The sequence below is a fragment of the Ranitomeya imitator genome, chromosome 2, assembly GCF_032444005.1.
Source record: "Ranitomeya imitator isolate aRanImi1 chromosome 2, aRanImi1.pri, whole genome shotgun sequence".
NCBI classification, from domain to species: domain Eukaryota; kingdom Metazoa; phylum Chordata; class Amphibia; order Anura; family Dendrobatidae; genus Ranitomeya; species Ranitomeya imitator.
In genome coordinates this window covers 308,893,471-309,020,781 of record NC_091283.1, presented here as the reverse complement: position 1 = coordinate 309,020,781, position 127,311 = coordinate 308,893,471, and the positions used below count along the sequence as shown (strand labels likewise).

Genomic DNA, 127,311 nt, shown 5'->3' with positions numbered 1-127,311 from the left:
AAAGAGGAAGGTGCAGATGAAGGTGCAGGTTCCTTCATCAGGTGGGGGGAGGAATACTCATTGGCGACGTCACTGGCACAGGGCCCCTCATAGTACGCAAAAGTGTCGCTGCCGGTGGGAGGCGCCCCCGCCGTGCAAACACACCGCCGTACTTTGAGGGGCCCTGTGCCAGTGCCAATGCCAACGAGTGGGCCCCCCCTGCTTGCTCAGGATCACAGCACTTGCAAAGTTTAAATACTTACCTCTCCCTGCTCCACTGCCGTGACGTGTTCCAGATTTCCTGGGCCCACTAAATACTTGAACCAGCCCTACCCCCCACAACTTTAGCGAAATGACCCCCAATTTCCAATGCCTTACTATTATTATAAGGTAAATTAAGATTGACAAGCTTCAGTAACAAGAATGGATGATTTTTCCATTAAAATGGGAACTGTAGGTGTTTTCCTGGCCTCCACTCACTGCCGACTATGCTCCCCCATTGACTTGCATTGGGTTTCGTGTTTCGGTTGATCCCCGACTTTTCGCGATAATCGGCCGATTCCACTCGACTCGACTTTTGAGATAGTCGGGTTTCGCGAAACCCGACTCGACCCTAAAAAACTAAAAGTCGCTCAACCCTAGTGGCACGGTATCAAACGCTTTGGAAAAATCGAGATATACCACGTCCAATGATTCACCGTGGTCCAGCCTATAGCTTACCTCTTCATAAAAACTGATTAGATTGGTTTGACAGGAGCGATTTCTCATAAACCCATGCTGATATGGAGTTAAACAGTTTTTCTCATTGAGATAATTCAGAATAACAACCTTCAGAAACCCTTCAAATATTTTACCAACAATAGAGGTTAGACTTACTGGCCTATAATTTCCAGGTTCACTTTTAGAGCCCTTTTTGAATATTGGCACCACATTTGCTATGCGCCAGTCCTGCGGAACAGACCCCGTCGCTATAGAGTCCCTAAAAATAAGAAATAATGGTTTATCTATTACATTACTTAGTTCTCTTAGTACTCGTGGGTGTATGCCATCCGGACCCGGAGATTTATCTATTTTAATCTTATTTAGCCGGTTTCGCACCTCTTCTTGGGTTAGATTGGTGACCCTTAATATAGGGTTTTCATTGTTTCTTGGGATTTCACCTAGCATTTCATTTTCCACCATGAATACCGTGGAGCAGAAGGTGTTTAATATGTTAGCTTTTTCCTCGTCATCTACAACCATACTTTCCTCGCAATTTTTTAAGGGGCCTACATTTTCAGTTTTTATTCTTTTACTATTGATATAGTTGAAGAACAGTTTGGGATTAGTTTTACTCTCCTTAGCAATGTGCTTCTCTGTTTCCTTTTTGGCAGTTTTAATTAGTTTTTTAGATAAAGTATGTTTCTCCCTATAGTTTTTTAGAGCTTCAATGGTGCCATCCTGCTTTAGTAGTGCAAATGCTTTCTTTTTACTGTTAATTGCCTGTCTTACTTCTTTGTTTAGCCACATTGGGTTTTTCCTATTTCTAGTCCTTTTATTCCCACAAGGTATAAACCACTTACAGTGCCTTTTTAGGATGTTCTTAAACATTTTCCATTTATTATCTGTATTCTTATTTCTGAGGATATTGTCCCAGTCTACCAGATTAAGGGCATCTCTAAGCTGGTCAAACTTTGCCTTCCTAAAGTTCAGTGTTTCCTAAAGTTCAGTGTTTTTGTGACTCCATGACAAGTCCCCCCTAGTGAAAGACAGGTGAAACTGTACAATATTGTGGTCGCTATTTCCTAGATGCCCGACCACCTGCAGATTTGTTATTCTGTCAGGTCTATTAGATAGTATTAGGTCTAAAAGTGCTGCTCCTCTGGTTTGATTCTGCACCAATTGTGAAAGATAATTTTTCTTGGTTATTAGCAGAAACCTGTTGCCTTTATGAGTTTCACAGGTTTCTGTTTCCCAGTTAATATCCGGGTAGTTAAAGTCCCCCATAACCAGGACCTCATTATGGGTTGCAGCTTCATCTATCTGCTTTAGAAATAGACTTTCCATGATTTCTGTTATATTTGGGGGTTTGTAACAGACCCCAATGAGAATTTTGTTACCATTTTTCCCTCCATGAATTTCGACCCATATGGACTCGACATCCTCATTCCCTTCGCTAATATCCTCCCTTAAAGTGGACTTTAGACAAGACTTTACATAGAGACAAACCCCTCCTCCTCTCCGATTTTTACGATCCTTTCTAAACAGACTGTAACCCTGTAAGTTAACTGCCCAGTCATAGCTTTCATCTAACCATGTCTCGGTTATTCCCACTATGTCAAAGTTACCTGTAGATATTTCTGCTTCTAGTTCTTCCATCTTGTTTGTCAGGCTTCTGGCATTTGCGAGCATGCAGTTTAGAGGATTTTGTTTTGTTCCAACCTCCTTGGTGTGGATTGTTTCAGAAATGTTCTTACCTCCCTTCTGAGTATGTTTTCCTGGGTCTTCTTTGTTCGAGTCTAATGTTTTTCTTCCCGTCCCCTCTTCTTCTAGTTTAACGCCCTCCTGATGAGTGTAGCGAGTCTTCTGGTGAATGTGTGTTTCCCAGGTTTGTTGAGGTGTAGTCCGTCTCTGGCGAGGAGTCCATCGTACAAGTAATTCACACCGTGGTCCAGGAATCCAAATCCTTGTTGTCTGCACCATCGTCTTAGCCAGTTGTTCGCATCAAGGATCCTGTTCCATCTCTTGGTGCCATGCCCGTCTACTGGAAGGATAGAAGAAAAAACTACCTGTGCATCCAGATCCTTTACTTTCTTCCCCAACTCTTCAAAGTCCTTGCAGATTGTCGGCAGGTCCTTCCTTGCCGTGTCATTGGTGCCAACATGTATCAGAAGAAATGGGTGGATGTCCTTGGAGCTGAAGAGCTTTGGTATCCTATCGGTCACATCTTTGATCATCGCATTTGGAAGGCAGCATACTTCTCTTGCGGTTATGTCCGGTCTGCAGATGGCTGCTTCTGTGCCTCTCAGTAGTGAGTCTCCCACCACCACCACTCTTTGTTGCTTCTTGGCTGTACTTTTTGCTGTCACTTGTTGCTGTGTGCCCTTTTCTTTTTTGCTTGCTGGTATTTCTTTATCCTTAGGTGTGCCATCTTCATCCTCTACAAAGATTTGATATCGGTTCTTCAGTTGTGTGGTTGGTAATTTCTCCATGGTCTTCTTGCTTCTTTTGGTCACATGCTTCCACTCATCTGCTTTTGGAGATTCTCTGACAATTTTTTCACCTTCTGTGACCAGTAGAGATGCTTCTGTTCTGTCTGTTCATCGTCGCTCACCATCTTGGTGCAGCCCTCAAAGTTTTGGAGGATGGTACATATGTCTGACATCCATGTCCACTCCTGCCCTCTCCTGCTCACAAATCCTTTCCAACATATGCAGTGTAGAATTCCAGCATGCGGGGGCATCACACACTAGTCAGTGAGCTAGTAGCTGCAAACGCTGCTGAAGCAGTAGCTGACTTTCTAAAATGGGCAGATCCGGCAGCTCCTGGTAGCTTTTCGCTTTTCAGAAAACATTTAACCACGAGGTTAAGCACATGGGCCAAGCAAGGTACATGTGTGAGCTCACCCTGCCTCAGAGCCACCATCAGGTTCCGGCCATGGTCACACATGACCATGCCTGGCTGTAGAGGTTCAGCGGTGTCATCCAAATATCTGACTGCTCTTTCAGCGCTGTCCACAACTCTTCTGCATTGTGCGGTTTGTCACCTATGCAGACTAGCTTCAGCACTGCCTGTTGCCGCTTGGCTGAGGCAGTGCTTCCAGCTTCTGACTGATGTGTTGATTTCAGAGATGGAGAATGAAGAGGAGGAGGTGCAGGAGCTGTAGACTGTGGGGGCAACCCTGATTGATGTAGGGCCAGCAATCCTCGGCATGGGGAGGATGTGTTCCATCCCAAGGTCCGACTGGGTCCTCACTTCCACTATGTTAACCCAGTGTGCCGTCAGTGAGATGTACCGTCCCTGCCCACAAGCACAGTGTAATGCCAGTTCGGCACACTGGGAGAAATAGTGACGACTGGGGACCGAGTACCTTGATATGGCCGCCGCCATCAGGTTGTGGAAAGCTTCCGTCTCAACGAGTATAAAAGGCAACATTTCTAGCGCAAGCAGAAGATAAATTTTACAATTTAGGACTGTGGCCTGTGGGGCGTTGGCTGGGTATTTCTGCTTGTGTTCCAAAGACTGGGTTATAGACAACTGAAGGTTGTGCTGGGACAAGGATGTGGACGGGCTTGATGATGGTGCTGCTTGACTGTGGGCAACAACAGGTGCAGGGCTAGAGGCATCTTCACATGCACTTTGGACTGGGGATTGGCTTTGCCTTCTATGCAAAACAGTGGAAGAAGCAGTGGTGTCACCTGCAGTGTTCCTGGAGCCTAGGGTTTGGCTCTCAAAGTCGGGTGCTTTGCTGGCATGTGCCTGATCATGCTGGTGGTGTCAGGCTGGTTGTTTTGCCACCCCTGCTGATGCGGGCATGGCAGGTGCTGCAAATGGCCTGTTTGGGTTACCGGCAGAGTCTTTAAAAAATAACCACACTCGGGAAGATTTAACAGTTGGAATGGCAACTTCCCTCATGTTGGTGTTACGGGGAACGGATGCACGCCTTCTGTCTGTGGCCACCACACTGCATCTTCTAGCCTGTTGGGGGGGACATGCCTCCTTCCCCATGTGTGCTGCTGCCCTCGCTCTGCATGTCCTCCTGCCAGGTTGGGTCAGTTGCTATTTCATCCACCACCTCGTCTTCCACATCTGCACCCTGCGCCTCCTCCTGACTTTATGGCAATTGTGTCTCATCATCATCCATCTCTTCTGACACTTTCCCGCCATCGCCTTCATGTGACCGTGGCTGGTCCAAGCTTTGGGCATCGCTACATGCGATCTCATCTGGCCCCACTTCAAGTTGACCTGCCGAGAGTCTGGAATCTTGAAATGGAAAACTGAACAGCTCTTCAGAGTGTCCAAGTTTGGGATCAGTTGGCTCAGTGCACTTGGCATGGTGGGAGGAAGGAGGAGCAGGGTGAGGAATATCCGGGCCATGCTCACGGCTACTCAGACTTGACCGTGTGGAAGACATGGTGGTGGTGGTGGCTATGTGACTGGAAGCATTATCTGCTATCCAAACAACAACCATTTCACACTGCTCTAGCTTCAATAGTGGTGTGCTGCGGTCCCCTAGAAACTGGGACAGGAAGGTCGAGCGAGAAGATGTGGGTCTTTGTTGTGGCCCACTTTCACCTTAGCCATGGCCTCGTCCTCTGCAGCATCAGCATCACGTCCACTTCTCCGTCCCTTGCTCCTTGTCTTGCCCATTTTAAATGGACTACTGCACTATTTCAAAAGCTCAACACAAATGTATTTATTTGGAGCTAAATGATATCTAATCAGTATACCTGCAAAGCTACGATTTTTCAAACACCAGGCCTCAGCCTGACATAACAGACTGTGTTAAATTTTGGGGGGCTTTTTGGTGAATTTAAAACCTCCAAAAAAGTATGCCTGCTGAAATACGATTTTTCTAAACCAGATACAACAGAACTCAGCCGGACATAACAGACTGTATCAACTTTTTTTAGGGTTTTGTATAATTTAAAAAAAAAGAGCAAGGCTAACAGACAGAAAGATGAAACTTATGCCTCTCAAGCTATAATTTTTCAAACACAGATACAACAGGCCTCAGTCTGACATAACAGACTGTCTGAAATTTTTTGGAGGGTTTTGTAGAATTTTTTTAAATGCAAAATAGTGCTGTATATAAGTAATGTAACAGACAGCAAAAAAGTTTGGAAACCGGCCAAAAACGCACAAACTTGGAGCACCCAGATATATGAGGCCTGTCACGGAAATACAACACTGCCAAATATGTGGCCTGTATTTTTTTACTGCAAAATAATGCGGTATATAAGTAGAGTAACAGACAGCAAAAAAGGTGGGAAACCTGCCAAAAGAGCCCAAATTTGGGGAACGCAGATATGAGGCCTGTCACGGAAATACAACACTGCCAAATATGTGGCCTGTATTTTTTTTAATGCAAAATAGTGCCATATATAAGTAGAGTAACAGACAGCAAAAAGGTGGGAAACCGGCCAAAAATGCCCAAACTTGGAGCATGCAGATATGAGGCCTGTCACGGAAATACCACACTGCCAAATACAGTATGTGGCCAGTAACATAGTAACATAGTTATTAAGGTTGAAGGAAGACTTTAAGTCCATCTAGTTCAACCCATAGCCTAACCTAACATGCCCTAACATGTTGATCCAGAGGATGGCAAAAAAAAAAACCATGTGGCAAATAGTAAGCTCCACTTTGGGTAAAAAAATTCCTTCACGACTCCACATATGGCAATCAGACTAGTTCCCTGGATCAACGCCCTATCAAGGAATCTAGTATATATACCCTCTAACATTATACTTTTCAAGAAAGGCATCCAGTCCCCTCTTAAATTTAAGTAATGAATCACTCATTACAACATCATACGGCAGAGAGTTCCATAGTCTCACTGCTCTTACAGTAAAGAACCCGCGTCTGTTGTTATGCTTAAACCTTCTTTCCTCCAGACGTAGAGGATGCCCCCTTGTCCCTGTCTCAGGTTTATGATTAAAAATAAAAATAAAATCCTACAAAGTGGTCACCATAGCTAATTGGGACCATACCCCTGAAGCTAATCACATGAAACCGAAAAAAGTTCCCGATTGGGTCTAGGCAAAGTCACTAGTATATAGATTAATTATATAAGATAATAACCACCAATATTATACAAATGCCCAGAGGTACCAATAAGGAGAAAAACGGGATATTGTGATGAAAATATAAATCAATTTATTGCACATATAAAGATATAGAGACAAAAAAAGTGGCGTAAGGTGGAAGAACAGCTAAAGAATATCGGCAATGTATAGATAGAAAATAAATGCCGACCGGAGAAAAATGACTGTGTGGCCACCGATATCGCAACACAAGGCATAATGTGAGTATGTCCTCCAATACACTATGATAGTCCTGCCATCAAAAGGTGAACAATGTCAGAAATGGCCATAATAGATGGTTGCCATACAGATCTAAATGAACAAGCTGTTCGTCATTAGGCAAGGTAGTGCATGGATATAATGCATTAACCCCTTAGTGACAGAGCCAATTTGGTACTTAATGACCGAGCCAATTTTTGCAATTCTGACCACTGTCACTTTATGAGGTTATAACTCTGGAACGCTTCAACGGATCCCGCTGATTCTGAGATTGTTTTTTCGTGACATATTGTACTTCATGTTAGTGGTAACATTTCTTCGATATTACTTGTGATTATTTATGAAAAAAACGGAAATATGGCGAAAATTTTTAAAATTTTGCAATTTTCAAACTTTGTATTTTTATGCCCTTAAATCAGAGAGATATGTAACGAAAAATAGTTAATAAATAACATTTCCCACATGTCTACTTTACATCAGCACAATTTTGGAACCAAAATTTTATTTTGTTAGGGAGTTATAAGGGTTAAAAGTTGACCAGCAATTTCTAATTTTTACAACACCATTTTTTTTTAGGGACCACATCACATTTGAAGTCATTTTTAAGGGGTCTACATGATAGAAAATAATGAAGTGTGACATCATTCCAAAAACTACACCCCTCAAGGTTCTCAAAACCACATTCAAGAAGTTTATTAACCCTTTACGTGCTTCACAGGAACTGAAACAATGTGGAAGGAAAAAATGAACATTTAACTTTTTTTTTCAAACATCTTAATTCAGAACCATTTTTTTATTTTCACATGTGTAAAAACAGAAATGTAACCATAAATTGTATTATGCAATTTCTCCTGAATACTCCAATACCCCATATGTGGGGGTAAACCACTTTTTGGGTGCACCGCAGAACTTGGAAGTGAAGGAGCGCCGTTTGACTTTTTCAATGCAGAATTGGCTGGAATTGAGATTGGATGCCATGTCACGTTTATAGAGCCCCTGATGTACCTAAACAGTGGAAACCCCCCACAAGTGACACCATTTTGGAAACTAGACCCCTTAAGGAACTTATCTAGATGTGTGGTGAGCACTTTAAACCCCCAAGTGCTTCACGGAAGTTTATAACGTAGAGCCGTGAAAATAAAAAATCGCTTTTGTTTACACAAAAATGATCTTTTCGCCCACAAATTCTTATTTTCACAAGGGTAACAAGAGAAATTAGACCACAAAAGTTGTTGTGCGATTTCTCCTGAATACGTCGATACCCCATATGTGAGGGTAAACCACTGTTTGGGCGCACCGCAGAGCTTGGAAGAGAAGGAGTGCCGTTTTACTTTTTCAATGTAAAATTGGCTGGAATTGAGATTGGACGCCATGTCGCGTTTGGAGAGCCCCTGATGTGCCTAAACAGTGGAAACCCCCCACAAGTGACACCATTTTGGAAACTAGACCCCTTAAGGAACTTATCTAAATGTGTGGTGAGCACTTTGAACCCCCATGTGCTTCACAGACGTTTATAATGTAGAGCCGTGAAAAAAAAATCACATTTTTTCTACAAAAATGATCTTTTTGCCCCCAAATTTTTATTTTCACAAGGGTAACAGGAGAAATTAGACCACAAAAGTTGTTGTGCGATTTCTCCTGAGTACGTCGATACCCAATATGTGGGGCTAAACCACTGTTTGGGCGCACCGCAGAGCTTGGAAGAGAAGGAGTGCCGTTTTACTTTTTCAATGTAGAATTGTCTGGAATTGAGATCGGACGCCATGTCGCGTTTGGAGAGCCCCTGATGTGCCTAAACAGTAGAAATCCCCCACAAGTGACCCCATTTTGGAAACTACACCCCCCATGGAACTTATGTAGATGTGTGGTGAGAACTTTGAATGCCCAAGTGCTTCACAGAAGTTTAGAATGCAGAGTCGTGAAAATAAAAAATATTTTTTTTTTCCATAAAAAAGAGTTTTTAGCCACCAAGTTTTTATTTTTACAAGGGTAACAAGAGAAATTGGACCCCAAAAGTTGTTGTCCAATTTGTCCTGAGTATGCTGGTACCCCATATGTGGGGGTAAACCACTGTTTGGGCGCACGGCAGAGCTCGGAAGGAAGGAGCGCCGTTTTGGAATGCAGACTTTGATAGAATGGTCTGTGGGCGTTATGTTGCGTTTGCAGAGCCCCTGATGTACCTAACCAGTAGAAACCCTCCACAAGTGACCCCATTTTGGAAACTAGACCCCCCCAAGGAACTTATCTAGATGTGAGGTGAGAACTTTGAATGCCCACGTGCTTCACAGAAGTTTAGAATGCAGAGTCATGAAAATAAAAAATATTTTTTTTTCCACAAAAAAGATATTGTAGCCCCCAAGTTTTTATTTTCACAAGGGTAACAGGAGAAATTGGACTGCAGTAGTTGTTGTCCAATTTATCCCGAGTACGCTGATGCGCCATATGTGGGGGTAAACCACTGTTTGGGCACACGGCAGAGCTCAGAAGGGAAGGAGCGCCGTTTTGGAATGCAGACTTTGATAGAATGGTCTGTGGGCGTTATGTTGCGATTGCAGAGCCCCTGATGTACATAAACAGTAGTAACCCCCCACAAGTGACCCCATTTTGGAAACTAGACCCCCCAAGGAACTTATCTAGATGTGTGGTGAGAACTTTGAATGCCCAAGTGCTTCACAGAAGTTTAGAATGCAGAGTCGTGAAAATAAAAAAAAAAAATTCCACAAAAAAGATATTGTAGCCCCCAAGTTTTTATTTTCACAAGGGTAACAGGAGAAATTGGACTGCAGTAGTTGTTGTCCAATTTATCCCGAGTACGCTGATGCGCCATATGTGGGGGTAAACCACTGTTTGGGCACACGGCAGAGCTCAGAAGGGAAGGAGCGCCGTTTTGGAATGCAGACTTAGATAGAATGGCCTGTGGGTGTTATGTTGCGTTTGCAGAGCCCCTGATGTACCTAAACAGTAGTAACCCCCCACAAGTGACCCCGTTTTGGAAATTAGACCCCCCAAGAAACTTATATAGATGTGTGGTGAGAACTTTGTCATAAAAATAAAAAAATATTTTTTTTTCCACAAAAAAGATTTTGTAGCCCCAAAGTTTTCATTTTCACAAGGGTAACAGGAGAAATTGGACCCCAGAAGTTGTTGTCCAATTTATCCCGAGTACGCTGATGCCCCATATGTGAGGGTAACCCACTGTTTGGGCGCACGGCAGAGCTCAGAAGGGAGGGAGCACCATTTGACTTTTTGAGCGCAAAATTGGCTGTCGTGTTTGGAGACCCCCTGATGTACCTAAACAGTGGAAACCCCCCAATTCTAGCTCCAACCCTAACCCCAACACACCCCTAACCCTAATCCCAACCTGATCCATAATCCTAATCACTAACCCTAACGATAATCACAACCCTTACCCCAAAACAACCCTAATGTCAACCCTAATCATAACCCTAATCAAAACCCTAAATCCAACACACCCCTAATCCTAATCTCAACCCTAACCTCAAACCTAACCCTAATCCCAATACACCCCCAATCACAACCCTAACCTTTACCCTAATCCCAAACCTAACCCTAATCCCAAGCGTAACTCTAATGCCAACCCTAACCCTAATACCAACCCTAATCCAAACCCTAACCCTAATCCCAACTCTAACCCTAACCATAGCCCCAACCCTAGCCCTAACTTTAGCCCCAACCCTAAATTTAGCCCTAACCCTAGCCCTAACCCTAGCCCTAACCCTAGCCCTAGCCCTATCCCTAGCCCTAACCCTAACCCTAGCCCTAACCCTGGCCCTAACCCTAGCCCTAACCCTAACCCTAATTTTAGCCCCAACTGCTCTTCTCCTGCCGGCCGGCAGATGGAGACAGATGGCGGGCGCACTGCGCATGCGCCCGCCTTTTTCTTTTGCCCAGAAGATGCCAGCGGCCAGGAGGAGCAGCTGGAGGACCCAGGGACACCGGTAAGTATAATAGGGTCCCCGAATCCCCCTATTTCTCTGTCCTCTGATGTGCGATCACATCAGAGGACAGAGAATTACACTTTGCTTTTTTTTTTTTTGTGATCGCCGGTAAACAGTTAATTACCAGCAATCGCAAAACAGGGGTCAGTAAAACCGACCCCGATCATGCTCTTTGGGGTCTCAGCTACCCCCGGCAGCCGAGACCCCAAAGATTCTCCCGGGGCCGGCCGGCGGGCGCACGGCGCATGCGCCCGCCATTTTGAAGATGGCGGCGCCCACCGGGAGCCACGAGGAGCACCGGGGGAGACAGGTGAGTATCGGGGGGCGATCGGGGACCCCTTTTCCCTGTCCTCTTATGTGCGATTACATCGGAGGACGGAGAAATTAAAAAGAGATCGCGTTTTGTTTTTTTTTTGCAATCGCCGGTAAACGGTTAATTACCGGCGATCGCAAAAGCGGGATCGGTAAAAAAAAACCCGAATCATGTTCTCTGGGGTCTCAGCTACCCCCGGCAGCCGAGACCCCAGAGAAAATCCGACTCTGGGGGGCGCTATTTACTTTTTCCACAGCGCCGTTAATTAACGGTGCTGTGGTTTAAGTACCCTTAGCGGCCGCCGTTAAAAGGCGTATCGGCGGTCGCTAAGGGGTTAAACAGTCCGCAATAGGGGAACACAATAAAGCCATTCAGTGAGCTATTTACCTTCGGACATGGTGCAGGCCTTGTGCTGGGGCGCCGGTAAGCCACACAGAAGCATCGACGCGCGTTTCACCGTCCTCGGCTTCGTCAGGAGGACCCTCAAGGTCTTTGTACTGTCCCCTCATATATTTATACATTAAAATAAGATCACCCCTTAGTCTTCGTTTATCCAAACTAGATAGCCCCAAGTGTAATAACCTATCTTGGTATTGCAGACCCCCCAGTCCTCTAATAACCTTGGTCGCTCTTCTCTGCACCCGCTCTAGTTCAGCTATGTCTTTCTTATACACCGGAGACCAGAACTGTACACAGTATTCTAAGAGTGGTCGAAGTAGTGACTTGTATAGAGGTAAAATTATATTCTCCTCATGAGCATCTATGCCTTTTTTAACCCCTTCCCGACCCATGACGCCACGTAGGCGTCATGAAAGTTGGTGCCAATCCGACCCATGACGCCTATGTGGCGTCATGGAATGATCGCGTCCCTGCAGATCGGGTGAAAGGGTTAACTCCCATTTCACCCGATCTGCAGGGACAGGGGGAGTGGTAGTTTAGCCCAGGGGGGTGGCTTCACCCCCTCGTGGCTACGATCGCTCTGATTGGCTGTTGAAAGTGAAACTGCCAATCAGAGCGATTTGTAATATTTCACCTATTATAACGGGTGAAATATTACAATCCAGCCATGGCCGATGCTGAAATATCATCGGCCATGGCTGGAAATACTAGTGTGCCCCCACCCCACCCCACCGATCGCCCCCCCAGCCCCCCGATCTGGCCGGTACACTGCTCCGGCTCCCCTCTGTCCTGTGCTCCGCGCCCCCCCCGTGCTCGTGTCCGCTCCCCCAGTGCACCAATCACCCCCCCGTGCTCCAATCACCCCCCCTGCACTCCGATCCACCCCCCCGTGCTCCGTTCCACCCCCCCGTGCTCCATTCCAGCCCCCCCGTGCTCCGTTCCACGCCCCCCGTGCTCCGTTCCACCCCTCCCGCGCTCCGATTCCCCCCCCTGTGCTCCGATCCCCTCCCTGTGGTCCCCCCCCCCACCCCATCATACTTACCGATCCAGCCGGGGTCCGTCCGTCTTCTCCCTGGGTGCCGCCATCTTCCAAAATGGCGGGCGCATGCGCAGTGCGCCCGCCGAATCTGCCGGCCGGCAGATTAGTTCCAAAGTGCATTTTGATCACTGAGATATAATCTATCTCAGTGATCAAAATAAAAAAAATAATAAATGACCCCCCCCCCCCCTTTGTCACCCCCATAGGTAGGGACAATAAAAAAATAAAGAAATTTTTTTTTTCCACTAATGTTAGAATAGGGTTAGGGTTAGGGGTAGGGTTAGGGTTAGGGTTAGGGGTAGGGTTAGGGTTAGGGGTAGGGTTAGGGGTAGGGTTAGGGGTAGGGTTAGGGGTAGGGTTAGGGTTTCGGTATGTGCACACATATTCTGGTCCTCTGCGGATTTTTCCGCTGCGGATTTGATAAATCCGCAGTGCTAAACCGCTGCGGATTTATGGCGGATTTACCGCGTTTTTTTCTGCGCATTTCACTGCGGTTTTACAATTGCGATTTTCTATTGGAGCAGTTGTAAAACCGCTGCGGAATCCGCACAAAGAAGTGACATGCTGCGGAATGTAAACCCCTGCGTTTCCGTGCAGTTTTTCCGCAGCATGTGTACAGCGATTTTTGTTTCCCGTAGGTTTACATTGAACTGTAAACTCATGGGAAACTGCTGCGGATCCGCAGTGTTTTCCGCAGTGTGTGCACATACCTTTAGAATTAGGCCATGTGCACACGGTGCGGATTTGGCTGCGGATTGGCCGCTGCGTATTCGCAGCAGTGTTCCATCAGGTTTACAGTACCATGTAAACATATGAAAAACCAAATCCGCTGTGCCCATGGTGCGGAAAATACCGCGCGGAAACGCTGCGTTGTATTCTCTGCAGCATGTCAATTCTTTGTGCGGATTCCGCAGCGTTTTACACCTGTTCCTCAATAGGAATCCGCAGGTGAAATCCGCACAAAAAACACTGGAAATCCGCGGAAAATCCGTAGGTAAAACGCAGTGCCTTTTACCCGCGGATTTTTCAAAAATGGTGCGGAAATATCTCACACGAATCCGCAACGTGGGCACATAGCCTTAGGGTTAGGGTTGGAATTAGGGTTAGGGTTAGGGGTGTGTTGGGGTTAGTGTTGTGGTTAGGGGTGTGTTGGGGTTAGGGTTGTGATTAGGATTATGGCTACAGTTGGGATTAGGGTTAGGGGTGTGGGGGGGTTAGTGTTGAAGTTAGAATTGAGGGGTTACCACTGTTTAGGCACATCAGGGGTCTCCAAACGCAACATGGCGCCACCATTGATTCCAGCCAATCTCGTATTCAAAAAGTCAAATGGTGCTCCCTCACTTCCGAGCCCTGACGTGTGCCCAAACAGTGGTTTACCCCCACATATGGGGTACCAGCATACTCAGGACAAACTGCGCAACAATTACTGGGGTCCAATTTCTCCTGTTACCCTTGTGAATCTAAAAAAATGCTTGCTAAAACATAATTTTTGAGGAAAGAAAAATGATTTTTTATTTTCACGGCTCTGCGTTGTAAACGTCTGTGAAGCACTTGGGGGTTCAAAGTGCTCACCACATATCTAGATAAGTTCCTTGGGGGGTCTAGTTTCTAAAATGGGGTCACTTGTGGGGGTTTCTACTGATTAGGCACACCAGGGGCTCTGCAAACGCAACGTGACACCCGCAGACCATTCCATCAAAGTCTGCATTTCAAATGTCACTACTTCCCTTCTGAGCCCCGACGTGTGCCCAAACAGTGGTTTACCCCCACTCATGGGGTATCAGCGTACTCAGGAGAAACTGGACAACAACTTTTGGGGTCCAATTTCTCCTGTAACCCTTGGGAAAATAAAAAATTCTGGGCTAAATAATTATTTTTGAGGAAAGAAAACGTATTTATTATTTTCACGGCTCTGCATTATAAACTTCTATGAAGCACTTGGGCGTTCAAAGTGCTCACCACACATCTAGATAAGTTCCTTTGGGGGTCTAGTTTCCAAAATGGGGTCACTTGTGGGGGGTTTCTACTGTTAAGCCACATCAGGGGCTCTGCAAACGCAACGTGATGCCCGCAGAGCATTCCATCAAAGTCTGCATTTCAAAACGTCACTACTTCACTTCCGAGCCCTGGCATGTGCCCAAACAGTGATTTACCCCCACATATGGGGTATCAGCGTACTCAGGAGAAACTGGACAACAACTTTTGGGGTCAAATTTCTCCTGTTACCCTTGGGAAAATAAAAAATTGCAGGCTAAAAATCATTTTTGAGAAAATAATGTTTTTATTTTATTTTCATGGCTCTGCGTTATAAACTTCTGTGAAGCACTTGGGGGTTCAAAGTCCTCACCACACATCTAGATTAGTTCCTTTGGGGGTCTAGTTTCCAAAATGGTGTCATTTCTTGGGGATCTCCAATGTTTAGGCACACAGGGGCTCTCCAAACGTGACATGGTGTCCGCTAATGATTGGAGCTAATTTTCCATTTAAAAAGCCAAATGGCGTGCCATCCCTTCCGAGCCCTGCCGTGCGCCCAAACAGTGGTTTACCCCCACATATGGGGTATCAGCGTACTCAGGACAAACTGGACAACAATATTTGGGGTCCAATTTCTCCTATTATCCTTGGAAAAATAGGAAATTCCAGGCTAAAAAATCATTTTTGAGGAAAGAAAAAATATTTTTTATTTTCATGGCTCTGCGTTATAAACTTCTGTGAAGCACCTGGGGGTTTAAAGTGCTCAATATGCATCTAGATAAGTTCCTTGGGGGGTCTAGTTTCCAAAATGGGGTCACTTGTGGGGGAGCTCCAATGTTTAGGCACACAGGGGCTCTCCAAACGCGACATGGTGTCCGCTAACAATTGGAGCTAATTTTCCATTCAAAAAGTCAAATGGCGCGCCTTCCCTTCCGAGCCCTGCCGAGTGCCCAAACAGTGGTTTACCCCCACATATGAGGTATCGGCGTACTCGGGAGAAATTGCCCAACAAATTTTATGATCCATTTTATCCTACTGCCCATGTGAAAATGAAAAAATTGAGGCGAAAAGAATTTTTTTGTGAAAAAAAAGTACTTTTTCATTTTTACAGATCAATTTGTGAAGCACCTGAGGGATTAAAGTGCTCACTATGCATCTAGATAAGTTCCTTGGGGCGTCTAGTTTCCAAAATGGGGTCACTTGTGGGGGAGCTCCAATTTTTAGGCACACGGGGGCTCTCCAAACGTGACATGGTGTCCGCTAAAGAGTGGAGCCAATTTTTGATTCAAAAAGTCAAATGGCGCTCCTTCCCTTCCAAGCCCTGCCGTGCGCCCAAACAGTGGTTTACCCCCACATATGAGGTATCAGCGTACTCAGGACAAATTGGACAACAACTTTCGTTGTTCAGTTTCTCCTTTTACCATTGGGAAAATAAAAAAATTGTTGCTAAAAGATAATTTTTGTGACTAAAAAGTTAAATGTTCATTTTTTCCTTCCATGTTGCTTCTGCTGCTGTGAAGCACCTGAAGGGTTAATAAACTTCTTGAATGTGGTTTTGAGTACCTTGAGGGGTGCAGTTTTTAGAATGGTGTCACTTTTGGGTATTTTCAGCCATATAGACCCCTCAAACTGACTTCAAATGTGAGGTGGTCCCTAAAAAAAAATGGTTTTGTAAATTTCGTTGTATAAATGACAAATCGCTGGTCAAATTTTAACCCTTATGACTTCCTAACAAAAATAAATTTTGTTTCCAAAATTGTGCTGATGTAAAGTAAACATGTGGGAAATGTTATTTATTAACTATTTTGTGTCACATATCTCTCTGGTTTAACAGAATAAAAATTCAAAATGTGAAAATTGCGAAATTTTCAAAATTTTCGCCAAATTTCCGTGTTTATCACAAATAAACACAGAATTTATTTACCTAAATTTACCACTAACATGAAGCCCAATATGTCACGAAAAAACAATCTCAGAACCGCTAGGATCCGTTGAAGCGTTCCTGAGTTATTACCTCATAAAGGGACACTGGTCAGAATTGCAAAAAACGGCAAGGTCTTTAAGGTCAAAATAGGCTGGGTCATGAAGGGGTTAATGCATCCCATTATTTTATTTGCCTTTTTAGCAGCTGCCTGACACTGGCCACTGAATATGAGTTTGTCATCCACCCATACACCCAGGTCTTTTTCATTGATGGCTTTGCCCAGAGTTTTAGAATTAAGTGCATAGTTATACATCTTATTACTTCTACCCAAGTGCATGACCTTACATTTATCCCCATTAAAGCTCATTTGCCATTTATCAGCCCAAACTTCTAGTTTACATAAATCATCCTGTAATATAAAATTGTCCTCCTCTGTATTGATTACCCTGCAGAGTTTAGTGTCATCTGCAAATATTGAAATTCTGCTCTGAATGCCCACTATAAGGTCATTAATAAATGTGTTAAAAAGAAGAGGGCTCAATACTGACCCATGTGGTACTCCACTGGTAACCGCGACCCAGAGTGTGCTCAATTAATAACCTCCCTTTGTTTCCTATCCCTGAGCCAGCTCTTTACCCACTTACACATATTTTCCCCTATCCCCATTATTCTCATTTTATGTATCAACCTTTTGTGTGGCACCGTATCAAAAGCTTTTGAAAAGTCCATATACACTACGTCCACTGGGTTCCATTGGTCCAGTCCGGAACTTACCTCTTCATAGAAGCTGATCAGATTAGTCTGACATGAACGGTCCCTAGTAAACCCGTGCTGATACTGGGTCATGAGGTTATTCCTCTTCAGATACTCCAGTATAGCGTCCCTTAGAATGCCCTCCAGGATTTTACCCACAGTAGAGGTTAAGCTTACTGGCCTATAATTTCCGAGTTCAGTTTTTGTCCCCTTTTTGAATATTGGCACCACATTTGCTATACGCCAGTCCTGTGGTACAGACCCTGTTATTATGGAGCCTTTAAAGATTAAAAATAATTGTCTATCAATGACTGTACTTAATTCCTGCAGTACTCGGTGGTTTATCCCATTCGGGCCTGGAGATTTGCCATACAGCTAGGTCAATCAATGTGTGAATAAAGGAGCACCACATCAAGACCCTGTCATGGCCAGCCCAATCTCCAGACCTGGGCCCCATTGAAAACCTCTTGAATGTAACCAAGAGGAAGATGGATAGTCACAAGCCATCAAACAAAGAACTGCTTTAATTTTTGTTCCAGGAGTGGTATAAGGTCACCCAAAAGCAGTGGGAAAGACTGGTAGAAAGCATGCCAAGACGCATGAAAACTGTGATTAAAAATCATGGTTATTCCACCAAATATTCATTTCTGAACTCATCCTAAGTTAAAATATTAGTATTGTTGTTTCTACATGAATAAGAATTTGTTTTCTTTGCATTATTTTAGGTCTGAAAGCACTGTTTCTTTTTTATTATTTTGTCAATTTCTCATTTGCTGAAAATGAATACAACATTTTTAGCTTTAAATTTCGGAGACCTGTTGTCAGTACTTTAGAAAATTAAACAGTGTACATTTTACTAAAAAACATACCTATAAAGAGAAAAATCAGAGAGACTGAAAATTTTGCAGTGGTCTCGTAATTTTTGCCAGAGATGTATATATAAAATATAAAACCTGGGTGCGTCTTATGGTCCAGTGTGTCTTATAATCCAAAAAATATGGTCATTTCTGACCATGGTGTTTTCAAAAACAATTTTTTATTATTTTTTTATAAAAGCCTCAAACTTATGTGTGTAAATCAGGCATGAGATCTCACGTGATAAAAGATTACAGTGCAGGGAAGACTGGAAACATTCATATAGACGGCCGGAGGTGATGGAGTCATGTAGTATGTTTCTAGAGCCGTAGTAGAAGATGATGTCATCCTCATCATGAAGTCGTTATTTCTCCTGTCGCGTGTAATGAATATCTGCTGCAGTATTGTTAATGCCGATTTCAGGGTCTGTAAATGAGACGAGAATTAGCGTTATGGAAGATGAGCCTATGAGAAACGCATTCAGCTGCCGACTCCGAGGAACAAACTATTTGTTGTCTGTGGCCTAAACTTTATTGGTTTTATTAGTAGATGTCAGAGAAAAATCAATGTTCTAAAATAATTAAAAAAAAACATATTTTTCAGACTATAAGACGCACCGGACCATAAGACCCACCCCAGATTTACAGAAGGAAAATGGGGGAGAAAAATGTGTCAAATGGTGGTCCGTCATGCAGATGGAATTCAACTTACCGTGGGAAATCAGTAACGCTGGTGGAGGGTGGTCACAGGGGGTGTTCGGTGGTCCAGCATATGACTCCTATCGCAGACTGATGCGGTAGGTTCTATGATTCTTGTGGTGCGGTGGCTCCTCCAACATTTTCTGAAAGCCCGGAGCACCCGCACATCCATTGCTGTGAAGCAGAAGCCTCTGGGAAATCCCATCCCAGGCTGATGAGGCAGGTTTGTCGGTGCTCAGGGTTGCGGGGGCTACGCTATCATTTTGTGAAAGCCCTCGAACCCCGCACACCCACACTGCTGCAATGCAGTGGCCTTAGGTAAAATGGCCTCTGGGAAAATGCCGCTGCAAATTGAAATCTCGGCTCCAAGATCTCATCTCCCGAGATCTCAGTGTGTGCATGTGCCAACCCGGTGGCTTTTTTCCCAGAGGCCATTTTATCAGGGGCTACCGCATGGCAGCAGTGTGGATGAGCAGTGCTTTGTTCTTTCCAAAAATGTTGGCGGAGCCCCGCACTTCTGCACACCACCGAATACTGCCGCCCCAGCCTAGGAAGGGAGTGTGATCTCCCTGCAGTGTAAGACCGCCGTAGAATCACCCGACTCCTGCTGCCGTCACACTAATTGTAAGTATATTCCGACTAGAAGATGCACCCCCATATTCCACCCAAAAATTTTTGGGGAAAAAGCGCATCTTGAAGTCTGAAAAATACGGTAATTGCTGCTTGGGTCCCCGCTAGACTCTGTATTTTCTGGTCTGTCCCAACGAACTTGTGATTCCTACAGCAAATTAATTGCTGAAGCAGTGAGTAACGTAGCCAGTGATTGGTTGCATGGAGGAGATTTCTTACTCAGTAATTCAGCTTATGTTCCAGTCCATACAAGACTAGAGAATACAACATCTACACGTTCTGTCTTCTGAAATGTTTCCCTTGTTAGCTCCAGTAATTTTATTATTATTCATATTCTTTGTAATGATTCATCCTGTCATCGTCTTCCTATTCAGTTCCCTACAATATCCGATCCTTTCAGTAGACATCTTCTATATTAAGAGAATTTTTCTTAACTACCCATCAAGAATGGATATGAAGAGGGACAAGATAGCAGAGAGGATATTACACCTCACCCTAGAGATCCTCTTCCGTCTTACTGGAGAGGTGAGAGATTTTGATAGCGTCACATTACATAATTCTTATTTATGGCAATAAAACTGTTGGACAGAACTCAAGAGGTGAGGAATCTGGAAATTTCTGTAGTGAGATTTATTCATGTGTCTCTCCATAACCAGGATTACATAGTAGTGAAGACCTCTAGTGAGCGCTGTCAGGACCCTGTGTCTGAGGGATGGGGAAGACCCCTGAGCCCAATCACAAAGCCTCCACCTCACCCACTAATACACAAGGACATCAATGACCAAAAGATCCTAGAACTCACCTACAAGATGATTGAGCTGCTGACTGGAGAGGTGACACTGCTGGGAATGCTGGGACATTATACAGTAACGCTATGAAGGGATCTGGGGATGACCGTATCATTGTATGTGTCAGGTTCCTATAAGGTGTCAGGATGTTGCTGTCTATTTCTCCATGGAGGAGTGGGAGTATTTAGAAGGACACAAAGATCTGTACAAGAAAGTCATGATGGAGGTTCCCCAGCCCCTCACATCACCAGGTAATAGGATTAAATACACACAGCCTATAATTATCTATATTATCTGTATGTAAGAAATGAATTCAGTCCCTGTGTTTGTTTCCTCCAGATCTATCCAGTAAGAGGACAACACCAGAGAGATGTCCCCGTCCTCTTCTTTCACAGGACTGTAAACAAGAAGATCCCAATGTTCCTCAGGATCATCAGGTAGATGGAGAGTGTTAAAAATGGTTATTTCGCAAAAATATTTAATCAAGACTTAACCAGGTGCGTTATTCTTAAAAGAAAAATGTCATGGTATTCTGATGAGAAGTATAGTGGTTTATTGAATTATCCACCATTGCAGCAAAAACATAAAAGTAGATGAAACAGTTATGAACAGAGTGTCCATGTGTAAATATCAGCGCTTGTCTTGTTACTCATCTTTCCCAAGGTCCTGAATGATAAAACAGTCTCTCTGTGTGAAGTTTGAAGGTCATCATGGCTTCCGTTATCAGCTGTTGTTCCTTCCTTGTTGGACGTCCATGGAGAATGAAATGTAGGAAGGGAGGTGACCGTCCCACATGACAAAAGGCCCCCACACCCTCCTAAGAGACGTTTATATATGTCCAACACTGACCACGTGTCCTCTGTATATGGAGTTAACTTATACTCTGAGCTACATACACAGAAATAACTTTTGATAGTGTCAGCAATAAGCAATGTGCTCAGTACAGAATAAAAATAAGAATAATTAATATTTAACAGAGAGAAGGTGTCCTGAGATCTCCCCTATGATGTGTAGACGGTGGTGAAGGTCTTGTGCTCAGTCTTGTTTTATTACATGTTTCATACTGTTTTCATGAGAACGGTGGAGATGGCAGGATTAGAGCTGATCATAGATGTGACTTTCTCCATCTGTCTGTGACTTTTACAATATTTATTTCAGGGTGAAGATCTAACCCATATTAATACTACAGAGACATATGTGAGGGGTGATGAGCGGTGTAAAGAGGAGACTCCTACATATGAATACCCAGGTGAGTAGTGACCACTAACTACAGAGAAGTCACAGATTCTTTTCAGTCACCGGCTGTGGCTGCTTTATCAATGGTGTAGTTCGGACGTGGCATCATGTGATCCCCATTTTGCGAGTAGAGCATAACATTCTCCTCCATCCGAAAATGTTTAAATGGCTTTGTGAAATTGTGAAAACTCTTTTGTATAGCGCTTACAACCTGCAAATGTAAGGCACCCAGGGTGGTAGTCGTGGCAGCGAACTGTAGTGTTTCCACACCCTGGCGCCCCGCAGATGAAATACAAAGTCCTTTCTGGTGTGTGTGTGTGTGTGTGTGTTTGTGTGTGTGATGTGTGCAGCAGAGTACTCATTTCAGTTCCCTCGGTTTCTTTCACTCCAGCTTCAGGATTCCAGGTTCCATAAAACACTGCAGCGTCACAGTCCTTTTCAAACAGTTCAACTTTACTGATAACATGGGCACCCATCACTTTTGCAGCACATTTCACACGAAGCATCATATCTTGCATTTTCCCTGCCTTCTGGGCAGACTCCATTTCCTCTATAACCTCTCCTTCTTCTCTCCCGGCAATCCATGCAATTTCTGTGGACAATCTGTGCCCCTTCCGTACTACCTGCATCACCAGCTCCCTGTCAGCCCCTTGTCCGATTCCATCTTGCAAAGGTGCCAGGAGTTCATCTTACTGACTCCAGCCCCAGTCGTAGACCCCAGAACCGCCCTGAGGATGATCCTATTGAGCTGATGCCCGACTGTACTATTCTCCAGCCTGGGGCCCCTTGTTGCCATCCGCAGCTTTACCCCCAGGACCTGTAGCTGTCTCATACACTGCATGCATCCTGCCCTTGGCAAGGCTGCCCGGGTGTCTGTCTCTAATCAGGAAGTATCCTGATTATACTTCCCTGCTCCTTGCTGTACCTCCCCTTTAGTTAACCCCTGTGCTGCCTATCTACTGCTCTATTCTATGATATCATCTATCACTACTGTGCCCCCATCTATTCTAGCCCCACTACAGTTCTAGCCTATCCTATATCCTATTCTAGCCACAATCCTATAAACAGTACCCATTGAGTATATTTACATATAAATATATATACAGTACAGACCAAAAGTTTGGACACCTCTTCTCATTTAAAGATTTTTCTGCATTTTCATGACTATGAAAATTGTAAATTCACACTGAAGGCATCAAAACTATGAATTAACACATGTGGAATTATATACTTAACAAAAACAAAGTGAAACAACTGAAAATGTCTTATATTCTAGGTTCTTCAAAGTAGCCACCTTTTGCTTTGATGACTGCTTTGAACACTCTTGGCATTCTCTTGATGAGCTTCAAGAGGTAGTCACCGGAAATGGTCTTCCAACAATCTTGAAGAAGTTCCCAGAGATGCTTAGCACTTGTTGGCCCTTTTGCCTTCACTCTGCGGTTCAGCTCACCCCAAACCATCTTGATTGGGTTCAGGTCTGGTGATTGTGGAGGACAGGTCATCTGGCGTAGCACCCCATCACTCTCCTTCTTGGTCAAATAGTCTTTACACAGCCTGGAGGTGTGTTTGGGGTCATTGTCCTGTTGAAAAATAAATGATGGTCCAACTAAACGCAAACCGGGTGGAATAGCATGCCTGCAGGAGATGTGTTGGCATGGCTCGAGTCCTGGTTTCATCGATTCACTCCATGTCATAAATTACATTATGTTTTCAATCATAAGAAATTCAGTTTGCTGCACAATATCTCCTGAAATGGGGGCACTAATACTTTCTCTACTCTTCTGGTCAGGACTCAGTAGCTCCAATGGTCCACCATAAACGAGTGCAACTCCAGTTTAGTGTTGGAGTTCTCCCCTCGTACATACTTTTTGGGGGGAGATGTAACATATTTTTTGTTCTATGGTTTTTTTTTTACATGTTCATTCTGGTTGATAGTTTGATTGTGGTAGGATCAGCCTGCCTCAGTTAGGTGAGTTTGTAAGTTTGGAACTCCCTGGTATCTTTTTTTTTTTTTTTAAAGTCTCCATTACGTCTTTTAAATGTGCGAGATCTAAATTGAAGATGCCCCAGCTCTGCAGTATTATAAAAAGTTCTCTTTAAATGTCTAATATTTTTTTCTTGAATCTCATCTGATAGAAAATATTGGCCCTTATGATAGTTTAGATTGCCAAGTGCCACCGAGCACCATACTCTAATTACTCCAGAGAGTTGATACCACTACTCATATTTTACTGATGAAGACTGTTGAGTTTGAACATTTTGATAGATGTTATTGTCCATAGTCACAGTTTTTGACTACAGTAGTTACTTCCCAACATACTCCCATTTTTCACATCTGACATGTCGTTTTTTGTGGTGATAACTTTAGAATTCTTCACAAAGGATAATAGGAAACAAATGGACCTCACAAATTATTTTCCAACCTCTCTTGAATCCAACAATACCCTGTATACGGTCGTACACTACTGTCTGGGCACATGGCAGCGTTAAGAAGGGAAGAATTTAGCTACTTGAATGCATATCTTGTTGGAATAGATTCCAGACACAATGTATTGGTTACCTGGCAGCTCAAAATGTGGCTACCACAATCAGGCTTGGCACTATCTACTCAGATTTGCAGATCCCAAGGATTGCCTTGCTCAACATTCTTTACATGGATCTGTTCTTACACAGAGATCCCTAGGCTTGGGCCATGGTGTTACCTGCTGTTCTGTAGAGTGAGGTGGGATGACGAATAGTCAAGTAGTTGGGTCAGATCCACGAGGGCAGAGAAAATACAAAATCATAAGAAGCAAGATTAAGGGGTCACAGCAGCTTAGCACAGAGAGGACTGAACCAGAGGAGAACAAGGCTCTATCTGGCATCTTCCTGCAATTTGCTTTGAGCTTTAGTAGGGTGGGGTGCTTTCCAATTGGCGAAAGTATGTTAGCCTTGCTCGCGTATTTGACAGTATCTTTTGTCACTACCCCCCTGATGAATTAAAAGAAGAAACGCGTCGGGAGACACTGGATATAACGGGGAACTATGGCTAGTGCGGCATGATCCGCCCCTAAGCCCCAGAAACTCTAAGGAGGCACCGCTGGCAGCATCGGTCCCAGAAGGATGAGTATAAATTAAAAACGCTGTTGCTAGATGAATCCACGCATTGACACTTACCGAACATATGCTGGTGTGCATTATTAATGTGGTGAGGCATATATGCATTCTATTGCTATTGGTGGTATAAATTTAATAGGTTGGAGATTGATCCACCCTATATGGCTTTTGAGCTTGCTCATTGTGGTATAGTGTCATATGTATGATAGATTTTGAAACATATGCTCCACAAATATTGTTCCATTTGAACTCTTACCTGTTCGTCGAGTTGTGGTCTTTGTTACGATTTTTCGGTTTTTAAAACACTGGCACCTTGTTCACTTACGGTCACATTCGTGATTTTAACAAATAAAAGTAAAAGTTAAGTTTTAACGTGTAATTTCTAACCTGCTGTTGTATATAGTAAATATTGGTTAGTGGTAAATTTTTTGTCCTTGCTGAGATACCAATTGGCGAAAGCAGGAAGCAGATTACTCCAGATGGACAGCACACACACCCATAATGCCTGACTGGATTGTACTTGTCATAGGGCTACCGCGACAGAGAGGTTCCAGAGAAACGCAGCGCTCTGGGCCTCGTTCACACACAGTGAACAGAAGCTCTTCACCTGTGTTCTGACCTTTGTGCCAGCAGTGCAGGAGTTAACCTTATTGCTGAGAGCTGGGTCTCTCTCAGCTGAAGTGGATTTTGTGATCTGCTCCTCTATATAGACCCAGTCCTGACTTCAAGCTATTGTCAGTAATCAGTTCTACTGCCTGGCTTGGAGGTTGAAGGAGCGTAGTGTTGGAGGTTTATTTACAGAGATTGGTGTCTGCTGTTTTGGTTGCATGTTAAACCTGTTTTCCTTCCTAAGTTTATTCCTTCTCTTCCCATCTCTGTGTTTCCTCTGTGGTTGTGTGAGCATTTGGTGAGTTTGAGACTTTTAGTTACCTTGTCTGTATACCCTGTTATTTGTTGTATTATTACACTGGTGCAGTCCACCTCCTTTGGGGGGAGAGGGGGCCACTGATAGGGCCTACACAGGAGACAGGGATACGCTGGCGGCTCGGGCCTCCCAACAATCATAGGTACCCCCGAGATAAGGGAAAGCCAGTGCCCCATTAAAGTGGTAGGGACATGTGCGGGTCCCAGTATTCCGTCCTGCCCCTTTATCGCCGCTTACAGCGTGACAGTACTACAGTTCACAGCAACCCTAATCTAAGTGGCTGAACAGAGACTGCACCATCCAGAGCTTCTGGTTCCGATATCTCCTCCATCCCCAGTGTTGCCTGCAGAATGAATGAGGCCATGCCTGGTGACAGAAGTAGAGGTGGCAGATGTGGATCCCAGGCGAGATGGTACACGCCATTTTCACAAGCCTTAATATGACAAAATGCAGAAAACCAGAGCAGTTTAAAACCTCATAAAGTGACTCCATTTTGGAAATGATTATGAGTCACCCCCAGGGCAGTGGGGTACTCTGTATCGGGTCCGGTCTCGAGGGGGAATGTCATGGTGGCTGCGATCCGGTCCGTGGCCCTGGGCCTCAACGTTAAAGGGGAACGGTCTTTTAAGGGAAAAGTGTCTAAAGTCTGTTGTGATGCCACCTGTGGAGTTTGGTCAATAGTGGGACCGACGCTGCATTAAAGGAGTCCTCTGGGGGATTTGTTGGCAGCACTGATGTTACTCTTCCCACAGGTGAAGCAGAGTCCTAAGATGTAACGCGTGGATGCTATGTGTCGGTGAATAAAGATAGGACACAAGTTGTAAGTCTTTACCTGGTTTACTGCAGTTGACTGGCCACAGTCCAGGGCACCAGGCACGGGTGATGGTATGGTCCGGCCAGCTCAGAGGCAATGGAGGGTCCCCTTCTCCAGGTGAGGTCCATGAGCCTTTCCTCTAGCGCCTCTTAAAGATGAAGTCCCTGCTGCCTGAAATTTCCAAAAGGGTCCTCCATTTTCCCCCTGTCCTGGGACAGGTACCTGCACGACGGGCAGTTCGAGCTGTTTTACAGGGACTCTATCATGCCCCGAGCTCCTTAGGTGCTGCTGCGTCTCAGGCAAGGTGTGGGCCAATTACATACAGTTCCTGGCCCTCTGGTTCTGCTCTGTGTCCTAGAGTTCCACAAAAGCCTTGGGCTCCCGATACCTGGTTCCTGCGCTATGGCTCTGAGGGTGCCCGGTCTGTTATGACCTGGTGGTTAGGAGCACCCGGAACGACCTGATGGTTAAACTCACACAGGACAAGCTCTGGGAAGTGGGAGCTCTGCTGACCACAACCCCTAATCCTATCACACAACTAGAAATAGCCGTGGAGCGTACCTAACACGACCTAGACGCCTCTTCACAGCCTAAGAGCTAACTAGCCCTAAAGATAGAAAATAAAGCCTACCTTGCCTCAGAGAAATTCCCCAAAGGAAAAGGCAGCCCCCCACATATATTGACTGTGAGATAAGATGAAAGTCACAAACACAGAAATGAAACAGGTTTTAGCAAAGGGAGGCCAGACTTACTAAACAGACTGAGGATAGGAAAGGTATCTTTGCGGTCAGCACAAAACCCTACAAAAAGACCACGCAGAGTGTGCAAAAAGACCTCCGCACCGACTCAAGGTGCGGAGGTGCCACTCTGCATCCCAGAGCTTCCAGCTAGCAGGGCAAGATCATGATAGCCAGCTGGACAAGGAAACAATGAACAAATAAATAACTAGCAGGGACTTAGCTTCTGCTGGAGTAGACAGGTCACCAGAAAGATCCAAGAGCGAACTGAACCAGTACAAGAACATTGACAGCTGGCATGGAGTAACGATCTGAGTGGAGTTAAATAGGACAGCCAGCCAAAGAATAAACTATGTCACCTGTGGAAGGAACCTCAGAAGCAGCAGCTCCACTCACAGCCACCAGAGGGAGTCCATGGACACAACTCATAGTAACATAGTTAGTAAGGCCGGAAAAAGACATTTGTCCATCCAGTTCAGCCTATATTCCATCATAATAAATCCCCAGATCTACGTCCTTCTACAGAACCTAATAATTGTATGATACAATATTGTTCTGCTCCAGGAAGACATCCAGGCCTCTCTTGAACCCCTCGACTGAGTTCGCCATCACCACCTCCTCAGGCAAGCAATTCCAGATTCTCACTGCCCTAACAGTAAAGAATCCTCTTCTATGTTGGTGGAAAAACCTTCTCTCCTCCAGACGCAAAGAATGCCCCCTTGTGCCCGTCACCTTCCTTGGTATAAACAGATCCTCAGCGAGATATTTGTATTGTCCCCTTATATACTTATACATGGTTATTAGATCGCCCCTCAGTCGTCTTTTTTCTAGACTAAATAATCCTAATTTCGCTAATCTATCTGGGTATTGTAGTTCTCCCATCCCCTTTATTAATTTTGTTGCCCTCCTTTGTACTCTCTCTAGTTCCATTATATCCTTCCTGAGCACCGGTGCCCAAAACTGGACACAGTACTCCATGTGCGGTCTAACTAGGGATTTGTACAGAGGCAGTATAATGCTCTCATCATGTGTATCCAGACCTCTTTTAATGCACCCCATGATCCTGTTTGCCTTGGCAGCTGCTGCCTGGCACTGGCTGCTCCAGGTAAGTTTATCATTAACTAGGATCCCCAAGTCCTTCTCCCTGTCAGATTTACCCAGTGGTTTCCCGTTCAGTGTGTAATGGTGATATTGATTCCCTCTTCCCATGTGTATAACCTTACATTTATCATTGTTAAACCTCATCTGCCACCTTTCAGCCCAAGTTTCCAACTTATCCAGATCCATCTGTAGCAGAATACTATCTTCTCTTGTATTAACTGCTTTACATAGTTTTGTATCATCTGCAAATATCGATATTTTACTGTGTAAACCTTCTACCAGATCATTAATGAATATGTTGAAGAGAACAGGTCCCAATACTGACCCCTGCGGTACCCCACTGGTCACAGCGACCCAGTTAGAGACTATACCATTTATAACCACCCTCTGCTTTCTATCACTAAGCCAGTTACTAACCCATTTACACACATTTTCCCCCAGACCAAGCATTCTCATTTTGTGTACCAACCTCTTGTGCGGCACGGTATCAAACGCTTTGGAAAAATCGAGATATACCACGTCCAATGACTCACCGTGGTCCAGTCTATAGCTTACCTCTTCATAAAAACTGATTAGATTGGTTTGACAGGAGCGATTTCTCATAAACCCATGCTGATATGGAGTTAAACAGTTATTCTCATTGAGATAATCCAGAATAACATCCCTCAGAAACCCTTCAAATATTTTACCAACAATAGAGGTTAGACTTACTGGCCTATAATTTCCAGGTTCACTTTTAGAGCCCTTTTTGAATATTGGCACCACATTTGCTATGCGCCAGTCCTGCGGAACAGACCCTGTCGCTATAGAGTCCCTAAAAATAAGAAATAATGGTTTATCTATTACATTACTTAGTTCTCTTAGTACTCGTGGGTGTATGCCATCCGGACCCGGAGATTTATCTATTTTAATCTTATTTAGCCGGTTTCGCACCTCTTCTTGGGTTAGATTGGTGACCCTTAATATAGGGTTTTCATTGTTTCTTGGGATTTCACCTAGCATTTCATTTTCCACCGTGAATACCGTGGAGAAGAAGGTGTTTAATATGTTAGCTTTTTCCTCGTCATCTACAACCATTCTTTCCTCACTATTTTTTAAGGGGCCTACATTTTCAGTTTTTATTCTTTTACTATTGATATAGTTGAAGAACAGTTTGGGATTAGTTTTACTCTCCTTAGCAATGTGCTTCTCTGTTTCCTTTTTGGCAGCTTTAATTAGTTTTTTAGATAAAGTATTTTTCTCCCTATAGTTTTTTAGAGCTTCAATGGTGCCATCCTGCTTTAGTAGTGCAAATGCTTTCTTTTTACTGTTAATTGCCTGTCTTACTTCTTTGTTTAGCCACATTGGGTTTTTCCTATTTCTAGTCCTTTTATTCCCACAAGGTATAAACCGCTTACACTGCCTATTTAGGATGTTCTTAAACATTTCCCATTTATTATCTGTATTCTCATTTCTGAGGATATTGTCCCAGTCTACCAGATTAAGGGCATCTCTAAGCTGGTCAAACTTTGCCTTCCTAAAGTTCAGTGTTTTTGTGACTCCCTGACAAGTCCCCCTAGTGAAAGACAGGTGAAACTGCACAATATTGTGGTCGCTATTTCCTAAATGCCCAACCACCTGCAGATTTGTTATTCTGTCAGGTCTATTAGATAGTATTAGGTCTAAAAGTGCTGCTCCTCTGGTTGGATTCTGCACCAATTGTGAAAGATAATTTTTCTTGGTTATTAGCAGAAACCTGTTGCCTTTATGGGTTTCACAGGTTTCTGTTTCCCAGTTAATATCCGGGTAGTTAAAGTCCCCCATAACCAGGACCTCATTATGGGTTGCAGCTTCATCTATCTGCTTTAGAAGTAGACTTTCCATGCTTTCTGTTATATTTGGGGGTTTGTAACAGACCCCAATGAGAATTTTGTTACCATTTTTCCCTCCATGAATTTCAACCCATATGGACTCGACATCCTCATTCCCTTCGCTAATATCCTCCCTTAAAGTGGACTTTAGACAAGACTTTATATAGAGACAAACCCCTCCTCCTCTCCGATTTTTACGATCCTTTCTAAACAGACTGTAACCCTGTAAGTTAACTGCCCAGTCATAGCTTTCATCTAACCATGTCTCGGTTATTCCCACTATGTCAAAGTTACCTGTAGATATTTCTGCTTCTAGTTCTTCCATCTTGTTTGTCAGGCTTCTGGCGTTTGCGAGCATGCAGTTTAGAGGATATTGTTTTGTTCCAATCTCCTCACTGTGGATTGTTTTAGAAATGTTCTTACCTCCCTTCTGAGTATGTTTTCCTGGGTCGTCTTTGTTCGAGTCTAATGTTTTTCTTCCCGTCCCCTCTTCTTCTAGTTTAACGCCCTCCTGATGAGTGTAGCGAGTCTTCTGGCGAATGTGTGTTTCCCAGGTTTGTTGAGGTGTAGTCCGTCTCTGGCGAGGAGTCCATCATACCAGTAATTCACACCGTGGTCCAGGAATCCAAATCCTTGTTGTCTGCACCATCGTCTTAGCCAGTTGTTTGCATCAAGGATCCTGTTCCATCTCCTGGTGCCATGCCCGTCTACTGGAAGGATAGAAGAAAAAACTACCTGTGCATCCAGTTCCTTTACTTTCTTCCCCAACTCTTCAAAGTCCTTGCAGATTGTCGGTAGGTCCTTCCTTGCCGTGTCATTGGTGCCAACATGTATCAGAAGAAATGGGTGGACGTTCTTGGAGCTGAAGAGCTTTGGTATCCTATCGGTCACATCCTTGATCATCGCACCTGGAAGGCAGCATACTTCTCTTGCAGTTATGTCCGGTCTGCAGATGGCTGCTTCGGTGCCTCTCAGTAGTGAGTCTCCCACCACCACCACTCTTCGTTGCTTCTTGGCTGTACTTTTTGCTGTCACTTGTTGCTGTGTGCCCTTTTCTTTTTTGCTTGCTGGTATTGCTTCATTCTTAGGTGTGCCATCTTCATCCTCTACAAAGATTTGATATCGGTTCTTCAGTTGTGTGGTTGGTAATTTCTCCATGGTCTTCTTGCTTCTTTTGGTCACATGCTTCCACTCATCTGCTTTTGGAGGTTCTCTGACACTTTTTGCACCTTCTGTGACCAGTAGAGATGCTTCTGTTCTGTCTAGAAAGTCTTCATTCTCTTTGATGAGTTTCAAAGTTGCTATTCTTTCTTCCAGACCCCGCACCTTTTCTTCTAAAAGGGCCACTAGTCTACACTTCTGACAGGTGAAATTGGATTCTTCTTCTGGTCGATCTGTGAACATGTAGCACATGCTGCAGCTCACCATGTAGGTTGTCACATCTGCCATGTTGCTCCTAGATCCTGCTGACTTGCTGTGTGTTTGACTTCTTGTGTAATGTACTCAGCCAAGCTCTCTTGCAATAATGTCCTACAGGCAAAAATTCGCTTCTCCCAGAAGGCACCTGGAATATGCAAATTAGCCTCCTGAAGCTTGAATCCCTGGTTTGGTGATGCTTTCGAAGCAGCTGGTCCCGGCTGTACCCAACGATCTTCTAGCTTAGGGAGACTTCGCTTCTCCCAGAAGGCACCTGGAATATGCAAATTAGCCTCCTGAAGCTTGAATCCCTGGTTTGGTGATGCTTTCGAAGCAGCTGGTCCCGGCTGTACCCAACGATCTTCTAGCTTAGGGAGACTTCGCTTCTCCCAGAAGGCACCTGGAATATGCAAATTAGCCTCCTGAAGCTTGAATCCCTGGTTTGGTGATGCTTTCGAAGCAGCTGGTCCCGGCTGTACCCAACGATCTTCTAGCTTAGGGAGACTTCGCTTCTCCCAGAAGGCACCTGGAATATGCAAATTAGCCTCCTGAAGCTTGAATCCCTGGTTTGGTGATGCTTTCGAAGCAGCTGGTCCCGGCTGTACCCAACGATCTTCTAGCTTAGGGAGACTTCGCTTCTCCCAGAAGGCACCTGGAATATGCAAATTAGCCTCCTGAAGCTTGAATCCCTGGTTTGGTGATGCTTTCGAAGCAGCTGGTCCCGGCTGTACCCAACGATCTTCTAGCTTAGGGAGACTTCGCTTCTCCCAGAAGGCACCTGGAATATGCAAATTAGCCTCCTGAAGCTTGAATCCCTGGTTTGGTGATGCTTTCGAAGCAGCTGGTCCCGGCTGTACCCAACGATCTTCTAGCTTAGGGAGACTTCGCTTCTCCCAGAAGGCACCTGGAATATGCAAATTAGCCTCCTGAAGCTTGAATCCCTGGTTTGGTGATGCTTTCGAAGCAGCTGGTCCCGGCTGTACCCAACGATCTTCTAGCTTAGGGAGACTTCGCTTCTCCCAGAAGGCACCTGGAATATGCAAATTAGCCTCCTGAAGCTTGAATCCCTGGTTTGGTGATGCTTTCGAAGCAGCTGGTCCCGGCTGTACCCAACGATCTTCTAGCTTAGGGAGACTTCGCTTCTCCCAGAAGGCACCTGGAATATGCAAATTAGCCTCCTGAAGCTTGAATCCCTGGTTTGGTGATGCTTTCGAAGCAGCTGGTCCCGGCTGTACCCAACGATCTTCTAGCTTAGGGAGACTTCGCTTCTCCCAGAAGGCACCTGGAATATGCAAATTAGCCTCCTGAAGCTTGAATCCCTGGTTTGGTGATGCTTTCGAAGCAGCTGGTCCCGGCTGTACCCAACGATCTTCTAGCTTAGGGAGACTTCGCTTCTCCCAGAAGGCACCTGGAATATGCAAATGGTACTCGCCGAAGTACCATTCATAACCACAGGAGGGAGTTCGATAACAGAATTCACAACAGTACCCCCCTTTGAGGAGGGGTCACCGAACCCTCACCAGAACCCCCAGGCCGATCAGGACGAGCCAAATGAAAGGCACAAACTAGATCGGCAGCATGAACATTAGAGGCAAAAACCCAGGAATTATCTTCTTGACCATAACCCTTCCACTTGACCAGTTACTGGAGTTTCCGTCTCGAAATATGAGAATCCAAAATCTTCTCCACCACATACTCCAACTCCCCCTCGACCAACACCGGGGCAGGAGGATCAACGGAGGGGACCATAGGCGCCACGTATCTCCGCAATAACGACCTATGGAACACATTATGGATGGCAAAAGAAGCTGGAAGGGCCAAACGAAATGACACAGGATTGAGAACTTCAGAAATCTTATACGGACCAATGAAACGAGGCTTAAACTTAGGAGAGGAAACCTTCATAGGAACATGACGAGATGACAGCCAAGCCAAATCCCCAACACGAGGTCGGGGACCAACACAGCGCCGGCGGTTTGTGAAACGTTCAGCCTTCTCCTGGGACAATGTCAAATTGTCCACCACATGAGTCCAAATCTGCTGCAACCTGTCCACCACCGTATCTACACCAGGACAGTCCGAAGGCTCAACCTGCCCTGAAGAGAAACGAGGATGGAAACCAGAATTACAGAAAAAAGGCGAAACCAAAGTAGCCGAGCTGGCCCGATTATTAAGGGCAAACTCAGCCAAAGGCAAGAAGGACACCCAATCATCCTGATCAGCAGAAACAAAGCATCTCAGATATGTTTCCAAAGTCTGATTAGTTCGTTCGGTTTGGCCATTTGTCTGAGGATGAAAAGCCAAAGAAAATGACAAATCAATGCCCATCTTAGCACAAAAGGACCGCTAAAACCTCAAAAACAAACTGGGAACCTCTGTCCGAGACGATGTTCTCCGAATGCCATGCAAACGAACCACATGCTGGAAAAACAATGGCACCAAATCAGAGGAGGAAGGCAATTTAGACAAGGGTACCAAATGGACCATCTTAGAGAAGTGATCACAAACCACCCAAATGACCGACATCGTTTGAGAGACAGGGAGATCTGAAATAAAATCCATGGAAATAGGCGTCCAGGGCCTCTTCGGGACCGGCAAGGGCAAAAGCAACCCACTGGCACGAGAACAGCAGGGCTTAGCCCGAGCACAAGTCTCACAGGACTGCACAAAAGAACGCACTTCCCGTGACAAAGAAGGCTACCAAAAGGATCTAGCCACCAAATCTCTGGTACCAAAGATTCCTGGATGACCCGCCAACACCGAACAATGAACCTCAGAGATAACTCTACTAGTCCATCTATCAGGGACAAACAGTTTCTCCGCTGGACAACGGTCAGGTCTATCAGCCTGAAACTTCTGCAGCACGCGCCGCAAATCAGGGGAGATGGCAGACAAAATTACCCCCTCTTTGAGAATACCCGCCGGCTCAGGAACACCCGGAGAGTCAGGCACAAAACTCCTTGACAGGGCATCAGCCTTCACATTCTTAGAGCCCGGAAGGTACGAAACCACAAAATCAAAACGGGAGAAAAACAGTGACCATCGAGCCTGTCTAGGATTCAACCGTTTGGCAGACTCGAGATAAGTCAAATTCTTGTGATCCGTCAAGACCACCACGCGATGCTTGGCTCCTTCAAGCCAATGTCGCCACTCCTCGAATGCCCACTTCATGGCCAACAACTCTCGATTGCCAACATCATAATTGCGCTCAGCAGGCGACAATTTTCTAGAAAAGAAGGCACATGGTTTCATCACCGAGCCATCAGAACTTCTTTGCGACAAAACAGCCCCTGCTCCAATCTCAGAAGCATCAACCTCGACCTGAAACGGGAGTGAAACATCTGGCTGGCACAACACAGGGGCAGAAGAAAAACGACGCTTCAACTCCTGAAAAGCCTCTACAGCCGCAGAGGACCAATTGACCACATCAGCACCTTTCTTGGTCAGCTCAATCAACGGTTTAGCAACACTAGAAAAATTAGCGATGAAGCGACGGTAAAAATTAGCAAAGCCCAGGAACTTCTGCAGGCTCTTCACAGATGTCGGCTGAGTCCAATCATAAATGGCCTGAACTTTAACAGGGTCCATCTCGATAATAGAAGGGGAAAAAATGAAACCCAAAAATGAAACCTTCTGAACCCCAAAGAGACATTTCGACCCCTTCACAAACAAGGAATTCGCACGAAGGACCTGGAACACCATTCTGACCTGCTTCACATGAGACTCCCAATCATCCGAAAAGACCAAAATATCATCCAAATATACAATCATGAATCTATCCAGGTACTCTCGGAAGATGTCATGCATAAAGGACTGAAACACAGATGGAGCATTAGAAAGCCCGAATGGCATAACCAGGTACTCAAAATGGCCCTCGGGCGTATTAAATGCGGTTTTCCATTCATTGCCCTGTTTAATTCGCACAAGATTATACGCCCCTCGAAGATCTATCTTGGTGAACCAACTAGCCCCCTTAATCCGAGCAAACAAATCAGACAGCAGCGGCAAAGGGTACTGAAATTTGACTGTGATCTTATTAAGAAGGCGGTAATCAATACAAGGTCTCAAAGAGCCATCCTTCTTGGCCACAAAAAAGAACCCTGCTCCCAACGGTGATGACGACAGGCGAATATGACCTTTCTCCAAGGATTCCTTTATATAACTCTGCATAGCGGCGTGCTCTGGCACAGATAAATTAAACAGTCGGCCCTTAGGAAACTTACTACCAGGAATCAAATTAATAGCACAATCGCAATCCCTATGAGGAGGTAAGGCACCGGATTTGGGCTCTTCAAATACATCCCGGTAATCTGACAAAAACTCAGGGACTTCAGAAGGAGTGGAAGGCGAAATTGACAGCAATGGAACATCACCATGTACCCCCTGACAACCCCAGCCGGACACAGACATAGATTTCCAATCCAATATTGGATTATGGACCTGTAGCCATGGCAACCCCAAAACGACCACATCATGCAGATTATGCAACACCAAAAAGCGAATATCCTCCTGATGTGCAGGAGCCATGCACATGGTCAATTGAGTCCAGTACTGAGGCTTATTCTTGGCCAAAGGCGTAGCATCAATTCCTCTCAATGGAATAGGATACTGCAAGGGCTCCAAGAAAAAACCACAGCGCCTGGCAAACTCCAAGTCCATCAAATTCATGGCAGCGCCCGAATCCACAAATGCCATAACAGAATAGGACGACAGAGAGCAAATCAGAGTAACGGACAACAGAAATTTAGACTGTACCGTACTAATGGTGGCAGACCTAGCGAACCGCTTAGTGCGCTTAGGACAATCGGAGATAGCATGAGTGGAATCATGTTATGATAGGCAATTCAGTATCACAATGGACATAGCGATAAGAGCACATACAGTGATCTGACAATAACCCAAAATAATAGAACGAGCTCTGAGACGTGGGAACTCTGTAGACCGCAATCCCTGATCCTAACAAACCACACTAGAGGCAGCCGTGGATTGCGCCTAACGCTACCTATGCAACTCGACACAGCCTGAGAAACTAACTAGCCTGAAGATAGAAAAATAAGCCTACCTTGCCTCAGAGAAATACCCCAAAGGAAAAGGCAGCCCCCCACATATAATGACTGTGAGTTAAGATGAAAAGACAAACGTAGAGATGAAATAGATTCAGCAAAGTGAGGCCCGACTTTCTCAACAGAGCGAAGATAGGAAAGATAACTTTGCGGTCCACACAAAACCCTGAAGAAAACCACGCAAAGGGGGCAAAAAGACCCTCTGTACCGAACTAACGGCACGGAGGTACACCCTTTGCGTCCCAGAGCTTCCAGCAAAACAAATAGACAAGCTGGACAGAAAAAATAGCAAACAAATAGCAAAGGAGAACTTAGCTATGCAGAGCAGCAGGCCACAGGAATGATCCAAGGAAAAACAAGTCCAACACTGGAACATTGACAGGAAGCATGGATCAAAGCATTAGGTGGAGTTAAGTAGAGAAGCACCTAACGACCTCACCAGATCACCTGAGGGAGGAAACTCAGAAGCCGCAGTACCACTTTCCTCCACAAACGGAAGCTCCCAGAGAGAATCAGCCGAAGTACCACTTGTGACCACAGGAGTGAACTCTGCCACAGAATTCACAACAGAATCACCACAGTAAAAACACAGCCCATTCCGACGTCTGTGTTCTTGCTGTTCAGCTCTAGTCAAAGTCCTATCACACTGCATAGGCTCAGGCCTATGCTCAGAGAATACCGCCAAATGGTGCACAGCTTTGCGCTCACGCAAGCGCCGATCGATCTGAATGGCCAAGGACATAGACTCATTCAGACCAGCAGGCGTGGGAAATCCCACCATGACATCCTTAAGGGCTTCAGAAAGACCCTTTCTGAAAATTGCCGCCAGGGCACACTCATTCCACTGAGTAAGCACAGACCACTTTCTAACTTCTGATAGTACACCTCTGCTTCATCCTGACCCTGACACAAAGCCAGCAAGATTTTCTCTGCCTGATCCACTGAATTTGTTTCATCATAAAGCAATCCAAGCGCCAGAAAAAACGCATCTACATCACGCAATGCAAGATCTTCTGGCGCAAGGGAAAATGCCCAGTCTTGAGGGTCACCACGCAACAAAGAATAAATGATTTTTACTTGTTGAATGGGGTCACCAGAGGAGCGAGGTTTCAAAGCTAGAAACAGTTTACAATTATTTTTGAAATTCAGGAACTTAGATCTATCCCCAGAAAACAAATCAGGAATTGGAATTCTAGGCTCTAACATCGGATTCTGAACCAATAAATCTTGAATGTTTTGTACCCTTGCAGTGAGATGATCCACACAAGAGGACAGACCTTGAATGTCCATATCTACACCTGTATCCTGAACCACCCAGAGGCTTAGGGGAAAAGAAAGACAAAAAACACTGCAGAGAAAAAAAAATGGTCTCAGAACTTCTCTTATCCCTCTATTGAGATGCATTAATACTTTGGGCCAGCTGTACTGTTATGACCTGGTGGTTAGGAGCACCCGGAAAGACCTGATGGTTAAACTCACACAGGACAAGCTCTGGGAAGAGGGAGCTCTGCCGACCGCAACCCCTAATCCTATCACACAACTAGAAATAGCCGTGGAGCGTACCTAACACGACCTAGACACCTCTTCACAGCCTAAGAGCTAACTAGCCCTAAAGATAGAAAATAAAGCCTACCTTGCCTCAGAGAAATTCCCCAAAGGAAAAGGCAGCCCCCCACATATATTGACTGTGAGATAAGATGAAAGTCACAAACACAGAAATGAAACAGGTTTTAGCAAAGGGAGGCCAGACTTACTAAACAGACTGAGGATAGGAAAGGTATCTTTGCGGTCAGCACAAAACCCTACAAAAAGACCACGCAGAGTGTGCAAAAAGACCTCCGCACCGACTCACGGTGCAGAGGTGCCACTCTGCATCCCAGAGCTTCCAGCTAGCAGGGCAAGATCATGATAGCCAGCTGGACAAGGAAACAATGAACAAATAAATAACTAGCAGGGACTTAGCTTCTGCTGGAGTAGACAGGTCACCAGAAAGATCCAAGAGCGAACTGAACCAGTACAAGAACATTGACAGCTGGCATGGAGTAACGATCTGAGTGGAGTTAAATAGAACAGCCAGCCAAAGAATAAACTATGTCACCTGTGGAAGGAACCTCAGAAGCAGCAGCTCCACTCACAGCCACCAGAGGGAGTCCATGGACACAACTCGCCGAAGTACCATTCATGACCACAGGAGGGAGTTCGATAACAGAATTCACAACAGTACCCCCCCCCCTTGAGGAGGGGTTACCGAACCCTCACCAGAGCCCCCAGGCCGATCAGGACGAGCCAAATGAAAGGCTCACCGGTCACATTTCCCCTCTGAGCCCTGTTCATAACCTTTGCTCCTTTCCTCTCAAGGTACTCCACATCAACCCTCCTTTCCCAGAGGCTGCAGCTCCCTCGTGGCTGTCAGACCTCTCTGCGTCTCTCCTAGACGTCCATCCACTTCATTGTTCCTCTCCAACTAACCTAACTCCTCCTCCAGGTCAGGATACATATAGCTGGGGGACGCTCCCCTGGATTCAGAATGTGTTGCATGTGGGTGCCTTACCTGGTGAAGAGATCTCCCTTGCCTCTGATCATGACATTACCTTCCCCGAAGGAAAAGCAACATCACTGTAGCAACCAGTTACCTGGGGTGCTACATTAACCTTCAGTGAATTCATCTATAGTAGTGACTATTTTGACTCCACCGCCACTTTCCAAAAATTAGCGCGCAGTGGATGTTGGAGAGTGAAAACTGTGAATATACCATTTTATTACTCACCACATAGTGCCCAGATTGTGCTCCAAGAGTCACACACCGTAAATTAAGTGGGTTCTTCTCACAATAATAATGACAACTACATGGGTCCTAATTTTGATTTGGGCACACTGAAAGGCTCAGAAGCGATGGGAAGTCATAATGCTATTTGAACATTTCCATTGAAGAAGAACTCGCCACCTCTCGTGGCAGCCTGTTCCACTCATTGATCTCCCTCACTGTCAAAAGGTTTTTTTCTAATATCCAATCTGTGTCTCCTCCACTTCAGTTTCATCCCATTGCTTCTAGTCTTTCCTTATGCAAATGAGAATAAATCAATAAAGCTATTTTTACATAACATATATACTCGAGCATAAGCCGACCCGAATATAAGTTGAGTCACCTAATTTTACCTCAAAAAAGTGGGAAACTTATTGACTCGAGTATAAGCCGGGTATGCATTGTCCCCTCATCCCTATCCTTGTATGCGTGGCTCCTCATTCCTATCCTTGCATGCAAGGCTCCTCATCCCTATCCTTGTATGCAAGGCTCCTCATCCCTATCCTTGTATGCAATGCTCCTTATTCCTATCCTGGTATGATTGGCCCCAGTCCTATCCTTGTATGCATGGCCCCATTCCTATCCTTGTATGCAAGGCTCCTTATCCCTATCCTGGTATGATTGGCCCCCATCCCTATGCTTGTATGCATGGCCCCATCCCTATCCTTGTATGCATATTCCCATCCCTATCCTTGTATGCACGGCTCCATCCCTATCCTTGTATGCACGGCCCCTTCCCTATCCTTGTATGCACGGCCCCATCCCTATCCTTGTATGCACGGCCCCATCCCTATGCTTGTATACATGCCCTCATCCCTATCCTTGTATGCATGGCCCCATTCTTATCCTGGTATGCAAGACTCCAGTCATATGCACGGCCCCATCCCTATCCTTGTATGATTGGCCTTCATCAAAAAACATTAAACAAATAAACCATTATGTTGAGGGAGGATCTAAAGTGATCCTTCACGGTTGACTCAGTGATTTCCAGATTAATCTAAAGGGCGTTGCCGGCAACGAAAATGACCAGACGGAGACTCGTGCCTCTGTGTGGGGGATCGAGCAGATCTCTGGGCCCTCGTTTATTGTGTGACTTTTCATAGTCATAGAAATTATACTTCAACCAATCAGCATAAGAACACGTTCACAGTTCTTAACCTATAAGAATACAGGAAAAACTTAACCCATGAGGATACAGGAAAAATGGAAACTACAGATATAGTCATGTCTTTTTGGCATAGAAAAACATATTAACAGATGCCTCAGTCTTGTATAGCGATACCCCCACGAGTCTCTTATCTGGCTCACTCACTTGAGTTAGAATACTCAAGGTCTTTATACCAATTATGAACCATAGACTAGCTGAATAACAAAATGTTATCTTCATGAGAAACAGGACAGAATTATTTCATAGCAGCTGTAACCTTCTACCTAAGTAAATAACAGAATTTATCTTTAACCAACAACAAAATGGAGTCAAAGCACAAAATGGAGAATCTTTCATAATTTGTTCCTTCACATTCCCCCCTAGATAAATTTTGTTAACTAATGTCCAGCATCAGAGGTACTATCCCAAGCTATAAGCTCGAGGGGTACTGGTCTTCACATGACTGGTGCCATGTTACCAGCCATGGCTGTTGCGGCGTACCCGTCCCCCCTGTATACTACAATTTACGAATAACAATTATTGATAACAGTAGTTGGGATCTTTTGAAGATAGCCATGCGCTTGGCTTCAACATCTTCATCTGGTAACTTTGTGAAATCGGTGTAGAGAGCAGGGGTGGCAACACTTTTGGTTTCATCATTAGTTGTCTTAGTGCAGAATTTCCTAATACATACAGAAATACACCAAAGAACAAGTTTTAGTATTACATACATGACAAGGATAAAGGCAGCGATATGTAACAAACTTTGCAAGATTCCAGCTATCCAGCCGCAAGTCCCTCAAACCAATTGGCTGGATTAAGAAAGGAGAAGGTGTCTGCCCACCAACTGTCCTTATTACGGTCATTGTCTTTATCATATTAATCTCTGAGTCTTTGAATATCTTCTAACTTATGTGAATACTGGCAGCCATCTTAAATACAGTTAAATTTGCATTAGCAAACATAAGGAGAAAAACTTATTGTTTCACAGCATAAGAATATATAAAAGTACAAAAGAGTATAAAGATATATATTTTCACCTTGACAACCCCCTAAACACTAAGTTTTTCCCTAAAAAGAAAGATCCTTCGAGACTGTCCATGTGATGGGGAAAGGGGAGGTTGATTGCTTCATTTAGACACCTTAGAAGTTCTTCCCTTGCGAGAGGCCTCCAGGCAGCTGAACTAAATCTCTTAGCATCATCTGAGAGTAAAGGGTATTGACTAACTTCTTGAGGGGGACGTACTTGGGGATCTCCCCTGGATCAGTGCCATCGCACTCTGGTGAGTCTACTTCTTGGTTGAGGAAGGTGCCAGTCGGAGTTGCCTCAGTGATAACCTTTTTATACAGGGGAATAACACAACAGAGGATTATCGATCCAACTACAAGAAGGGCAATCAGTACCAGACAAGCTTGTTGAAAGAATCCTTTGAGCCCACCCAACCAGCCGGAAAAGAAAGATGTGTCTACTCCAACATTAGTTTTTAATTCTGCTGCTAACCCAGTTATCTTTTTAAGGGCTATCATGGTCTTTCCATTTACCCCAGAGTTCTGAGGGATATAGGTACAACATTCCTCTCCCACCATCCCACAGACTCCTCCTTTCTCAGCTAAGATCATATCAAGGGCTAGTCGGTTTTGGAGGGTCATTCTAGTGTTAGGGCCCAACTCCTCAACTATACCCTGGAAAGCATCACAGGTAAAATTGAAAAACCTTTGTTCACTGTAATATATGTAATTGATCCCATCAACATTTTTATTAATCTGCACCTGTGGGATTATAGAAGCGAAGCTAGCATAGATCTAGTTCTGGGCTTTAAATTGGTCAGGCACCCCCCTTGGCACTCCAATGCCATCGACATATACCAATGGATTTTCTTCATAACTCATATGGAGCTGATCGAGACTTCTCCTCCTTCGGGTATATTCATCAGGTGTCTCTGGATCCCAAGGTAAAATCTTGAACTGCATAGCTAGTTTAACAAGGGTGCATTGACCTGTCCAGGCATTAGGCAACCTAGGACGGAGCTTACCATCTCCACATAACCAATAAATATCGTACATATACTGTGTATGTTTAGCTAGCAAGTCAGTATCCAGGGAACTGTTCTCTTTGCAGAAACCTGTCTCGAAGACCCCTACTGGTGTACCTGTAGTGTCGTGGGTATTATAGCAGGTATAATTATCAGCTAGCACAGTTATCCCTCCTGGGACCTTTAGTTTAGGTGCTTCATGAATTAGTGGGACATAATCTGAGCAATCAGTGGGCTTTAAACCCTTCAACAGATTCATAACACAGGCAGTGGTATTAAGTATATCCAATATATCCCCAAATTTGATCATCTGGATAATCTGTGGCCCTAAGCAATTTATCCCACATTTGTGTAATCATAGGGTAAATGAAAATAGAACTGACAATTTTATTGGCTATACCCATCTGTACTATTAATCTTTCATGATATTGTACAAACTTATTATTCAAGGATGTTGTGGAATTTAGGCTGTCCCATTCGGTTATCAATATTATTAAATGGAAATACGAAAAACCAAAACATCATGTCCCCTTATTTGCCACTAGTCTGTTTGACCAGCTTGCAGTGCGATACGTGGATCCATGTCGGCCCTCCTTCCAGCTTTACTAACATAGGAGTGATGAGGAGGACCTGTTAGGGACCGTCATACAAGGGTTCTAGTCCGTGTTTTCTGACATAGCTTTTCATGACCATAAAACCACCAGGCTTCAAATTATAACCAATATCGGTTTCTGCTGAATCTGGAAGGAAAGAAGAAACTAAAACATAGGTGTTAGCAACATTTTTACTAAGCTGAATAACATTTTGAACAGCACGGTCAGTTTCTTCTGACAACTACTGAGACTGAAAATTTACAACTGAGAACCTAGCACCAAACAATATCTCATATGGGGACAGGCCATGTTTTGCAATAGGGGTAGTACGAATATATAAGAGCCCTGGCCATGGAGCCGTAGTCTCCTGCATCATTTTGGTCAATTGTCCCTTCAGTGTGCCGTTCAGCCTCTTAACTTTCCCACTAGATTGTGGATGGTACGGAGTATGGAGGGCTACAGTGGATCCAAGCATTGTCAGAACCTCCTGATACACATGAGAAGAAAAGTCCTGGCCTTGGTCACTTTCAACAACTTCTGGAACACCATATCTGCATATAACTTCCATCACCAGTTTCTTTGCTGTGGTCTTTGCAGTCATGTTGGTAGCAGGGAATGCTTCTGGCCAACTGGAGAACATGTCGACAATCACCAGACAATATTCATACCTTCAGACTTAGGCAACGTGATGTGGTCCACCTGGAGCCTTTGGAAAGGATAGTCGGGCTTAGCAAGATGCTTTGGGGGTACACGTTGAAGTTGACCGGGATTGCAGGTCTGACAGATATTACATGCACGGTTGAGTGCTGTCAGAACTGTAGAAATACCTGGAGTCCAGTAGAATTTTTGTACCAGGGCTAGGGCCTGTTTTATTTTTATTTATTTTTTTCCTTGATGTGTGGGCCCATGTGCCCACGTGGCAATAGCAGGGTACATCCGCTTAGGGAGACACACAAGTTGGTCCTTTTTCCAGAGACCATTGTCCATACATGCTCCATCAGCTTCATTTCTTCCTTTGGAGACATTCTCTGCATCGTCATTAAGCGATCTCGCGGGGTCCGGCAGAAAACCTCAGTCTGGCATAGATCATCAGGTTCCTGTAGAGTCAGTGTTTCTTGTAACTGTTTACGCTGAGAGCGTGTGGTCACCATAGCTGGTATGGGCGGTTCAACGGGTTGAAGAGCAGCAGCTTTTGCTTGCATATCCGCAAAGGTGTTACCAACAGTCTGTGGACTGTTCCATAGTACCATGCTCCTTAACTTTGATAATGGCCACCTGGGTAGGTAATTTGATTGAGTCCATAAGGGTTTTAACAACTTCAGCATTCTTCACTGGAGTCCCGGCAGTAGTAACAAACCCTCGATCGGCCCATAGGGCTCCGAAATCATGAGCAATACCAAATGCATACTGTGAGTCCGTGTATATATTAGCCCGCCTGTCTTTGGCCAGAACACATGCAGTAGACAGATCCTGAAGTTCTACTTCTTGTGCTGACAGTGAGGGAGGGAGTGCAGCTACGGGCACTACAGTATCTTCTGTAGTAACAGCGTATCCTGTGTGGAATCTGCCAAAATCATCAGCATATCTTGAACAGTCTTTCAGGGCCTTGTAGAGAGGTTGCATTATGTGGGATGCGTCCGGTATCCACTGACACAATAAGTACATAGTCCAAGGAAACGCTGGAGTTCAGTCTCATCTTTTGGGAAAGGAAGGCAGCTGACGGCTATTTTTCTTTCTTCTGTGAGGTGTCTGACACCCTGAAGGAGACAGTGACCCAAAAATATCACTTGACCAAGGCAGAACCGAAGTTTCGAGGCCGAAACCTGACAGTTCAGATCTGCCAGATACTTGCGAAAACTAACAGTGGCAACAATGGCTTCCTGCTCTGTCTGTGTACACAACAAAAGGTTACCCACATACTGAAGCAACGTGACATAAGGATATTCTAACTGCCAGGGTAAAAGACATTGGCCCATATTTTTTGCAAACTGATTGGGACTGTTTTGGGCCCCTTGTGGCATAACTGTCCACGTCCATTGTCGTCCCTCATAAGTGAATGCAAACAGAAACTGGCAATCTGAGTGTAATGGAATGCTGAAGAAGGCATTGGCGAGGTCGATAACTGAACCAAGCAGCATCCTGAGATATCTGGGACAAGAGTATGTGGATTAGGCACCACTGGAGTTTCTAGAACAGTAGCTGCATTAACTGCCCGTAGGTCTTGTACCAGCCGGTACACAGGGGGTTAGCCGGGTGGGGTCTTTTTCTTAACGGGAAACAAGGGCGTGTTACATGGGGAAACACAGGGTACCAGGGCACCATTATCGAGTAACGTTTGTATTTGCCCCTTGAGGCCCCGCTCCTGATCATATTTCAAAGGGTACTGATGGACTTTGGGAAAAGGGGCACCAGGTTTGAGAAACACTTTTACTGGTTCTACAGGTATTATTGGGGTTAATCTGGGCCTATCAGGGCCATCATAACTCTGGGAAGGGCATGTAAGATATACATCTCATTATGTTCATCTGCATAGGGGTTATATAACGTAAATACCATCTGACCATCATCTTGGAATTATACTCTGGAGCGGAACTGTGATAATAAATCTGTCCCCAGTAAATTTACCGGACATGAGGGAGAGATTACGAACTGAGCAGTAACTTCAGGGAAAGGTCCCACAGGGATGGGTTTTGTGAGGGTATATTTATTGGGTCTGCCATCTACTCTAATTAAAACAAGGTCTGGGTCTGAGAATTAACATAGCGAGGGAGATTTCCAGACACAGGGTTAAAATGGATATTGAAGTATGAGACTGGATTTGTGTAAGGGAGGGGGGCTGGAGCTGGAGCCTTTTGCTTGGGCCACTGATAAGAAACCAGCTGCGTCCTTGTACTGAGCTGGGGGCTAGAGAGCGCAGCTGCTTGATTTAACCTCTAATTTTACTGCTGATACAGAGCGGGTTAAGTTCTTCTGAAAACTTTTAATTACTTTTAGTGCATCGTCCGGAGTGGAATTCTCGATGTCAGGTCTAACTGACATTATTGCCTCTTTCAATTCAGATTTAAGGCCGGACATCAAAGTTGCCACAAAAAGGTGTGAATGGGCTTTATTATACAGTGAAAACCCCAAATCTTTAAGTACTACCATAAGACGCCCATAGAACTTCTCGGCAGTCTCCCCCTTGTCCTGTGTGACATCTGTGAGGGAGGTAGCGTGGTCCACTAGTCTATCTTGTGCCCAAACCTTTAAAGCATTACAGAAATCAACATCACTCTCATAGGTTCCCCCTCAATAATTGGAAAATACCCCTCCCCAGCCTTCACATGGAGTAAGTGTAACAGATCTCTCCAGGGAGTGGAATAAATCTCTCGATTCGCTGCTATTTGTCTATAGAAAACCATGGGGGATATTTCTGAATCGGGTAACTAAAGTAGGAGGGGGTGGATACTCATAACCACTAGCAATACTAAGCATACCAGGGACTGGTGCTGGCGGTGGCTGATAACAGGTGCCGTCAGCGTTTAGCAAGGGAAAGGTGGGGGCTACGACTCCGGGTCTTTTTGCTCCACAATTGTAACAGAACTCTCTTCACTGAGAATTAGTAACTCCGCATACATCACAAATCCACCCGGCAGGATCATAGTGTGGGGGCGCACTAAGTTTTGACAACCCAGAATATATTGGTGCTTTGGGATTGAGGGGCACGGAGCTTACAGTCGGGAGGAGAGGCTTGATTTCCTGGGGAGGGACCATATCATCTAACAGGGAGCCCCCCTGTTTCAGATTATTATTTTTTAATTATTTGGCTTTCTAACACATTACCCTCAATCACTTTCTCAATTCCTTCCTGCACCACAAAACATTCAGCCACTTTCTCAGTCTTTGTCATAGTAGTAGACAGCTTCCCTTTTTCAACGTAACAAAAACAAATCCGAATTCACTTTCTCTGTTAATCCTTAATTTGCTATATATCAACCACTCAACTTGAAGCAGATAAATCTTTTACCAATCTTTTAATTACACTGATAACCAAACTATCATACAAGTTCCTTCTAAAACAAGACACCATATTTTACTTTAAACTTACAATAATTATTACAACACAAGGAGAGGATGCAGCGACTCGCCCCCTCCATACCAGAAACACAGAACTGATAAGAACATCACAGCATTCCTCAACACAAAAGAAAGCAATAGCGCAGCTGTTTGACCCCCTCCCATCGGATATCTACACAGAAACAGAATACAGCAGTTCTGAGACTTAATTAATTTCTACCAAACCTTCACACAATTCATTTGCCAGAACACCTTAGAAAAACCAATGATTGAGATTATTTTCCTCATCTTTAGGCTAACAGTATCAGATTCAACATACAAATTCAAAGTCTTCTCTTACTTCCATGGAAACATGATTCTCCTTTAGAGCTAAATATCCTTACTTTGTCGTGCATAGTACTAGAGCGGCCGTATAGTCTATTCCACTAGGTTTACCTGTCCCCCGCTGGGACAACCCAAAAACGCGGTACTCAGTGAAAGGAGGAGGGCGTCTTAGACATTCCCTCCGAATACCTCTGGATATATATATACTGTATACTTCTATATATTCCTGAGTTACGTATCCTACCCAATCTTCGATCACCTCACCGCGCCTGATTCTAACAATGATCAGGAATTCAGGATATTTTGACTATAAAGAGAATTACATCACTGGTCAATCTGGGGTGTCCGTCCCTTATGAGGTACGGTTCGAGCACTGGGCTCCCAACGGAACTACACCTCTATATGATTCCACCCAAAAATCACCCACCATCGGGGACAAACCTCAGATCCTCTTTGCAGCACAAACACAGGAAAACCACACCAAATGGTCAGTCTGGACAGTATAACTGCCAACTTCCCGTGGTTGTAGTGTGGGATGATCAGTTCCAATTTTCCAGTGCCCGTGTCCGCTCTGAGGGTCCTTTGTCTGGTTGTCCTCCGGGGGGCAGAGGCGTTCCTGGTTGGGGCCCCACGTTTTCGGGCGCCAAGCTGTTGAGGGAGGATCTAAAGTGATCCTTCACGGTTGACTCAGTGATTTCCAGATTAATCTAAAGGGCGTTGCCGGCAACGAAAATGACCAGACGGAGACTCGTGCCTCTGTGTGGGGGATCGAGCAGATCTCTGGGCCCTCGTTTATTGTGTGACTTTTCATAGTCATAGAAATTATACTTCAACCAATCAGCATAAGAACACGTTCACAGTTCTTAACCTATAAGAATACAGGAAAAACTTAACCCATGAGGATACAGGAAAAATGGAAACTACAGATATAGTCATGTCTTTTTGGCATAGAAAAACATGTTAACAGATGCCTCAGTCTTGTATAGCGATACCCCCACGAGTCTCTTATCTGGCTCACTCACTTGAGTTAGAATACTCAAGGTCTTTATACCAATTATGAACCATAGACTAGCTGAATAACAAAATGTCATCTTCATGAGAAACAGGACAGAATTATTTCATAGCAGCTGTAACCTTCTACCTAAGTAAATAACGGAATTTATCTTTAACCAACAACAAAATGGAGTCAAAGCACAAAATGGAGAATCTTTCATAATTTGTTCCTTCACAATTACACTTACCTTCCTTCGCTCCCTCGCAGCGTCTTGTCTCGATGCCAGCAGCTGCTTTATGCTTGTAAGCATTGCATGGCAGGGACGTCATGCGCTGCTCACAAGCAGAGCACGACTTCCGGAATACTCACCGCTCCCAATGCCGGAACTATGTGTGTGGGGCAGTGAGTATTAAGTAGCGCCGACAGCATCAACCGACAGGTGGTCATGTGTGCCACTACTTAAGATAAATTAATATTCAGAATGAATATTTATCTCTGTTAAGTAGCGGCACACGTGACCTCCCGACAGCTGCAGGATCGGCTGCTGCAGCTGACACTGCGCGAGCTTTTACAGAGAAATGAATATTAATTTCTTTTTAGCAGCGGGCACCGCAGTTAGCTGCAGCAGCCGGGTCCTACCTCTGTGACCCGCTGCTCCGCCGCTGCCTCTCCCCCTCCATGTTCTGGACACCTCACTCGAGTATAAGCTGAGGGGGGTGATTTCAGCACAAAAAAATGTGCTGAAAACCTCTACTTATACTCCAGTATATACATCAACTTACCATTTTTACAGACAGTTTTAGGAGAAATGTTCAAAAATATAAAGTTCAAGGATATTTTTATTGAAAAATAATTGGTTTTATTCTTGACAGATGACTGTACCTGGAGATCAGAGGGACAGCTGACATCTTCAATTTTAAAATCAGATGATCTTGAGATCTCACAGGATACAATTGAAGTGAATGCCATTAGTATATCTGGAGTATCATCCCTTCACAGCAAAGATCTGCCATCTGATTCACTACAGACTACTGAGGAAAATCAAAGACCCAAAAGAGGCATTAAAAAACAAACTGCTCCTAAAGCAAGGAAGTCTTTTTCATGTTCAGAATGTGGAAAATATTTTAATAAGAAAGGGCATCTTGATGACCACCATAGAACTCACACAGGGGAGAAGCCTTTTTCCTGTTCAGAATGTGGGAAATGTTTTGCCCTCAAAGAGAATCTTGTTAGACACCAAATATCTCACACAGGGGAGAAGCCTTTTTCATGTTTAGAATGTGGAAAATGTTTTGTGACGAAATCAACTCTTATGGAACATCAGAGAGGCCACACAGGGGAGAAGCCTTTTTTCTGTTCAGAATGTGGAAAATGTTTTGTGAGGAAATCACAGCTTGTTAAACACCAGAGACTCCACACAGGGGAGAAGCCTTTTTCATGTTCAGAATGTGGAAAATGTTTTGTGAGAAAATCAGATCTTGTTAGACACCAGAGAACCCACACAGGAGAGAAGCCTTTTTCATGTTCAAAATGTGAGAAATGTTTTGTCCGGAAATCGGATCTTGATAAACACCAGAGAACCCACACAGGGGAGAAGCTTTTTTTTTTCAGAATGTGGAAAATGTTTTTTGACAAAATCAGATCTTGTTAAGACACCAGAGACTCCTCACATGAGAGAAGCCTTTTTTTGTTCAGAATGTGGAAAATATTTTGTAGCCCTGCTCTATGTAGCAGAAGCAATCAGACAAGTGCAGCTTCTAGTCTCCCATGGGGACTATTGAAGCAAGTAGATACCGTATATACTCGAGTATAAGCCGAGATTTTCAGCCCCTCTCGGCTTATACTCGAGTCATACCCAGGGGTCGGCAGGGAGGGGGAGCGGGGGCTATCTAATTATACTCATCTACTCCTGGCGCGATCCCTGCACGTCCCTGCTTCAAAGCACCATATCTATGGGGGATCGGCCCGATGGTGGCACGGACTACATCGTTTGCATGCACCATCTATGGAGGAAGCTAAGTAACCCTTTTATACCTGTATGACTACTGATGAACCTCCTGCAATAAGAGGAGGGGAAACGCGTTGAGTTAGAGAAAGGGAATCACTTTGACTCATATATGATGGAGTTTATGATTTCAATAATTAGGTGATGGTATCCGTAACTTATTATATTTTGCATTTACGCTCATTTATATATGTATCTGTAAATTATATTATGTGTGGAGTCTGAATGATGAGCACATTAAGTAAATGTCTACACATACAAAATAAGACATCTTTATAACAACTGTGGATTATAATCCTCCTGATACATCTATTTGTCTATAAAGCACCTTACCTATCTTCTTTTATATAGGGTCAGATTAGTGGTTAGTCGTCGTGGAGTGGGGGCGCCATTTGCGTTTTACTAGGGTGCCAACCCCCGCTGATAGGAAGGGAAAGTTCAGCTAGTGAAATAGGTCCATTGAGTCATTGCTGCTGACTCACCACCTCTTCCAGAGGGGCACTGTTTGTGTGATTCTTTTCTTTCCCCGTCCTAGCAGGGCCCATTAGGGGTAGCAGGAAGAGTCGACGAGGAGCGGGGGCGCCATTGCGCAAGATAATAGGGTGCCAACCTCCGCTGGTAGGTAGGGCTGTTTAGTTTAGTGTAGGGATTGGCACCATCTTGGCCTTTCCTATAGTATGCTGCTATGTTGGTGATGGTGAAGTAGTGCACTTATATGGTTGTGTTTTTTATTATATTATATTAATAAAGGTTAACTTTTAATTCTGGGTTTTTTTCTGTGGGCTATCTAATTATACTCACCTACTCCTGTCGCGGTCCCTGCACGTCCCTGCTTCTTCCAGCGCTGCATATTCTTCCTTTACTGAGCGGTCACATGGTACCGCTCATTACAGTAATGAATATGCGGCTCCACCTCTCATAGGGGTGGAGCCGCATATTCATTACTGTAATGAGCGGTACCATGTGACCGCTCAGTACAGGAAGAATATGCAGCGCCGGAAGAAGCAGGGACTGCACCGCGCCAGGAGCAGGTAAGTATACGGGGAGGGGGAGCGCTGCGCAATATTTACCTCTCCTCGTTCCGGTGCGGCTCCTTCATCAGCGTCCTCTGGTTGTGACGCTGATGAAAAATTGAAACGCTGCAACATTGCAATAAAATGCAAAAATGCAATCAAAAGATCGTATCTACACCAAAATGGTAACAATAAAAACGTCAGACCGGTGTGCAAGCAATAAGCTCTCATCCAGCCCCAGGTCCCGAAAATGGAGACGCTATGGGTCTCGGAAAATGGAAACTTTTTCTTTTTTACAAACTTTGGAATTTTTTTTTCTCCACTTAAATAAAAAAGTTTAGTGTCTGTGAGCTTGTAATTGCATGTAAAGAAGCTACGGAGACACCATCACGTGTTTCTCGACGCAAGCAGTGAATAGCCAGGCCTTTCCCCGGGAAGGAACAACCACGGGAAGGGCAGCATCCTATGAAGGAAAGCCACCTATGCCAAGCATGGTATCCATCCACAGACAGCTGTTTCGGGGTTTTTGCCCCTCATCAGTGTGGAGTAGGAATCTGGCTATTAGGAGCAGTGCCTAGTAAAAAGGCTATAAAGGCACAGATGATTGGCCTCGGGGACACCAAAACATCCAACACCGTGGAGACACCATCACGTGTTTCTCAACGCAGTGATTCCAGAACACTGCCCCCATCCCTTATGGGAAATATGCAGATGCATGTAAAGAAGCTGCGGAGACACCATCACGTGTTTCTCGACGCAAGCAGTGAATAGCCAGGCCTTTCCCCGGGAAGGAACAACCACGGGAAGGGCAACATCCTATGAAGGAAAGCCACCTATGCCAAGCATGGTATCCATCCACAGACAGCTGTTTCGGGGTTTTTGCCCCTCATCAGTGTGGAGTAGGAATCTGGCTAATAGGAGCAGTGCCTAGTAAAAAGGCTATAAAGGCACAGATGATTGGCCTCTGGGAGACCAAAACATCCAACACCGCGGAGACACCATCACGTGTTTCTCAACGCAGTGATTCCAGAACACTGCCCCCATCCCTTATGGGAAATATGCAGATGCATGTAAAGAAGCTGCGGAGACACCATCACGTGTTTCTCGACGCAAGCAGTGAATAGCCAGGCCTTTCCCCGGGAAGGAACAACCACGGGAAGGGCAGCATCCTATGAAGGAAAGCCACCTATGCCAAGCATGGTATCCATCCACAGACAGCTGTTTCGGGGTTTTTGCCCCTCATCAGTGTGGAGTAGGAATCTGGCTATTAGGAGCAGTGCCTAGTAAAAAGGCTATAAAGGCACAGATGATTGGCCTCTGGGAGACCAAAACATCCAACACCGCGGAGACACCATCACGTGTTTCTCAACGCAGTGATTCCAGAACACTGCCCCCATCCCTTATGGGAAATATGCAGATGCATGTAAAGAAGCTGCGGAGACACCATCACGTGTTTCTCGACACAAGCAGTGAATAGCCAGGCCTTTCCCCGGGAAGGAACAACCACGGGAAGGGCAGCATCCTATGAAGGAAAGCCACCTATGCCAAGCATGGTATCCATCCACAGACAGCTGTTTCGGGGTTTTTGCCCCTCATCAGTGTGGAGTAGGAATCTGGTTATTAGGAGCAGTGCCTAGTAAAAAGGCTATAAAGGCACAGATGATTGGCCTCGGGGAGACCAAAACATCCAACACCACGGAGAGACCATCACGTGTTTCTCAACGCAGTGATTCCAGAATACTGCCCTCATCCCTCATGAGAAATATGCAGATGCATGTAAAGAAGCTGCGGAGACACCATCATGTGTTTCTTGACGCAAGCAGTGAATAGCCAGACCTTTCCCCGGGAAGGAACAACCACGGGAAGGGCAGTATCCTATGAAGGAAAGCCACCTATGCCAAGCATGGGTCTCGGAAAAGGGAAACTTTTTTTTTTTTTACAAACTTTGGAATTTTTATTTCTCCACTTAAATAAAAAAATTTAGTGTCTGTGAGCTTGTAATGACCTGGAGAATCATAATGTCAGGTCAGTTTTAGCATTTAGTGAACATGGTAAAAAAATAAATAAAAAAAACTGTTGTGGAATTGGACTTTTCTTGCAATTTCACCGCATTTGGATTTTTTCCCGCTTTCCCTTACATGGTATGGTAAAATAAATGGTGCCTTTCAAAAGTACAACTTGTCCTGCAAAAAACAAGCCCTCGTATGGACATATTGACGGACAAATATAAAAGCTATGGCTGTGTGGATAAGAGGAGCAAAAAATGGAAACTCAAAAACAGAAATAACCCTGGTTCTTAAGGGGTTAAATAGACCAATCATGAGGAATAAGAAGGGGTTGTCCTAGTAGTGGACAACCCTTTTAAACATCTAAAATTCCACACAGATAGCAGTCATTATTAGCGATAAGCGAGCACTAAAATATTTGAGCCAACAGGTCGTATGCTCAGCAGACGTTTCCAGGAAGACCGAGGGGGCAGGAAAATTGCTGAAATTGATGAAAACGGCTCTAAATTGGAATGAGAACAGCATGACTCTCAGGTCGCTTTTAGGATCAATGTTGTCGGAGTATTACGCCACTTTTAAGGAGTGACAACAAAACATCCAAAACCGAAAAGAAAATGTACAGGGGGATTGGCCCCTACACACATCCGTCATTAACGGACAGGTGACGTCACCGTTCAGTCACCCCCCCCTTCCCGCACACCACGCTACTCCTACAGCGGCGCCAGTACTGAAGGATCAAATGTCTTCCTTGGATTATTGCCTGCCATGCAATTGCACAAGAGAAATAGCGGAGAGCTGCCCCGGCCAGTGCCAGCAAATCTCTGACAGGATCTTCTAAGATCAGCGGTGGGTCCGGTCACAGTGCCTTGGTGCTGCGCCTCGATACTGCGATCGTTGTGGATAGTGCAATTTAAAAATTCAATACAAATAATTTATTTAATTCATAACATAACAAACTTCCATAAACTATGGATAACATAATAATAAGGGACATAGCACAAAAACCAAATATTGCAAAACATCACTGGATCATGTTCAGACTAGATGGACCTACAAGATATTAACTTACTAGGTGAAAGCAAATATCAATGAGGCATAAATAAATATTAACCATAAATGCTCACCAAAATATAGATGTCCATACATCAGCCTAATTATCAGACTGACACTAATAGCCTCACTGACAGCCAAATAGCCACACTGAAAGAATATAGCAGACTGTCTCCCTAGTTACATAACCATGCCTACATGCCATAAATGAGTACATAGACAGCCGCCCTTACCCTATATAAACCTAATAATCTCATAGGGGCAAAACCATGTATCAGATCATACCTGTGGACATGATGACAATGACGCTCATGCAATGAAACACCTCAACATGATCGACCTGAACATGATCCAGTGATGTTTTGCAATATTTGGTTTTTGTGCTATGTCCGTTATTATTATGTTATCCATAGTTTATGTAAGTTTGTTATGTTATGAATTATTTGTATTGAATTTTTAAATATTGGATCAGTGCTCCTTCTTCTTTTCCTCCAGTAGTCTTAATATAACAGGGGAACAGGTACATAAGGAAAAAATGGGGCTTAGTGAGACCAACTGTATCACAGTACCAAAATACACAAAGGGCTACAAGGTACCCCCCACTGCATCGACACACCAAAAGAATGGTAATCTATTGCACCCAATATGAGTGAGAATATGGGCCTTAAAATGTCTATATAAAATAGAGAGGTCAGCAACAGGTTATACAGGGAATACACTGCCAATGCAAGAAAGTTCCCACCCATTGTCCCTGACCGGCCATAAATCAATTAACACACATATCGGCTAATACAAATGTCCCACAGTGTATACCTGATGAGTGCCAACAGTGGGGGATCTGTTATGATCTGGTGGCCTAGGAGCAGCATGAGACGGACTCTGGAGAAGGTGGTCCCTGTACTGACCGCAAACCCTGAACCTAGCAGCGCAACTAGAAGTAGCCGTGGGGGGTAGCTAACACTCCCTAGACCCCTCGACACAGCCTAAGAACTAACTTCCCCTAAAGACAGAAACAGGAAACCTATCTTGCCTCAGAGAAAATCCCCAAAGGATAGATAGCCCCCCACAAATATTGACTGTGAGAGGAGAGGGAAATAACATACGCAGACATGAAATCAGAATTTAGCATAGGAGGCCATACTAGCTAAAAAGAAAGAATAGAACAGAGTACTATGCGGTCAGTATAAAAACGCTAGAAAATATCCACCGTAGAAAATACAAATCACCACATCTGACTAAAGACATGGAGGGTATATCTGCATCTCCAGAGACACAGCTTGGCTGCAAAAAATCCTTCACATACAAAGCTGGACAAGACAAAACATGAAAATGCACAGAACTATAAGGTCCACAGCAGGTGGACAGCAAAAACAAAGTCAGGACTTATCTTTGTAGAAAGGCACAGCAAACAGGAGAGACCAGAAGGGAAGTGAATCCTCCAAAAACAATGGACAACTGGCACTGACTAAAGGATCAAGCAGGACTAAATAGCTGATTTCAAATTGCAAAAAGTGAACACACCTGATAGATGCTGCGATCCACAGACAGCCGCACTAACACTCATAACCACCGGAGGGAGCCCAAGAGCAGAATTCACAACAGTACCCCCCCCTTGAGGAGGGGTCACCGAACCCTCACCAGAGCCCCCAGGCTGATCAGGACGAGCCAAATGAAAGGCACGAACCAAATCGTCAGCATGAACATCGGAGGCAACAACCCAAGAATTATCCTCCTGGCCATAACCCTTCTACTTGACCAGATACTGAAGCTTCCGCCTCGAAAAACGAGAATCCAAAATCTTCTCAACCACATACTCCAACTCCCCATCAATCAACACCGGAGCCGGAGGATCAACAGAGGGAACAACGGGCACCACATACTTCCGCAACAAAGATCTATGGAAAACATTATGGATGGAAAAAGAGGCTGGAAGGGCCAAACAAAAAGACACTGGATTGATAATCTCAGAAATCTTTTAAGGACCAATAAACCAAGGCTTGAACTTAGGGGAAGAAACCTTCATAGGAACATGACGGGAAGACAACCAGACCAAATCCCCAACCCGAAGCCGGGAACCAACACACCGACGACAGTTAGCAAAACGCTGAGCCTCCTCCTGAGACAACACCAAATTGTCCACCACATGAGCCCAAATCTGCTGCAGCCTGTCAACCACCGAATCCACACCAGGACAATCAGAAGGCTCAACCTGCCCTGAAGAAAAACGAGGATGAAAACCAAAATTACAAAAAAAAGGCGAAACCAAGGTAGCAGAACTAGCCCAATTATTAAGGGCAAACTCGGCCAATGCAAGAAAGCTACCCAATTATCCTGATCAGTAGACACAAAGCATCTCAAATAGGTTTCCAAAGTCTGATTAGTTCGCTCAGTTTGGCCATTTGTCTGAGGATGAAATGCGGAAGAAAAAGACAAATCAATGCCCAGCTTAGCACAAAAGGCCCGCCAAAACCTAGAAATAAACTGGGAACCTCTATCAGACACAATATTCTCCGGAATGCCATGCAAACGAACCACATGCTGAAAAAACAACGGGACCAAATCAGAAGAGGAAGGCAATTTAGGCAAAGGTACCAAATGAACCATCTTAGAAAACCGGTCACAAACCACCCAGATAACAGACATCCTCTGGGAAACCGGAAGCTCTGAAATAAAATCCATAGAAATATGCGTCCAAAGTCTCTCAGGGACCGGCAAAGGCAGAAGCAACCCACTAGCGTGGGAACAGCAAGGCTTAGCCCGCGCACAAATCCCACAGGACTGCACAAAAGAATGCACATCCTGTGACAAAGAAGGCCACCAAAAGGACCTACCAACCAAATCTCTGGTACCAAAAATCCCAGGATGGCCAGCCAACACAGAACAATGAACCTCAGAAATCACTTTACTAGTCCATCTATCAGGAACAAACAGTTTCCCCACTGGACAGCGGTCAGGTTTATTAGCCTGAAATTCCTGAAGAACCCGTCGTAAATCAGGGGAGATGGCAGAAAGAATAACCCCTTCCTTCAAAATGCCGACCGGCTCAAGAACCCCAGGGGAATCAGGAAAAAAACTCCTAGAGAGAGCATACGCCTTAACATTCTTAGTACCAGGAATGTATGAGACCACAAAATCAAAACGGGAGAAAAACAGGAACCATTTAGCCTGTCTAGGATTCAGCCGTTTGGCAGACTCGAGGTAAATCAGATTCTTATGATCGGTCAGGACCACAATACGGTGCTTGGCCCCCTCAAGCCAATGTCGCCACTCCTCAGATGCCCACTTCATAGCCAACAACTCCTGATTGCCGACATCATAATTGCGTTCCGCAGGCGAAAACTTCCGAGAAAAGAAGGCACACGGTTTCATCAAGGAACCATCAGAATTCCTCTGAGACAAAACAGCCCCTGCCCCAATCTCAGACGCGTCAACCTCAACCTGGAATGGAAGAGACGTAACACAGGGGCAGAAGTAAATCGGCGTTTAAGCTCCTGAAAGGCAGAAACAGCCGCAGAGGACCAATTAATCACATCAGCGCCTTTCTTCGTCAAATCGGTCAGAGGCTTAACCACACTGGAGAAGTTGGCAATGAAACGACGATAAAAATTAGCAAAGCCCAAGAATTTCTGAAGGCTCTTCACAGATGTGGGTTGAATCCAATCATGAATGGCCTGAACCTTAACCGGATCCATTTCTATAGATGAGGGAGAAAAAATGAAACCCAAAAAAGAAACCTTCTGCACTCCAAAGAGGCACTTTGACTCCTTCACAAATAAATCAGGATCTGAAATACCATCCTGACCTGTTTCACATGAGACTCCCAATCATTGGAAAAAATCAAAATATCATCCAAATATACAACCATGAATTTATCAAGATAACTCCGAAAGATATCATGCATGAAGGATTGGAACACAGATGGGGCATTAGAGAGTCCGAATGGCATCACAAGGTATTCAAAATGGCCTTTGGGCGTATTAAATGCAGTTTTCCATTCGTCACCCTGCTTAATACGAATAAGATTATATGCCCCTCGAAGGTCAATCCTAGTAAACCAGCTAGCCCCCTTAATCCTAACAAACAAATCAGTAAGCAAAGGGTATTGAAATTTGACCATGATCTTATTCAAGAGGCGATAATCAATACAGGGTCTCAAGGAGCCATCCTTCTTGGCAACAAAAAAAAAACCTGCTCCCAATGGTGAAGAAGATGGCCGAATATGCCCCTTCTCCAAAGACTCCTTAATATAGCTCCGCATGGCGGCATGTTCTGGCACAGACAGGTTGAAAAGTCGGCCCTTTGGGAACTTACAACCTGGAATCAAGTCAATAGCACAATCACAGTCCCTATGCGGTGGAAGGGAACTGGATTTGGGCTCATCGAATACATCCTGGAAATCTGACAAAAACTCAGGAATTTCAGAAGAGGGGGAAGAGGAAATTGACATCAAAGGAACGTGACCATGAACCCCCTGACAACCCCAACTAGTCACAGACATAGATCTCCAATCTAACACCGGATTATGTACCTGTAACCATGGAAAACCCAGCACAATATCATCATGCAAATTATGCAACACGAGAAAACGACAATCTTCCTGATGGGCTGGCGCTATGCGCATGGTCAGCTGTGTCCAAAACTGAGGTTTATTTTTAGCCAACGGTGTAGAATCAATGCCCCTTAAAAGAATAGGGTTCTGCAAAGGCTGCAAGGGGAAAACACAACGTCTGGCAAATTCTAAGTCCATTAAGTTCAGAGCGGCGCCTGAATCCACAAATGCCATGACAGAAAATGATGATAATGAGCAGATCAAGGTCACAGATAACAGAAATTTAGGTTGTATAGTACTGATGGTAACAGAACTAGCTATTCTCTTTGTACGCTTAGGGCAATCAGAAATAGCATGAGCAGAATCGCCGCAGTAAAAACACAACCTATTCTGATGCCTGAATCTTTGACGTTCAGCTCTAGACAAAATCCTATCACACTGCATAGGCTCAGGGCTCCGCTCAGAGAACAACGCCACAGGGTGCACAACTCTGCACTCGCGCAAGCGCCGATCAATCTGAATGGCCAGAGACATAGAATCACTCAGACCAGCAGGCGTGGGGAACCCCACCATAACATCTTTAACGGATTCAGAAAGACCCTTTCTGAAAATTGCCGCCAAGGCATCCTCATTCCATTTAGTCAGTACAGACCATTTTCTAAATTTCTGGCAATACGATTCTGCCGCTTCTTGACCTTGACACAGGGCCAACAAGATTTTCTCAGCCTGATCCACAGAATTAGGCTCATCATACAATAACCCCAATGCCTGAAAGAAAGAATCAACATTAAGCAAAGCAGGATTGCCAGTTTCCAGGGAAACTGCCCAATCCTGTGGGTCACCACGCAGCAGAGATATGATTTTAACCTGCTGAATAGGATCACCAGAAGACCGGGATCTAAATGCAAAAAACAGTTTACAGTTATTTTTGAAACTCAAAAATTTGGATCTGTCACCAAAGAATAAATCAGGAGTGGGAATCTTAGGTTCTAAGCCAGGAGTCTGAACAATATAATCTGAAATACCCTGTACCCTGGCAGCAAGCTGATCCACACGAGAAACTAACTCCTGAACATTCATGTTATTACTAGATTCCGTAGCCACCCAGAGATTAAGAGGGAGGAAAATACAAAACAGGCTAAGGAAAAAAAATGGCTCAAAACCTTCCCTCCCTTCTTCTGAGATGCAATTAACTCATTGTTGGTCAGTTGTACTGTTATGATCTGGTGGCCTAGGAGCAGCATGAGACGGACTCTGGAGAAGGTGGTCCCTGTACTGACCGCAAACCCTGAACCTAGCAGCGCAACTAGAAGTAGCTGTGAGGGGTACCTAACACTCCTTAGACCCCTCGACACAGCCTAAAAACTAACTTCCCCTAAAGACAGAAACAGGAAACCTATCTTGCCTCAGAGAAAATCCCCAAAGGATAGATAGCCCCCCACAAATATTGACTGTGAGAGGAGAGGGAAATAACATATGCAGACATGAAATCAGAATTTAGCATAGGAGGCCATACTAGCTAAAAAAAAAGAATAGAACAGAGTACTATGCGGTCAGTATAAAAACGCTAGAAAATATCCACCACAGAAAATACAAATCACCACATCTGACTAAAGACATGGAGGGTATATCTGCATCTCCAGAGACACAGCTTGGCTGCAAAAAATCCTTCACAGACAACGCTGGACAAGACAAAACATGAAAATGCACAGAACTATAAGGTCCACAGCAGGTGGACAGCAAAAACAAAGCCAGGACTTATCTTTGTAGAAAAGCACAGCAAACAGGAGAGACCAGAAGGGAAGTGAATGCTCCAAAAACAATGGACAACTGGCACTGACTAAAGGATCAAGCAGGATTAAATAGCTGATTTCAAATTGTAAAAAGTGAACACACCTGATAGATGCTACGATCCACAGACAGCCGCACTACCACTCATAACCACCGGAGGGAGCCCAAGAGCAGAATTCACAACAGGGATCCTGGGCCCAGGATAAATCAGTTATAGGCAAATTTAGTCTATGCACAGATAACATCCAGCGGAATCTAGTGGCGGTACAACCAACCCATTCAGAGCTTTGGCCGCAAAGTTATGGGCCAGCCACCATTCTGGACAGATAATGTTCTCAGAGATAGGAGGAAGAGGCTGCACCACCCGGGGGGTGGGAGCAAATGTGTGAGGTAGCAGCCTAAGAGAAATAAGGTAGCCCCTCATTTTGGGCTTAGTTTTTCTGATGGCCGGAGGATACATTAGCTGACGTAGCCCAGAAAGCCTGTTACTAAGATTTGGACCTGTGATCCATCAGCGCCTTCCTGTGGTCACATGCTACATAACACGGTAATTGCAACCTATCTATACCCTATCTTTGTACTACACTCCGGACTGTATATATTTGCTCTTGTATATATAACTGTAGTTTCTAGTGCTCCTCGTCAGCGATTAAATATAAAATTAATCTTGGGCTGCTCTTTTATCTCTATCCATGAATCCCCACGTCCTCACACTCAGTTGGCCCGATATAAGCCTGCTGTCGGAAGGGGCTTACTTCAAATGAGGAACTAGTGGTAGAATACCATACTGTTTTAGTGAGGAACTCTGGCAGCGACGTCCTGGAGGTTTAGATATAGATCCCCAGCCTGGACTAGTGATATTTTTTCCCCCTCACTAACTCATATCTATAATGGAAGCCTTTCCAGCGACTATCTGCCTTCGGTTCAGTTCCCTGACTGACCTGAGGCAGATGGTGGCGCCAGAGACCCGATCCCTGCTGGGTCCTTCTCTCCCCTCCCCCGTGGTGAGCGAAGTTGACTCGCCCCCTTCCCCTGTGAGATCCCTTACAAAGACTCTTGGAGGATGACGTCGGGATAATTTTTTTGACAATTTTATAAAGATTGTGATGGAGCCCTCTCCCATGACTACCTCCTTGGGCCACGTTACATTTTGCTGCATTGTGAATATCTGTCTACAGATGACCACAAACAGCCTACATTTGTCCAAGAATTCATGGAAACACCTGTCATGACTGTGGAAGAGATTTATGTGACCAGAAGGAAAACTCATTTCCATCTGGCTAATCATTACTCGGACGTGTCTGCTCTTCGCCAGTCGTTACACTGGCTACCCATTCATTACAGGATACAATTCAAAGTACTTGTTCTCACCCACAAAGCTCTCCACAGTGCGGCACCCCCTTACATCTCCTCCCTCATTTCTGTCTATCGGCCTAACAGACCACTGCGCTCTGCAAATGACTTTCGACTAACCTCTGCACTAATCCGTACCTCCCACTCCTGACTCCAAGACTTCTCCCGTGCTGCGCCAATCCTCTGGAATGCTCTACCCCAAGATATTAGGACCATCCACAATTTGCATAGGTTTAGGCGCTCACTCAAAATACATTTGTTCAGAGTGGCCTATCACGTTCACTAATCAGTCATTTTATGTTTGTGTGTGTGTGTAGCCCATTCACTATCCCTATCTATTCCCCAACCCCTGAAGATGGCTGGACCATCATTGTAAATACATCATTGTAAATACACACCTGTGCTTTGTATCTCCCCCACCTCATTGTAGATTGTAAGCTCTCATGAGTAGGGTCGTCTTATTTTGCTTTAATTACTGTATTGTTAATGTTGTTACTTATGACTTTTGTGTTTGAAACTGTTAAACTGTAAAGCGCCGCGGAATATGTTGGCGCTATATAAATAAAGATTATTATTATTATTATTAGATGATACTGACATGAGACAATGAGAAATAGAACAAGATGGGAAAAAGCAAGAACTTAACTTGAAGGAAAGAAACAATTTTCAAAACAGTGGGACTCCTAGACTGATACAGCCTATGTACAAGGGCTGCCAAAAAATAGAGCGAGGGACTGCAATATATGTATGTAATTTTATATCTGCACTAGATTCAATCCCTCCCTTGTTATATGAACAAGTAGCAAAAGAGCACTTAGTTTATAGTCAATAATGGTGATCTAGTCCTGTACAAGGATAATAGATAAACAAGCGTGCTTCACCTATTCAATCCCCTGCAGCTGTAGTAAAAAATATAAAAGAAATCTAATAAATATATAAATGTCTATTAAAAAGTATCACATGAGGACCATAAAACACCTGCTTACAGTATGACTAAGGTGAATTTACCTGATGCGCCTAGGCGTATGATTCACTCTTCTGATCCTTTGATGTTACCATTCCAAAAATCCGTATTAGGAGGTCATAAATATCTCCTTGCGGTGTAAGGACTGTGGGCGCTGCCCCGGCCTGCGGCAGAACACCCCTAAGTAGTTGCCAACGTGGAGTAAATGAACGCTGCGCTTGTGTAGCCACTCGGTTTACTGTAGGTACAGGACCTTGTGTGATTGCTCACGTGAATGGCTAAGGAGAGCGCGGTGGACCAATTCCTACGCGTTTCGGAATAGACGTATTCCTTCCTCAGGGATGGTCCATAGAAGGATGTCTGTACCTATATCTCCAGCGGCGATCACCTGACCTATTTATGTATTGAATGCAAACAGCTCAATTTCGCTGTTGAGACCTTTAGGCATCAAAGTGTCCAATTCAAATATCATCTCGCTTTCTTCCCTTGACATTTGCTGAATATATTTACCTTTTCTCCAGCTTTTATGAATAATGGTACCTTTTATTGAACATCCATGATGAGTCACACAATGTTTTGATAACGGAGGGCCTAGGAATTTATTGTTAATGTTCTGTAGATGTTCTTTTATTCTTACATGAAGGGGACGTTTCGTTCTCCCTGTATCTAGTTTATCACAAGTGCACTTAATTGAATAAATGACTCCTTCTGTATTGCATGATATATAGTCTTTAATTGACCAGTCCATAGTACCATTAGAGATCGAGAATTGTTTTTTTGTCTTAAGTTGCTTGCAAGGTTTGCATTTTAAGCACGGAAAAAGCCTGAGCACTTGTAATGAAAAGAATACGTTATTGGAACATGGAGGTTTGGGACAGTAGGAGCTATTTTATTGCCCAGATTGTTGGCCTTTTTATAGATAAATCTTGGACGTTCAGGTAACTTTTCGCCAATGATCTTGTCCTCCTTTAAAATATCCCAATGTCTATTTACTATGTTTCTAAGGAGGTGAGGATTTGCATTAAATTGCGTGATGATTGGAACATCTTGGAAAAGAATAGATGTAGCCCGAAAAAAGGACTTTTGGTTTTAACTTGCAGCAGCAAGGACTGTAAAGGTACCTTCACATTTAGCGACGCTGCAGCGATCCAGACAACGCGCTGCAGCGCTGTTTGGTCGCTGGAGAGCTGTCACACAAGACCGCTAAGTCTTCTGGGTAATTTCGCAATGCATCTCTGGGAACAGAAGATGGCGGCAGCCACTCGCGCATCGTCGGATGCCGGAAGGTGAGAATAGCAGGTTTGTTTGTTTTTTTATTATTTTTAACATGACATCTTTTTACTATTGATGCTGCATAGGCAGCATCAATAGTAAAAAGTTGGCGACACACAGGGTTAATAGCAGCGGTAGCGGAGTGCGTTACCCGCAGCATAACGCGGTCCGTTACTGACGGCATTAACCCTGTGTGAGTGGTGACTGGAGGGGAGTATGCAAAGTATGCAAAGAATCGGTACTGCGATGGGAACTCTGGAAGCATGTATGAGTCGCCCGCCAGGGCAGTGGGGTACTCGGTACCGGGTCTGGTTGCAATTAAAGGGGTGGTCACGGTGGCAGTGACCCGGTCTGTGGCCCTGGGTGCCCAAGTTAAGGGTAAAGTCTTAAAAGGGATTATAGGAATAAAGTTTGTGTTCGTGACGCCACCTGTGGTTCTCGGTCAGAAGGGACTGACGCTGCTTAAAGGGGTCCCCTGGGGCGATGTTACTGCAGCAAAGATGGTGACGCTTCCCACAGGTGAAGCGGGATCCCCAGGGTTTCCGGTGTGTTTGGCAGGGATGGTGAATGCCGGCAAATAAATGAAGGACAAAGGGTTGCAATCTTTACCTGGTTTATTGATGTTGCAGTTAGCCTCAGTCCAGGGTATCGGCAACAGGTGTCAATAGAGTCCAGGCAGCCTAGAAACAAGTGGGAATCCCTTTGACAGGTCAGTTTGGGAGTCTTCCACTTTGTTCTGGTTTCTGGTCCCTTAGTAAATGTGGTTGTCTGACAAGGTACCCTTTTTCTCCTATCCTGGGACAGTACTTGCATGGTTGGCAACTTGAGCCGTTCCCTTGGGGTCTCTGTACACAGTGACTCCAGGCTCTGAATGCTGCTGTACCTCAGGTGTTATTTGGGCAAGTCACTGTTAGCTTCTTGCCCTCAGGTTCTGCCGTGGGACCGGTTTCTCTGCTCTGTCTTAGAGGAGGCCCAATCGCAGCCCTCCTCTATTTCCTGATCACTCCTCTGCTCCTTCTCTGTCTCTTGTCTGCACCAGACTGTCTAACTCCTCCTCCAGACCAGGATGTATATAGGGAAGCTCCCCTTAAACCGGCTTTAGAGCTCCCCCTTCTGCCCTGGAGTCAAAATATGTTGCATGTAAGATTACCTGCCAAAGGGATCCCTCCTGTCTCCAGGCATGACGTTACTTTCCCAGAGAGGAAGGCAGCACCACCGTGGTACATGTGGCACCCCAGCAGTTCAGGTACGTTTGCTAATCTTTTTTTGGCAGTTTTCCAAGAGAAATATGTCTATTCTGATCAAAACAGTTTTTTGAAACACATCAAATTATATATGCAATTTGTGGATGACATGTTCATGGTGTGGCATAAAAGCAGTGAGGATTTCCAGAGATTCGTGGAGTTCCTCAATCTATCCAACACCATGAACATGAAATTCACTTCCAATTTTGGAGGTTTATCCCTTGAGGTTTTGGATGTTAAAATTCACATCAATCAGGGTACAATCACCACGGAAGTTTATCGCAAGCCTACTCAACGAACTCCCTTCTACATCCTAATAGTACGCATCCCCTGCATGTAAAAAAGTAATTACCGTTCAGTCAGTTTCTCAGACTTAAGAGGGTGAATAATAATGTTGAAGGTTTCAAAAAAACAATCTGCTGTGATATATGATAGGTTTAGGGAAAGGGGTACCCCAAAGAATTATTAGATACAGGCTTAGAAAGATCAGAGAATTTGGAGGATTTAACACATGATGGTAGGAGGAGAAAGAAAAATTCCAATGATAGATTTGTATTTTGCTTCAAGTATGTTCAAATGGACAGACAGATTCGTACGACTATTAGGAAAAATTGGCATATCTTGGAACGTGATTCAGATATAGCAGAAATGGCCAATAGGGGACCATTGGTTACTTGTAGGAGAAATACGAGTCTGCAAGATGTACTCCTTCATAATCGCATGAGGGCTGATAAAAAAGACTGGCTGGTTATGGGCACTCGTAAGGCTAGATTCACACTGCGTTGTGTGAACCCGTTTAACGGACTACGTTACACCGCGGCATAACGCGGTGTAACGTAGTTCGTTAACGCCGCCATTACTTTCAATGGCGAGCGCATCGCTAGCGGACGCCCCCAATGGGGAGGACCCTATTTGCCATAGGGTATTTTTTCTGCCTCGTCACTTCCCAGTACCAACAGGACCCGTAGAAGTGAAATGGCCGTCGTCTGATTTTTTTTCTTCCCGTTCTACACCCCTCTGCTGAAGATCTTTTAAATCGTCACAATAAAGATTAGATGTTAGAAACGGTGAGTGCCACCCTTTTTTCTCTTCAGTATATGGATTTATGCAATTGCTTACAGGGTTTGGCACCCGTGAATCCGAAAGGGCGGTGTATTTGATGTGGTAATCACACACGGTGTATATTTGGGCTCAGGTGTTGCAGCGGTGTACGATTCTTTCCTCTATAGTATTGACTTGGTAGGTGTTAGTACTTTTCAGTCAAAGCAACTGAACACATTGTTGGGTTCAACAAAATCACTTTGCAAACTCCTCATTCTACACTAAAACTTCTCTTTGAGAGGAAAATCCCAGGTGTGTCACATCAGAGATTTACTGATTGGTTATTGTCACTGTCTGACAAACAAATTGAGGTAGATTCAGTAGCGTAGCTACCGGGGCAGAGGGTGTGGGCGCTGCGCGCCGATACAGTTACATTGTGCGGCACAGCAGGGAGAATCGATCTCCCTGCTCTGCCGCCCGGCCGCTATGGGCCCCTGAGCAGGCGGGGGGCCCGGTGCCAGCAGTGGGCCCCCCGCCGTCATCGGAAGATCAGCTGTACTGGCATGTAGCCGTTACAGCTGATCGCAATGATGGGAGAAGGAGCACTACGCTCCTTCTCCCAAAATCCCTGTCAGTGCCGGCATCTGATGTCGCCAACACTGACAGCAGGCGCGATTACATCACAGTCCGGCGCCCGCTGTCAGGAGATCAGCGGGAGCAGTGCACGAACCAGGAAGAAGAGAGTTTTTTTTTTTTTTTTTTTAATAGGTGCTGCTGCCTTATTACAGGGTCTGCCTATGGGTGGGGGGTTTGCCTATGGGGGGCTGCCTTATTACAGGGTCTTCCTATGGGGGGCTGCCTTATTACAGGTTCTGCCTATAGGGGTGCCTTATTTCATGGTCTGACTATAGGAGTGCTGCCTTATTACAGGGTCTGCCTATAGGGGTGATGCCTTATTACAGGGTCTGCCTATAGGGATGCTGCCTTATTACAGGGTCTGTTTATGGGGGGCTGCCTTATTGCAAGGTCTGACTATAGGGGTGCTGCCTTATTACAGGGTCTGACTATAGGGGGGCTGCCTTATTACAGGATCTGACTATAGAGGGCTGCCTCATTACAGGGTCTGACTATGGGGGTGCTGCCTTATTACAGGGTCTGTATATGGGGGGCTGGCTTATTACAGGGTCTGACTGTGGGGGCTGCCTTATTTCAGGGTCTGCCTATGGGGGTGCTGCCTCATTACAGGGTCTGACTATGGGGGTGCTTCCTTATTACAGGGTCTGTCTATGGGGGGGCTGCCTTATTACAGGGTCTGACTGTGGGGGCTGCCTTATTACAGGGTCTGACTATAGGGGTGCCTCATTACAGGGTCTGACTATGGGGGTGCTGCCTTATTACAGGGTCTGCCTATAAGGGTGCTGCCTTATTACAGGGTCTGCTTATAGGGGTGCTCCCTTATTACAGGGTCTGACTATGGGGGGCTGCCTTATTGCAGGGTCTGACTGTAGGGGAGCTGCCTCATTACAGGGTCTGACTATGGGGGCTGCCTTATTACAGGGTCTGCCTATAGGGGTGCCTCATAACAGGGTCTGACTATGGGGGTGCTGCCTTGTTACAGGGTCTGCCTATAGGGGTGATGCCTTATTACAGGGTCTGCCTATAGGGGTGCTGCCTTATTACAGGGTCTGTCTATGGGGGGCTGCCTTATTGCAAGGTCTGACTATAGGGGTGCTGCCTAATTACAGGGTCTGACTATAGGGGGGCTGCCTTATTACAGGGTCTGACTGTGTGGGCTGCCTTATTTCAGGGTCTGCCTATGGGGGTGCTGCCTCATTACAGGGTCTGACTATGGGTGGGGGGTTTGCCTATGAGGGGCTGCCTTATTACAGGGTCTTCCTATGGGGGGCTGCCTTATTACAGGTTCTGCCTATAGGGGTGCCTTATTTCATGGTCTGACTATAGGAGTGCTGCCTTATTACAGGGTCTGCCTATAGGGATGATGCCTTATTACAGGGTCTGCCTATAGGGATGCTGCCTTATTACAGGGTCTGTTTATGGGGGGCTGCCTTATTGCAAGGTCTGACTATAGGGGTGCTGCCTTATTACAGGGTCTGACTATAGGGGGGCTGCCTTATTACAGGATCTGACTATAGAGGGCTGCCTCATTACAGGGTCTGACTATGGGGGTGCTGCCTTATTACAGGGTCTGCATATGGGGGGCTGGCTTATTACAGGGTCTGACTGTGGGGGCTGCCTTATTTCAGGGTCTGCCTATGGGGGTGCTGCCTCATTACAGGGTCTGACTATGGGGGTGCTGCCTTATTACAGGGTCTGTCTATGGGGGGCTGCCTTATTACAGGGTCTGACTGTGGGGGCTGCCTTATTACAGGGTCTGACTATAGGGGTGCTGCCTTATTACAGGGTCTGACTATAGGGGTGCCTCATTACAGGGTCTGACTATGGGGGTAACATAGTAACATAGTAACATAGTTAGTAAGGCCGAAAAAAGACATTTGTCCATCCAGTTCAGCCTATATTCCATCATAATAAATCCCCAGATCTACGTCCCTCTACAGAACCTAATAATTGTATGATACAATATTGTTCTGCTCCAGGAAGACATCTAGGCCTCTCTTGAACCCCTCGACTGAGTTCGCCATCACCACCTCCTCAGGCAAGCAATTCCAGATTCTCACTGCCCTAACAGTAAAAAATCCTCTTCTATGTTGGTGGAAAAACCTTCTCTCCTCCAGACGCAAAGAATGCCCCCTTGTGCCCGTCACCTTCCTTGGTATAAACAGATCCTCAGCGAGATATTTGTATTGTCCCCTTATATACTTATACATGGTTATTAGATCGCCCCTCAGTCGTCTTTTTTCTAGACTAAATAATCCTAATTTCGCTAATCTATCTGGGTATTGTAGTTCTCCCATCCCCTTTATTAATTTTGTTGCCCTCCTTTGTACTCTCTCTAGTTCCATTATATCCTTCCTGAGCACCGGTGCCCAAAACTGGACACAGTACTCCATGTGCGGTCTAACTAGGCATTTGTACAGAGGCAGTATAATGCTCTCATCATGTGTATCCAGACCTCTTTTAATGCACCCCATGATCCTGTTTGCCTTGGCAGCTGCTGCCTGGCACTGGCTGCTCCAGGTAAGTTTATCATTAACTAGGATCCCCAAGTCCTTCTCCCTGCCAGATTTACCCAGTGGTTTCCCATTCAGTGTGTAATGGTGATATTGATTCCTTCTTCCCATGTGTATAACCTTACATTTATCACTGTTAAACCTCATCTGCCACCTTTCAGCCCAAGTTTCCAACTTATCCAGATCCATCTGTAGCAGAATACTATCTTCTCTTGTATTAACTGCTTTACATAGTTTTGTATCATCTGCAAATATCGATATTTTACTGTGTAAACCTTCTACCAGATCATTAATGAATATGTTGAAGAGAACAGGTCCCAATACTGACCCCTGCGGTACCCCACTGGTCACAGCGACCCAGTTAGAGACTATACCATTTATAACCACCCTCTGCTTTCTATCACTAAGCCAGTTACTAACCCATTTACACACATTTTCCCCCAGACCAAGCATTCTCATTTTGTGTACCAACCTCTTGTGCGGCACGGTATCAAACGCTTTGGAAAAATCGAGATATACCACGTCCAATGACTCACCGTGGTCCAGCCTATAGCTTACCTCTTCATAAAAACTGATTAGATTGGTTTGACAGGAGCGATTTCTCATAAACCCATGCTGATATGAAGTTAAACAGTTATTCTCATTGAGATAATCCAGAATAACATCCCTCAGAAACCCTTCAAATATTTTACCAACAATAGAGGTTAGACTTACTGGCCTATAATTTCCAGGTTCACTTTTAGAGCCCTTTTTGAATATTGGCACCACATTTGCTATGCGCCAGTCCTGCGGAACAGACCCTGTCGCTATAGAGTCCCTAAAAATAAGAAATAATGGTTTATCTATTACATTACTTAGTTCTCTTAGTACTCGTGGGTGTATGCCATCCGGACCCGGAGATTTATCTATTTTAATCTTATTTAGCCGGTTTCGCACCTCTTCTTGGGTTAGATTGGTGACCCTTAATATAGGGTTTTCATTGTTTCTTGGGATTTCACCTAGCATTTCATTTTCCACCGTGAATACCGTGGAGAAGAAGGTGTTTAATATGTTAGCTTTTTCCTCGTCATCTACAACCATTCTTTCCTCACTATTTTTTAAGGGGCCTACATTTTCAGTTTTTATTCTTTTACTATTGATATAGTTGAAGAACAGTTTGGGATTAGTTTTACTCTCCTTAGCAATGTGCTTCTCTGTTTCCTTTTTGGCAGCTTTAATTAGTTTTTTAGATAAAGTATTTTTCTCCCTATAGTTTTTTAGAGCTTCAATGGTGCCATCCTGCTTTAGTAGTGCAAATGCTTTCTTTTTACTGTTAATTGCCTGTCTTACTTCTTTGTTTAGCCACATTGGGTTTTTCCTATTTCTAGTCCTTTTATTCCCACAAGGTATAAACCACTTACACTGCCTATTTAGGATGTTCTTAAACATTTCCCATTTATTATTTGTATTCTTATTTCTGAGGATATTGTCCCAGTCTACCAGATTAAGGGCATCTCTAAGCTGGTCAAACTTTGCCTTCCTAAAGTTCAGTGTTTTTGTGACTCCCTGACAAGTCCCCCTAGTGAAAGACAGGTGAAACTGCACAATATTGTGGTAATAAGGGGTGCTGCCTTATTACAGGGTCTGCCTATAGGGGTGCTGCCTTATTACAGGGTCTGCTTATAGGGGTGCTCCCTTATTACAGGGTATGACTATGGGGGGCTGCCTTATTGCAGGGTCTGACTGTAGGGGAGCTGCCTCATTATAGGGTCTGACTATGGGGGCTGCCTTATTACAGGGTCTGCCTATAGGGGTGCCTCATTACAGGGTCTGACTATGGGGGTGCTGCCTTATTACAGGGTCTGCCTATAGGGGTGATGCCTTATTACAGGGTCTGCCTATAGGGGTGCTGCCTTATTACAGGGTCTGTCTATGGGGGGCTGCCTTATTGCAAGGTCTGACTATAGGGGTGCTGCCTAATTACAGGGTCTGACTATAGGGGGGCTGCCTTATTACAGGGTCTGACTGTGTGGGCTGCCTTATTTCAGGGTCTGCCTATGGGGGTGCTGCCTCATTACAGGGTCTGACTATGGGGGTGCTGCCTTATTACAGGGTCTGTCTATGGGGGGCTGCCTTATTACAGGGTCTGACTGGGGGCTGCTTTATTTCAGGGTCTGACTATAGGGGTGCTGCCTCATTACAGGGTCTGACTATGGGGGTGCTGCCTTATTACAGGGTCTGCCTATAGGGGTGCTGCCTTATTACAGGGTCTGCTTATAGGGGTGCTGCCTTTTTACAGGGTCTGACTATGGGGGGGGGCTGCCTTATTACAGGGTCTGACTTTAGGGGAGCTGCCTCATTACAGAGTCTGACTATAAGGGCTGCCTTAGTACAGGGTGTGCCTATAGGGGTGCTGCCTTATTACAGGGTCTGACTATGGGGGCTGCCTTATTGCAAGGTCTGACTATAGGGGGGCTGCCTCATTAGAGAGTCTGACTATGGGGGCTGCCTTATTATAGGGTCTGACTATGGGGGTGCTGCCTTATTACAGGGGCTGCCTATGGGGGTGCTGCCTTATTACAGGGTCTGACTATAGGGGTGCTGCCTTATTACAGGGTCTGCCTCTGGGGGTATGCCTTATTACAGGGTCTGACTATGGGGGCTGCCTCATTACAGGGTCTCACTATAGGGGTGCTGCCTCATTACAGGGTCTGCCGCCTTATTACAGGGTCTGCCTATGGGGGTGCTGCTTTATACTACAGAGTCTGCCTATGGGGGTGCTGCCTTATTACAGGGTCTGCCTATGGGGGTGCTGCCTTATACTACAGAGTCTGCCTATGGGGGTGCTGCCTTATTACAGGGTCTGCTGCCTTATTACAGTGTCTGCCTATGGGGGCTGCCGTATGCTATAGAGTCTGCCTATGGCAAGTGCACGGTGGCGGCACAGTGGCGCAGTGGTTAGCACAGCAGCCTTGCAGCGCTGGAGCCCTGGGTTCAAACCCCACCAAGGACAACCTCTGCAAAGAGTTCTCTCTTTGAGTACCTCCGGGTACTCCGGTTTCCTCCCACATTCCAAAGACATACTGATAGGGAATTTAGATTGTGAGCCCCATCTGGGACAGTGATGATAATGTGTGCAAAATGTAAAGCGCTGCGGAATATGTTAGCGCTATATAAAAATAAAGATTATTATTATTATACTATATTGTGGACTATTTGGTGCATTATGCTACTGTATATGGAGGATATTTAGGGCGCCATCATACAATATGAAGATTACATTGTGGGGGTCATTATACATTATTCGAGCCGTCAAACAGTTTGGGGGCTACTAAGGAGTCAGTTTAATGTGTGGGTGTATTACACTGTGTACAAGAGAGCATTATGCTGTGTATAGGGGAGCTGTACAGGGGGAGACTCGGGACTTTATTAAATGTAAAGTGAACACTTATTGTTATAGGGGAACTTAGGTTACTGTTGCCATCAAAGGGGCACACAGGGCATTATTACTTTCTAGGGGCAAAATATGGGCTCTGTTTTCTAAGACAGAGGTCCCCAACTCCAGTCCTCAAGGCCCACCAACAGGTCATGTTTTCAGGATTTCCTTTGCATTGCACAGGTGATGCAATTATTACCTGGGAAAGACTAAGGAAATCCTGAAAACATGACCTGTTGGTGGGCCTTGAGGACTGGAGTTGGGGACCTCTGTTCTAAGGCACTTGCACCTGGCATTACTATATTGTACAGAGTTGCTTTAGAATTTAGAGGGCACAGAGAACCACACAGCAGGTGCAGTAATAGGGACACATACGGCAGCAGCGCCTCAGTATTGGGGTATCAGGGGCAGTAATAGGGACACATATGGCAGCAGCGGCTCAGTATTGGGGTATCAGGTGCAGTAATAGGGACACATATGGCAGCAGCGCCTCAGTATTGGGGTATCAGGGGCAGTAATAGGGACACATACGGCAGCAGCCGCTCAGTATTGGGGTATCAGGTGGAGTAATAGGGACACATACAGCAGCAGATGCTCAGTATTGGGGTATCAGGTGCAGTAATAGGGACACATACAGCAGCAGCGACTCAGTCTTGGGGTAGCAGGTGCAGTAATAGGGACACATACAGCAGCGGCTCAGTATTGGGGTATCAGGGGCAGTAATAGGGACACTGTTATGAAAGGTAATTCAGTACCACAATGGACATAGAGGTTAGTGCACATACAGAGACCTGGCAATAACCCAAAAAATAAGAACGAGCTCTGAGACGTGGGAACTCTGTTGACCGCAATCCCTAATCCTCTCCAACCACACTAGAGGCAGCCGTGAATTGCGCCTAACGCTGCCTATGCAACTCGGCACGGCCTGAGAAACTAGCTAGCCTGAAGATAGAAAATAAGCCTACCTTGCCTCAGAGAAATACCCCAAAAGAAAAGGCAGCCCCCACATATAATGACTGTGAGTAAGATGAAAAGACAAACGTAGAGATGAAATAGACTTAGCAAAGTGAGGCCCAACTTTCTGAACAGAGCGAGGATAGGAAAGGTAACTTTGCGGTCAACACAAAACCCTACAAAAACCACGCAAAGGGGACAAAAAGACCCTCCGTACCGAACTAACGGCACGGAGGTACACCCTCTGCGTCCCAGAGCTTCCAGCAAGCAGAAAAAAACAAATTGACAAGCTGGACAGAAAAAAAACAGCAAACAAATAGCAAAGAGGAACTTAGCTATGCAGAGCAGCAGGCCACAGGAACGATCCAGGAGGAAACAGGTCCAATACTAGAACATTGACTGGAAGCCAGGATCAAAGCACCAGGTGGAGTTAAATAGGGTAGCACCTAACGACTTCACCATATCACCTGAGGAAGGAAACTCAGAAGCCGCAGTACCACTTTCCTCCACCAACGGAAGCTCACAGAGAGAATCAGCTGAAGTACCACTTGTGACCACAAGAGGGAGCTCTGCCACAGAATTCACAACAGGACACATAAGGCAGCAGATGCTCAGTATTGGGGTATCAGGCGCAGTAATAGGGACACATACGGCAGCAGCGGCTCAGTATTGGGGTATCGGGCAGTAATAGGGACACATACGGCAGCAGAGGCTCAGTATTGGGGTATCAGGTGCAGTAATAAGGACCCATACGGCCTCAGCGGCTCAGTATTGGGGTATCAGGTGCAGTAATAGGGACACATACGGCAGCAGCGGCTCAGTATTGGGGTATCAGGTGCAGTAATAGGGACACATACGGCAGCAGAGACTCAGTATTGGGGTATCAGGTGCAGTAATAAGGACACATATGGCAGCAGCGTCTCAGTATTGGGGTATCAGCAGGATGAGAAGGTTGTGCAGGTTGGGAATAGATGATATTAAGGGTCACCAATCTAACCCAAGAAGAGGTGCGAAATCGGCTAAATAAGATTAAAATAGATAAATCTCCGGGTCCGGATGGCATACACCCACGAGTACTAAGAGAACTAAGTAATGTAATAGATAAACCATTATTTCTTATTTTTAGGGACTCTATAGCGACAGGGTCTGTTCCGCAGGACTGGCGCATAGCAAATGTGGTGCCAATATTCAAAAAGGGCTCTAAAAGTGAACCTGGAAATTATAGGCCAGTAAGTCTAACCTCTATTGTTGGTAAAATATTTGAAGGGTTTCTGAGGGATGTTATTCTGGATTATCTCAATGAGAATAACTGTTTAACTCCATATCAGCATGGGTTTATGAGAAATCGCTCCTGTCAAACCAATCTAATCAGTTTTTATGAAGAGGTAAGCTATAGGCTGGACCACGGTGAGTCATTGGACGTGGTATATCTCGATTTTTCCAAAGCGTTTGATACCGTGCCGCACAAGAGGTTGGTACACAAAATGAGAATGCTTGGTCTGGGGGAAAATGTGTGTAAATGGGTTAGTAACTGGCTTAGTGATAGAAAGCAGAGGGTGGTTATAAATGGTATAGTCTCTAACTGGGTCGCTGTGACCAGTGGGGTACCGCAGGGGTCAGTATTGGGACCTGTTCTCTTCAACATATTCATTAATGATCTGGTAGAAGGTTTACACAGTAAAATATCGATATTTGCAGATGATACAAAACTATGTAAAGCAGTTAATACAAGAGAAGATAGTATTCTGCTACAGATGGATCTGGATAAGTTGGAAACTTGGGCTGAAAGGTGGCAGATGAGGTTTAACAATGATAAATGTAAGGTTATACACATGGGAAGAAGGAATCAATGTCACCATTACACACTGAACGGGAAACCACTGGGTAAATCTGACAGGGAGAAGGACTTGGGGATCCTAGTTAATGATAAACTTACCTGGAGCAGCCAGTGCCAGGCAGCAGCTGCCAAGGCAAACAGGATCATGGGGTGCATTAAAAGAGGTCTGGATACACATGATGAGAGCATTATACTGCCTCTGTACAAATCCCTAGTTAGACCGCACATGGAGTACTGTGTCCAGTTTTGGGCACCGGTGCTCAGGAAGGATATAATGGAACTAGAGAGAGTACAAAGGAGGGCAACAAAATTAATAAAGGGGATGGGAGAACTACAATACCCAGATAGATTAGCGAAATTAGGATTATTTAGTCTAGAAAAAAGACGACTGAGGGGCGATCTAATAACCATGTATAAGTATATAAGGGGACAATACAAATATCTCGCTGAGGATCTGTTTATACCAAGGAAGGTGACGGGCACAAGGGGGCATTCTTTGCGTCTGGAGGAGAGAAGGTTTTTCCACCAACATAGAAGAGGATTCTTTACTGTTAGGGCAGTGAGAATCTGGAATTGCTTGCCTGAGGAGGTGGTGATGGCGAACTCAGTCGAGGGGTTCAAGAGAGGCCTGGATGTCTTCCTGGAGCAGAACAATATTGTATCATACAATTATTAGGTTCTGTAGAAGGACGTAGATCTGGGTATTTATTATGATGGAATATAGGCTGAACTGGATGGACAAATGTCTTTTTTCGGCCTTACTAACTATGTTACTATGTTAGGCTGGAATATGATAAGTGAAATGGGTCTTTGTTGTATTCTCTGCAGGTGAGTCGTTGCTGGAAGAAGTTGTCATGTCAGTCTGGGCCAGATGGAAAAGACAGGAAAAATGAACGATTCCATCAGAAAGGACTTCAGCAGTAAGTCATTATCTGTAACTGTGCTGTGATCTGTTATATGTTCTGTAGGGCTGGTATCTACCACTGACCATATGGCGGTAATATCCATATTGGTCTTTATATAGAGATTATCTTGAGCAACAGCGCGGTCATCTGCTGAGGTTCTCCACTATTAGGGTGCATCATCCAGTTGTTATCAAGGTTACCTGGCTAGGGGCCCACTCAGAAGCTTTGCCCCCCATGGACCAAAACCCTAGCTACGACTCTGGGTAGATTATAAGGACAAATATGTTCTTCCTCTGTTGATACAATATGAAGGGCAAACTCTTGATTGTCTACAGTATTTTCAGGATCCTAGTCCATCGCTTTTCAGACGGAAGGCAGAGGTAACAGATTAAACAATTTTTGTAGATGGTTCCAGATTCTATTCAGATGGGTACCATTATTCAGGATATGCCATTTTTTATCTCAAAAGAGGACAGGTTGTGAAACACAAATTGCCGAGTCATTTTTCAGCTCAAAGGACAGAGCTAGAAGCGGTAAAAAATGGTACTACAGCTGAACAAAGCTGATATCAGTGTCCCATTGTAATCTACAGTTATAGCTCTTCACTGGCTTCCATTCCCTCAGTTTATTTAGTTCAAATTACTAATACTGACCTACAAAGCCATCGATAACCTGTCTCCTCCATATATCTCTGAACTAATCTCCCGATATCTTCCCTTGCGTAATTTCCTGTCCTCCCAAGACCACCTCTCCTCCACACTTATTCGCTCCTCACCCAACCGCCTCCAAGACTTCTCTGGAATATCCCTCATCCTCTGGAATTCTTTGCCCCAACATGTCCGACTATCAACCACTTTCGGATCCTTCAGATGGAACCTGAAAACCCACCTCTTCAGGAAAGCTTACAGCCTGCACTGACCCCGCTGCCTCAACACTACTGCAGCTACCGCCTCACCACTACCGGAGCTCCTGCAACCCTCGTCCTAATGTCTCAATCCCCACCATCCTGTAGAATGTAAGCCCGCAAAGGCAGGGTCCTCGCCCCTCTGTATCAGTCTGTAATTGTTAGTTTGCTTACTGTAATTTGTATGTAACCCCTTCTCATGTACAGCACCATGGAATCAATGGTGCTATATAAATAAATAATAATAATAATGAATAGCTTCTATGTTGTTAACTCATTGACAGATTACTTGCCAGTTTGGGAAAAAAGAGGCTATGTAGATTCTTCTAATAAGACTTTTGTACGTAGTGATATGCTGAAAACAAGTTTTGAGATAGCATCAAAAAACCCTAATGGTTTCGCTATTGCAAAGTCCCTGCCCATAAAAAATCTGATGATGAATTATCTGTTGGAAATGCCACCACAGATATTTTTGCCAAAGAGGCAGCCTGACAGGAGAAGAAGTGTTTGAACCTGAACCTCTAGAGGTTTCAGCAGTTCAAAGAACAGACACGAATATCCCTTCTTTTGTGGAAAAACAAGAAGACATCTATTTTTGCTTACCAGGTTTATCCAAAACCTCCCTTTGTGAAAACGGTGTTTTGTGTCATGACTTAAATGGGGAGTTGTGTCCTGTTGTACCAAAACATCTGCAAGTTGAGTCCACAAGATATAATCATGAAAGTTTGGGTCATTTGGGCCAACAGAATTTGTTAGGCATTCTCGGAGAGAAATTTTACTTGGAAAAGATGGAAGAGACAGTTCAAAGTATTGTTCAATCATGTTTCATTTGTGCCCAAATTATTCCAAGACCAAAAGGAAAGAAACTGCTCTGAACTGCACCTGCAGATGGTCCACGGTCTATGTTACAAATCTACTACATTGGTCCGTTACCATCAGGTAAAAATGGTCTCGGGTATGTATTGGTTGTAGTAGATATTTTTTCTAAATGGATAGAAATTTTACCCGTCAGGAAAGATGATGCTTTGTCTACAGCTAGAGCATTAGTTAATCATATCTTTTGTACTTGTGGGTCCCAAGAATGATCTCCTCTGATCAAGGAAGTCACTTTACAGGAAAAATCATGCAAGTATATACTATTCTAGGGGTACGACAACAGTCCCATGTACATTACCATCCACAGTCTGCTGGTATTGTGGAAAGGATGAATAGAACAATAAAATCCAGAATTGCCAAGATGCTATTGGACAAAGGCAATACTTGGGTTGTTGCAGTACCTTTTGTACTGTTGAGTGTGAGAGGAACAACTTCTTCCACAACTCAATTTACTCCTTTTGAACTAATGACAGGAAGAAAAAATGCCATTGATTTTTCCACATGAACCATGAACACCTCAAAAAGATGCTGTTGCAAGGTCCAAATGATTGTAATTGTTGCCAGAAAACTTGAAAACTATTCTTCCACATGTTGCATCAAGAATGCAGAGAATGGAGCCACCATATGAATCCAAATTCAAGAAAGGGGCTCTAGTGATGATTAAAACTTTCAGGAAGAGTGGACCATGGGAAAGTAACTGGGAAGGTCCCTTTGAGATAATCAAAACCATGGGACAAGGTATGATTCTTGTATGACGATCATCTAATATGGTTAAAAATACCCGCAGACAACAAAGAGTGTTTGTACATGTCGATCAATGCAAATTGTATATTGAAAAATAATGATACTGCATTTCTTTTAGGAAGAAATGGATTCCAATAAGAGCTGGAATATGAAACCCCATGTCCTTGATGGAAGGGATTCAACATCAATCCTTCAGGAGAAGAAGACATTTCCCAGGAAAAGCTACTATCTGATGGGAATCACATTTCTGCTACTATGTACTATTTCAACTGTGATCTATGCAGAAGATATTTTACATCATGGAACGAATACTAGTGAAATGAATGAACCTTTCAAAAGAACTCTACGTTCACAGAAACCAAGAGGATCTAGTCTACAAAACCTAATAGATAAAGAAATACTGGACGATTCAGTAGATATTACCGGAAACATTTGCATGAGCTATGGTGTAAAATGCTGTATTGAGCTACACTTCATACATGACACTGACATAATATTACATGCTACCACAGGACCTAAGACTGGGTTTATACAGTTACAAGGAGATTATGTACACAATAATAAGACAGGCACATGGGAATGTAATCCTACAGATGTGTTATACTGGAATATAGAGGTAAGAGGTGAAGACAAAGCTGTGTGCTCAGGTGATATTACAAATAATATGATCACAATACGGAAATATGGAAGATCCAAAACATATATTTGGTTAACGACACAACTTTTTGGGAAAATTTTGGATCCTTCATTACTTTCTGTTACAGAAGGAGATGAAGATTGGGTAAAAACATGGAACTTACAGAGAACCAGTACAAGTACAGGTAGCTGTAGTTTTTACAGTAACAAATATTCTAGCTCCAGAAGTAAGGGTTACACCACAAGCAGTACATAGTCAAGAAAATATATCTCCTTTATTATTAAAATGCAACACAAGGTTAGAATTACCTTCAGAATCTCTGTTGACATGGACCAAAGATAGATTATTTTTGGGAAGTTTTTCAAATGGTCCAATAAATGTTATACACAGAGGTGAATCCGGTAATGTGAGTTGGTTGAATAAGAATTTTATTTTTTCTGTAGATAATCCACCTCCTTATGATTCTGGACTGTACCAATGTTGCTTTTAAGTAAAAATAACTACAAACCATGTAAAGATGTGAATGTGAAATGGATGGTCAGCAGTAGACAAGGTTTCAACCATCTACTCCTTTCCAAATCAATCAATTCCAATCTAAACCATTATTACGAGATGGAGTGTTTATGACTATGATATGGACTTTTAACATGTCTAACTGGAAAATATCTTCTAGATATCCCCAGTATCAATCACATCTCATTAACATGGAAATGGGAATAGAACAATGGTTGTCGGGAAGAGAAGAAACCCTGGTTCCTATAACTGTTCTGGGAATTCCTGTTAGTCCAACACAATTGCTATATTATCAATTACAGGACACGTATTTTGCATTTGACGGTACAAACATTGAACAATTAGACATTTCTTCATGATTAAATGTGGTTTCTAAGGTAATGTGTCTACCTGGACAGGATAAAGTCATTATTATTCATGTTTCCATAATCATACCTCATGACACGCCAGAGTGGAGAATGTACACACGATCCAGGACTTGGTGACACCAGTAAGCGCTGACAAGATTTGTTTCAAAGTTATGGCAGAAAAAGTTGTTTCTGCATTCTTTTCATCTTGTGTACAAGCCGAAAGTCTGACAATAGGTTTACATTGTATTGAGGAAAATGTGAAAACTCTCAAAAAAGGAAGGAAGTTTAAATATTACATCAACAGGTACAAGAAATCTGAAAATCCTCCCGATACAGTTCAGTTTGTCACAAATAAATAATTTTCCTTGGGATATGTGGACAAATGAGATAAAGAAAGATAAGGGTTTGTTAAAGGGAACCTGTCACCCCCAAAATTGAAGGTGAGCTAAGGCCACTGACATCAGGGGCTTATCTACAGCATTATGTAATGCAGTAAATAAGCCTCCGATTTATCCTGAAAGATAAAAAAAGAGGTTATATTATACTCACCCAGGGGCGGTCCCGCTGCGGTCCGGTCCGATGGGTGTCGCGGTCCGGGGCCTCCCATCTTCTTACGATGATGTCCTCTTCTTGTCTTCACGCTGCGGCTCCGGCGCAGGCGTACTTTGTCTTCCCTGTTGAGGGCAGAGCAAAATACTGCAGTGCGTAGGCGCCAGGAAAGGTCAGAGAGTCCTAGCATGTGGGCGCTGCAGTACTCTGCTCTGCCCTCAACAGGGAAGACAAAGTACACCAGTGCCGGAGCCGCAGCGTGAAGACAAGAAGATGGCATCATCGTAAGAAGATGGGAGGCCCCGGACCGCGACGCCCATCGGATCGGACCGCCCGCCCAGGTGAGTATAATCTAACCTCTTTTACTCATCTTTCAGGATACAAAGGAGGCTTATCTACAGCATTGCAGAATGCTGTACATAAGCCCCTGATGCCGGTGGGCTTAGCTCACCTTCGATTTTGGGGTTGATACAAAGTTTTCAGAATAAAGAATGAATGTGGTATGAATGGTGAGAGAATGAGTTTAGGATTGATTATAATATTTCTCAAATCATAATCGGGGGAATGCAAAATATCTATTTCAATAATAAAAAATATAGATTACTTAACATGCAGTTAAGTCTAACTCTGGTTAGTGGGCGACTGAGTTATTCTGAGGACATTGGTAGATACAGCTGTTCTCTGTTTGTCAGAACTATAGGGCTTTTGTCAGAACTGTCAATATGTGTCTATTTGGAGATAGTAAATGGTTCCCAAAGGTCATAGGCTATAGGCTTAAGTATTTCAAAATGAGGTGATGTGCAAATAATTAAAAATCATATTCCATAAGTTATTAGTGTTGTTCTAATATAGTAGAGGCTATGAATATAGCGGCAAATCGCCATATGTGGTTATGAGACAGGAAAAAGAGCAACCAATGTAAGTCTATGGGTCAAAATAGTACATAAGCCGACCTAACTCCTGTTCAGACAGAGCTCTCATACCTTGAGAATCTCCAACCCAGACCACAACAACCTCAAGACCATATGTAAGAACCAATGAATGCTTGTTTTATCTTCTATAATCTAATACATATTTTTGGGTGCTATGAACTTACTTTTCTTCATTTTTCTAATCAATTTTTTGAATGAACTTTAAACAAGATTTGTTTTATCCACACAATTCAATATTGTTTTCATTTCTATGCTCACTGAACTCTTAGTTAAAAAGTAAGAAATTGTTATTTTTTTCTAACAGGTGCCTTTAAGAAGATCTATCAATGGCGCGGCTGCTATAGCGAAACTCAGAATAAATAGCAGATAGTACCCCACAATTCTAAGAAATGCCCTCACTTGCTTCTTGGAAAGTGGTTGCAGCCACTCTTGAATTGCCTCGATCTTGTTTATTTGCAGCTTAATTTCGCCCCTCCAAACGACATAGCCTAGGTACTTGGCATATTTTTTTGGAATTATGGTGAACCCGCATTTATTAAAGCATCCATAACTGTCTGTACTTTTGGCTGATGACTAGCCCAGTCAGGGCTAAAGACCACAATGTCATCGATGTACGCTGCGGCTTACTTATGCAGAGTCAGGATCCGATCTATCGCCCTTTGGAAGGTTACCGTGGCCCACTGAAGACCGAAGGACATTCTGGTGTATTGAAAACACCCATCAGGCATCAAGAAGGCCATCTTCTCCTTGACATTATGGGACATGGGGATTTACCAATAGCCCTTCGTCAGGTCTAGGGTTGTAATGTACCTTGCGGGACCAAGTCTCCCGATGAGCTCGTCCACATAAGACATTGGGTATGCATCAAATCTTTAGACTTCATTCAGCTTGCTGTAGTCATTTCAGAACCGCCACTCACCATCAGGCTTTGGCACAAGGAAGACCCTGAGATCTAGCATCCTCTTCATCTCATTTGAAATCACCTCCTGACGTGCTTCCGGAATTCTATAGGGATTGAGGTTCACCCTGACATGCGGTTCTGTTAACATGTCATGCTCTACCACCTGTGTATGCCCTGACAGCTCCGAGAACAGGTCATGGTTCTGCTGCAACAGCTCCCGACACCATTGCCTCTGGATGGGTGTTAGAGTCTCTGGAACAGTGACTTCATCCACTGTGGCTTTGGGACTGGCTCCCAGGTAAGGGACGTCCAGCGATTCTCGGTCTCGCCAAGGTTCTAGCAAGTTCTCATGATAAGACTTGGTGCGGCTTCCTTCGGCCCAGCTGTGTACCTTGTAATTAACTTCACCTAGTTTTTCCACCACCTCATATGGGCCTTTCCACTTAGCTAGGAACTTGCACAGATAATACACAGATAGGAATTATAGAGAGGAAATATTGGAGAACAATACATGTAATATTGAGATGGATCCAATCATTGTTTTATAAAAAAAAATCTACTTATTAAACGAAAAAAGCTCCGCTCCATACACACACGGCTCCGCTACATGCACCTCATACACACAGCTCTGCTCAGTACATGTCGTAGACACACAGCTTCGCGCCGTACAAACTTAGCTCCTGTCCATACACAAACAACTCTGCTCTGTACACACAGTACACGCACGGCTCAGCACCGTACACCCTGTACACACTAAGTATATATCACAGTATACCCACAGATGATCATAAATCCACCATATCACATATCAATGAATAGAAAAATATATATAGAGATAATATAAAATAGACCACCAAGGGTGCAAAACTGCAGTGGGACCACTGCAAGAGAAGAGTTAAAACCAATGCAATACAACATGGACCAAAATCCAGAAAAAATATATAAGCATGGGAATATTAAAATATAGCTTTATTATTAGGAATGGCAATGCTTAAATAATCAAAAAATTGAAGTGTATAAAAACATACAAAGGGTGTGCGCAGGTACAGGATTCAGCCCCCCAGGTACATGTAACGTATTTTTGCTGTACTATCTCACAGTTAGTTATATGTTTTCAGCATGTTGTTGCGCAAAATTTGTATGTTTTTATACACTTCTATTTTTTGATTATGTAATCATTGCCATTCCTAATAATAAAGCTATATTTTAATATTCCCATGCTTATATATTTTTTCTGGATTTTGGTCCGTGTTGTATTGCATTGGTTGTAACCCAGTACACACGCAGCTCCACTCAACACACCCTGTACACAGGCAGCTTCACTCCATATATGACACATGGCTCTGCTCCGTACACCTCGTACACACACGGCTCTGCTCCGTACACCTCGTACACACACGGCTCTGCTCGGTACACCTTGTACACACACGGCTCTGCTCCGTACACCTCGTACACACACGGCTCTGCTCCGTACACCTTGTACACACACGGCTCTGCTCCGTACACATATGGCTCCACTCTGCACACCTCGTACCCACACGGCTCCGCTCAGTACACCTTGTACACACATGGCTGTGCTCCGTACACCTCGTACACACACGGCTCTGCTCCGTACACCTCGTACACACACGGCTCCGCTCCGTACACCTTGTACACACATGGCTGTGCTCCGTACACCTTGTACACACATGGCTCTGCTCCGTACACCTTGTACACACACGGCTCTGCTCCGTACACCTCGTACACACACGGCTCCGCTCAGTACACCTTGTACACACACGGCTCTGCTCCGTACACCTCGTACACACACGGCTCTGCTCCGTACACCTCGTACACACACGGCTCTGCTCGGTACACCTTGTACACACACGGCTCTGCTCCGTACACCTCGTACACACACGGCTCTGCTCCGTACACCTCGTACACACACGGCTCCGCTCAGTACACCTTGTACACACACGGCTCTGCTCCGTACACCTCGTACACACACGGCTCTGCTCCGTACACCTCGTACACACACGGCTCTGCTCGGTACACCTTGTACACACACGGCTCTGCTCCGTACACCTCGTACACACACGGCTCTGCTCCGTACACCTTGTACACACACGGCTCTGCTCCGTACACATATGGCTCCACTCTGCACACCTCGTACCCACACGGCTCCGCTCAGTACACCTTGTACACACATGGCTGTGCTCCGTACACCTCGTACACACACGGCTCTGCTCCGTACACCTCGTACACACACGGCTCCGCTCCGTACACCTTGTACACACATGGCTCTGCTCCGTACACCTTGCACACACACGGCTCTGCTCCGTACACCTTGTACACACATGGCTCTGCTCCGTACACCTTGTACACACATGGCTCTGCTCCGTACACCTTGTACACACTTGGCTCTGCTCCGTACACCTTGTACACACATGGCTCTGCTCCGTACACCTTGTACACACACGGCTCTGCTCCGTACACACACGGCTCTGTTCTGTACACCTCGTACCCACACGGCTCCGCTCCGTACACCTCGTACACACACGGCTCTGTTCTGTACACCTCGTACACACACGGCTCCGCTCAGTACACCTCGTACAGACGGCTCCGCTCCGTACACCTCGCACACACACGGCTCCGCTCCGTACACCCTGCACACACACGGCTCTGCTACATCCACACTGTAAACCCCTCCTGACCCCACACATAAACTTCCCCTCATCCAGCACCATGACAACCAGCACAACAGAGTCCTGCATACACTGAGGCCCCTGATCATGTGACCCCTGACTCCTCCCCTCCTGTGACCTCATCACAGGTCCTGTGCGCACAGAACTGCCATATATGTGGTGTGCGGCTCTGCAGGTGAAGGTATGTGGAGATTCCCCATTACTGGCGCATTAATATTAGAAATATATTGCTTGGTCTTCCAGACCTTATCTTGACCTCCACTGTTCCTGGTAACTGCTATTTCTTAATTACATTCCAACCTGAGGAAAGGGCAACTTGTAAACACTTTGTTATCTTCTTCTATCCTTCTCCTGCTTTGTGGCCTCCACCATTGTCAGAGCTCGGCAGCTGCTTAGAACCCATGGCTGCTGTTTTTTGGCACAAGGTTGGAGGAGGCTGGGTTTTTACAAAGTTGGGAAATTTGCATCACCTGACCTTTCCTAACAATGATAGTGAACAAGCGATAACCCTAACAGGTTAATTAAGGTGTGAAACCTGGGTCAAAGTTATCTGAGCGCACACATCTCCAAGCCTGCCCAAACTTTTTCATCACCCCCTTTTCCTTTTTGTACTTTTTAAAATGTAAAAAATGCAAATATATATACCATATATACTCGAGTATAAGCCGAGATTTTCAGCCCAAATTTTTGGGCTGAAAGTGCCCCTCTAGGCTTATACTCGAGTAACGGTCTGCGGGTGAGGGGGAGAGAGGTCTGTCGCATACTCACCTGCTCCTGGCGCTGTCCCTGCCTGTCCCACGGTATTCTGGTGCCGCAGCTCTTCCCATGTTCAGCGGTCACGTGGTACCGCTCATTAAAGTTATGAATATGGAATCCACTTCCATAGGGGTGGAGCCGCATATTCATAACTGTAATGAGCGGTGCCAGTGACCACTGACTGAGGAAGAGACTGCAGTGCCCGGAGACCATCTGTCCGGGATAAGGTGCCAGGGACGCCGGGAGCAGGTAAGTATGTCATGTTTATTGCAGCAGCATTATATATGGGGCACAGCTTTATATGGAGCATCTTATGGGGCAACAATGAACGGTACACAGCATTGTATATGGCACAGCTTTATATGGAGCATCTTATGGGGCAATAACGCTTGTGCAGCATTATATGAGGTAAGTGACTGTACGGAGCATCTTATGGGGCCATAAAGCTTGTGCAGCACTATATGGGGCAAGTGACTGTATGGATGATCTTATGGGGCCATAACATTTGTTCAGCACTATATAGGTCAAATATCTCTATGGAGCATCTTATGGGGCCCGTATTACCCTTTATGCAGGATTATATGGGGCATATTTTAATATGGAGCATCTATTAGTTACATAGTTACATAGTTATTAAGGTTGAAAGAAGACTTTAAGTCCATCTACTTTAACCCATAGCCTAACCTAACATGCCCTAACATGTTGATCCAGAGGAAGGCAAAAAAAAACCCATGTGGCAAGGAGTAAGCTCCACATTGGGGAAAAAAATTCCTTCCCGACTCCACATACGGCAATCAGACTAATTCCCTGGATCAACACCCTATAAAGGAATCTAGTGTATATACCCTGTAACATTATACTTTTCCAGAAAGGCATCCAGTCCCCTCTTAAATTTAAGTAACGAATCACTCATTACAACATCATACGGCAGAGAGTTCCATAGTCTCACTGCTCTTACAGTAAAGAACCCGCGTCCACGTAGAGGATGCCCCCTTGTCCCTGTCTCAGGTCTATGATTAAAAAGATCATCAGAAAGGTCTTTGTACTGTCCCCTCATATATTTATACATTAAAATAAGATCACCCCTTAGTCTTCGTTTTTCCAAATAGCCCCAAGTGTAATAACCTATCTTGGTATTGCAGACCCCCCAGTCCTCTAATAACCTTGGTCGCTCTTCTCTGCACCTGCTCCTGTTCAGCTATGTCTTTCTTATACACCGGAGACCAGAACTGTGCACAGTATTCTAAGTGTGGTCGAACTAGTGACTTGTATAGAGGTAAAATTATATTCTCCTCATGAGCATCTATGCCTTTTTTAATGCATCCCATTATTTTATTTGCCTTTGTAGCAGCTGCCTGACACTGGCCACTGAATATGAGTTTGTCATCCACCCATACACCCAGGTCTTTTTCATTGACAGTTTTGCACAGAGTTATAGAATTAAGCACATAGTTATACATCTTATTACTTCTACCCAAGTGCATGACCTTACATTTATCCCCATTAAAGCTCATTTGCCATTTATCAGCCCAAGCTTCTAGTTTACATAAATCATCCTGAAATATAAAATTGTCCTCCTCTGTATTGATTACCCTGCAGAGTTTAGTGTCATCTGCAAATATTGAAATTCTACTCTGAATGCCCTCTACAAGGTCATTAATAAATATGTTAAAAAGAAGAGGGCCCAATACTGACCCCTGTGGTACCCCACTGCTAACCGCGACCCAGTCCGAGTGTGCTCCATTAATAACCACCTTTTGTTTCCTATCCCTGAGCCAGCTCTCAACCCACTTGCACATATTTTCCCCTATCCCCATTATTCTCATTTTATGTATCAACCTTTTGTGTGGCACCGTATCAAAAGCTTTTGAAAAGTCCATATACACTACGTCCACTGGGTTCCCTTGGTCCAGTCCGGCACTTACCTCTTCATAGAATCTGATCAGATTAGTCTGACATGAACGGTCCCTAGTAAACCCGTGCTGATACTGGGTCATGAGGTTATTCCTCTTCAGATACTCCAGTATAGCATCCCTTAGAATGCCCTCCAGGATTTTACCCACAGTAGAGGTTAAGCTTACTGGCCTATAATTTCCGAGTTCAGTTTTTGTCCCCTTTTTGAATATTGGCACCACATTTGCTATATGCCAGTCCTGTGGTACAGACCCTGTTATTATGGAGTCTTTAAAGATTAAAAATAATGGTCTATCAATGACTGTACTTAATTCCTGCAGTACTCGAGGGTGTATCCCATCCGGGCCCGGAGATTTGTCAATATTAGTGATTTTTAGATGCCGCCGCACTTCCTGCTGGGTTAAGCAGGTGACATTTAATGGGGAATTTTTATCACTAGTCATTTTGTCTGCCATGGGATTTTCTTGTGTAAATACTGATGAAAAAAAGTCATTTAGCATATTGGCCTTTTCCTCATCCTCATCCACCATTTCACCCAGACTATTTTTAAGGGGGCCAACACTATCATTTTTTAGTTTCTTACTATTTATGTAGTTAAAGAATATTTTAGGATTATATTTACTCTCTCTGGCAATGAGTCTCTCTGTCTCAATCTTTGCTGCCTTGATTTGCTTTTTACAGAATGTATTTAATTTTTTGTATTTATTTAATGCCTCCTCACTACCTACTTCCTTTAATTCTCTAAATGCTTTCTTTTTGTCACTTATTGTGCCCCTTACAGCTCTATTTAGCCATATTGGTTTCCTCCTATTTCTAGTATGTTTATTCCCATACGGTATATACTGTGCACAGGTCCTATCCAGGATGCTAATAAACGTCTCCCATTTTCTTTGTGTATTTTTATGTCTCAGGATATCGTCCCAGTTAATTGCACCAAAATCCTCTCTCATCCGTTGGAAATTTGCCCTCCTGAAGTTTAGTGTCCTTGTAACCCCTCTATTACACATCTTTTTAAAGGATACATGAGAACTTATTATTTTGTGATCGCTATTTCCCAAGTAACCCCCATCCCTTATATTTGCTATGCGGTCTGGTCTGTTGCTTAATATTAGGTCTAGCAGTGCCCCCCTTCTTGTTGGGTCCTGAACCAGTTGTGAAAGGTAATTGTCTCTCATAGTTGTCAGACACTGATTACCTTTGCTGGAACTGCAGGTTTCTGTTCCCCAATCTATTTCAGGGTAGTTAAAGTCCCCCATAATAATGACTTCTCCTTGAGTCACAGCTTCATCTATTTGCTATACGAGGATATTCTCCATTGCTTCCATTATTTTTGGAGATTTATAACAAACCCCTATCAGTAATTTATAATTTTCCCCCCCTCCCCTCATCTCCACCCACAGGGATTCTACATTTTCATTAAATTCCCCTATATTATCACGCAGGATGGGTTTTAAGGACAATTTTACATATAGACACACCCCTCCCCCTCGCTTATCTGTACGGTCATTTCTGAACAGGCTATAGCCCTGCAAATTAACAGCCCAGTCAGGGCTCTCATCCAGCCATGTTTCAGATATCCCCACCATGTCATAATTATGCTCCAACAACATTAGTTCTAATTCGTCCATTTTTGTTGGCGAGGCTTCTGGCATTAGTATACATGCACTTGATGTTCCTCTCTGTACCTCTATTCTTTCTTAAATTATTAACTGTTCTAACCCCACCCCCACATGCCACCGCCACCCCCAACTTACTTATTTGTGCCCAGGTCTCTGTGTGCACTATCTTCCCCTCCTATAAATTGAATACCCTCCCCCCCCAATCCCTAGTTTAAACACTCCTCCAACCTTCTAGCCATTTTCTCCCCCAGCACAGCTGCACCTTCCCCATTGAGGTGCAGCCCATCCCTAGCGTAGAGCCTGTAGCCAACTGAGAAGTCAGCCCAGTTCTGCAGGAACCCAAACCCCTCCTTCCTACACCAATTCTTGAGCCACTTATTAACCTCCCTATTCTCCCGTTGCCTCTCTGGCATGGCACGTGGTACAGACAATATTTTGGAAAATACCACCTTGGTGGTCCTTGCTTTCAGCTTACAGCCTAATTCCCTGAAATCATCTTTAAGGAACTTCCACCTACCTCTAACTTTGTCATTTGTGCCAAAGTGCACCATGACCGCTGGGTCCTCACCAGCCCCTCCCAATAATCTGTCCACCCGATCAGCGATGTGTCAGACTCGAGCGCCAGGTAGGCAGCACACCATTCGACGATCCCTATTTTTGTGACAGATTGCCCTATCTGTTCCCCTAATAATTGAGTCCCCCACTACCAGCACCTGTCTGGCCTGCCCTGCTCTCCTATTTCCCTCCTTACTGGAGGAGTCACTCCTCCGGCTTTCAGAGGACATGCCTGGCTGCAGCAGTGCTACCCCTGTACTGGCACCCCCTCATCTGCCAACTTAGCAAACTTATTGGGGTGTGCCAGATCAGGACTAGCCTCCCTGGCACTCTTCCCTCTACCCCGCTTCCTAACTGTCACCCAGCTTGCTACTTCATTATCCTGCAGCTCCATCCTACCATCCCCCACCTCATCTATCCCATTGAGCGTCTGCTCCGTGAGCAGAAGACTCCTCTCCATATTGTCTATGGATCTCAGTGTTGCCAGCTGCACATTTAGAGTCAGAATCTGGGTTTCCAAATGCACAACGTGCTCACATCTCGCACAGCAGTATGCACCCTCGATCGGCTGCTCAAGGATTGCATACATGTGGCAAGATGTGCACTGGATGGCATTAACAATAGTGGAGCACATTTCCTAATGGGGATTGCACCAGACAGAAAAGTTAAATAATAAAAAAATAAATAAATACAAAGTATTAATAAAAAACAGACAGCAATTCCAACCTTGGAAACTCCCTGAATCCAAAGTTACTGAATCACAAGTCCCACTTACCGCCGTTCACACTTACGCTCAGCTCACACTCAGCTCGCTCACACTCGCTATGCTGAAGATTTATAGATTTTTTTTTTCTCTAGTTCCCCTTAACAGCAATCCACCTTGCTGTTCAAATGCACTTCAAAAAAGCTGCTGTGAAGCACCTGAATGGTTAATAAACTTCTTGAATGTAGTTTTGAGCACTTTGAGGGGTGCAGTTTTTAGAATGGGGCCATATAGACTCCTCAAACTGACTTCAAATGTGAGGTGGTGCCTAAAAAAATGGTTGCGTAAATTTTGCTGTAAAAATGAGAAATCGCTGGTCAAATTTTAACCCTTATAACTTGCTAGCAAAAAAAATTTTTGTTTCCAAAATTGTGCTGATGTAAAGTAGTATGTGGGTAATGTTATTTATTAACTATTTTGTCACATATCTCTCTTGTTTAACATAATAAAAATTCAAAATTTGAAAATTGCGAAATTTTCTAAATTTTAGCCAAATTTCCATTTTTTTTTCACAAATAAACGCAAAAGTTATCGACCTAAATTTACCACTAACATGAAGCCCAATATGTCATGAAAAAAACAATTTCATAATCGCTAGGATCCGTTGAAGCGTTCCTAAGTTATTACCTCATAAAGGGACACTGGTCAGAATTGCAAAAAACGGCCAGGTCATTAAGGTCAAAATAGGCTGGGTCATGAAGGGGTTAAACACATGTGATAATTAGTTTTTCAGGTGTTTCTAATTAAATCCCAGCCCCCCCAAGGAAGACATTGCGAAATGCGCGTCGGGGCGCGTGGCTACAGATGGACATCTACAGTACAGACCAAAAGTTTGGACACACCTTCTCATTTAAAGATTTTTCTGTATTTTCATTACTATGAAAATTGTACATTCACACTGAAGGCATCAAAACTATGAATAAACACATGTGGAATTATATACTTAACAAAAAAGTGTGCAATAACTGAAATTATGTCTTATATTCTAGGTGGATGACTATATGAAAATAGTCGTGCATTCAGGCTTCCACTATGTGCGCCTAGTGGATCCTGTGCCTCGCGCAGGTATTGTCAACCCACAGGATATTAACTTAAATGTGACCCGACTAAGGTGCTCTGCACACTACAGGGTATGGGTGTGTGGCGTATATATGCACACATGTAAATTGTGTAAACCACATACACCGGTAGGGCCGGCTGAGGACTCAACAGGATCCAAATGAGTTGTGGATGTGGTTCTGCTTTATATGTTGCTGCCCATAAAGATCCGTGGTGGCGGTCCTGGTGTTCAGATGGCAGGAAGGCGGATTAGTGGCAGCTGCGGCACAGCAGGAATGCAAAGAAGCTGCGTAGAGCCAGGGAGAGCCCCGGCTGGTCACGTCCGTGGATACGAGCGGGGGAAGAGTGGCCGTGGGAAAGCCTGGCGTGTGATGAGCAGTGCTGAGGCCAAGAGGGTATCCGATGCGTTTCGAAGGAGTAGCGTCCTTCATCAAGGTTACCGCTAAATGAGACCTCAGTCGGGTCTCATTTAGGTTAATATCCTGTGGGTTGACAATACCTGCCTGAGGCACAGGATCCACTAGGCGCACTTAGTGGAAGCCTGAACGCACGACTATTTTCATACAGTCATCCACCCCTAAACTGCCAGGGTTTTTGTTGCAGCCGCACCTGTTCTGTCCCTGCGGTGTACATCTATGTTCTGGGGTCCAAAAGAGTTTACTTAAAAACAAATGTTTAGCATGTTAAAAATGATAGAATGTGTCTTCTGCTTTTTTATGTTTTTTCTTCTTCTTCCAAGAATTGTTGGTGTCTATTCTTTTTTTAAACATTTTAATATTTGCATTTTTTCTGGTGTCTTTCTTGTAATGTAGGAAAGCCTAAGGCCAGAAATAAACCCCATAAAACACTGTATATGGAGACTTTGGTGTCAAGTACCATATTTTTTGGACAATAAGACGCACTTTTTCCCTCCAAAATTTTAGAGAAAAGGGTGCGTCTTATAGCCCAGATGTACTTTATAGTGGCTATGGGCAGGGGGGAAGTGACAGAGACAGAGGAGCAGGTTACAGTAGGCATGAGCCAGCAGCTGCGGCTAACACGTTTGCCCACTGTTAAAGAACATGAATATTCACTGCTCCCCTCGCCCATAGTCCCTCTCACCCACAATCCCTCTCACTGGGCCTGTGGAGCAGTGAATATTCATTCTCTTTAATAGCGGGCACACATGATCGCCCACCCACTATTAAAGAAAATGAATATTCACTGCTCACCACGCCCAAAAATATGGGCGTGGGGAGCAGTGAATATTCTGGAAGCTAACCTTGGCGTGTGGAGACTACTTACACGTTGTGCGCTGCTTGCACTCTGAAATCAGCTGATTGAATCAAACATGGCGCTGAGCAGAGGGAAGGTGCGTAAAATCGTTTATTTTTTTATGTGAGCAGCGTGATAGGGCCATGTTTACCAGGATTGGGTGGCATCTATATTATGATAATGATGGGAGTCATGTTTACCAAAATGGGGATAGTAGCCATGTACTGTATATGAGGTTGGGGATAGGGGCCATGTATACTATGATGGAGATGGGGGGCCATGTATACTAGGATGGGGATGGTGGCCATGTAAACCAGGATGGGGTGCCATGTATACCAGGCAGGGGTGCCATGTATACCTGGATGGGGCCAGCCATATATACCAGTATGGTTAACCATGTAAACCAGGATGGGGGTGGGGGCCATATACACCAGGATAAGGGGCCATGTATACTCAGTGGGGGGCACGTATACCTGGATTGGTGGCCATATATAACTGAATGAAGACATACATACCATGATAGATGTTATATATACCTGAATGGAGCCACTTATATCAGGATTAGAACATATACAACTCTGGCAAAAATCAAGAGACCACTGCACAGTTTTCTAAAAATCACCATCTCTACATGTCTGACAGCCATTCCATTCCAGGGTCAGTTCATTTCCAACCAAAGTACACCTCATTCTCCTTAATGTGCTTCTGATTTGGTGATCACCTGAACCAAATCTTATTTAGCGAGGGAAAGTATAAAAAAACACTGTTGTGGTCTTCACAATCCTCTTGCAATAGGACAAGCTGGATGACCAAACAAGTGCTAGAAATAGTCCAAAAGTACGGTAATTTGAATGAAAAAATAATTTGTAACCATGTCAAAGAAGTTGAAAAGAAAAGTCCTGAGTGAGGAAAAGATGGGCTCAATTCTGGCTTTCCAGACTGTAGTCCATTACAACAAAGTCAAGCAGCAGACATTGGGGACAACAAAGCTACAGACCGACAGAGGGTGAAAGCGACTCTCCACTGCCCGGGATGACTGTCCTCTTATTCGAATGTCACTCAGCAACCCCAGGATGACATCATGTGACCTACAAAAGGAATGGCAAATAGCAGCTGGGGTGAAGTGTGCGGCAAGAACATTTCATAAGACTCCTAGAGGCAGGCCTCAAGTCATGTAAAGCTAGAAAAAAAGCCTTTCATCAATGAGAAGCAAAGGAGAGCCAGGCTGAAGTTTGCCAAAGACCCTAAGGATTGGACCATAGAGGACTGGAGTAAGGTAATCCTCTGATGTGTCTAATTTTCAGCTTTGCTCAACACCTGGTCGTCTAATAGTTAGACGGAGACCTGGAGAGGCGTACAAGCCACATCGTCTTGCACCCACTGTGACATTTGGTGGAGGATCGGTGATGATCTGGGGATGCTTCAGCAAGGCTGGAATTGGGCAGGTTAATCTTTGCGAAGGAAGTATGAATCAAGCTGCATACAAGGTTATCCACTTTCTTCCTTCTGCTCAGGCAATGCTCCCTTACTCTGGGGGCTGGTTTTTCCAGCAGGAGAATGCCCCATGCCATACAGCTAGGTCAATCAATGTGTGGATGAAGGAGCACCACATCAAGACCCTGTCATGGCTAGCCCAATCTCCAGACCTGAGCCCCCTTGAAAACCTCTTGAATGTAACCAAGAGGAAGATGGATAGTCACAAGCCATCAAACAAAGAACTGCTTAAATTTTTGTTCCAGGAGTGGTATACGGTCACCCAAAAGCAGTGGGAAAGACTGGTGGAAAGCATGCCAAGACGCATGAAACCTGTGATTAAAAATCATGGTTATTCCACCAAATATTCATTTCTGAACTCATCCTAAGTTAAAATATTAGTATTGTTGTTTCTACATGAATAAGAATTTGTTTTCTTTGCATTATTTGAGGTCTGAAAGCACTGTTTCTTTTTATTATTTTGTCAATTTCTCATTTGCTGAAAATAAATACAACATTTTTAGCTTTAAATTTTGGAGACCTGTTGTCAGTACTTTATAAAATTAAACAGTGTACATTTTACTCAAAAACATACCTATAAAGAGAAAAATCAGAGAAACTGAAAATTTTGCAGTGGTCTCGTAATTTTTGCCAGAGCTGTATATATAAAATTTAAAACCTGGGTGCGTCTTATGGTCCAGTGTGTCTTATAATCCAAAAAATATGGTCATTTCAATTTTTTTTATTTTTTATAAAAGCCTGAAACTTATGTGTGTAAATCAGGCATGAGATCTCACGTGATAAAAGATTACAGTGCAGGGAAGACTGGAAACATTCATATAGATGGCTGGTGGTGATGTAGTCAGTGATGGACTCTGGAAAAATATGTTCCTAGAGCCGTAGTAAAAGATGAAGATGTCGTCCTCATCATGAAGTAGTTATTTCTCCTGTCACGTGTAATGAATATCTCCTGCAGTATTGTTAATGCCGATTTCAGGGTCTGTAAATGAATGAGAATTAGCGTTATGGAAGATGAGCCTATGAGAAACGTATTCAGCTGCCGACTCCGAGGAACAAACTATTTGTTGTCTGTGGCCTAAACTTTATTGGTTTTATTAGTAGATGTCAGAGAAAAAACAATGTTGTAAAATAATTAAAAAAAAAACATATTTTTCAGACTATAAGATGCACCGGACCATAAGACCCACCCCAGATTTACAGAAGGAAAATGGGGGGAAAAAAATGTGTCAAATGGTGGTCCGTCATGCAGACGGAAATCAGCTTACCGTGGGAAATCAGTAACGCTGGTGGAGGGTGGTCACAGGGGGGTGTTCGGTGGTCCAGCATATGACTCCTATCGTAGACTGATGTGGTAGGTTCTGTGATTCTTGTGGTGCGGTGGCTCCTCCAACATTTTCTGAAAGCCCGGAGCACCCGCACATCCATTGCTGTGAAGCAGTAGCCTCTGGGAAATCCCATCCCAGGCTGATGAGGCAGGTTTGTCGGTGCTCAGGGTTGCGGGGGCTACGCTGTCATTTTGTGAAAGCCCTCGAACCCCGCACACCCCCACTACTGCAATGCAGTGGCCTTCGGTAAAATGGCCCCTGGGAAAATGCCGCTGCAAATTGAGATCTCGGCTCCAAGATCTCATTTCCCGAGATCTCAATGTGTGCATGTGCCAACCCGGTGGCTTTTTTCCCCAGAGGCCATTTTATCAGGGGCTACCGCATGGCAGCAGTGTGGATGAGCAGTGCTTCGGGCTTTCCAAAAATGTTGGCGGAGCCCCGCACCACTGCACACCGCCGAATACTGCCGCCCCAGCCTAGGAAGGGAGTGTGATCTCCCTGCAGTGTAAGACCGCCGTAGAATCACCCGACTCCTGCTGCCGTCACACTACTTGTAAGTATATTCCGACTAGAAGACGCACCCCCATTTTCCACCCAAACATTTTTTGGGAAAAAGCGCATCTTGCAGTCCGAAAAATACGGTAATTGCTGCTTGGGTCTCCGCCAGACTCTGTATTTTCTGGTCTGTCCCAACGAACTTGTGATTCCTACAGCAAATTAATTGCCAAAGCAGTGAGTAACATAGCCAGTGATTGGTTGCATGGAGGAGATGTCTTACTCAGTAATTCAGCTTATGTTCCAGTCCATACAAGACTAGAGAATACAACATCTACACGTTCTGTCTTCTGAAATGTTTCCCTTGTTATCTCCAGTAATTTTATTATTACACAGAATTTTTTGTAATGATTCATCGTCTCATCGTCTTCCTATTCAGGTCCCTACAATATCCGATCCTTTCAGTAGACATCTTCTATATTAAGAGAATTTTTCCTAACTACCCATCAAGAATGGATATGAAGAGGGACAAGATGGCAGAGAGGATATTACACCTCACCCTAGAGATCCTCTTCCGTCTTACTGGAGAGGTGAGAGATTTTGATAGCGTCACATTACATAATTCTTATTTATGGCAATAAAACTGTTGAACAGAACTCAAGAGATGAGGACTCTGGAAATGTCTGTAGTGAGATTTATTAATGTGTCTCTCCATAACCAGGATTACATAGTAGTGAAGACCTCTAGTGAACGCTGTCAGGCCCCTGTTTCTGAGGGATACGGAAGACCCCTGAGCCCAATCACAATGCCTCCACCTCACCCACTGATACATGAGGACATCAATGACCAAAAGATCCTAGAACTCATCTACAAGATGATTGAGCTGCTGACTGGAGAGGTGACACTGCTGGGAATGCTGGAACATTATACAGTAATGCTATGAAGGGATCGGGGGATGACTGTATCATTGTATGTGTCAGGTTCCTATAAGGTGTCAGGATGTTGCTGTCTATTTCTCCATGGAGGAGTGGGAGTATTTACAATTACACAATAATCTGTATGAGGACATCATGATGGAGGTTCCCCAGCCCCTCGCATCACCAGGTAATAGGATTAAATACACACAGCCTATAATTATCTGTATTATCTGTATGTAAGGAATGAATTCAGTCCCTGTGTGTATTTCCTCCAGATCTATCCAGTAAGAGGACAACACCAGAGAGATGTCCCCGTCCTCTTCTTCCACAGGACTGTAAACAAGAAGATCCCAATGTTCCTCAGGATCATCAGGTAGATGGAGAGAAGGTGTCCTGAGATCTCTCCTATGATGTGTAGACGGCTGTGAAGGTCTTGTACTTAGTCTTGTTTTATCCACCAGTATTTTATTTTTATACTGGTTTCATGAGAACGGTGGAGATGGCAGGATTAGAGCTGATCATAGATGTGACTTTATCCATCTGTCTGTGACTTTTATAATATTTATTTCAGGGTGAAGATCTGACCCATATTAATACTACAGAGACATATGTGAGGGGGGATGAGTGGTGTAAAGAGGAGACTCCTACATATGACTACCCAGGTGAGTAGTGACCACTAACTACAGAGAAGTCACAGATTCTTCTCAGTCACCGGCTGTGGCTGCTTTATCAGTGGTGTAGTTCGGACGTGGCATCATGTGATCCTCATTTTGCGGGTAGAGCATAACATTCTCCTCCATCCGAAAATGTTTAAATGGCTTTGTGAAATTGTGAAAACTCTTTTGTATAGCGCTTACAACCTGCAAGTGTAAGGCGGCCAGGGTGGTAGTCGTGGCAACGAACTGTAGTGTTTCCACACGCTGGCACCCCGCAGATGAAATACAAAGTCCTTTCTGGTGTGTGTGTGTGTTTGTGTGTGTGATGTGTGCAGCAGAGTACTCATTTCAGTTCCCTCGGTTTCTTTCACTCCAGCTTCAGGATTCCAGGTTCCTTAAAACACTGCAGTGTCACAGTCCTTTTCAAACAGTTCGACTTTACTGATAACATAGGCACCCATCACTTTTGCAGCACATTTCACACAAAGCATCATATCTTGCACGTTCCCTGCCTTCTGGGCAGACTCAATTTCCTCTATAACCTTTCCTTCTTCTCTCCCGGCAATCCATGCAATTTTTGTGGACAATCTGTGCCCCTTCCGTACTACCTGCATCACCAGCTCCCTGTCAGCCTCTTGTCCGATTCCATCTTGCAAAGGTGCCAGGAGTTCCATCTTACTAACTCCAGCCCCAGTCGTAGACCCCAGAACCGCCCTGAGGATGATCCTATTGAGCTGATGCCTGACTGTTCTATTCTCCAGCCTGGGGCCCCTTATTGCCATCTGCAGCTTTACCCCCAGGACCTGTAGCTGTCTCATACACTGCATGCATCCTGCCCTTGGCACGGCTGCCCGGGTGTCTGTCTCTAATCAGGAAGTATCCTGATTATACTTCCCTGCTCCTTGCTGTACCTCCCCTTTAGTTAACCCCTGTGCTGCCTATCTCCTGCTCTATTCTATGATATCATCTATCACTACTGTGCCCCCATCTATTCTAGCCCCACTACACTTCTAGCCTATCCTGTATCCTATTCTAGCCCTAATCCTATAAACAGTACCCATTGAGTATATTTACATATAAATATATATACAGTACAGACCAAAAGTTTGGACACACCTTCTCATTTAAAGATTTTTCTGTATTTTCATGACTATGAAAATTGTAAATTCACACTGAAGGCATCAAAACTATGAATTAACACATGTGGAATTATATACTTAACAAAAACAAAGTGAAACAACTGAAAATGTCTTATATTCTAGGTTCTTCAAAGTAGCCACCTTTTGCTTTGATGACTGCTTTGAACACTCTTGGCATTCTCTTGATGAGCTTCAAGAGGTAGTCACCGGAAATGGTCTTCCAACAAACTTGAAGGAGTTCCCAGAGATGCTTAGCACTTGTTGGCCCTTTTGCCTTCACTCTGCGGTTCAGCTCACCCCAAACCTTCTTGATTGGGTTCAGGTCTGGTGATTGTGGAGGCCAGGTCATCTGGCGTAGCACCCCATCACTCTCCTTCTTGGTCAAATAGTCTTTACACAGCCTGGAGGTGTGTTTGGGGTCATTGTCCTGTTGAAAAATAAATGATGGTCCAACTAAATGCAAACCGGGTGGAATAGCATGCCTGCAGGAGATGTGTTGGCATGACTCGAGTCCTGGTTTCATAGATTCACTCCATATCATAAATTACATTATGTTTTCAATCATAAGGAATTCAGATTACTGCACAATCTCTCCTGAAATGGGGGCACTAATACTTTCTCTACTCTTCTGGTCAGGACTCAGTAGCTCCAATGGTCCACCATAAACGAGTGCAACTCCAGTTTAATGTTGGAGTTCTCCCCTCGTACATACTTTTTTGGGGGAGATGTAACATATTTTTTGTTCTATGTTTTTTTTTTTACATGTTCATTCTGGTTGATACTTTGATTGTGGTAGGTTTAGCCTGCCTCAGTTAGGTGAGTTTGTAAGTTTGGAACTCCCTGGTATCTTTTTTTTTTTTTAAAGTCTCCATTACCTCTTCCAAATGTGCGAGATCTAAATTGAAGATGCCCCAGCTCTGCAGTATCATAAAAAGTTCTCTTTAAATGTCTAATATTTTTTTCTTGAATCTCATCTGATAGAGAATATTGGCCCTTATGATAGTTTAGATTGCCAAGAGCCACCGAGCACCATACTCTAATTACTCCAGAGAGTTGATACGACTACTCATATTTTACTGATGAAGACTGTTGAGTTTGAACATTTTGATAGATGTTATTGTCCTTAGTCACAGTTTTTGACTACAGTGGTTACTGCCCAACATACTCCCATTTTTCACATCTGACTTTTCGTTTTTTGCGGTGATAACTTTAGAATTCTTCACAAAGGATAATAGGAAACAAATGGACCTCACAAATTATTTTCCAACCTCTCTTGAATCCAACAATACGCTGTATACGGTTGTACACTACTGTCTGGGCACATGGCAGGGTTAAGAAGGGAAGGAGCACCATTTAGCTATTTGAATGCATATCTTGTTGGAATAGATTCTAGACACAATGTATTGGTTACCTGGCAGCTCAAAATGTGGCTACCACAATCAGGCTTGGCACTATCTACTCAGCTTTGCAGATCCCAAGGATTGCCTTGCTCAACATTCTTTACATGGATCTGTTCTTACACAAAGATCCCTAGGCTTGGGCCATGATGTTACCTGCTGTTCTGTGGAGTGAGGTGGGATGACGAATAGTCAAGTAGTTGGGTCAGATCCACGAGGGCAGAGAAAATACAAAATCATAAGAAGCAAGATTAAGGGGTCACAGCAGCTTAGCACAGAGAAGACTGATCCAGAGGAGAACAAGGCTGTATCTGGCATCTTCCTGCAATTTGCTTTGAGCTTTAGTAGGGTGGGGTGCTTTCCAATTGGCGAAAGCAGGAAGCAGATTACTCCAGATGGACAGCACACACACCCATAATGCCTAACTGGATGGTACTTGTCACGGGGCTACCGCGACATAGAGGTTCCAGAGAACCGCAGCGCTCTGGGCCTCGTTCACACACAGTGAACAGAAGCTCTTCACCTGTGTTCTGACGTGTGTGCCAGCAGTGCAGGAGTTAACCTTATTGCTGAGAGCTGGGTCTCTCTCAGCTGAAGTGGATTTTGTGATCTGCTCCTCTATATAGACCCAGTCCTGACTTCAAGCTATTGTCAGTGATCAGATCTACTGCCTGGCTTGGAGGTTGAAGGAGCGTAGTGTTGGTGTTGGAGGTTTATTTACAGAGATTGGTGTCTGCTGTTTTTGTTGCATGTTAAACCTGTTTTCCTTCCTAAGTTTATTCCTTCTCTTCCCATCTCTGTGTTTCCTCTGTGGTTGTGTGAGCATTTGGTGAGTTTGAGACTTTTAGTTACCTTGTCTGTATACCCTGTTATTTGTTGTATTATTACACTGGTGCAGTCCACCTCCTTTGGGGGAGAGGGGGCCACTGATAAAGCCTGCACAGGAGACAGGGACACGCTGGCGGCTCGGGCCTCCTAACCATCATAGGTACCCCCGAGATAAGGGAAAGCCAGGGCCCCATTAAAGTGGTAGGGCCAGGTGCGGGTCCCAGTATGCCGTCCTGCCCCTTTATCGCCGCTTACAGCGTGACAGTACTACAGTTCACAGCAACCCTAATCTAAGTGCCTGAACAGAGCCTGCACCATACAGAGCTTCTGGTTCCGATATCTCCTCCATCCCCAGTGCTGCCTGCAGAATGAATGAGGCCATGCCTGGTGACAGAAGTAGAGGTGGCAGATGTGGATCCCAGGCGAGATGGTACACGCCATTTTCACAAGCCTTAATATGACAAAATGCAGGAAACCAGAGCAGTTTAAAACCTCATAAAGTGACTCAATTTTGGAAATGATTGAGTCACCCCCAGGGCAGTGGGGTACTCTGTATCGGGTCCGGTCTCGAGGGGGAATGTCACGGTGGCTGCGATCCGGTCCGTGGCCCTGGGCCTCAACGTTAAAGGGGAACGGTCTTTTAAGGGAAAAGTGTCTAAAGTCAGTTGTGATGCCACCTGTGGAGTTCGGTCAATAGTGGGACCGACGCTGCATTAAAGGTGTCCTCTGGGGGATGTGTTGGCAGCACTGATGTTACTCTTCCCACAGGTGAAGCAGGGTTCTAAGATGTAAGGCGTGGATGTTATGTGCTGGTGAATAAAATAGGACATAAGTTGTAAGTCTTTGCCTGGTTTACTGCAGTTGGCTGGCCACAGTCCAGGGCACCAGGCACAGGTGGTGGTATGGTCCGGCCAGCTCAGAGGCAATGGAGGGTCCCCTTCTCCAGGTGAGGTCCATGAGCCTTTCCTCTAGCGCCTGTTAAAGATGAAGTCCTTGCTGCCTGAAATTTCCTACAGGGTTCTCCACTTTCCCCCTGTCCTGGGACAGGTACCTGCACGACGGGCAGTTTGAGCTGTTTTACAGGGACTCTATCATGCCCCGAGCTCCTTAGGTGCTGCTGCGTCTCAGGTAAGGTGTGGGCCAATTATATACAGTTCCTGGCCCTCCGGTTCTGCTCTGTGTCCTAGAGTTCCACAAAAGCCTCGGGCTCCCGGTACCTGGTTCCTGCGCTATGGCTCTGAGGGTGCCCGGTCACAGTTCCCCTCTGAGCCCTGTTCATACCCTTTGGTCCTTTCCTCTCCAGGTACTCCACATCAACCCTCCAGGTTCTTTCTCCTTTCCCAGAGGCTGCAGCTCCCTCGTGGCTGTCACATCTCTCTGCGTCTCTCCTAGACGTCCGTCCACTTCATTGTTCCTCTCCAACTAACCTAACTCCTTCTCCAGGTCAGGATACGTATAGCTGGGGGACGCTCCCCTGGAATCAGAATGTGTTGCATGTGGGTGCCTTACCTGGTGAAGAGAACTCCCTTGCCTCTGATCATGACATTACCTTCCTCGAAGGAAAAGCAACATCACTGTAGCAACCGGTTACCTGGGGTGCTACATTAACCTTCAGTGAATTAATCTATAGTAGTGACTATTTTGACTCCACAGCAACTTTCCAAAAATTAGCACGCAGTGGATGTTGGAGAGTGAAAACTGCGAATATACCATTTTATTACTCACCACATAGTGCCCATATTGTGCTCCAAGAGACACACACCGTAAATTAAGTGGGTTCTTCTCACAATAATAATGACAACTACATGGGTCCTAATTTTGATTTGGGCAAACTGAAAGGCTCAGAAGCGATGGGAAGATTTGACTTTGTGAAAATGGATATACCGTATATACTCGAGTATAAGCCGACCCGAGTATAAGCCAACCCCCCTAATTTTGCCACAAAAAACTGGGAAAACGTATTGACTCGAGTATAAGCCTAGGGTGGAAAATGCAGCAGCTACCGATGAATTTCAAAAATAAAAATAGATGCTCCATACCGTTCATTATGGCCCCATAGCTGTGCCATATAGTGCTTGCACCGTTCATTATTGCCCCATAGATGTACCATAGAAAGGTGTGCCATATAGTGCTCTGCACCGTTCATTATTGCCCCATAGCTGTGCCATATAGTGCTCTGCACCGTTCATTCTTGCCCCCTAGCTGTGCCATATAGTGCTCTGCACCATTCATTCTTGCCCCATAGCTTTGCCATATAGTGCTCTGCACCGTTCATTCTTGCCCCATAGCTCTGCCATATAGTGCTCTGCACCGTTCATTCTTGCCCCCTAGCTGTGCCATATAGTGCTCTGCACCGTTCATTCTTGCCCCCTAGCTGTGCCATATAGTGCTCTGCACCGTTCATTCTTGCCCCATAGCTCTGCCATATAGTGCTCTGCACCGTTCAATATTGTCCCATAGCTGTGCCATATAGTGCTCTGCACCGTTCATTCTTGCTCCATAGCTGTGCCATATAGTGCTCTGCACCGTTCATTCTTGCACCCTAGCTGTGCCATATAGTGCTCTGCACCGTTCATTCTTGCCCCATAGCTCTGCCATATAGTGCTCTGCACCGTTCATTCTTGCCCCATAGCTCTGCCATATATTGCTCTGCACCGTTCATTTTTACCCCATAGATGCTCCATATAGTGCTCTGCACCGTTCATTTTTGCCCCATAGCTGTGCTATATAGTGCTCTGCACCGTTCATTCTTGCCCCATAGCTGTGCCATATAGTGCTCTGCACCGTTCATTCTTGCCCCATAGCTGTGCCATATAGTGCTCTGCACCGTTCATTATTGCCCCATATATGCTCCTTATAAAGCTGTGCCATTGCTGCTGCTGCTGCAATAATTAAAAAAAAAAGCCATACTCACCTCTCTTGCTTGCAGCTCCCGGCGTCCGGTCCCGGCGTCTCTCCGCACTGACTGATCAGGCAGAGGGCGGCGCGCACACTATATGCGTCATCGCGCCCTCTGACCTGCACAGTCAGAGCGCAGAGATGCCGGAAGACAGAGCGGCGCCGGGAAAATGGAGCGACGCCCGGCGTGTGGAACGCGGACAGGTGAATATAAAATACTCACCTAGTCCCGGCGCTCCTGACGCTGCCCCTGCCTGTCACACTGTCTTCGGGTGCCGCAGCTCTTCCTGTCAGTGGTCACTGGCACTGATCAGAGGAATGAATATGTGGCTCCACCCCTATGGGAGTGGAGTCCATATTCAGTTCTCTAATGAACGGTCCCACGTGACCGCTGACAGGAAGAGCTGCGGCACCCAGAGACAGTGTGACAGGCAGGGGCAGCGTCAGGAGCGCCAGGACTAGGTAAGTATGCCTCAGCGCCCTCTCCCCCTCACCCGCCGACCCTACCGCCCACCGTGACTCGAGTATAAGCCGAGAGGGGCACTTTCAGCCCAAAAATTTGGGCTGAAAATCTCGGCTTATACTCGAGTATATAAGGTAGATGGATTGGTTTATAAAAGTCATAATGCTATTTGAACATTTCCAATGAAGAAGAACTCGCCACCTCTCGTGGCAGACTGTTTCACTCATTGATCACCCTCACTGTCAAAAGGATTTTTTCGAATATCCAATCTGTGTCTCCTCCAATTCAGTTTTATCCCATTGCTTCTAGTCTTTCCTTGTGCAAATGAGAATAAATCAATAAAGCTATTTTTACATACCGTATATACTCGAGCATAAGCCGATCCGTATATAAGGTGAGTCACCTAATTTTACCTAAAAAAAGTGGGAAACTTATTGACTCGAGTATAAGCCGGGTATGCATTGTCCCCTCATCCCTATCCTTGTATGCGTGGCTCCTCATTCCTATCCTTGTATGCAAGGCTCCTTATCCCTATCCTGGTATGATTGGCCCCCATCGCTATCCTTGTATGCATAGTCCCATCCCTATCCTTGTATGCACGGCCCCATCCCTATCCTTGAATGCACGGCCCCATCCCTATCCTTGTATACACGGCCCCATCCCTATCCTTGTATGCACGGCCCCATCCCTATCCATGTATGCATGGCTCCACCCCTATCTTTGTATGCATGGGCCCCATCATTATCCTTGTATGCACGGCCCCATCCCTATCCTTGTATGCACAGCCCCATCCCTATCCATGTATGCACGGCCCCATCCCTATCCTTGTATGCACGGCCCCATTCCTATCCTTGTATGCATGGCTCTACCCCTATCCTTGTATGCATGGGCTTCATCCCTATCCTTGTATGCACGGCCCCATCCCTATCCTTGTATGATTGGCCTCCATCAAAAAACATAAAAAAATAAACCATTACACTTACCTTCCTTCGCTCCCTCGCAGCGTCTTGTCTCGATGCCAGCAGCTGCTTTATGCTTGTAAGCATTGCATGGCAGGGAAGTCATGCGCTGCTCACAAGCAGAGCACGACTTCCGGAATACTCACCGCTCCCAACGCCTGAACTGTGTGTGTGGGGCAGTGAGTATTAAGTAGCGCACACAGCGTCAACCGCCAGGCGGTCATGTGTGCCACTACTTAAGAGAAATTAATATTCAGAATGAATATTCATCTCTGTTAAGTAGCGGCACACGTGACCTCCCGGCAGCTGCAGGACCGGCTGCTGCAGCTGACACTGCGCGAGCTTTTACAGAGAAATGAATATTAATTTCTTTTTAGCAGCGGGCACCGCAGTTACCTGCAGCAGCCGGGTCCTACCTCTGTGACCCGCTGCTCTGCCGCTGCCTCTCCCCCTCCATGTTCTGGACACCTCACTCGAGTATAAGCTGAGGGGGGGGATTTCAGCACAAAAAATATGCTGAAAACCTCTACTTATACTTGAGTATATACATCAACTTACCATTTTTATAGACAGTTTTAGGAGAAATGTTCAAAAATATAAAGTTCAAGGATATTTTATTGAAAAATAATTGGTTTTATTCTTGACAGATGACTGTACCTGGAGATCAGAGGGACAGCTGACATCTTCAATTTTAAAATCAGATGATCTTGAGATCTCACAGGATACAATTGAAGTGAATGCCATTAGTATATCTGGAGTATCATCCCTTCACAGCAAAGATCTGTCATCTGATTCAATACCGACTACTAAGGAAAATCAAAAACCCAAAAGAGGCATTAAAAAACAAACAGCTCCTAAAGCAAGGAAGTCCTTTTCATGTTCAGAATGTGGGAAATGTTTTAATTGGAAACATCATCTTGATCGACACCAAAGAATCCACACAGGAGAAAAGCCTTTTTCCTGTTCGGAATGTGGGAAATGCTTTATCCACAAAGTGAATCTTGATAGCCACCAGAGAAACCACACAGGGGATAAGCCTTTTTCATGTTTAGAATGTGGAAAATCTTTTGTGACGAAATCACATCTTGTTAGACACCAGAAACTCCACACAGGGGAGAAGCCTTTTTTCTGTTCAGAATGTGGAAAATGTTTTGTGACAAAATCACATCTTGTTACACACCAGAAACTCCACACAGGGGAGAAGCCTTTTTTCTGTTCAGAATGTGGAAAATGTTTTGTGACAAAATCAGTTCTTGTTATACACCAGAAACTCCACACAGGGGAGAAGCCTTTTTCATGTTCAAAATGTGGGAAATGTTTTATCCGGAAAACGCATCTTGATAGCCACCAGAAAACCCACACAGGGGAGAAGCCTTTTTTCTGTTCAGAATGTGGAAAATGTTTTGTGACAAAATCAGATCTTGTTAGACACCAGAGACTCCACACAGGGGAGAAGCCTTTTTTTTGTTCAGAATGTGGAAAATGTTTTGCAGAGAAATATCTCCTTGTTAGACACCAGAGAACCCACACAGGGCAGAAGCCTTTTTCCTGTTCAGAATGTGGAAAATGTTTTGTGATGAAATCAGATCTTGTTAGACACCAGAGACGCCACGCAGGGGAGAAGCCTTTTTCCTGTTCAGAATGTGGAAAATGTTTTGTGATGAAATCAGATCTTGTTAGACACCAGAGAACCCACACAGGGCAGAAGCCTTTTTCCTGTTCATAATGTGGAAAACGTTTTGTGAAGAAATCCGATCTTGTTAGACACCAGAGACTCCACACAAGGGAGAAGCCTTTTTCATGTTCAGAATGTGGAAAGTATTTTGTAGCCCTGCTCTATGTAGCAGAAGCAATCACACAAGTGCAGCTTCTAGTCTCCCATGGGGACTATTGAAGCAAGTAGATAGTTAAAAAAAATGTTTTAAAAATATAAAAAAATAAAAAAATATAAAAGTTATATCACCCCTTCTCCCCCCATTCAAAAAAATAAAAAAAACAAATATACACATATTTGGGATCACCGCGTTCAGAATCGCCTGCTCTATCAATATATAAAAATAATTTATCCAATCAGTAAACTGTGTAGCGAGAAAAAAAATTGAAACGCCAGAATTATGTTTTTTTGGTCGGTGCAACATTGCAATAAAATGCAAAATTGCAATCAAAAGATCGTATCTACACCAAAATGGTAACAACAAAAACGTCAGACCGGTACGCAAAAAATAAGCTCTCATCCAGCCCCAGGTCCCGAAAAATTGAGACGCTATGGGTCTCGGAAAATGGCAACTTTTTTTTTTTTTTTTTTACAAACTTTGGAATTTTTTTTCACCACTTAAATAAAGAAGTTTAGTGTCTGTGAGCTTGTAATGACCTGGAGAATCATAATGTCAGGTCAGTTTTAGCATTTAGTAAACATGGTAAAAAAAAAAACTAAAATAAACTGTTGTGGAATTGCACTTTTCTTGCAATTTCACAGCATTTGCATTTTTTTTTCCCATTTTCGCTTACATGGTATGGTAAAATAAATGGTGCCTTTCAAAAGTACAACTTGTCCTACAAAAAACAAGTCCTCACATGGACATATTGACGGAAAAATATAAAAGCTATGGCTGTGTGGATCAGGGGAACAAAAAATGGAAACTCAAAAACAGAAATAACCCTGGTTCTTAAAGGGTTAAATAGACCAATCATGAGGAATAAGAAGGGGTTGTCCTAGTAGTGGACAACCCTTTTAAAGGGACACTGTCACCTGAATTTGGAGGGAACAATCTTCAGCCATGGAGGCGGGGTTTTTGATTCACCCTTTCCTTACCCGCTGGCTGCATGATGGCTGCAATATTGGATTGAAGTTCATTCTCTGTCCTCCATAGTACACGCCAGCGCAAGGCAAGATTGCACTGTGCAGGCATGTACTACGGAGGACAAAGAATGAACTTCTATCCAATATTGCAGCCAGCATGCAGCCAGCGGGTAAGGAAATGGTGACTCAAACACCGAAAAACCCCGCCTCCATGGCTGAAGATTGTTCCCTCCAAATTCAGGTGACAGTGTCCCTTTAAACATCTAAAATCCCACACAGATAGCAGTCATTATTAGCGATGAGCGAGCACTAAAATATTTGAGTCAACAGGTCGCATGCTCAGCAGACGTTTCCAGGAAGACTGAGGGGGCAGGAAAATTTCTGAAATGGATGAAAACGGCGCTAAATTGGAATGAGAACAGCATGGGGAAGATGGCTGGATGCATCTCTGACTCTCAGGTCCCTTTTGGGATCAATGTTGTCGGAGTATTACGCCACTTTTAAGGAGTGACAACAAAACATCCAAAACCGAAAATAAAATGTACAGGGGGATTGGCCCCTACACACGTCCGTCATTAACGGACAGGTGACGTCACCGTTCAGTCACGCCCCCCGCTCACCATGCTACTCCGAAAGCGGCGCTATCGGGTGAGGCTAACCGCTGTGAACACCAGAGTTATCACGGGGTGTTGCAGCTTTGGGAGGACGCTCCCGCATCTGATACAAGTGGACATTGGGCAGGAAACTACCACGCAAGTCCGACCACCCTTTACAGGACCACACGTGCACCTGTAAGTGCCTCTCAGCGCAGCAATCTAACTTTTACTGTTCATTTATTTCTCGGTTTTAAGGCAGTTTTACACACCACACCTGTCGGATTGCCTGCTGCTTTGGCTTCAGGCACATTATGACTAGCGCCATTGTGATTTGCTGGTTCAGCATTTGCATTACGAAAATAAAATGTGTTTTACAAGTAAAAACATTCGTTCTTGTATATAAGGCAATTTAAAAAAGAGAAAAAATAATATTCCTTCACCCCTTAGTTTGTGTTTACATGTAGCCTCTTTGCTGCATTTTTCCATTTTCTCATTGCTTTGAATGTTTTTTTCACCATTCATTGTAAATGTAATTTTAATATTTTAATACCTTATCTGGACATGTGGTGTGTGACATAGTGAGACACATCCTGTTTACTTTATAAAGGGACTCTGAAAATCACAAATCCTATGCGGACAATGCAAGAACTTCCAAAAATGAGTAGGAAGAGGGACTCTGATACACCCTGTATTAGACATAAAGGAGGGTCTCATAAACATTCTTTTAAAATTGTTAGGAAGTGGGACTTCTAGACTCATAAAGTCTATGCACTAAGTGCAAGGTCTAGTAAAAATTTAAATGAGGGTGTGATGACACGGCATCTGTTCTGTTCCCTTCTCCAGGTCGCAGTGTGGAAGAGGGGCTGGCAGTCCGCTTCCACACTGCGACCATTATGGGTAAGGATCAGTTTTGGGCTCATTTATCTGACTAGCATTTTTTTAAGACCTACATATACTTCATTATAAGGCTTACTAGCCTTAAGAGCTTGAATCCTCTGGTCGGACTTTATCAGTGTGCTTTTCTGGACTCTTTACCTGTGTCCTTCTTGCTTTTGATACCCTTGTGATGGTTATATGTATCTAATTGTACTTTTGTAACTTTTACTTTATTATGTGACATAGCTATTTAATAAATGCTTTTTTGTATTTTGTAGACAGTAGTTTTGACTCCATATTTTTTGAATTTCACAATAAAGAACAATGCCTATTCATTATGCTGCACAGAGTGTATTAAAGGTAGATGTTGGTACGGTAAAAACAGTATTAGTCTGACTGCTACCGTATAGAATATGGCTCAGTCTCAGCACTGAAGGATCAAATGTCTTCCTTGGATTGTTGTCTGCCAGGCAATTGCACAAGAGAAATAGCGGAGAGCTGCCCCGGCCAGTGCCAGCAAATCTCTGTTCAGTATCTTCTAAGATCAGCGGTGGGTCCCGTCACAGTGCCTCGGGGCTGCGCCTCGATACTGTAATCGTTGTGTCTACTGCAGGTTCCGATGATGCTTCTCAGTTCCTGCTTACTCCTTGTGCCAGTAAGGTAATTGCTGCGGCTGGAGCAGGGCCTGAGTGATGTGTTAGACCAGGTGATGTCTGCATGACTTGAAAGAGGTACGGAACGTAGTAATGACCATTCAAACCAATGCATTTCGGAAAACAGGCCACCCTTTCTCTAAGCATTTTGTTGAAAAGCATGAGGGTCTGGCATGGGATATGGTGACTTGAAACATCTACCTTTAATAGACCCCGTGCATCATAATGAATATGCATTGTTCTTTATTGTGCATAATTGCATAACTTTTTCTTGTGGAAATAAGGGTTAATGAGTACAGCCCTTTTATCTAACAGTACCTACCAGTATTTATATGCATGAACAACTAACTGGGCATCTTTCACAATTAAACCAGGGATTCAAGCTTGAGGAGGATAATTTGCATATTCCAGGTGCCTTCTGGGAAAAGCGAAGTCTTCCTCAGCAAGAAGATCGTTGGGTACAGCCGGGACCAGCTGCTTGGAAAGCATCACCAAACCAGGGATTCAAGCTTGAGGAGGATAATTTGCATATTCCAGGTGCCTTCTGGGAAAAGCAAAGTCTCCCTCAGCAAGAAGATCGTTGGGTACAGCCGGGACCAACTGCTTGGAAAGCATCACCAAACCAGGGATTCAAGCTTGAGGAGGATAAGTTGCATATTCCAGGTGCCTTCTGGGAAAAGCGAAGTCTCCCTCAGCAAGAAGATCGTTGGGTACAGCTGGGACCAGCTGCTTGGAAAGCATCACCAAACCAGGGATTCAAGCTTGAGGGGGATAATTTGCATATTCCAGGTGCCTTCTGGGAAAAGCAAAGTCTCCCTCAGCAAGAAGATCGTTGGGTACCGCCGGGACCAGCTGCTTGGAAAGCATCACCAAACCAGGGATTCAAGCTTGAGGAGGATAATTTGCATATTCCAGGTGCCTTCTGGGAAAAGCGGTCTCCCTCAGCAAGAAGATCGTTGGGTACAGCCGGGACCAGCTGCTTGGAAAGCATCCCCAAACCAGGGATTCAAGCTTGAGGAGGATAATTTGCATATTCCAGGTGCCTTCTGGGAAAAGCGAAGTCTCCCTCAGCAAGAAGATCGTTGGGTACAGCCGGGACCAGCTGCTTGGAAAGCATCACCAAACCAGGGAATTTTTGCCTGTAGGACATTATTGCAAGAAAGCTTGGCTGAGTAGATTACACAAGAAGGAAAGCACACAGCATGTCAGCAGTATCTAGGAGCAACATGGCAGATGTGACAAACTACATGGTGAGCTGCAGCATGTGCTACATGTTCACAGATCGACCAGAAGAAGAATCCAATTTAACCTGTCAGAAGTGTAGACTAGTGGCCCTTTTAGAAGAAAAGGTGTGGGGTCTGGAAGAAAGAATAGCAACTTTGAAACTCATCAAAGAGAATGAAGTCTTCCTAGACAGAACATAAGCATCTCTACTGGTCACAGAAGGTGAAAAAAGTGTCAGAGAACCTCCAAAAGCAGATGAGTGGAAGCATGTGACCAAAAGAAGCAAGAAGACCATGGAGAAATCACCAACCACACAACTGAAGAAAATCTAATCTACCCGAAGATTTCATCCATTATAAGTTCATGCTAAAGACATACAATTCTGCCCTTCACCTCTCCAAACAAACCTACTTCAACACCCTCATCACCTCCCTGTCCAATAACCCTAAACATCTCTTTGACACGTTCCAGTCCCTACTCAACCCAAGAGCGCAGGCCCCAACCACGGATCTCCGTGCTGACAATCTGGCCAATTACTTCAAAGAAAAAATTGACCATATTCGACAGGAAATCATCTCCCAATCTCTTCATACCATGCACTGTCCTCCCTCCCCCACTGCATCTAGTTCACTCTCTGACTTTGAACCAGTTACAGAAGAAGAAGTAAGCAGGCTCCTTGCATCTTCTCGCCCGACCACTTGCACCAGTGACCCCATTCCGTCACATTTCCTCCAGTCCCTTTCCCCGGCTGTCACCTCTCACCTAACAAAAATATTCAACCTTTCCCTCACTTCCGGTATTTTTCCCTCCTCATTTAAGCATGCCATCATACATCCATTACTTAAAAAACCATCCCTCGACCAAAACTGTGCCGCTAATTATAGACCTGTCTCTAATCTTCCCTTCATCTCTAAACTCCTCGAACGCCTGGTCCACTCCCGTCTTACCCGCTATCTCTCAGATAACTCTCTTCTCGACCCTCTTCAATCTGGTTTCCGCTCTTTACACTCTACTGAAACTGCCCTCACTAAAGTCTCTAATGACCTACTAACAGCTAAATCTAATGGTCACTACTCCATGCTAATTCTCTTGGATCTCTCTGCAGCATTTGATACTGTGGATCATCAGCTCCTCCTCACTATGCTCCGCTCCATCGGCCTCAAGGACACCGTTCTCTCCTGGTTCTCCTCCTATCTCTCTGACCGATCCTTCACTGTATGTTTCGCTGGTTCCTCCTCCTCTCACCTTCCCCTTACTGTTGGGGTTCCTCAAGGATCAGTCCTAGGCCCCCTCCTCTTCTCTTTGTATACTGCCCCTATTGGACAAACAATCAGTAGATTTGGCTTCCAGTACCATCTCTATGCTGACGACACCCAACTATACACTTCTTCTCCTGATCTCACGCCTGCCTTATTAGAAAACACCAGTGATTGTCTTACCGCTGTCTCTAGCATCATGTCCTCCCTCTATCTGAAACTAAACCTGTCAAAAACTGAACTCCTCGTGTTCTCTCCCTCTACTAACCTACCTTTGCCTGACATTGCCATCTCCGTTTGCGGTTCCACCATTACTCCAAAGCAACATGCCCGCTGCCTTGGGGTCATCCTTGATTCTGACCTTTCATTCACCCCCCACATCCGATCACTGGCTCGCTCTTCTTACCTGCATCTCAAAAACATTTCTAGAATTCGCCCTTTTCTTACTTTCGACTCTGCAAAAACTCTTACTGTTTCACTTATTCATTCTCGTCTGGACTATTGTAACTCTCTACTAATCGGCCTCCCTCTTACCAAACTCTCCCCGCTCCAATCTGTCCTGAATGCTGCTGCCAGGATCATATTCCTCACCAACCGTTACACCGATGCCTCTACCTTGTGCCAGTCATTACACTGGTTACCCATCCACTCAAGAATCCAGTACAAAACTACTACCCTCATCCACAAAGCACTCCATGGCTCAGCACCACCCTACATCTCCTCTCTGGTCTCAGTCTACCACCCTACCCGTGCCCTCCGCTCCGCTGATGACCTCAGGTTAGCATCCTCAATAATCAGAACCTCGCACTCCCGTCTCCAAGACTTTACACGTGCTGCGCCGATTCTTTGGAATGCACTACCTAGGATAATACGATTAATCCCCAATCCCCACAGTTTTAAGCGTGCCCTAAAAACTCATTTGTTCAGACTGGCCTACCGCCTCAATGCATTAACCTAACGATCCCTGTGTGGCCTATATTAAAAAAAAAAAAAAAAAAATTAATTAACTGGTTCATGCAGCTTTACATGAACACCCAAGCCTTACACTATGGCTGGTCCGAATAACTATAGCAATTGTTACCATCCACCTCTCGTGTCTCCCCTTTTCCTCATAGTTTGTAAGCTTACGAGCAGGGCCCTCACTCCTCTTGATATCTGTTTTGAACTGTATTTCTGTTATGCTGTAATGTCTATTGTATGTACAAGTCCCCTCTATAATTTGTAAAGCGCTGCGGAATATGTTGGCGCTATATAAATAAAAATTATTATTATTATTATAAATAAAAATTATTATTAACTGAAGAACCGATATCAAATCTTTGTAGATGATGAAAATGGCACACCTAAGGATGAAGCAATACCAGCAAGCAAAAAAGAAAAGGGCACACATCAACAAGTGACAGCAAAAAGTATAGCCAAGAAGCAACAAAGAGTGGTGGTGGTGGGAGACTCACTACTGAGAGGCACAGAAGCAGCCATCTGCAGACCGGACATAACCGCAAGAGAAGTATGCTGCCTTCCAGGTGTGATGATCAAGGATGTGACCGATAGGATACCAAAGCTCTTCAGCTCCAAGGACATCCACCCATTTCTTCTGATACATGTTGGCACCAATGACACGGCAAGGAAGGACCTACCGACAATCTGCAAGGACTTTGAAGAGTTGGGGAAGAAAGTAAAGGAACTGGATGCACAGGTAATTTTTTCTTCTATCCTTCCAGTAGATGGGCATGGCACCAGGAGATGGAACAGGATCCTTGATGCGAACAACTGGCTAAGACGATGGTGCAGACAACAAGGATTCCGATTCCTGGACCACGGTGTGAATTACTTGTACGATGGACTCCTCGCCAGAGACGGACTACACCTCAACAAACCTGGGAAACACACATTCGCCAGAAGACTCACTACACTCATCAGGAGGGCGTTAAACTAGAAGAAGAGGGGATGGGAAGAAAAACATTAGACTCGAACAAAGAAGACCAAGGAAAACATACTCAGAAGGGAGGTAAGAACATTTCTAAAACAATCCTGTTATGATCCGGTGACCTTGGAGACGCATGAAACTTTCTCTCGAGTAGTTGGTAACTGTACTGACCGCAAATCCTGATCTAACACAGCAACTAGAAGTAGCCGTGGGGTGTGCCTAACAAACCCTAGACACCTCGTCACAGCCGGAGGACAAAATACCCCTATAGATGGAAATAGGAATTCTACCTTGCCTTAGAGCAGAACCCCAAAGGATAGGCAGCCCCCCACAAATATTGGCTGTGAGTAGGAGAGGAAAGACACACACTGTTAGGAGTCGAGTTTCTTCTGCTGCACAGGGGGAATCTCGATCCGTGTCTGCTGCGGTCTCCCATTCTGCATCGGCCGCAGTGGGGTCTGCTCAGCGGAGACGTCGCTCCCAGCGTCTCGCTGAGGCTGATTCTGTGCATAGGGTCACTACTGCCTTTTCTGGCTTTCCTATGGTACCCTGCACTGATCTGCGGCGAGCAGGCTTCTCTGGGACTAAGTCCTTATTTACACACACTGAGCATGCCCAGGGCAAGATCTCCCGTTGGAGGTCGAGGGTCACATGCTCAGGTACTGCAGCACATCCCATTGGTCCTCCAGGAAGGTCCTGAAAGGGCAAAACTTCGGTAGCAGCTTCCTGTGCTGCAACTATATAAACTGCGCATGACCGCACGGCCATGCGCTAGTATTGTTTTGATATTATGTGTGTGTGTAGATGGTTGTATGTCGAAGGATGAAAGCTCCTAAATATCCCATTCCTAGTGTTGTTGTCTGTTTGTGAATGGAGGTAGCTATCTAGCGCCCGACTAGCCATCAGCACGTAACACACATCACAGCGTCCAGTTGCTGTGTCCGCCAGTACGGCGCCGTGCGCTTTCTCTGCGCTTTCCTGACCCAAGCCTGGGTGGTTAGTGGCGTCTGTCAGTGCGGCACCGCACGCACTCTCATGCCTTTATATATTATTATTTATGTTTCTATGACACCCCAGTTGTGGTGTCGAGCGCATGAGGTCTTCTGAACTCAAATCCTCAGTCTTGGATTTGAGATTAGAGACTCCTTGCTTGCGCTCTATGTGCGGTACCGCGGTCCTGTGACGCAACAGGGTCGCTTCCTTCACACAGGGTGAAGTTAACCCATGTGTGTATTCTTATAGTACCGCCATATAGTCCGTCTTTACTAGCAGCAGGGTTTTTACCTGCACGGTGGACCTCGGACTGCGAACGCACCTAGTTCCATATCATCTTATACTTGGTGCGTTCCGCCAGTCCTTAACACACAGGCAGAAAACAGGATTTAGCACAAAAGGCCACTCTAGCTAAAATAGGAAAGGATAGCACAAAGTTCTGTGCGGTCATTATTAAAACCCTTCCAAAAATATCCACAGCAGATTATACAAGAAATTCCTCCATCTAACTAAAGACGTGGAACGTATATCTGCAACTCCAGAGAATCCTACACTCAGAGCAGGAATACAAACAAAAATCAAGCACACAGCATGTGTGCCATAGAAAAAAACAGACACTTATCTTTGCTGAATTGGCAGCTAAGCAGGAGAAACCAGACAGAGGTCCAACACCTCCCAAGAACCATTGACAACTGGCAAGCACTAATGAATCCTGCAAATCTAAATACCCCAGTCAGAATTGCAATCAGCAGATACACCTGACCAGGACTGCAGCCCAGGGACAACTGCATTACCACCTACAACCACCGGAGGGAGCCTAAAAGCAGAATTCAAAACAATCCACAGCGAGGAGATTGGAACAAAACAAAATCCTCTAAACTGCATGCTCGCAAATGCCAGAAGCCTGACAAACAAGATGGAAGAACTAGAAGCAGAAATATCTACAGGTAACTTTGACATAGTGGGAATAACCGAGACTTGGTTAGATGAAAGCTATGACTGGGCAGTTAACTTACAGGGTTAAAGTCTGTTTAGAAAGGATCGTAAAAATCGGAGAGGAGGAGGGGTTTGTCTCTATGTAAAGTCTTGTCTAAAGTCCACTTTAAGGGAGGATATTAGCGAAGGGAATGAGGATGTCGAATCCATATGGGTCGAAATTCATGGAAGGAAAAATGGTAACAAAATTCTCATTGGGGTCTGTTACAAACCCCCAAATATAACAGAAATCATGGAAAGTCTACTTCTAAAGCAGATAGATGAATCTGCAACCCATAATGAGGTCCTGGTTATGGGGGACTTTAACTACCCGGATATTAACTGGGAAACAGAAACCTGTGAAACCCATAAAGGCAACAGGTTTCTGCTAATAACCAATAAAAATTATCTTTCACAATTGGTGCAGAATCCAACCAGAGCAGCAGCACTTTTTGACCTAATACTATCTAATAGACCTGACAGAATAACAAATCTGCAGGTGGTCGGGCATCTAGGAAATAGCGACCACAAAAATACTTTATCTAAAAAACTAATTAAAGCTGCCAAAAAGGAAACAGAGAAGCACATTGCTAAGGAGAGTAAAACTAATACCAAACTGTTCTTCAACTATATCAATAGTAAAAGAATAAAAACTGAAAATGTAGGCCCCTTAAAAAATAGTAAGGAAAGAATGGTTGTAGATGACGAGGAAAAAGCTAACATATTAAACACCTTCTTCACGGTGGAAAATGAAATGCTAGGTGAAATCCCAAGAAACAATGAAAACCCTATATTAAGGGTCACCAATCTAACCGAAGAAGAGGTGCGAAACCGGCTCAATAAGATTAAAATAGATAAATCTCCGGGTCCAGATGGCATACACCCACGAGTACTAAGAGAACTAAGTAATGTAATAGACAAACCATTATTTCTTATTTTTAGGGACTCTATAGCGACGGGGTCTGTTCCGCAGTACTGGCGCATAGCAAATGTGGTGCCAATATTCAAAAAGGGCTCTAAAAGTGAACCTGGAAATTATAGGCCAGTAAGTCTAACCTCTATTGTTGGTAAAATATTTGAAGGGTTTCTGAGGGATGTTGTTCTGGATTATCTCAATGAGAAAAACTGTTTAACTCCATATCAGCATGGGTTTATGAGAAATCGCTCCTGTCAAACCAATCTAATCAGTTTTTATGAAGAGGTAAGCTATAGGCTGGACCACGGTGAGTCATTGGACGTGGTATATCTCGATTTTTCCAAAGCGTTTGATACCGTGCCACACAAGAGGTTGGTACACAAAATGAGAATGCTTGGTCTGGGGGAAAATGTGTGTAAATGGGTTAGTAACTGGCTTAGTGATAGAAAGCAGAGGGTGGTTATAAATGGTATAGTCTCTAACTGGGTCGCTGTGACCACTGGGGTACCGCAGGGGTCGGTATTGGGACCTGTTCTCTTCAACATATTCATTAATGATCTGGTAGAAGGTTTACACAGTAAAATATCGATATTTGCAGATGATACAAAACTATGTAAAGCAGTTAATACAAGAGAAGATAGTATTCTGCTACAGATGGATCTAGATAAGTTGGAAACTTGGGATGAAAGGTGGCAGATGAGGTTTAACAATGATAAATGTAAAGTTATACACATGGGAAGAAGGAATCAATATCACCATTACACACTGAACGGGAAACCACTGGGTAAATCTGACAGGGAGAAGGACTTGGGGATCCTAGTTAATGATAAACTTACCTGGAGCAGCCAGTGCCAGGCAGCAGCTGCCAAGGCAAACAGGATCATGGGGTGCATTAAAAGAGGTCTGGATACACATGATGAGAGCATTATACTGCCTCTGTACAAATCCCTAGTTAGACCGCACATGGAGTACTGTGTCCAGTTTTGGGCACCGGTGCTCAGGAAGGATATAATGGAACTAGAGAGAGTACAAAGGAGGGCAACAAAATTAATAAAGGGGATGGGAGAACTACAATACCCAGATAGATTAGCGAAATTAGGATTATTTAGTCTAGAAAAAAGACGACTGAGGGGCGATCTAATAACCATGTATAAGTATATAAGGGGACAATACAAATATCTCGCTGAGGATCTGTTTATACCAAGGAAGATGACGGGCACAAGGGGGCATTCTTTGCGTCTGGAAGAGACAATGTTTTTCCACCAACATAGAAGAGGATTCTTTACTGTTAGGGCGGTGAGAATCTAGAATTGCTTGCCTGAGGAGGTGGTGATGGCGAACTCAGTCGAGGGGTTCAAGAGAGGCCTGGATGTCTTCCTGGAGCAGAACAATATTGTATCATACAATTATTAGGTTCTGTAGAAGGACGTAGATATGGGGATTTATTATGATGGAATATAGGCTGAATTGGATGGACAAATGTCTTTTTTCGGCCTTACTAACTATGTTACTATGTTACTTGCCAGTTTGGGAAAAAAGAGGCTATGTAGATTCTTCTAATAAGACTTTTGTACATAGTGATATGCTGAAAACAAGTTTTGAGATTGCAATAGCGAAACCATTAGGGTTTTTTGATGCTAAGTCCCTGCCCATAAAAAATCTGATGATGAATTATCTGTTGGAAATGCCACCACAGATATTTTAGCCAAAGAGGCAGCCTGACAGGAGAAGAAGTGTTTGAACCTGAACCCCTAGAGGTTTCAGCAGTTCAAAGAACAGACACGAATATCCCTGAATATCCCTTCTTTTGTGGAAAAACAAGAAGACACATCTCTTGTTGCTTACCGGGTTTATCCAAAACGTCCCTTTGTTTGTGAAAACGGTGTTTTGTGTCATGACTTAACCCCTTAATCCCATATGACGTACTATCCCGTCCAGGTGACCTGGGACTTAATTCCCATGGACGGGATAGTACGTCATATGCGATCGGCCGCGCTCACGGGGGGAGCGCGGCCGATCGCGGCCGGGTGTCAGCTGCCTATCGCAGCTGACATCCGGCACTATGTGCCAGGAGCGGTCACGGACCGCTCCCGGCACATTAACCCCCGGCACACCGCGATCAAAGATGATCGCGGTGTGCCGGCGGTGCAGGGAAGCATCGCGCAGGGAGGGGGCTCCCTGCGGGCTTCCCTGAGACGATCGGTACACGGTGATGTGCTCACCGTGTACCGAGCGTCTTCTCCCTGCAGTCCCCGGATCCAAAATGGCCGCCGGGCTGCATCCGGGTCCTGCAGGGAGCACTTCCGGGTCAGGATCAGGCTGCAGCTGCAGCTCTAATCCTGCCCGGCTGTATGTCAGATCACCGATCTGATAGAGTGCTGTGCACACTGTCAGATCGGTGATCTGTGATGTCCCCCCCTGGGACAAAGTGAAAAAGTTAAAAAAAAAATTTCCACACTTGTAAAAAAAAAAATAAAAAAAAAATTCCTAAATAAAGCAGAAAAAAAAAAATATTATTCCCATAAATACATTTCTTTACATAAAAAAAAAAACAAAAAAACAATAAAAGTACACATATTTAGTATCGCCGCGTCCGTAACGACCCGACCTATAAAACTGGCCCACTAGTTAACCCCTTCAGTGAACACCGTAAGAAAAAAAAAAAAAAACGAGCCAAAAAACAACGCTTTATTATCATAACGCTGAACAAAGAGTGGAATAACACGCGATCAAAAAGACGGATATAAATAACCATGTTACCTCTGAAAACGTCATCTTGTCCCGCAAAAAACGAGCCGCCATATAGCATCATAACCAAAAAAATAAAAAAGTTATAGTCCTCTGAATAAAGCGATGCCAAAATAATTATTTTTTCTATAAAATAGCTTTTATCGTATAAAAGCGCCAAAACATAAAAAAAATGATATAAATGAGGTGTCGCTGTAATCGTACTGACCCGAAGAATAAAACTGCTTCATCAATTTTACCAAACGCGGAACGGTATAAACGCCTCCCCCAAAAGAAATTCATGAATAGCTGGTTTTTGGTCATTCTGCCTCACAAAAAAATCGGAATAAAAAGCGATCAAAAACTGTCACGTGTCCGAAAATGTAACCGATAAAAACGTCAACTCGTCCCGCAAAAAACAAGACCTCACATGACTCTGTGGACCAAAATATGGAAAAATTATAGGTCTCAAAATGTGGAGACGCAAAAACTTTTTTGCTATAAAAAGCGTCTTTTAGTGTGTGACGGCTGCCAATCATAAAAATCCGCTAAAAAACTCGCTATAAAAGTAAATCAAACCCCCCTTCATCACCCCCTTAGTTAGGCTAGGTTCACATTGCGTTAATGGGTTAACGCTAACGGACAGCGTTGCACGGCGAAAATGTCACAATTAACGCCGTGCAACGGGTCCGTTAGCACAACCATTGACAGCAATGTGATTTTCAGGTGTAGCGCATCGCTAGAGCGTGCCATTTTCGGCTCGCGCTAGCAAGGTGCCATTCTTTTGTGGCGCGCCTCAGACGCTGCTTGCAGCGTCCGCGGCGCGCCCGAGGTCCGATCCCCGATCTTCCAGAGCGGGGACGTTAACGCGACCACTAAACACGACACCTAAAAAGACATTGTGTTAGCGCAATCCGCTAGTGCTAAACGGATTTCCCTAACGCAATGTGAACCTAGCCTTAGGGAAAAATAATAAAATTAAAAAAAATGTATTTATTTCCATTTTCCGGTTAGGGTTAGGGTTAGGGTTAGGGCTAGGGTTGGGGCTAGGGTTAGGGTTTGGATTACATTTACGGTTGGGATTAGGGTTGGGATTAGAATTAGGGGTGTGTCTGGGTTAGGTGTGTGGTTAGGGTTACAGTTGGGATTAGGGTTAGTGGTGCGTTTGGATTAGGGTTTCATTTATAATTGGGGGGTTTCCACTGTTTAGACACATCAGGGGCTCTCCAAACGCGACATGGCGTCCGATCTCAATTCCAGCCAATTCTGCATTGAAAAAGTAAAACAGTGCTCCTTCACTTCCGAGCTCTCCCGTGCGCCCAAACAGGGGTTTACCCCAAAATATGGGGTATCAGCGTACTCGAGACAAATTGGACAACAACTTTTTGGGTCCAAGTTCTCTTGTTATCCTTGGGAAAATAAAAATTTGGGGGGCTAAAAATCATTTTTGTGGGAAAAAAAAGGATTTTTATTTTCACGGCTCTGCGTTGTAAACTGTAGTGAAACACTTGGGGGTTCAAAGTTTTCACAACACATCTAGATAAGTTCCATGGGAGGTCTAGTTTCCAATATGGGGTCACTTGTGGGTGGTTTCTACTGTTTGGGTACATCAGGGGCTCTGCAAATGCAACGTGACGCCTGCAGACCAATCCATCTAAGTCTGCATTCCAAATGGCGCTCCTTCCCTTCCGAGCTCTGCCATGAGCCCAAACAGTGGTTCCCCCCCACATATGGGGTATCAGCGTACTCAGGACAAATTGAACAACAACTTTTGGGGTCCAATTTATTCTGTTACCCTTGTAAAAATACAAAGCTGGGGGCTAAAAAATCATTTTTGTGAAAAAAAAAAGAATTTTTATTTTCACGGGTCTGCGTTATAAACTGTAGTGAAACACTTAGGGGTTCAAAGTTCTCACAACACATCTAGATAAGTTCCATGGGAGGTCTAGTTTCTAATATGGGGTCACTTGTGGGGGGTTTGTACTGTTTGGGTACATCAGGGGCTCTGCAAATGCAACGTGACTCCTGCAGACCAATCCATCTAAGTCTGCATTCCAAATGGCGCTCCTTCCCTTCCGAGCTCTGCCATGCGCCCAAACAGTGGTTCCCCCCCACATATGGGGTATCAGCGTACTCAGGACAAATTGGACAACAACTTTTGGGGTCCAATTTATTATGTTACCCTTGTGAAAATACAAAACTGGGGGCTAAAAAATTTTTGCGAAAAAAAAATAAATTTATTTTAACGGCTCTGCGTTATAAACTGTAGTGAAACACTTGGGGGTTCAAAGCTCTCAAAACACATCTAGATAAGTTCCTTAGAGGGTCTAGTTTCCAAAATGGTGTCACTTGTGGGGGTTTTTAATGTTTAGGCACATCAGGGGCTCTCCAAACCAACATGGCGTCCCATCTTAATTCCAGTCAATTTTGCATTGAAAAGTCAAATGGCGCTCCTTCCCTTCCGAGCTCTGCTATGCACCCAAAAAGTGGTTTACCCCCACATATGGGGTATCGTCGCACTCAGGACAAATTGCACAACAACTTTTGTGGTCTAATTTCTTCTCTTACCCTTGGGAAAATAAAAAATTGGGGGCGAAAAGATCATTTTTGTGAAAAAATAAGATTTTTTATTTTTACGGCTCTGCATTATAAACTTCTGTGAAGCACTTGTTGGGTCAAAGTGCTCACCACACATCTAGATAAGTTCCTTAAGGGGTCTACTTTTCAAAATGGTGTCACTTGTGAGGGGTTCCAATGTTTAGGCACATCAGGGGCTCTCCAAACGCAACATGGCGTCCCATCTCAATTCCAGTCAATTTTGCATTGAAAAGTCAAATGGCGCTCCTTTCCTTCCGAGCTCTGCCATGCGCCCAAACAGTGGTTTACCCCCACATATGGGGTATCGTCGCACTCAGGACAAATTGCACAACAACTTTTGTGGTCTAATTTCTTCTCTTACCCTTGGGAAAATAAAAAATTGGTGGCGAAAAGATTATTTTTGTGAAAAAATATGATTTTTTATTTTTACGGCTCTGCATTATAAACTTCTGTGAAGCACTTGTTGGGTCAAAGTGCTCACCACACCTCTAGATAAGTTCCTTAAGGGGTCTACTTTCCAAAATGGTGTCACTTGTGGGGATTTCAATGTTTAGGCACATCAGGGGCTCTCCAAACCCAACATGGCATCCCATCTCAATTCCAGTCAATTTTGCATTGAAAAGTAAAATGGCGCTCCTTCCCTTCCGAGCTCTGCCATACGCCCAAACAATGGTTTACACCCATATACGGGGTATCAGCGTACTCAGGACAAATTGGCCAACAATTTTTGAGGTTCAATTTCTTCTCTTACTCTTGGGAAAATAAAAAATTGGGGGCGAAAAGATCATTTTTGTGAAAAAATATGATTTTTTATTTTTACGGCTCTGCATTATAAACTTCTGTGAAGCAATTGGTGGGTCAAAGTGGTCACCACACATCTAGATAAGTTCCTTAGGGTGTCTACTTTCCAAAATGGTGTCACTTGTGGGGGGTTTCAATGTTTAGGCACATCAGTGGCTCTCCAAACGCAACATGGTGTCCCATCTCAATTCCTGTCAATTTTGCATTTAAAAGTCAAATGGCGCTCCTTCCCTTCCGAGCTCTGCCATGCGCCCAAACAGTGGTTTACCCCCACATATGGGGTATCAGCGTACTCAGTACAGATTGTACAACAATGTTTGGCATCCATTTTATCCTGTTACCCTTGGTAAAATAAAACAAATTGGAGCTGAAATAAATTTTGTGTGAAAAAAAGTTAAATATTCATTTTTATTTAAACATTCCAAAAATTCCTGTGAAACCCCTGAAGGGTTAATAAACTTCTTGAATGTGGTTTTGAGCACCTTGAGGGGTGCAGTTTTTAGAATGGTGTCACACTTGGGTATTTTCTATCATATAGACCCCTCAAAATGACATCAAATGAGATGTGGTCCCTAAAAAAAAATGGTGTTGTAAAAATGAGAAATTGCTGGTCAACTTTGAACCCTTATAACTCCCTAACAAAAAAAAATTTTGGTTCCAAAATTGTGCTGATGTAAAGGAGACATGTGGGAAATGTTACTTATTAAGTATTTTGCGTGACATATCTCTGTGATTTAAGGGCATAAAAATTTAAAGTTGGAAAATTGCAAAATTTTCAAAATTTTCGCCAAATTTCCATTTTTTTCACAAATAAACGCAAGTTATATCGAATAAATGTTACTACTAAAATGAAGTACAATATGTCATGAGAAAACAATGTCAGAATCGCCAAGATCCGTTGAAGCGTTCCAGAGTTATAACCTCATAAAGGGACAGTGGTCAGAATTGTAAAAATTGGCCCGGTCATTAACGTGCAAACCACCCTCGGGGCTTAAGGGGTTAAACAGGGAGTTGTGTCCTGTTGTACCAAAACATCTGCAAGTTGAGTTCACAAGATATAATCATGAAAGTTTGGGTCAATTGGACCAACAGAATTTGTTAGGCATTCTCAGAGAGAAATTTTACTGGGAAAAGATGGAAGGGACCGTTCAAAGTATTGTTCAATCATGTCTCATTTGTGCCCAAATTAATCCAAGAGCAAAAGGAAAGAAACCGCCACTACTCTGAACCGCACCTGCAGATGATCCACGGTCTACGTAACAAATCGACTACATTGGTCCGTTACCATCAGGTAAAAATGGTCTCAGGTATGTATTGGTTATAGTAGATGTTTTTTCTAAATGGATAGAAATTTTACCCGTCAGGAAAGATGATGCTTTGTCTACAGCTAGAGCATTAGTTAATCATGTCTTTTGTACTTGTGGGATCCGAAGAATGATCTCCTCTGATAGAGAAAGTCACTTTACAGGAAAAATCATGCAAGTATGTACTATTCTAGGGGTACGACAACAGTCCCATGTACATTACCATCCACAGTCTGCTGGTATTGTGGAAAGGATGAATAGAACAATAAAATCAGAATTGCCAAGATGCTATTGGACAAAGGCAATACTTGGGTCGATGCCGTACCTTTTGTACTGTTGAGTGTGAGAGGAACAACTTCTTCCATAACTCAATTTACTCCTTTTGAACTAATGACAGGAAGAAAAAATGCCATTGATTTTTCCACATGAACCATTTTTGTCCACACCTCACAAAGATGGTGTTGCAAGGTCCAAATGGTTGTAATTGTTGCCGGAAAACTTGAAAACTATTCTTCCACATGTTGCATCAAGAATGCAGTGAATGGAGCCACCATATGAATCCAAATTCAAGAAAGGGGCTCTAGTGATGATTAAAACTTTCAGGAAGAGTGGACCATGGGAAAGTAACTGGGAAGGTCCCTGTGAGATAATCGAAACCATGGGACAAGGTATGATTCTTGTACGACGATCATCTAATATGGTTAAAAATACCCGCAGACAACAAAAAGTGTAGGTACATGTCGATCAATGCAAATTGTATGTTGCAAAATAATGATACTGCATTTCTTTTAGGAAGAAATGGATTCCAATAAGAGTTGGAATATGAAACACCATGTCCTTGATGGAAGGGATTCAGCATCAATCCTGCAGGAGAAGAAGACATTTCCCAGGAAAAGCTACTATCTGATGGGAATTAACCCCTTCCCGACCTGTGACACAGCGTATGCGTCATGAAAGTCGGTGCCAATCCGACCTGTGACGCATATGCTGTGTCACAGAAAGATCGCGTCCCTGCAGATCGGGTTAAAGG

At 44.5% G+C, this 127,311-nt stretch overlaps 1 pseudogene; it reads left to right on the top strand.

Annotated features, from left to right (window-relative positions):
• Positions 1–20,535: 20,535 nt before the first annotated feature.
• LOC138666459 (zinc finger protein 420-like) lies at positions 20,536–109,392 on the top strand (annotated as a pseudogene).
• The last annotated feature ends 17,919 nt before the right edge of the window (positions 109,393–127,311 follow it).